General features: G+C 37.0%; 6 protein-coding genes across 9 annotated transcripts; 2 read left to right on the top strand and 4 right to left on the bottom strand.

Annotated features, from left to right (window-relative positions):
- The first annotated feature begins 5859 nt into the window (after window positions 1–5859).
- Window positions 5860–11766, top strand: LOC576872 (protein SREK1IP1). The gene is made up of 4 exons (XM_777139.5): window positions 5860–5963; window positions 7855–8052; window positions 9882–9948; window positions 10906–11766. The coding sequence occupies exons 1-4, from the start codon at window positions 5957–5959 to the stop codon at window positions 11303–11305; spliced, it is 672 nt and encodes a 223-aa protein (XP_782232.1). The 5' UTR covers window positions 5860–5956; the 3' UTR covers window positions 11306–11766.
- Window positions 11767–14713: 2947 nt separating this feature from the next.
- AMAS2 (amassin-2) lies at window positions 14714–23603 on the bottom strand. Its single transcript, NM_001079540.1, is given in 6 exon segments — window positions 14714–15454; window positions 16909–17038; window positions 19261–19444; window positions 19902–20156; window positions 22610–22750; window positions 23445–23603. Coding segments are annotated over 6 exon segments (1443 nt in total). The 5' UTR covers window positions 23517–23603; the 3' UTR covers window positions 14714–14793.
- Window positions 23604–24283: 680 nt separating this feature from the next.
- On the top strand, window positions 24284–31301 carry AMAS4 (amassin 4). 2 transcript variants are annotated; one of them, XM_011678954.2, is made up of 6 exons: window positions 24284–24475; window positions 25313–25465; window positions 26171–26422; window positions 27180–27354; window positions 27751–27868; window positions 30018–31301. In XM_011678954.2, the coding sequence occupies exons 1-6, from the start codon at window positions 24386–24388 to the stop codon at window positions 30664–30666; spliced, it is 1437 nt and encodes a 478-aa protein (XP_011677256.1). In that variant the 5' UTR covers window positions 24284–24385; the 3' UTR covers window positions 30667–31301.
- A 1485-nt stretch (window positions 31302–32786) lies between these two features.
- LOC579924 (tctex1 domain-containing protein 1) lies at window positions 32787–40898 on the bottom strand. The gene is made up of 4 exons (XM_011678964.2): window positions 40601–40898; window positions 36869–37129; window positions 36234–36390; window positions 32787–35054 (listed from the first exon to the last, which is right to left on the bottom strand). Exons 2-4 carry the CDS (start codon window positions 37072–37074, stop codon window positions 34896–34898), a joined length of 522 nt encoding a protein of 173 aa, XP_011677266.1. The 5' UTR covers window positions 37075–37129; window positions 40601–40898; the 3' UTR covers window positions 32787–34895.
- An 8493-nt stretch (window positions 40899–49391) lies between these two features.
- LOC579864 (cAMP-specific 3',5'-cyclic phosphodiesterase 4C) lies at window positions 49392–86000 on the bottom strand. 3 transcript variants are annotated; one of them, XM_030996901.1, is made up of 13 exons: window positions 84029–86000; window positions 62602–62781; window positions 61987–62091; window positions 60649–60829; window positions 59929–60022; window positions 57433–57674; window positions 56222–56320; window positions 55138–55302; window positions 54617–54716; window positions 53851–54005; window positions 52710–52832; window positions 52153–52335; window positions 49392–51677 (listed from the first exon to the last, which is right to left on the bottom strand). In XM_030996901.1, the coding sequence occupies exons 1-13, from the start codon at window positions 84184–84186 to the stop codon at window positions 51240–51242; spliced, it is 2223 nt and encodes a 740-aa protein (XP_030852761.1). In that variant the 5' UTR covers window positions 84187–86000; the 3' UTR covers window positions 49392–51239. The 3 variants fall into 3 exon arrangements, with proteins under 3 accessions (XP_030852761.1, XP_003723999.2, XP_011677277.1); XM_003723951.3 differs by having other exon boundaries at window positions 60649–60835; XM_011678975.2 differs by lacking the exon at window positions 84029–86000 and adding an exon at window positions 70842–71663 and having other exon boundaries at window positions 60649–60835.
- Window positions 86001–102468: 16468 nt separating this feature from the next.
- On the bottom strand, window positions 102469–103365 carry LOC115928571 (bypass of stop codon protein 1-like; the record flags this gene model as incomplete). Its single annotated transcript, XM_030995907.1, has 2 exons — window positions 102469–102525; window positions 103219–103365. Coding segments are annotated over 2 exons (204 nt in total), but the record flags the coding sequence as incomplete, so codon positions are not given.
- Between the last annotated feature and the right edge of the window lie 40814 nt (window positions 103366–144179).

Below are 144179 nucleotides of genomic sequence, written 5' to 3' on the forward strand. Positions count from 1 at the left end.
TGGTCTCATGAATATTTTGTGAAAATCGGAAAGCTTTCAGTGCCCAACATAATTATAGGCCTGTTGTAAATAAATAAATGTTAATATAGCATTTGAATCTGCAATATATGGGATAGTCTCTCTTAAATATTATTAATAAGGTAGGGTGATGCATTATGGTTGAAGCAATAATAGCATGCTGTGAGGTGAGACGAACTTCTCACCTCATATCACGTTTGTCATGCTCAGATTCAGGGTGGCCTAGATTTGTGATTGACTTTATACTTTGATTTGTATTACTTTCGGATCTTAATGTTCTTTCCTTCGTTCTTTCTTTCTTTCCTTCATTTTGGCAGTATTGATTACCAATATTTCCTCATTCTAGTTTCTATTAAAGGGGAAGTCCACACTGACATTGGTTTTTATACAAGCAGGAAAATAAGAGAAACAGGTCAGTGAAGTTTGAGCAAATTTCGATTAAGAAAGCTATGATTTTTTTACAAATTGGCAACTCTGTAACGTTTTTGCGAGGTCCCCTCCCATTTGCAATGTACTGAAGAAAGAATAAAATCAGAAAGTTTTATCTTTTTCTCATACATGCACCCTAAATATAATTATTGCGATTTTTTTTCTGTAGAGACAACAATCTGTTAATAATAATAATAATAATATTCCGTTTTTATATAGCGCTCAATACATCGATCCAACGATGTGCCTAAGCGCTTTACAGATATATTATTACCCCGGTCATCGGATTCAGGCTTACCCGCACACTTTCTACAACACTACAAAGAAGAATGAGCAAGATATAGATTTTTGTGTTGTTAATATCAAAATCGGGGGGGGGGGGCAAACAAATCAAAAGTGTGATTATTATTCATCAACAAACTGGGAACCCTATTAATATGCTTAAGGGTATAGTTAAGGCCCAAAGGGCTCACAGCAGTGAGGCTGTAAAACGGTACTAATTCCCTCATATCTCTCTCTTTATAGCTATACTCAGACCATAAAAATGATATAATAATGATCAGAAACATGAAATGATATTGCCAATTAAAGAGAATTATATTTAAACTGGATTATTCATCCGACAGGCCAGTCTGAAAAATCGCAAAGGTGTCTCGGCTTCTAATTCGTATTTCCCTTTTTTTAATCCAAAAAGTCCATTAGTCAAATTCTTACATTAGATTCAAATAGTCTAGTTGATTTAACAGGATTGCAAAGACTTTCGATAAGTCAATCTAAAGCAATAGCCAATTGTACTAGCCTGCATGCAAGGGCTGCAATCACTCACTGAATTCTGTAATGCGCACAGATAGGCGAGGACCCATCGATCCGATCACGGTTTCTTGGGATACTGAAAATTGATTTGTCGAAAGTCCGTTCGAACGACTTATGTTATTAACATATTATAAAGCATTTGCAAATCTAAATAAAATATGTCTCCATGTCATTATATTTCCTAAAGTTTTATTTTCATTTTGGTTTTGATTTTGGACTCCATGGAAGAACAGAGCCTGAAATGGACTATCCAACCTTTTTTGTTATATAAGTCTTTGATTTTGTGACTTATTGTGTTATTGTTTCTATGATGATTTTCGGAAATAAAACAAACGACAAACGATTTTTGAACTTGGCTACTTTTTCTATAGATTTTAAGTTAATGTTATATCATAAGTTAAATTCAATCAGGTGTATAGAAATTTAGAACAAAATCATAACATCGTTTCATATTTCTCTTCTTGCAGCCGACTTATTTCCTATTTCGATCGCCAAATTCACATTATCTAATATCTATATTAAGTTTAAGCTCATCATGATCAGTGTGTCTATCCCACCTACATGACTCCACCTCTTCATTTAGGAAGATAAAACATTCACAAAGAAATAGATTTATTTTATCATAGTAACATGAAATAGAAAACATATTGATGAACGGGAATATGAACGACAGGTGAAATAAAATCGACCGCAGCTCATTCTCCGAGAAATTTCCCTTTATTCTGCGAACGAACAGGGAGATGAGAGGAACGAACAAACACTTTACAGGGACGTGAAAAATAAAAGCATTTTTCGAGGGTTGTTAACTCTTCGAAGTTGGATAGTATAAGCGAAGCAAATGACGATTAATTGGGGTTCGGAGTGGTGCATTAAACCAGGGACCTAGGTCCACGATTAAACAGAAAGAAAGGCTCGCCAAAATACGACAATATGACAGTACCACCAGCAAAACATCAACACCAGCAAACGCACGGGGTGGCCCCCATTATGTGGAACATAGCCCACCCAGCGAGTCTGTGGAGAAACGCTGTGTGTGGTCCGCTGAAAGCCGCTGAATTCGACTTGGGTGTTCGATGGCGATTCGCTGTAAGTTTGTTTGGTCATGGACCTACTGGGTAGTAGTGGTGTACCAGAGGATTTATCTCACGGTGCTGATGTTGTCTCCCTCTACGGTGATAATTTTGCAACTTGTTTATTCTGGAAAACCACATGCAATTATTGGGCGGTGCGAAGTTCAAGTTTAATTTCATTTATTTTCCACGAAAATATATATGTATAATGTATACATACAAACATGGTATAATTCTTTTCTTTTAATCCGTTAACTAATAAATTTAAACGATACAAATGATAATGGTGAAGCATACAAGTCAATTTCAAAATAAAGTATAGGTTTAAACGTTTCATCATTCATTGTATAGCATAGTGGAGCTATGGGCATACGGTAAAGCATTGCTTGAATAAATAATTTACTGAAACAAACAAAAGAATAGTAGAAACGTAAGGAAGAATGAAAATTAAAGAAGGAAAGGGGAATGAACCAATGGGAAGTGAGGAATGGCAAGGGGAAAGTGGAGAACATTGTCACAACATGGACCTACTACGTCCATGGTCACAAGAAAGCATGATGATAATAACCCAACCAAGATCACTGCACTGAAATATAACATCCTCCCTCATTCCCTTCAATTGGAATGGAAAAAAATCCATTACGGTACTGGATGTTGCGGTGCAAGAGGCATAATTAATACCCGTCTGAACTTAAAGAGCGTCAGAGGATTTTCCACTCCATAAGATGGTTTCAAAATTCAGCTGGATAGCACTTTGATTATGAAATGAGATTATAATCTTTTCCCAATTAAAAATCATTTATCGAAAGAAAAAGGAGGTGATTGACTCATCTATGGTATGAAAGATAGTATTCTCTGATACACTATAAGACAGTATTTTGATTCCAATTAATTCTTTAGGTATTATTTTGAGTGCACATTTTTTACCTGCATGGAGCCCGAATATCATAATCATTTATACATTATATTCTTCGAGAACCTGCCTCCACGTCCGGCACTCTGTAAGATTAACGTCCCTTTTAATTCAAGTCTGCAGTTTCCAACCAAAGTATTCCTCCCTCATTCTCTCACCCAATCAGATTGACACCCCTCCTAAATCAAGTCTGCGGAATCAATTTCAATCAAAATGTCCTTATCATCTTGATGCAATGACGCCTCTCAGAAAGACTATTGCGTTTCTTCATTATTTTGTTTCTTCCTCTCACACAAGCGCTGTCTCTTTTCCGAATGGCCAGACCTCCAAGGTAGAATAGTGTGACTGTTTAGATCTTCCCGCTCCGTTATGAATGCTTTATGGAATATACCATAAACAAAACAATATACAGATGATTATATAGAGGGCAGTAACTCAAAGGATTGGGGAAGACAGTAATAGCTATATAATCGCAAGGCGGTGTTGAACGCGAAGGTGAAGAGAGGGCACATGGGTGATACCCCATTTTAATCTACGATAGTTTTGGACTTTGATGTTTTGATTATGAATATGGGCCTACTTGAAAATTATACGATATACCCAACATTGGCCAATACTATAAGGACTAAGGAGGACTTCAGGCCAAATAACAACAAATTAACTGATTTCTCGTCCTCGTCCGCCTCCTTTTTAGAAAAAAGGGGGAAAATAAAATAGGATGTGATGTACTTTTTGTATGAATAGCTTGTATAGCTAATTAAAGCTTAATACAATTACATTTTTCACTGTTTTTGAATTTCGAAACTTGCTTAGCAAGTGGACCATAATTATACTAATCATTTGTTTTGTCATTACATTGTATCATGGGCGTCAATCCTGGGGGGGGGGGGGCGGAATTTTCAGGTGGTGAAATGTCCCCCCCCCCCCCCATGATTTGGGGTTAAAATCTTTTTTTCTTTCTTTCTCTCTTTCTCTCTGTGTTGAGATAATCAAGCCAAATCAGGCGATCAGATTTTATTAATAGAAGCGTCATTAATATTACATTCACATTACCGGAAGTTCAAACATTGGTTTACGATGAAAATCCTTTCACCAACTGAAAAAAAAAAAAATCAAATTAATGCCTTGAATCTTCCGAACCTTATGGCTGATTGTTCAATGGAAACGACAAATTCATCTATCTACCCCTCCCCCCCTTGCGTTCTTGTTCCTGTTAGTTGAACTGAAGACTGTTTTATTTTTAATTCGGCAAAAATTATGCCCCAAATCAAGCCATCTATTCATCAATTTCAAAACAAATCTTCAACTTTTGAGGGGGGCACACCCCCTGCGTTGGTTTTCTTTTTAATTTGGGAAAAAGTATGCACCAAATCGAGCCATCTATCCATCAATTAAAAAAAAAAATCTCCAACTTCTGTGGGGGGCACACCCCCCCTCAGACGCCCCCTTCGTTCTACTGTTTTCTTTTTAATTTGGCAAAAAGTATGCAAAAAATCAAGCCATCTATCCATCAATTAAAAAAAAAAACTTCAACTTCTGAGGGGAACTGCACATCCCCCCCCCCCTCAGACACCCCCTTCGTTCTACTGTTTTTTTTTTTTAATTTGGCATAAAGAAAAAAATTGAGCCATCATATGCATCAATTTAAACAAAAAACTTCAACTTCTGAGGGGGCATATCCCCCTCATACACCCTCTGCGTTCTCGTTCATGTTAGACTGTTTTCTTTTTAATTTGGCAAAAAGTATGCACCAAAGCGAGCCATTTAAGCATCAATTTAAATAAAAAAAATCTTCAACTTCTGAGGGGCACATCCCCTCAGACACCCCCCCCCCCCCTGCGTGGCGCGCCCATTCGCCCCCTAACAAAATAACCTGGCGCCGCCTTGTCTGAACTTGTGTCCCCCCCCCCCCCCCACGGTCTAATTTGGATTGACGCCCATGCAATGTATCAGTATACTCAAATAGCACAGTACCTGTGAATAAATATACCTTGGCCAGCCGTATTTAGCATGGCGGTCATTTTGGAGGGAAAAAAGGCAAAAACCGAAAAATAGTAAATAGTAAAGCGTTGCGTCCTTCTTTTTTTTTTAAAGTCCGGACGAAAAACTCGTTATTTTTGTTACTTGGCCTTATGCGAGGACAATATAGCGACCGAATGAGCTTCTGTTGCATTCATCATGTTTGCATGCTATTTATAATGATTATTGGTGTAAATAATTGATTGTCACACAGGGTCTATCGTTATTCTATTCATATTTTCACCTGAACACTCTCCCCCTCCTCATTATCCCCCTCCCTCTCGCTTCGTCCATCACCGCCGCGGCCCAAGTGTAAGTTGCTTCTTGATAGTAGGCATGCAAACATTCAAAACAAGATTGAATACATTACAAATTTAAAAAATTGATAAATCAATAAAAAACAGAAAACATACTGAAAAAAAGATAAGCCTTTGCCAGGCCTTTTTGGAAGAATGAATTGGTGCACACTTGAGTTGACTGGTAGGACACCATAAAGAAAGAAAGAAGGAAAGAAAGGTCAGAAAAACAAGGACTTGTCCCTGGAAAAACAAAACAATGAATGTTCTGTGCATGTGGCGCTGGCTAGCTGCGAATCGGCGCTGAGGGCGTTTACAACTTTATTTTTATTAGACTTTTGACTTTGAACGCAGATGATCAGAACAGACGGGAAGTTTCGTAAATAATTTAAGGAAAGATGCAAGGTAAACGATTTTCTGTTTAAATCATCTTAAACTTTCACGAGGTTCATGAGGATCATATTTTAGAACAGTGAGAGGCTGAGAGCACTTGTTTGAGGATAAAATTAATCGAAGTATTATTAACACCGCTCCACATATTGGAGTTTGTGTAAGTAAGTTAAAGACAAGCCCCTCTAAAACAGTGCTGGGAGCCCCAACAATTTGATGGCAAAATTTCACTTGAATTGTATCATAATGTGAGGATTTTCAAAGCAAATGTGTTTGAAGTCGAATATTGATGAAAGAATACAAAATTTAGGACTAGATCTAGACTACTATTGATTAAGTTCTTTAATTAGACTCTAGTCTGTCTACTCTAGTTCTTTAACTTTAACTTAACTTAGGGTAGAGTGCCCAGTATTCGGTCACTTAAGGGGAAATCACTAATATTTTGAATTCTTACCTCTTTTGTTTGGCAATCTACCCATCAAAAGAGGATTTTATAGTCACTTAAAATATAGAATAATGATAAGCAAAATACTTCCGAAAGAAGACGGAGCATTTTTCTGCCCAGAATTCGGTCGCGCCGATTAGAATTCGGTCACGCAATTTGTGCGTGGTATCTCCGTTGCAAAGGAGCGTAGCGTATTTGCGCACTATTTTCACACAATTGCGCGATAAAGCACTGAATGTCAATGCGTTGACCGAATACTGGCCGAGCGATACCGCATGGCAAGGGTATCGTATAAATACCTCTTGCACATCGGCAAGTGCGTCATTTGCAAATTCGCTGCGATGGAGCGAACACGGAAGTGATTCTCTTCACACACATACTTAATTCATTGTGACAGCACACGTAGTTGTTTCGCAATAGACTTCTACATATGGCTATGCATGTTAGCGCATGTGCTAAGAGAACGCGGAAGTGCGGAAAGTTGTGCGACACTGACCAATTTCGAGCTAAGTTGGAGATCTTTCCGGGGCCCTAAATCTGATTTAATTTTGAGAGTTAAGAAAAATTGTTCAGCTGCCTGATTTGTGCAAGTTTCGTGGCTCATAAATTATTTTTTTAATTGTTACAGCTGTTGAAACGGCTGTCTGACCGAATACTGGGAATTGACCGAATACTGGGCGTGCTACCCTAACTCTAACTGTTAGACCTAGACTAGTTCTTTAACTTTTGTATAGACCTAGAGTCTACTTTACTTAAGTTTTAATTTGTATCAATTCTTCAATATTCATGTATTTGTCTTCACACACATTAATTTGGGGAAAATCTTTGCACTATTGCAGACATCCTCTTTCATATACAATTTAACTTTTAAGTGAAATTTTGCCATCAAACATTAGAAAGATTATGAATGATCGATGGGGAGTTGGGTGTCCATCTTTTAGCAATAAGGGCTAAATGGTAATACAAAATTAATATCACCTAGCTTTGAAGAGGCAGGTAAATGCGACCGAAAATGCATTCAAAATGGCTCCTTCCCGTACCCGACGAACATTGCACACTGGCTTCGGAGTTAGCTAGTGAACTCTTCTTTTTCTCAAACAAAGCACAGTGAAATGAGTCAAGAATTTAACAAAAAAATTGTAGATTTTGTTTACTGAATGATAGCAATTTGCTTACCTCACATTTTCCTGATGAAAATGAGAACTTCAGCCTTAAGGTGCGATTTACATAACAAAAATGCTCCTAAATGCATATTTCAGGAGCTGGACCGCCAGTAAGATCGCTAAAATATTACAGTTATTGATACTTTTTCATTGCTCTGCTTTTCATGGTTGACTTTGGTATGTATGTACTGCGTGTTTGATATATACTGCAAGTCTTTACTATCTGTATCTGAAATCTGATGGTCATCCATGAAGTCGTGATGCCAGTCTTCACTACCTAATTTACACCTTTTTTTAGGTCTCTTGAATCCTAGCAAGGAAAATTCTCGCATCGCCTGCAAGAGATGCGGCTACACCGGTCACCTGACCTTCCAGTGTCGTAACTTTGTGAGGGTCGACCCCGAGCGTGATGTGACCCTTGACATCAGTAGCACCAGCAGTGAGGACAGTGATGAAGATGTGTCCATGATGCCTGCCCTACCACCAAAACCAAAAGGTATTCGATCAAACTGTTACCCTTGATATTTAGTTGGTTTGAATGGAAGCAGAATGATGTGATAAACTGATCAGTGATAGTATGAGAAAAATGCCCCCTCCCCCCCCCCCCCAAAAAAAAAAAAATACAAAGAAAGTCATACATATGTGAAGTCGATGTTTAACCAAGCAACACTTTTATTGTTCTGGGGTAAATGCAAATTCGCTTATTGTACGATTGTGCTGCACACACCTTCTCATTGCTTCTTCATGAAGTTTTTGTTTGGTCAGACAGTGTTCTATTGAATTTCATCCCTCGGACAGTTCAATGTCTAAACTACTTTTATCAAAATTGAGTTAAGAACCTGCGTCAGGTTTAACTTAAAGCGGGACTGCACTACTTGTAGCTACGTGCGCCCTCTATATAGCAAACAATGCCTAATCGGTACCAGTTGGTCCCCCATGATCTCCTGTTTCTTATGTTAATTGAGAGCTGATTTGACGAGATAACCACCCAGGGGGGTCTAATCCCTACTGGCTAAACTAGAGCAGATATGCTTTAATTAGTATAATATAGTCCAATAGTCCAATATAATGCATAGTCCATTACCTGGGTTCTTGTGAAGAAACTTGCATGAAAGGCTTGATGAAATATTTATGACATTAGTTTTGAGTTACTCTTTTTCTATTATTAACGATACAATAGATACTTAGTCAAACTAATTCAATCATACTTTATGAATGCTTCTAGAACAAAGCAGCAACTGATATAAAACCTATTTTCCATCCAAACATATATGCTATCGTACATAACGGGTGTGTTCACTATTTCATTCTAGGGTTTCCTGGAAGAAACAGTCATATTTTTTAAAATTCATTTCCTAATGCTATATTGGACCAGCCTCATGCAGACTTCAGAGTCAAAGAGAAGCCTAATGATCAACACTATTTGTTATTGTAATCACTTATAAGTTATCAGAATTGATCGGATATTATTCTGCATATTTTCTAAACCACAAAATGTTAATTGTCAATTTGTCATGTGATATTGAATTCTCCAAGTTTACTGTCAGTGAAAGAGAAATCACTCAAATATCATGTTTTGTTATCAACTCTCTGTCACGTAATACTATAAATGAAGGGATTTCATGTTTAGCTGTTAATTCAAATGATCAAAGCCAGAGTGAACTTGGACTTGAGTCTATGAAAAATGTGTGGAAACTTTGGAATACCAATAATAAAGGGATAGTTGAGTTCTGTTTTCAGATTGCAAATGCCTTCAAAGTGCATGGTTATTGCTCTTATTCTTATCTATGACATTTCTAGTGCCCTTTTAGAACCTAAAATTGCTATGATGGTAATTGTAGACCCCAAAATGTGTGAAATTTAGCCAATACGATCATACCAATTCAGCTCCACTTTCAAAAATATACGGTGACTGTTAAATAATTATTTAATTAAAAATAACAATACATGGGCCGGCTGGTTGTGCCTAACCAACACGAAAATGCCAAAAAAAAAGCCAACATCGGCGTTGGCTGAAATACGATGTAAAAGGCGCTTTTTCGTTTTTTCAATGGCTTTTTCAGATTATCCAATATTTTTGGTGGTACACAAGTATAAGAAATCTTTATATTTATGGATATTTCAGCCGTCTCTGAACCGATTTGGATCAAACAAAGATGATTTTGTCATTTAAATTGTATGTTCTTTCAATTTTGACACTCAGTTTTTCATTATCTCACAAAAAAATGATTTTGTGTAGCGCCCTCTGCAACAGAACTCAACTCTCCCTTTAAATCATATCCAATGGGTTAAACTTGCATACTAAATACAATTTCTTTTCTACAGACAAAGCTGCTCATAAAAAAGATACAGATCAAAGGAGAAAGCATAAAACGAAGAGGAAAAAGAGAAGGTAAGTGCTCCATAGCTACATTGATAACTTTATATTATTAAATAGAAGTCAATTTACAAGAAGAGATTTGTAAGGTGAGACATGTAAGTTTGGAGGTAATCACTGAATTGGAGGCTTGTCAATGTTAAAGGTACTATGTCCCATTTGCAGGCCAAAAAAATTAAAAGGTTGAATTCCAGCGGCATTTGAAAGATAATACTAATTTAGAACTTCCCTAAAAAAGGTGGGGCTTGAAAATGTCTTTAAGTGGGAAAATAAGGACTATTAGTTGTTGAATCAACTTAAGAGCTATAGAGCCAGTAAGTAATAGTCTGATTTTTCAGACCATTGTACCGAATGGTCGTACGTTTTATGCTGCGCAAAGATTCAATCAGTTTAATTTTGGCCATTACAAGAAGTGGGTTATTGATGTAGACAAATGCTCATGTACCTTTTACAGCTCATTTTATGTATGTTATTACCAAAGAAGAAAAAAGCCAGTCAGTCACTCAGTAGTGTCTGACAGTGAAGTTTAGCAAGTAAACAGGTTTCCTTGCATAATTTGAATATTAGGACGCTACTAACGTTTAAATTTCACAGATAGGACATACATGACATATTCATAATTCCTGCAAAATTCTACAGAATCTGATGTTGGCTGCAAAAGGGACATAGTATCTTTAAGAATATATTTCTACATGTATTTGTATTTCATTCTGCAATGAATGGGATGCAACATTAACTTACACTAGATTGATAGATTCTAATGACCCAATCGAAATGCTTGGTATAGATAGTATTTAATCAAACTTTCTTTCTTTCTTTTTTCATATTTTTTACAAAAGGAGGAATACATTTTTAAGTAGACATTGAAAAATCTTTTTAATGGTAAATTTCATGATTTATTTTGTAAATACAAATTTCATCTTGTTGATAATATTGTCACCATTTCTGAAATCTGTTTGATCATAACTGCAGAAGAAGTCGTTCAAGATCGCCACTCTCTTTGGATGATAGCAGTGGGAATTCCTCAGAAGATGAAAAGCACCAACGTCACAAGAAACGAAAACACAAGAAAACATCAAGACAAGACACCTCAAGTGAAGATGAAGATACCTTAGAGGAAGAAAGAGATAAGAGACACAAGAAGAAAAAGAAACACAAAAGGTCTTCTAGGCATGACGATGAGGACGAAGAGAGTCCTTCCGAAGAAGAAAGTGAGGAGGATGAGAGAAGGAGAAGTAAACACAGGAAAGAATCAAGACACCACAAGAAGCATCGCAAAGAGAAGAGACAACATAGAGACATAAAAAAGAAGAAATCAAAGAAGAGACATAAAAAGAGTAGTAGCAGTGATGATGATGGTGACTCATACTAAAGATTTTGTGCTCTATCATTGCAGGTAAGCATAAAAGAAGATGAAGACGAAGATACTATTCAACACGTTCAACCTAGTTTTTCCAGTTAAATGCTAAAACAAAAACATCAGAATGGAAAGTCTCGGGTTACAAGCAAATTAATAAATAAGGCTGTATTAAAATAATTTATATCTCTTGGTTTATGTGCATAAGCCATAAGGGCATGGAAAGCAAAGAAATTCAATGACTAATTACCAGCAACCTTGGTTTGAGGAGGAACCTAATATTTCAGGGTGATGCAGAAAACTTTCACTTGGTGTTTGGTATTTTCCGGTTTTTATATTCTGTCCATCATGATTTAAGATTAGTTATTCATCATAGAAGAAATATTAAATTGTCCCTTTTGAATTCATATCAATGTTTAAGCTATAATCTGTTCCAACAATATGAATTATGAATTAATCATAAATCAACTTGACAGTGGCTGAGAGAAAGACAACTTTAATTTTTAAATAAATACTTCAGATATATCCACATACTCATCATTATTCATTTCAGGTTTTATTATTCAAAAATTTAACCATGTTTATTGTTTTTCAATACCTCAACAATTTTTTAATTTTAAAGTATATTCAAAATAATGATTTGATGAACTAAATTTACATGTATATTCAATTATAAGTATTTTGTACTTTTTAAAGACAATTTATTTTAAAAGTAAATTGTTAATCAACAACTTTTGTGTTATCTTATGTATATTGGATCAGATTTTCTCCTGCCCTCCTCTTCAGTATTGTAGTCAAGGTTCAAAACTCAAGGTCAAGGCTTAAAACCATAAGGCTAAGTCCCACACATTGCATTCCATGTTACGTTTGTCCCGTACAACAGAGATCTGAATGTGTTTTTCCCTACATACATACAGGTATTTCAGACAAAAAAATGAAGCATCTTTTGATATGACCATTGAACTACTTGCTTTCTGGTGTCACTACCATTAGTCCAAGTCATTTCAAGACATTTTCAATCATGGATGAAATACGTGTATAATATGTAGAAATGTCATATGTCTTATGGGGCTAGAGTCGGGATAGCCCGAATCAAGAAAAATTGGGGAAATGGAACATGTGAAGGAGGTTCACAGAGAGATAAGACAAAGAGCATAGGCTTTTCTATCCCAAACAGGATGTGCTATGAAAGTAGACATTGCCTTCATGAATCAATTGACAACAGGTGGCCAAACATTTTTTGAGGTGTGTTCTTTGCCAAAAAAAGGCTCCTTTTTTTAGAGGGGGTCACCTACAAATACCTAGTGTAAACAAATATGACAAATATTCATTTAATACCCCCTTTTCTTAATCCACTGCTGGTATATATGTATTGTTTATAGTCATCTTTCTTGACAAACGTAGCTGGTAATAAAATGGTTATTTGTTTGTGAGCAAGCAAAGTGAGCTAATAAAGAACAGTATAAGCTGAAACTCCTCAACTGATTGTACCTTTTATTGATTTAGACCTTGCATTTAAAGTTGGTTAATAATTTTAATAAATCATTTAAAGGGGAAGTCCACCCTAAAATTAAGTTAGTTTTAATAGGAGTAGAAAAATGAGAGAAACAAGTCAGTGAAAGTTTGAGCAAATTCCGATTAAAAATAAGGAAGTTAGGATTTTTGAAGTTGTGATCAATCAAACACAAATTGGCAACTCAATGACGTATCATGCGAGCTCAACTTCCATTTGCTCAGTACTAAAAAAAATCTAAAATTTTCATTTTCCCTCAAGAAAAATTTCAACCATACATGCACCCTAAATATAATAATTGCAAATATGTTTCTATACTCCCCCTGCAAGGAACAAATATATATTCCGTCATCAATAACGAAGAAAACATGATTTTATGGAATATTATGCACAAAGCAAATGAAGGAGAGCTTGTATAATAAGTCACAGAGTTGCCAATTTGTATTTGATTGAACACAACTTCAATAATTCATAACTTTCTTATTTTCATTCAGAATTTGCTCAAACTTTCACTCACCTGATTTTCTTATTATTCTGCCTCTATCGAAACAAACTTATTTTGGGGGTGGACTTTCCCTTTAAGAAATCTGTTAACGGTCAGGTGACATCCAAATATAAGTTGATTCATGTTGATGTGCAGGGCTGCATACAACTCATATTTTGTTATGCAAACATCTGAATATATTTCATAGATTTTTAAATATTTGTTAAAATATTTTTCTCAGACCTGCTAAGCGCCACCCTAAAAAAAAGCTCCAGATCCCATTCATCTTGTGACATCATCTGTCAATCATTAGTGAGCTAACAAGAGACAGTGGTATGTACTATGAGAGCTGACCACCTGTTTACAATAGACCATAAGAGCATGGTCTATACAACATAGGAGTTGCTATGTCAGACATGCTGTGGCATCACCAGGAACAGAAAGGTAATACGAAGGTATTGTATGAAAGAATGGAATTCTTTGGTGAGCGTGTGCTGAGCTGGGGGAAGTTACATACCACTGTCTCTTGTTGGCTCACTAATGAGATTTGGATCTTTTTTTTTTAGGGTAGAGCTTAGCAGGTCTGTGAAAATTATTTTAACAAATATTTAAAAATCTTTGAGGTATATTCAGATGATGGAATAACAAAATATGAGTTGTATGTAGCCCTGATTTTGGTAGAGTATAATTTTCAATTTATTCAATATACCAGTGTATATATTTTATTAACGGTTTGTATTAAATTTTGTCCACTATCATTTTTTGCAGAGTACATCACGGTTATCAGTCTGGTTGAATTATGTAACTTATTCAACAAATTGAAAAGAGCTATTCCCTGTGTTGAGATTAATCTTGAAGGGAAGAATTTGCCTTGAAAATTAGAGAGAAAATAATTTTTTACTTATAATGCACTAGTAATCAAAAGATCAATGAAGTAACAATTCCGTTCCTTAAAGGTAGTGTTTCCTTTTTGCAGCCAACATCAAATTATGTAGAACTACGCAAGAAACATGAGTATGTCATGTATGTCCTATCTGTAAAATTTAAACGTTAGCAGTGACCTAGTTATGCAAGGGAAACCGTTTACTCTCTAGACTTCTCTGTCAGACGCTGTTTAGTGACTGACTAACATTTTAAAATTTGTTTGTATTACATGTACATGTAGATAAAATTAGCTGTAAAGGGTACATTATCATTTGTACACATCAATGACCCCCTTTATATAATGACTAAAATTAAACTTACTAAATTTTTATTCAGCACAAAACGTACAAAGATGTAGTACATGGGTCTCAACAACTTTCTAGGCCTATTATTTGCGTTTGGAAAATTCCTGACGTTCGATAAAATTCCACATATAGAGGCAATTACCAGTTCTAATCTCTTAAGGGGAGTTTTTAGTTGGTACGATTATCTCTTTTTTTGCCATAGGATTTACATAATTTTATATTTTCAGCCTGCAAAAGGGACAGACTACCTTAAAAGGGGATGTGTAGGATGTTGAAACTAGTTTCCAAATCTGATATCGTAGAGAACCATCTTGCCATTATCCCATCCATAGAGCTTCTGGTCCCGTGGGTTGTAGTCCAAGGTATACAGTCCTCCATAGCGAATCCCAAGACTGATGTCTGGGGAGCTCACCACGCCCGCCACGGTATCAAACATGAAGGAGATCTTGGAATCCTTAGCGCTGTAGTGGTTGGTGCAATAGAGCTTGGCGCAGATGACGAAGCAGTTTCCGAAGCTGCTCTTGGCGTAGTTGAGACTCCATGTCTGTACGATGTCAAGGGTCCAAGGATTCAATCGGGAGAGTTTCATGCTCGTGCTGGCTGTTGCGTAGATCACCCATAGTCCATTCTCATCCACAGCAAAGTCGATAGCACTGCATGCACGCCCCATGTATTCATAGGCAGCAGTACTGCCATAGCCAGCTTCGTCAAGACTCTTGGTAATGACCGTCGTGCCTGTGGCCACCTCATACCGGTACATTGTCCTTGAGTTGTAGTAGGTGAAGTAGATAGATCCGTTGTATGCTACAAGACCTGGTCCACCTAAGGCATAGTTTGTTGTTAGACTGAAAGTCTGTGCCTCCGAGGATGCTTCTCTCTCATAGCTCTCATACAGGATGTATCGCTCAATATATCTGTAGATGGAGCTAGAAGGACATCTGTAAAGGAGAGAATAATGAGATAAAATGTACACACTAAAACATTTCTTGGCTTACACAGTATAAAAGTACCCTCTTGATATCCATTCTAATCCATCACTTTTCATGAGGAAAAGTCCCAGAAGATAGACCTAAATACGGCGAACATGAACTTGATAGGTTAGTGGGTACCTGAAGGTATTTTGAAGTGTTTTTGAAATAAAATGTTATTGTTTTAGTGTTCCTTATACTATGTCGTGAAGCAAATTGTGAAGCGGTTTATAACTACAAAATGTGCACCGTTCCTTATCAGAGGAATAGTGAGGTAGACGAAGGAGGTTAGGGGGTAGGAGAGGGGGCGGAGGCCCCCAATCATTCAAGCGGAGGGCATAATCTGTTTCTGCCCCACCCCCCACCCAGACACCGCACAAGCGAAAAAAGGCTAATTACAATTACATATGATTATTTTGCATTACAACGATGTATATAATACAGTGCTTTAAAATGCAGATTTTCATCATTCTAAAATTACAATTATCTGTTATTCTTCACTTGGATCCCTCGCATGATAATAAACTTAAAAAGAAAAAAATTAAAAACACAATTTTTTTAGAAATATAAATATTTATGAAAGGAGAAATGGTGTTTGCTGCACTAGTGGGGGTGGGGAGGGGGGGGGGGCTATATGAACTTAGTAAACGTAGTTACAATTCAGAGCTTAATTTGTTGAAAAGCCATTCGAGATGGGGACCCCCCCCCCCAAAAAAAAAAAAAAAAATATATATATATATATATATATATATATATATACCTATACAGTCCCTTTTATAGTCATGGGGATTGGGTCAATATTGTCTTATTAGATGGATCTAATACACGGGAGAGTCGGGAGATTAGACATCCTTTTCCATTTTATCCTTCCCACTCTCTCTTCCTATCTCACCATTTTTATGACGAATGAATAGAGGGGTAAGTACCCCCCCCCCTTCCACATTCTACACCATTGCCCTCGAAAGAGACTCAAACGCAGGGACTCCTCTCTGGCTCTGCCCAAGCCCCGGCCCCCCCCCCCCCCCCCACTCAGTGTTATTTAGGGTACGCATATGCGTGTTCCAACCGACCCCCCCTTTTCAGCAAAAGTCCGGTGTGTAAAGTCAATACGGCTCGACCTTTTTCTTTTGTATACGAGCCTTTTTCAGCATCCCCCCCTTTTCAGCAAAAGTCCGGTGTGTAAAGTCAATACGGCTCGACCTTTTTCTTTTGTTACGAAAAGGACATTTTGGCAACACGCATGCGGTCATTTTGAAACCTGAGTGGGGGGGCCGGGGCCCAAGCCTAAATCCAATAACTGATTAATCAGTTGCTTTCCATGTAGGATGTTGTGATTAAGTCAATGATCACGCCTGAAACGACCCCCTTCCACCCCAAATAAAAACACAAAATATAAGAATTCCAACATCAGAATGATTACTCACGAACTATGAAATTTGAAGTGCCAGATTTTGTCAGGTTCGACCAGTGGGTCTCGCATCCAAGCCCCATTCGTGTAGGTTGAAGTGCGCACCGTGTAGGAAGATGAAAGAGAAGATATGGGAGCGCAGGAATCTAATTAGGGGAGATAACAACGTCGGTGTAATGGCAAGTTCCGAAGTTCAAATACATTTTATTTATTCAACATAGAGACAATTAAACAAAATACATACCGAGCTGGAGAAGAAAAAAGAGAGGGCTCAGAATTAAAAGCTCCTGGTGACATAAAACAGCAATATATGAGAAAGAGAAAGAGAGACAGAGACAGAGAGAGAGAGACAGAGAGAGACAGAGAGAGACAGAGAGAGAGAGGGGGGGGGAGGGGGGGGGGGGAGCCTGAGGGAGGAAGTTTGCAGGGACAAACTCTTATCGGTTTTACTATGTAATTGAGTGTTTTGAACTATGAGACTATAGATTGTACATGCTTTTAATTTAATTACTCCTGACTGTTACGACTCGGCTTTTTTGTTGATTATCAAATTACAATCATGTCACAAACACCATTGGGCGGCGGAAGTCTTTCAAAATGAGGGGACATAAAAAAGGGCACTTTCTGGAAACGGGGGCACCTACAAAGGGAAACCTCTTAAGCAGATGTTGGTAGGCCCTTGTATCCCTACATTGTGATTAGAGTATCACTTTATATCACACTTTGCAGTTGGGTGTGATGTTCTAAATATTTATTTGCGAGTGAGCTAAAATGTTAAGATATGCGAGGTCGCAGTGCGAAAAGTTACATCTTATAAAGAAAAAAATAATAATCCTATTCATGAAAGACTATACAAAAACTTTAATATGAAACAAAGTTATATTAACTTAAAATACAAGCGAGCGTAGCGAGTCTTGGGTAAAATTGAAGAAAAAGTTGCTCTTAAAATTAGAAGCACATTTTATGGTGAAAGGAAAAGGTGGCACATACCCAAAGTTAAAAGTTAAGAAAAGGAGCGCGTGTCAAAGTAAAAATCGGAATCACCAGAGTTGAAAATATGGCACTACTTGCACCTGATAAGGAACACTCACCAGAGATTAAAAAAAGGGCACGTATGAGAACGGAAACGGGGCACTTAATACAAAGGAAAAGGGACAATTATCAGGAGGAATATGGCACTAATTAGAAAGGATAGGAACACGCTTCAAAATAAAAGGGGCATCTATCAGAGATGTAAAGGGGCACTTATTACAAATTTAAAAGGGGCACCTTTCTAACTTGAATAAGGGCACTCACCGGAGATGAAAAGAGGCACTTAGAACTTTCAAAATAAATGGGACACCTCTTAGATTTGAAAAGAGGAAATTATAAGAGGTGAAGGGGACCTTATCAGAGGTGATATAAGGGGCATTTCTTGTACCTGAAAAGTGACACTCACATGAGATGACTAGGAGCACTTATTACGAAGGAAAATAGGCACTTATTACGAAGGTAAAAGGGCCTTTGTCGAAAAAGGGGCACCTGTGAGATTTTAATAGAGGCATTTAGCATTCGTGTGAGGAGAATTTATGAAAGAGGGAAGTGGCTCTTTATAAAAGAAAAGGAGCAAAAAGGGCACTTATTAAATAAACAAAGGGGCATGTGTAAAAATAAAAGAAGGCACATATGAGAGCGGAGTAGGGGCACTCATTAAGGATAAAAAGGGGCATTTATTACAAAAGAAAAGGGCACCTCTCAAATTTGAATAGGGGCAATTATCATTGGTGGAGGGGCACTTATGTTATCGAACGGGCACCTATTAAAAATAAAAAGGGGCAATTTTTTAAGTAAAAGGGGCCACCTTTTCTATGTAAAAGGGGGCACTTTAGGGGTACTCGAAAAGTGGAGGGGCACTGTGCTGCCCCCCCCCCCCCGCTCTTGGTTTATTCATAGTTTATCATATACATTTCAATCCTTCTCCTGGGATCTTGGGGTAACATCCTCGGGAACAGTGTTATACATTTCAAAACTAAATCAAGAGAACCCTCATCTTATGGAACAGGCACCTATTAGAAATAAAAAGGGGCAACTTCGGAATTGGATTCACCAACCCATTTGATTGAAGTAGACTGGGCAAGATATGGAGGGGCTTGGTGTCATTAACATAATGTAGGGACCGGTCGTAACGGTGGATACAAAATTAAACCTCATTCACATTATCGGGTTATAACTATCATCTCTCTCCCCCCCCCCCCCCCCCCTCTCTCTCTCTCTCCTCCCTCCCTCCCTCCCTCCCTCTTCTCTCTCTCCCCATTTTCTCTTGCCACATCTCTTATTATCACATCCCCATTTTGATCTCACTTTTTCTCAATTTCATGGGTTTCTATACCTTGATTAGCAACGTCCTCCCATGGCACAAACAAGAAGTCGTCTCCTGAGCCAGGTAGTGGGGTCGGCTGCACGTTCGCCTCGCATTGTGCCAGGTCCTCCTCCAGTGCCTCGATCTGTTCTAGCAGAATCTCAACATTCTGGGTCTTCTTCAGATCGTACAGTAATGTCTGCACGGCTTTGAGCTGTCAAGGAACGAGAATATATTATGCACTTGGGTGATCCAGGACTTTGTATAATGGTTGGTTTGGGGGGGGGGGGGGTGGATGGCGACCCACCCCCCCCCAAAAAAAAACATTTCGAGCATATTCTGTGTGTGTACTACATTTTTTTCAAAGGGGGTAGAAGGCACGGCATAGTTACGCTCCCTAGATTCAACACTACTCCAGTAATTCTCCTATATATACGTCCTTGAGTATTTCCTGCTATTTACAAGGATACTTTAAATCGGATGTAAAGATGAAAATGATACAAAGGCCTATTAGGCCATTTAACAAAATATAAATGTTCAGTGTCCCCGCCCGCTTCCTTTTTTGGGGGTCCGCAACTCTCCACGTCAATACCCCGGCACCACTCTTTTTTTAAAAATAGTTAGATATTCAGTATTAAAGTATCTTTTTTGTTTCTTTTGTTTCTCAGTACCTCTGTTTCCAACTGTGCGACAGCATCCAGATTGTTGGTTCTCTCCACCTCTAACAATTCCAGGACCAGTTCCAGTTTATCAATCTCTTCCATGATCAGTTCAAACTCTGGTCGGTTGACCTTAAGATCACCATTCTCGATGCGCTCAAGCTTGTATGTGATGGCATCGAGGTTGGCTTGTGTCTTCTCGATCTCGACCGTGTTCGTCTCGACATTCACCTTCACTTCGTCGATGCGAATGCTAATGTTCGTGACCTATGCAAGAGAACATACTAAGTTCAAGGAAGTCGAGTTGAATTGAAATTATTACAAATTGTTAGAGGCGTGCATGCGTCCGGGAGAGGCACCCCACCCCACAAAAACAGTAATCAAGAGAGAGAGAGAGAGAGGGGGGAGAGAGAGAGAGAGAGAGAGGGGGGGGAGAGAGAGAGAGAGAGAGAGAGAGAGAGAGAGAGAAAGAGAGAGAGAGAGAGAGAGAGAGAGAGAGAGAGAAGGAAATTAGGAGGTGGGGGGTCAACATGAAAAAGAAGATTACATGATCCTTCTCCCAGACTTCTATCTCGTAATTCTTCTTTGTTTTCTCCACCCCCCCCCCACACACATACAAAATTTGTAATGATTTCTTAAAAGCATAACATATAACAAAACAGATATAACAAACACAATAATGAAATATAATGATCATACAAATTATATACAAGCGAATCATTGGTGAAAAAGTATTAAAAAACGAACAATCAAACCAGAAAAAAGAACTACTTTGTTTGATATTGCAAAAATAGGAATCGTAGTCACTTTCACCAGATCATCATGGATAGCTTAGGTTTGCCAGGCTAACTATTTAAGCGGAGGTTCACTGGCAATCTAATACATAATTAAAAACTAAAATTTGGAAGATTAGTGCCCATCCCTCCGTCATGTCAGCAGGGGCGTCGCCAAAGGGGGGGGGGGGGTGTGGGGGGTGCGACACCCCCACCTGTCAGGATATTGTCGGTAAAATTGCTTGCCGTCGGGAAAAAGAGAAAAGGGGGAAGGAAAAAAAGTTTCCGCGCTTTGCGCGACAATGGGAAACTGAATTCAGACAAAATTAAAAGTCAAAAACGGTACCACGAATCGTGTTCTTTCTCTCATAATTTGAGGAAATGTCAAAGCTTTCGCGCTTCGCGCGTGGGGGGAACCGAATTCAGATGAATAGGGCTTAATAAGATTCGAAAACGGTACGAGGAATCGTCTTCCTTTCTCTATATTGTCGTGATGAAACGCCAAAAATTCCGCGCTTCGCGCGGAAGGGGATAACTTCATTTAGACGAGTCGAGAACGGTACAACGAATAGTCTTCTTTCTCTAATAATTTAAGGAAACGTCAAAGCTTCCGCGCTTCGCGCGAGAGGGGAACACTGAATTCAGACAAAATTAATAGGGCTTATTTAGAGTCGAAAACGGTACAGCGAATCGTCTTCTTTCTCTAATAATTTAAGGAAACGTCAAAGCTTTCGCGCTTCGCGCGAGAGGGGAACACTGAATTCAGACAAAATTAATAGGGCTTATTTAGAGTCGAAAACGGTACAGCGAATCGTCTTCTTTCTTTAATAATATGAGGAAACGTCAAAGCTTTCGCGCGAGAGGGGGGATCTGAATTGAGATGAATAGGACTTATTAAGAGTCGAAAACGGTACGACGAATCGTCTTCCTTTCTCTATATTGTGATGAAACGTCAAAACTTCCGCGCTTCGTGTGGGAGGGGGAAGCTTCATTCAGATAAAGATTAAGAGTCGAGAACAGTACACCGAATCGTCTGCTTTTTCTCATAATTTAATGAAACATCAAAGCTTCCGCGCTTTGCGCAGGAGGGGGGGGGGGGGGACTTCATTCAGCCCAGGATTAACAGTCGAAAACGGTACAATTAATCGTCTTATTTTCCTAATAATTTAAGGAAACGTCTAAGCTTCCGCGCTTCGCGCGGAGATATTGGACATTTAATTTTGTCGGTAATTGGTGGTAGTTTTGTCGGTTATCGTTGGCCTCTACACCCCCCCCCCCCCCCCCCCCCCCACTGAAAAGGTCTAGCGACGCCCCTGCATGTCAGGACCAGCACAACTTACCTGTAATTATTTTAAAAATGAAATATAAATCGATTTAAATTTCAATACCGAATATCCCCATAGAAAACATGTTCCGTGAATAATGAGACTAAAGGATCCCCTTTATGAAATATTTGATCATCTATTATTGTTGCCAATATTTTAAATCATACGTCGTAATATTCGCACATTTCAAATTAATAAAAGTGATAAGAAGGGTCGGCGAGTTATTGAAATGAATTAATTATCAGAAATTCTTTTCAATTGTGTGAACAGGCCCGTTGGCAGGGGTGCGATGGATGCGATAGCACCCCCTTTAATAAAAACGTGCACACAGAATACCTGATGACCATTTTTTTCGCTTGTAAGCGAAATTTAGATAAATGTCCCCCTTGCGTGCGAAGAGGGAATGCCCGCCTATCATACCAATGGGCAAATAACATTTCGATGACTGAAAATGCGGAACCCACCCACCCCCCCCCCTCCTTTCATCTTTTTTTTTTCATTGAGTTTCTTGTCGGCGACTCATTAGTTCCCTCCCGTTCTATCATGGTGGGAAAATAAGAATTTCATTTTCTATTTCTCCCAATATCACAAATATTTCTCCGAGGTGATGCTGCTGTCTTACCTGAGCCTGTATATATTCTATCTGGTTAAGTTCAGCTGGGCTTGGAGGGTTGGAGCATCCTGGAACAGATCCCACTTGGATATCACAGATGCATGAATCATACATGCTTTCTCCACTCCCCAAAACAGAGTATTCGATGCACTAAAAGGGGATAAAGCGAATGAAAAAACAACATTACTTTAAACAAAGAAATCTTAAGCTATATAGGTCAATTACTGGTCTGAAATACAGTTAATCTTGAACGGTGGCATTATATCTATGGATTTTGGGGCATTTGGCAAACTATGACACTTTGCCTCTAACCACTTAAACGTATCTATGTAAACAAGGGAAGGGACCGAAGGGAAGGAGCGGTCTTATTATTATTATTATTATCATGGCAATTTTGAACTCTACAAAGATAATATAAACATTTCTTATGCATGTTACCCATTTAAAAAAATTGCAAGGGAGCATTGCAATCGGATGGTATAGCTCGAATTTAATTTTGAGCAGTGATTTTCTATTCACTTTTTCCTCGAACTGTTGCCAAACATTGACGAAAACTGTGCAGATAAAGTATGGTCAAGTAATTTAGCAAGGTAACCACGATTGAAGTTTCCCGTCAACTGGCTGCGCAATATAGGTTTCCCTGTCTATTTTGAAACTGTATTCATTCGAATTCATCTTTGTGCACTTTAATTTCGTCCTGGAAATCCGGGATCGCGCAAATATCATAGTTAATTTTGTCATTTTCTACAGATTTTATTGGAATTCGTCTCGCCTGGCAAATGTTTAATTATCAATACAATGAAAACAATAAAATGACACAATCAGTTGTTAAAGTATCATTTACCTGTGCTGAGACTTCCGAGGTGTAACACAGGAGAAACAACATGAGCATCGCAACTATCGGTTTCGTTGCCATCTTGCCAGCTTCTTATGAGAAGTCCTCTTAATGTTGTTGAAAACACGTGATTTCAGTGTGTAGATTGCGAGGCATTGCAAGGCAATATGAGGCTTTGATATCTGGCATCCGCCTTTTAAATCATGAATTAATTTTTCCGACATGCGTGAAAAGCGCGGAGGGAGAGGTAAAGAGGGCAGTCCTTATAATTTATTTTGAAAACCTGCCTCAACGATAAGTTTTCACACCATCAGCGATCATGAATGTTGAAATCAAGTAATTTATTACTCAGCAGGCTAAGTTCTCACCATTATTTAGATTATGCGTATTCATTGCACGATTTCGTTAATGGCCCTTGATCATAACCATCAAGCTATAAAAGCCATAAAAATAGTTCCTCAGCTGGCTAGGTTCTCACGTTAATTTTACTTTTTTTTTGAGATAGGCCCCCCTCCCTGGCGCTCAAGGGGGGGGGGGGGGGGGGGAGAGGTGCAATTTTTCAAATTTTTGAGGGCCAAAGAAAAAAATTAGTGCTCACTACCCCCCCCCCCCCCCCCTTCCACTGAGCGAATTATTGGCCGGCTGTTTCGCCGCTAAATATTTTCTCACGAATCGGGCCCCCTCCCCTGCCGCCGGCTGGATCCGCCCCTGGTGAGACCAATACCAGCTGCAAAGCTTTAACACAATGACACGACCTTCCGCGTATGTTTTTTTTTAACTGCTAAAATGTTGAAAATAGTGTCGTGTGGAAAAAGGAAAATAGAATAAGAGGCCACTAACTTCTTGCCATTAAGCAATCGAGACACAGTTCGAGTTCGAAAGACAGAGCAGCCAAGCGCCAGTGAACGCTACTATATTCTTGTTCCTCCCCTCTTTTAGAATCGACGATCATGGCGTTTTCCCGCATAATGATATCACCGGCCGCCCTCGCCATGCTGTTTATCGTCGCGTTCAGGTGCATGTCGAATGCAAACGCACAGGTAAATGTCTTTTGTCTTGTGATTTTTGTTGTTCTTCTAAATTACCTTTCCCACTCTCTTTACTCCTTGTATGGGTTCTTTTGAAAAGGAAACACGAATGTTCCAATCAATTATTATTACAAAAATATGATCAGGCCAAAAAGTCCTGATATCCGTAATAATCAAGGCAAAGTTAAATTCACGTGATACCAAATATTCATTGTTTTGATGAATAGATCGTAATCTATTGTTGAAATCGTTTTCTATGTTGTTTATTACTATATCATCACAATTGTGGTTTTATTTTTTATTTGATGTATTTCAATTAAAAAATTAACTATATTTATTTCACGAGATATTCTGGAGGACTTTCCCTTCCGAAACACATTATATTACAACATGAGAGTAGAGAGAGAGAGTCGAGGAATTATCAAAGTAGACTATAGCTCCCATTAGAGCAACAATGTTACCCGCTTCGTATAATTGTTTTTGGATTATGACTCTTTTTTTAGTGTGGAGGGTGTGGTTCTTGGATGTATCCAGCTAGCAAAATGGCTACACACAATATTCAGCGTTTCACTAATCCCATGATTGAAAAGAATTGCATTTTTAACGATATACTAACAAACTTTCCAATACTGAACTCAGATGGATTTTTTTGTGTGTGGATATTTTTCGGCTTTTGAAAACTAAAATAAAATTTCAACAGAAAGTAATTGTTGTATAAGGGTTTCGGGGCGTCGATAGAACTTTTTGTTTGGGAGAGGGGGAGTAGCCCACATCTAATTCTTATTCCGCTGGGGAGCTCTTGTATGATTTTTCAGATGTATATAATTATTTATGTTGATTTTCATGTAGTGTAATGAATACGCTCACGTGAATTCGTCGGTCACAGAGAATGGCGATTGTGTGTGTGGTGTGACGTCATCATTAAGCTCATCCTGTGGTTCTGGGGTAAGCAGTGCGGAGTTCCAGCAGATGATTCGCGACCTCGATCAACAGGTATGTACCGTACGTATAACAACTCTTTCTGTTACATGTTGTAAATATCTTGCACTTGACCAAAACAATTAGTATCTTTGTTAGGAAAGCATAATACAATGAATTTTAGTAGTTAGATGTGTTCATGAACACATTTAATAAATGATATTGATGAAAATAGTTGGATATAATTTATAAAGCACTTTTTATTTTAAGAAACAGAGTCCTGAGAACTATGATCACCTCGACAGATGTTCCATGAAAAATCGTTCGGGCATTTAATAAATTTAGTCATAATGGGAAAAGAAAAAAGTCAAAAAGAGAAAGAAAACTTACTTTGTACTTTGAGAATAAACGAAAAATCATATTCGTTCGTTATGGAAGAGACGTTGATTTTATAACTAGACTGACCTCCTAATTCCACTACCCAGATTGAACAAAACTGGAGGAGTAGCCTATGAAAAATACGTTTTATTAAAGGCAAAATGTGCCCTCAAAACATAATCATTACCGCGGGTGGGGGCACTCCTTTGGCTACACCAATGCAACTTTCCTGAGGACTGATAGACATTGCTTTTTTCCCGTCGATGTGAATTTTTATAAGTGAAATGAACTAAACTTACGAGTTTTCCTATGCCTTTAATACGATTAAAGGCATAGGAAAATCATTTTCGCATTCCTGGACACAGCAGATTGTACAATTTTGAGGGCTATTATGTTTTCTATAATTGACAGATAGTGGATATCAACGTCGAGTTGATAACACTGCGAGTCACGTTCAATCAACAAGGAGAAGACATCATCGCCATGCACGAACAAATGGACAACATCAACGCCATCAAAGAGCGTATCATCGACAACAAGATCGTCATCTCCAGCCCCGAGTATGACGTCATCAGAATGGATCTTCAGGATATGGAAACGCTCATCAGCTATCTTGAGGATCAGAATGCCGATCAATTTATCATCGTCAAACTACGAGAGGAGGTGAGTACCCATACCACTAATCTGCAGGCCGCACATAATCTAATTTGAACCCTTTCCACAATTCCTACCCTCTTGAGAAAAGCCTCTGTCAGTCTATGGATGTATTATTATTATTGCTACTGTAATTGTTGTTATGGTTATAAATAATTATTGTGTTCCATCACTTATTAAACAAAAAATACTTCCTAAAAACTTTGACTACTTAGTTCCAGTTATCGCCCCATCATCGTACATGTATGTTTACTGACACACACCCTCACCAAAGCTTAGGTTTTCTAAACCGGAAGTCTGAGAGACGTTCTTCGAATGCTTGCAAAATAGTTTTTTTATTTAAATGTCAGTGCGAAATTAAGACTGGTCAAGCACTTGTAATCTTTTACATAATTGCAGTAAGAAGGAAAACAAAGATGTGAATAACAGGGAAGAATTTGTGGCAAAATTAGAAGAAGCCAAAGCCAAATCTAACTATACGAAAGTGAGAAGAAAAAAAGCCTGAATATAGATAAAGGAAAAAAAGTATTCAATATTATTAATTTCAACCTTCTTGTTATCATTATTTGGGCGACGCCATGCAATGTGTCCCGTACGAATGAAAAATAGCTCGAAAGAAATAATTTGCATAGTAAGCTACATCAATTTTATGGTATGCATGCTTGTATTTTGTAGAGACCAATCGCAGTAAAACATAAAAGGTCAAGATTAAGGCCAATGAATGTGTTAATTAATCCTATCTTGATTTTAATGCTATGCTATGTAGATTGCCAACATCAGCTATAACCTCGATTCCCTGGAAGTCAACAACGATGGCGACATCGAATCTCTCTTGCGCGACATCGCTGACCTTCAGCAACAGATTGCCGAATGCGAGGCGGACAATGACCCGGATTCTGAAATCGGTTTTCCATATCCATGGGAAAATTTTGAGACAAAAGGTGTGTGTTTCATTCTGTATAATGGTGTATCCCAAATCATAATCAAAAGAGATTGATACTAAAGAGTGTATAATAGTGGGCTGAAGATCGTCAGATTTGAATCGAGATATAGGAGAAATACAAAACTCTGTTTAAAACATCAATTTCAATATAAAAAGAGTAATTTCTGCAAGAAACGTTCCATCCCTGGTTCTGATAAGTGGGGAAGTTGACGCTTGACGCTCAATCATAGGGTTGAATGTACGAATCCCAGGCTGGCGTCAAGGTGTAAATGGGTACCAGGCAATTGGTGGGGTAAAAGTAATGCCAGGGCCCTCTGGAAGAACAGTATTGATGTTGATGAATCCTCATACAATCATTATAATATTATCATCATTATTATGTTTTCCTTTATAGATTCTTGTGGAACCATCAGGGGGTTATCAGAGCCGTATACACTCAGGGGTAATCTAGCTTCCACAGGGGTGTGGTTTATGGACCCCATTGTAGACGTGGACAGGCCCTGGTATCAGGTGTAAGTTATATTAGGGACTTTTAGATATTCGACATAGTGGACTGCTACGTGTCACGTCCTTTTAAGGCACTGGCAGTGTCGACATGCAAAGGTAAAATAGTATAGTATTAATGACTGCTTTGAGAGAAATAGTTGTTTTTATACGCTCAAGGGAAGGTTAGAATTGTGCTATTGCCCGAGGCGTGCCGAAATTAACAAAAGATTTAACTCCGTTTCGTCGACAATCAGCCGTAGACGAGAGTCTTTATGCATGGCTGATTGTCAACGAAACGGAGTCAAGCCTTTTGTCAAATCTGCTTTTTGCTACGGCAGGCACCCAGTGAAAACGAATTCGTTTGTTAAAATTATGAAAATGTAAAGGCTACTTTAAACAAACAGAACTTTGTTATTCGTCGCTCATTTTTCCTGATTGAGGTGTCTTATGAAAGGGCAGAAACTCAACTTTCTAGAAATGTGAATTTATCTTCAAAATTCAGATACCGCCCGCCAAATGTCTTTTTGGTTTCCTTCCTTCAAATTGCTTTTAATTACTCATGCGTGTAATATGCATCATCCGAGTAGCATCAACTGAAAGAGTAGACTCTAAGCTTTCCAAATATGTATCATTCATTAATTATGGTTGTGATTAAGTTATGATAAAACATCGATACTTCTCGGTTTCGTTTTTTCTGGGACGCACTGTATAATAACCATAGATACCTCTATGATAATCATCATAGATGCGTGCGAGTGAGTTTTGGGGGAAATTGCTCTTAGTCGCTTGAAATTAGCCAGGGCGCGTTTCATGATGAGAGGAAAAGGGGACACTTAGAGAAAAGGAGCATGTGCCAACGTACAAAGAGTAATTATCAGAGATGAAAATGGGGCACTTCTTACACCCTCAAAAAGAGGCACTCACCAGGGATGAAGAGAGTTGGTCGTGAGAATAGGTAATTTGTCGCATTTGTCGGCATTTGTCGACGGAAAAGGGGCCCCCATCAGATTTTGATAGGGGCATTTATAAGATATTATTATTATATATTGTTAAAAGGGAAATTATCAGAGGTGAAAAGGGGCACTTATGTGAATAAAAAAGGGACACTTGTAATAAAGGAAAATGTGCATTAGTTAAAAGAAAATGGGCACCGATCAGATTTTAAAGGGGCATTTACCGGAGGTGAAGGGGCACTTATCTGAAGTGAAAAGGAGTAACTTCTCGTACATGAAAAGGGTCATTTACCAGAAAAGGGGCACTTATGAGAAGGATAAAAGGCTCTTTTTTAATGGGGCACTTAATATTAGGAAAAGGGGCACTTATTAGAAAGAAAAAGGGCACATGTGAAAATATAAGGTGCGCTTATCCGAGTTTAAATAGGGGTAGGGACACTTCTTAAAAGGGGAAGGGACACTTCTTACAAGGAAAATGGGAACTTGTCAAAGTAAAAGAGGCACCTCTCAGATTTAAATAGGACAATTATCAGAGGTGAAGGGGTCACTTATCAAAAGAGGCACTTCTCGTACCTAACTAGGGGCACTTATCAGAATGGAAAATGGACACTTTTTGCAAAGAAAAATGGGAACTTGTCGAAGGAAAAGGGGCACTTATCAGAGTTGAAAAGGGGAAGGGGCATTTTTACAAATTAATAGGGGCACTTGTCAAAGTAAACGGGGCACTATTCCTATGTAAAAAAGGGCACTTCTTAAAAAGTTAAAGGGGCGCTTTTCCTATGTAAAAAGAGGCACTTTTCGGGTGGTTGAAAAGGTGGGGGGGGGGGGGGGGGCACTGTGCCCCCTCTGCTCCCGGGAGGGCCTCCTCTGGCTATGATTATACCACAAGTGAGATATAATCCATCAAACTTGGATTTCTTAACTATTTTGGAGGGGTTTATATCCTATACTGGGGCGCGAAATATTGATATTCTGAAGCAACATAATACGTGGGAGGAAAGAAACCGAACTTTAGGAAATTGTGCACTTTAAAATCATTACAAAAACGCACACAAAAACGCACACAAAAATGACGTCTTAGCCCCACCAGGTTTTTTAAATGTTACTTCCCTTAATTTGGAATGCTTTCATAACAATAGAAGGTTACCACCCGTCAGAATGATTAATCACTATAGTTGTAACTCTTGAAATTAGTCAAAATATTTTATCTTTTATTTCTTAGGGGGGTTACTACAGCTTCGTCTATCCTACGTTACCTATCTATTGAGCAATTCCAGACGGAAGGCATTCATGAGACCTATTTACCTGGATACACACTGGAAGGTTGCAGTGTGGTTGCATACAACGGCGCACTGTTCTATAACATGTATGGGTCTGCAACCATCATAAGATACGACTACAGAGAAGGATCTGTCACCAACCAACGAGCCCTTCCGAATGCGGGGTATAAAACAAATTATGTTTATCTCTCCGGGGGCTACACGAGCATGGACTTTGCTGTCGATGAGCAGGGCCTGTGGGTGATCTACGGGAAGTCTACCAACAGCGGACTCATGTCCGTTAGCAAGATCGACCCCTTGACTTTGGAGGTTGAGGAGACCTACAACACCAACACACTCAAGGCCAACTTCGGCGAGTGTTTCATGGTATGTGGGAAGCTCTACTGCACTGATTCGTTCAACAAGCACGATGGCCGGATCGTGATGATGTACGACACGACCACCCAGACGTCCACAACACTCAACGTCCCTTTCGACAGCAAGTACTTGGCGACCAGGGCGCTCAAGTACAACCCGAGGGACCAGCGACTCTACGCCTTCAACAACGGACATGCTCTGGTCTATGAGATAGAGTTCCAGGTTGACGAATAACATATTCTAGACGTGATCTCATCTGGACATTAATAAATGATTACATATTAGTTGTAGTTGCTTCTGTCTCAATTCGTTAAAGGCCTATTAAACTCGGTTAGATTATGCTTTTCTCGATTTCCTTAAACCCCAGACAAATGTATAGGTGAGATATCAGAATAACAATTTTTTGCACCTGAATTCCCTATTAGCTTTTAACCATAACACTAGTTTAAACACATTTCCACTCACATGAATTGCTTGAAAACAGACAATAGTTATCACCCATTTCTTCAACGTCAGTTAAATATCTCTTGTAAGTATACAAAGAATAACCGATGACAACGACAATAACTAAACATTGATATATTTCTGTTAAAAGTATTATCCCATTATCATTAATCCTCTTTGTGATAGTAGAACAAGGAGGTAGAAGTAATGGATCTTGTAACGTTAGTCTTACTTTGCAGTCAAACCTTATATAACTAAGAAATAAAAAACTGCTATATGGTCTGCTCAATTTTGTACCAGCATGAGTGGATTCTATCCATAGAGGTGTCGTTATTCATAGTAGGTGAATGAGTCTCCCCCCAACTTAATTGTATCGCCTGCACAACTTCATAATTTTACAATAAATACAACATGTACATGTAGAATCTTACAATTAATTTTATGTTACAAATGCACGAGACACAATTTGCAGAATTGCAGATTGGAGATACAGTGGTTGATTGTCAGTCAATTTTTATGTTACTGGTCTCAGATTTAGTATACGAATTAATCATTTATATATATCTAGCCAGAAGGGCATTAACTCATGTTATATACCTCACTTAAGAAATTCAACCATCTGATTGGTCGAAATTGGAGTCGTGATTTTAGCCATTCCCACAAAGAAACGAAAAATGCCAATACCAGTTAATAGTCAAAGTTTAGAGTGAGTTCCCTCGAAATTCTGGTTACCATGAAAATAGTAAAATTTTGCTGCTATACCTATTGGTTTACGTGTTAAAAATTTCCTTTGTGCGAGCGCGGAAGCCATACAGTGATTTTTGTATGCAATTCCCGAAATGATTGAAACTTTCAGTCATTTTTCCAGCAAAGATAAACAAACATTTTCTCAGATTTTCCGTGATGTTTTAACCAATCTTTACTCAATAAAATGATAAGGTAAGAATACTGGGTAGATTTTTGTTTCAGTTCGGCATATAAAAGACATATCGACTGCTTTAATATTCGAGGTCTGGCTGATTTATAGGCTCTCTAGAACTTGCACATCTCTTGAGCTTATAAAACAGCCAGGCTTCTTAGCACAACCTTGGCACAAGTACATTTAATGGAAACATACAAGACAATATGCCAATAAATGAATTTTATTTTTATTATCTATACAGGAAATGAAACATTTCAATTCTAAATGTATTTACAACATATTTGATCATGCATATATTCTCTCACATCTGATCTTAAAAAGAACATGGACCCTCATTTTGAAATACATGTACGTGTAGTCCTCTATTGCCTAGTCTGCGTGCACAGACTAACATTTAACACTTCAAATCTTGAGCAGAGCCTAACTTTGTCATTCTCTGGTTGTGTCAGGAGCAGGTCCAGTACATGATCTATTGACTGCAGTCTCTGTATAGTCTCCTAGCTCAGACACTCTGCCATGCTATAAAGGACCAACAAGGGTTTGTGCCTAGCTGCAAATCACCCGCCATCCCCCAAAATCAGATTTAGAGACAATTCTACTCATACATTGAAATTGTAATGTTAGTTTTTTTTGGAAAAAAATTCATTTGTGCAATATCCAAATTTAGTAGTACATCGTTAGGGGAATAAACATATAATTGAATCTTAAAGGATTACAATTTCAAATAGCAATATAAACACTGGCTTATTATTAGCTAGCAACGATATTGTACAAATATGTAAAAGACAAGCAGATGAATATTGGTACATTGGTACAGATGTAAATATGAACTAAACAGATAGTAAAAACACACTATTGCAACTTTATATTGTGCATTGTGAGTTGTATACAAGAAGATTATACAAGTTCATGTACTTTGTTGTGGATACAGACTAATATCTAAACACACTATTGCAACTTTATATTGTGCATTGTGAGTTGTATATACTTTGTTGTGGATACGGACTAAGATCTAAACACACTATTGCATCTTAAGAATAGTGCACTGATTGATGGTATGAATATTTGGCAAAACTGGTTGAAACAAATAAATAAAACAAACAAAAAAGTAAACCTTTACAACAAAGACTTCTACAGTGCGTATAAAAAAAAAAGAGTACACACTTTGAAAATATCTTACAAAATTTGAATATCATGATATCTGCAAGATTTCTGAAGTTATGGGCGAAGATCTATTCAATCAGTTGGCACTTTAAGTATTGAAAATATTTTTTGCTAAATTTTTAATTCACTTTGCAACACCTTGTTTTGGGGTCTTGTGACAGGTAGGGTAGATTCTCTTTGAAATGCACAGCTAGGGGACCGATTAGGCATTGTTTGCTATGTAGAGGGCGCAAGTAGCTATCACTTGTGTAGTGGGGCTTTAATAGAGCACATGTGATAACTGCCCGATTTGCACTTTGATTCACTCCAAGGCTGAAACATTTGTTGCGCAAACCAATTTTCAAGAGTTTTTTTTTTAATTAGCAAGTGCTCACTCAGGTATAAAATATTGTCAATACTCTAAGTGCCATCCGAGTGACTAGACCCTCACCCATAATTTCATAAGAAAAGTCATGCAGCTATCTTGAAATTATAAATTTGAAGGATATTTTTTCAAAATGTGTATTTTAATTTTTAATTTTCACTGTATATTCTAAATAAGTATGCACACTATTGCATCCCCTTGAGTTCACCACATGCTAACAAAGAACAAGATACTGTGACTGCATCTCGATCATACATCAACCTACATTCTGTTTATTCATCATTACCAATTTCTTAAAGTTTGAAGTTCATAACTTGAGTGGTTCTTGTGATATCGCAATAACGAGGCTAGAACCTTTAATTCATAAATTGACCTCTATGGAGCAAGATGATCTGATTATAACATACTAATCCCGAATTCTTATCAGATCATCTTGCTATGGTGATAAATACACTTATTGAAACTCATAACTCAAACGGTTCTTGAGAAATTGTGATAATGAAAAAGCGGAACAGACAACCCAAGACATACATGTAATGCCTCCAGGCACCACTGTTGGTGGCCGGAGGCAGAATGAAAAATAATCCCATAAATTGCTGAATAAAAGTCCAAACAATACTTCTGATCGAAAGTGACCCGTAGAAAAGAAGATAAAACAAATTGATATAAGTAACACACTATTGCATCTATGATTGCTAAATATAGTAATAAAAAGACAAACTTGAGTTTTATGTTTCCTGTTCTTAAAATGAAGACATACCTATGACTGGCAAGAATGTTTTGGCATACATTGAAAGAAAAAGTGATAAAGCAGTCTTTTGTAATTACAATATAAAAATCTACATGAAATTTGATTATCTCCTTTTTGTCATAGCAAACCTCTAGGGAAAAAATGGACTCACACAAACTAAAAGACTTGTATTGTACATCACAGAGAGTCTTAAAAACAACTTGAAAATTCAAATTTAATCAAAGTGGTATGGTATTTAAAGAATTTTAAAATATAACAGATTAAAACAATGCAGATTTCTTGTTAGAGCCCTCCTGAAAAAGAAAATGAATGTAACCATTTGCAGAAACTGTGTTTAAAATCAGATATGGTATGTATCTATGATATAGTGGTCTAGGACTCTATATTCAGAAGAAAACTTCTCATAAAGGCAATTCATAGTGTTAGTGGTCAATAATTTAAGCTAGATAGTTCAAGAAAATTATCAAGCTGGACATAACTTTCCAGATAAGTATAGAAAAAGCAATACTAGAGAAAGCATGTAGACAGACAGAACAAGGGAAATCCATTTACACTTTCAGTATGTTGACACACGGTCATGCATGTCATATTTTCCAACACTTTTTGTTTGGTTCACAAATTAAATAAATAGTCACCCAAGGCTTTCCAGTATGTGTATGAAGGCACAAGAAATCTAATCAAATTTCATTAGTAGCAGGTCGGTTAGCCATCCCATCAAAAGGATATTTACACCTAATTAAAGCCCACTTTGCTTGCCTGTCCAGTGGTTTCCTGTGTAGCACTGGCTCACTAATTGGCAGCTTAATAGGGCCCGGCAGTCATTCAAAATAGACGGCAAAGACAATGGCTGCAGCGAAGAGGGAGTGATTCTCATAGGTAGTTGAAGCAAAGGTGTCCCGTTGGTCATCCCATAGGCAACGGCTTCCCATGTGGATGTCTTGGTCTCGCTTCTCACCGATATCAACCAAGCAGATGATCTGCATGTAGGATAGAAAAAAAGATGAGTTTATTCCTCAAATGTCTAATGCAGGGGTGCAAGCAGATATCTCCTTCATATTGGTAAAAAACCTTGCAATTTACACCCTTCATTTGGGGTAGGCAGTAAGAATATAAAAAGGAATTAACACGTCACTGGAATGAATTGCGTCCCAGTAATGTCAAAGCATTAGTTTCAGGATTATAGGGTAAAAATAATTGAATGGAATGGAATAAACATAATGAATATTTAGAAAAAATGAAGAGATTTAAATGACAGATTGAAAAAAGCAAGAGTGAGATAGAGCAGGAGAGAGAAAGGATAAAATGAGATGAATGCAACCGTGTCTCCAATATGCCTCCACCTACATTCAATGAATTCATTATTACCAATTTCTACTACGGTACATATATATTGTATATTTTCCAAAACTGTTATTTATTACAATCATTCATCATACGACTCGTCTCCAAACTCAGCTTACTGTACCTCCCTTCCTCTAATGCTGCATAATAGATGATTTACATCCATTAAAGGTATTAATGAGACTGTGATGCATGTAAGAGACCCAAAACTCATCAATATCACTAATGACCTTTGTCTTTGTGATGTTTGTCCTTACAGCTACTTAGCCTACCCCAAGATCTGTTTTGGTTGTTCACATTTCGCTTTATGTATCAACATGGTAGTACCAAGTTTAAAGTTCATGGCTAAAATATTGAGATTAAATGAGGCTTATAATATCATGACCTCTAACCTCTGATTTAATCATATTGACTTGTTCATGATTATCTCGATATGAAAATTGGGTTCTACAGAATTATCTATCCAATTATACACATTTTTTTGGTACAATACATGACTTGTACATACAGTATATGGTACAAAATAGAGAAATACTTAATAAACATATTTGCAATATATTCAAGAAGACTTGATGTGTTGTTACATCTAATGTAGATGTTAAAACATTTTTCTTTACATCATGTAACAGGGCATCTACCACTCCCAGGATCATCGCTTTCTTGGACAACTATTCCTAGTGATCATTACCCTCTTGGACATATACAACCCAATCAACTACCCCCTATGGCAAATACAAACTCCTGACAAATATCCCAAGCTAGGATAATTACCCCCATGGCCCACGTTCCATGATAACACTACTATGAACTCTTACCTTGTATCTCTCAAAGTCAAGTTCCTTGACTTGGAGTTTGATCTCTGATACGATGGTCTTGGATAGATCGCTACACAGCGTAGGTTCATAGCTCACTTTCTCTAGATGCTTCTCTAGAACCTCTTTCATGATTGGCTCAACCCTCCCTGCAACAAATCTGCTGACCAATCAAGAGGAATAGTTACACGAGTTGTATGACCAAGAGTGTAGCACATGAATAGTAATGAGTATTGACTGTTAACACTCAAACACAGGCCTTGACATGAATAGGGGCCAAAAGGAAAGTAATGCCATAAAATTGAGAATGACTCCCAAACTTTTATCCTGTTATTCCAATAGGGGACCATATGATAATCAACTAAATTTAAATTCCCATTAAATGGAGGTTTGAACACTGTTCCAAATGCTGTCAACTTAATTCTTAAGATATCAAAGAATCAAGGTGTGTGCCTCTTTTGAAAAATATTTTTTGTATGTTAATATGTTTCTTTAAACAATTCTGTTGTCTTCTGAAAGGGATATTTTTGTAATGCCCTGCAAAACAGAATAAACACTCCACCCCCCCCTTATGCACACTGTAGTAGCAAGCACATTTCACTTAGTTAATCAAGACATTCCTCTCTCCATAAACTCACCTATTTTTAGGCTCCATACAGTAAGTGTTCTCATACTCCACGGTATGTTTGGCTTTGTATTCTTCAATATCATGGTCGCTTGGAGCGCATCCCAGCGCCAAGAAACTTTTCCCCATCTCATGAGGGTGCCGTGCGGACAGATCAAAGAAACTGGACCGTTGAGGCATGTTTATGTTTTCTACTTGGAGGGTGGCGCGCCGATTCATTTTCCAAAATCTTATTTGGTATGGACTTCGAGTAACAAATGGTGGATATGAGGTTCTGTGTAAAAGAAAACAAATGAAAAATATGGAAATATGCATATATATTTGTTTTATTGTCAAGACATTGAATATGCTTACAGACACTTTCAACTGAGGTATAATCGAAAGAAGAAAAGTAATGTATACTTTAATGGGGGGGGGGGGGGGGACACTTAAATAGTTCCAACAACTAATTTATCTTTAAGATGTTATTTCAAAGAGTAATTGCCTCTTTTTTTTAATTATCACTTTTCATATGCACTTTTTTCACATTTGCAAAATGTTCATGAATATGTACAAATTTCAATTTTTGAAAAACATTTTTATTAATATTGCCATTTTGTGGGACTATCTCACTGTTTAAATGAAGAGCATTGTGATAAAGCACAAACACATAAAACCCAATCACTCAGGCTGATTCAATCTATAACTTGATATGCACCTCACCTATGATAATACATCCATAATGTCCTACACTTTCTCTAAAATTAAATCCCATTAAAATTAGATGAGCTAATTATCTACTAGAAAAGAGTGAACAAAACCGTATTGAACATCATATATTCACGGAGGGAATTTAATGTCACTTAGAAATATCAAAACAATAGTGGGAACATGATGGCATTACAAACCAATCAACACAAATGTTGTATTGCATTAAAGATGAACAAAGACTTACATGTAGATGTACATGTACAATACTTATCAATCTTTATAATTGCATCATACACAATCAGCAAGTACAGTACCAAATTACATTTAATTCCAGCATCCAATATGATCCTCTTAATGGCAACCTGTATATACTATATAGCCAAGATGAAATAATGAATTTTTGGTTACTATGATGATGTTTGTTGACATTATTCATGGATGATTATCATTTCATTACTCAGTATGCAGTGAACACAAGAGCATGGTGAAATTAAGGCATCAATGATTGAACCTATTTGGCACTATACATTAGATGAAGTGATGCTATACTAAACACGTCAATTGCAATTTAATCATCACTGACATTTATAATCAGCTTCAATCACACCATGGCCTTGATGCTTTGCTATAATTGTAGCGAAGACATCCCTTATTAAAAAAATCCACGGTAACCATGTTTTTTTAATCCAAATTACCATCCACCATGGTAACCATGGTTCTTTTTTTTTTTATAAGGGATGTGTTCTTTATGTGAAAATATCAGTGTGTTTGATCATCATCATCTATGTTGTCTCTATAGTGCAATAGTTGTTTGATCTTCTAAAGGGCGAAGAGAAATACACACAAATCTTGATGCTTTCATCAGAACATGAATTCTTTGAAGAACAAGGTAAATAAAATAAGATTGAATAAAAGAAAGCAAAGTCAAAATGAAATATTTAACCTTTGTATACTCCCTCCCCTACTCCTCTTCCAATAAATCTCTCTTTCTCTATCTTTATCATCAATAGATTAAGGTGATCATGTTCCCCAAGTCTATGTATTTCCCCTTTATTAGTTGCTCACCCTGGACTTTCATTCCTCTCTCTTCCAGCCATCTCTACATACTAACCATTTACAGCACTCTTCTCATTCCTCTCCTCTTCCAATAAATCTCTCTTTCTCTATCTTTATCATCAATAGATTAAGGTGATCATGTTCCCCCAAGTCTATGTATTTCCCTTTATTAGTTGCTCACCCTGGACTTTCATTCCTCTCTCTTCCAGCCATCTCTACATAATATCCATCTACAGTACTCTTCTCATTTCTCTACTCCTCTTCCAATAAATCTCTCTTTCTCTATCTTTATCATCAATAGATTAAGGTGATCATGTTCCCAAAGTCTGTTTCTATCCTTCTTTCATTCCTCTCTCTTCCAGCCATCTCTACATAATATCAATCTACAACACTCTTCTCATTACTCTACTCATCTTCCAATAAATCTTTCCTAATCATCATCCATCTACCAAGTTGCCTACCAATCTCATCTGCTCAATCTTAAAATCTTAAATACTACTGTGTGTACATGTACTTTTATATTGTATCAAAACCATGGGAAAGTATAATATTTGGTTGAATTAAACCTCAGTTATGATTAAGAAATAAGTTCATGACAAATGTACTCACTTTCCAATGGTTCACCATAAATGAACAGAAAGCTACATGTAAATGTACATCATGCATACTGTATAAGAATTGTATTAAAAAGTACATGTATATTTGTACTAGGGTATAAAGACATTATCTCCCAAAGGCTCAATTTTCAGCCTCTGAGATTTGTGTTACTATGGAAATCTAGGCATCTGAATCCAGCTAGCTCACTGACCACATTTTGAAGTCAAGATAATGATTGACTATGTCAATTGCTGTGCTTGGCCAAAGATTAAATTATTTTGACAACCTCTTCACATCTGCAACCTCATTAACATAATCTACAAGAAGGATACTAAATTATTCTTTGAAATAGGATGAATGTACTTTCTAGATAAGAAGAATGAATTAAAATAATTATTTTCCAAAGGAGGTAACAGATGAGTATAGAAAAATACAAAAATAAATCAATCTATAGTCATAGTATAATAATATTCAAAGACCACTGCATGTCCATCATCCATGTCAATGTAAAAATGTGGTGAATGATTTAGAAAAATCTCCTAACTCATTACAATATTGCACCCATTGTTTCCTCTATTTGTTATTTTATATGATTTGTAAATTTATGTATACTTTGCAAACACATTTCCAGCAGAAGAATTCATTTGAAAGTCATGTTATATGTCCAATATTTGCTCCAAGCCATATCCAGTAATCTGACAAACAAATGAATCCACAATATGAATTGACAACATTGTTATCTCTGCATACTTGTTCTAAAAAGCTGTGTCAACATTGAAATACTGAATGAATAGACTGTAATTAATCTTTATGCAGCATCAACTTCATTATTCCTACTGTTTGCATTGATACTTTCCCAAATACCTTTCGCATTTTGTCATATTATTATGCACACATACCAGTAGTGCTGGTGACATTTATATTTTTCAGTAAACTTTCTTCATTTCTAGATGATACTAATCAATGTTATGAAACATTAATCACATCTATGATCTATCATTTCAACCAACAACAAAAAAGGGAAAATAAATAGACATTTATCTTTTTTTATTTGCTATTTACATATCTGGTTCAACCATACACTCACTGTACTTTACTTTTTGGTTATTCACATTTCCCCCTCCATTTCATATCTCTCCCTTTCTCGTATATGATGTGGGAGAGACAGCAAGATGATGAAGAAAAAGAAAAAGAAAAAATGGAAATAGTTTTTACATTATTCACCCTGTAACAAGTGTTCACTGCATTCAAGGATACAGGAATAAAGAATTATAATGGATTCAACATGTTGATATGGTATATGTATACATTTAAGAAATCTTAGGGGCATGACACCAGTTGTCAAAGGAAATTCATCAAAATGCAATATAATACAATTATAATCACAAGCACGTGCACTCACCTCGATGGCAGATTGCCAGCTGAATTAAGCACACAATACCAATTAATATAACGAGTGACAACTAATTTCCACCTCTGCACAACCCAATTGTATTAATCTGTATGTCCTTGTTCAAATTCATGCCCACGCATAATTAGAATGTCAGCAAGTAGAAACACCAAAGAGAAATACACTTAGTTTGATTAAGCCAAACCAACTGCCCTGTACAACATCGTCATCCCATTATAACTTATAAAACCTCAGTGCAGGCAGGCAGCCAGGCTACAATGTAGTTGCTAGATTTCTCTATGGACCTACAGATTTTGTTCTGTATTTGGCATTCATAGAGGTCAAAGGGGGGAGAGAGAGAGATGACCTTTAGATAATCTGCCACTTGTGAACCTCAGTCCCTTGAACAGTTCAGAACTAAAATGGAAATATTTACATGCTGTGTTTTGAGGTCACATCCCTTGAGCAAGTTGCTAGTCTCTTATTCAGTGGATGCTATATATAGCCTTATTTGTCTCCAAGAAGCGGAACATTTTGATGTACAGTGAAGCATATCTCTGATGAACCTTTGATAGAATATTCATATAATATTGGCTGGCATTGGGTGTGCAGATACAAGAATATATTGCTCGAGCTATGACAACATTAGACGAGTCGAAGACAAGTCCAATATTGTCATAGTGAGTGCAATATGTTCTTGTATCACACTCAAACAAAGCCATATGAAGACAACTATACTAGCAAAATAAAAAAAATTGACTTACCACAGTAAATATGGCTATTGATATCGATAGTTAAAGTTCCTGGATGACTGAGCAATACAAAAACAAGATATTAAATACACTAATTTATTGTACTACTTGGAAGCCTTATATAGAGAATATTCAAATTTATTATTTTCCAAAAATAAAGTCAAGAGCCTTGAAGTGTTTACAAGGATGGTTTTAGATAGCATTTAGGCAAGAGTGTGAGCAAGGCAACACTCAAAAATAATAATAAATCTGGATTTATATAGATCTAGCACTTGATACAGAATTCTGTCTCTGAAGCAAAGTACATTTAAGCTGAAAAATTAAGAAATCAAATTGGCGAAATTTTGAAAGAAATCATAAAAAATAAGAAAATTATGAATTTCTGAAAGTTTGCGTTTCCCTGGCTAAGTCACTAGGCTAGATCTACAGTCTATTGGGAAAAAATGAGTAGATCTATGACTATGGTAAAACCAGTCACTTTTATAGGGCTTCAATATTACTTAGACTTAGATCTAGGCCTAGACCATATCACACATCACAGACACTGAAACGTAGGGCCGTGCATCTCAGATTTAACATTGTTAAACGATTCCTTTAAGGACTTCTAATATCATCATCCACTGTGTAGGCTGTGGACAGAAACATCCGTCTGCTTCGTAGAGTTGTTTAACAAACAAACAACTTTTGAAAATTGCTGATTAATTCCCCCTGGCGCTGGATAGATAGAAATAACCGTCTGTGTATGTGGAAGGTTGACAAATTTCCCGAAGGCCAAGCCAGACATAGATCTAGACCTAACTTAGATCTAGATTTTACTTTTTTACTTTTACTTAGGGTGTTGACTGTTGGGTTTTCGGAAATTTAACAAGTCTAGGTCTAGGGTCTAATAAAGACTGCTATTTTGCCCCGCTGACTACAACTTCAGAAGTTTCAGATGGTAATGCAAGATCATCTAAGTTAACTCGATTTTATCTTCCAACTCGTCTTCAGTAGATCTAGACGTAGAGCGTGCACACTAGCCACTACGGTACCTAACCTAGGCGCTAGCCGATCGGGCCGGGTTGGCAAGAACCAATGTCTAGCACTGCCATCTCACCCATCGCATCGATCTGCGGAAGAGCAAACTAAACGGCTATTCATTTAGATTCTTGAACTTTAATTTTGCATTGAATTACCAGTGCGGGTACTGTCAGAAATAAAACCATTCATATGCAAGAATGTTTTTTCATCTTATTCAGTGTTCACATGCTCATGTTAAGAAGAAAAAATTGCTTTCTTACCTTCTGCTTCCACCCCTCTCTTCTTGAATATGCGATATGATCCGTTCGATTGTTACTTTACCGATAGCGATCACATTCTTCCACGATTACGAGTAATGATTTGATCGAACATCGATTGGAATTGGTATTTGGATATTTATGGTGAACAGATGTAAACTGTGTGAATGACCTCAGTGCCAACAAAATAAAGTTGGACAAGAAATCATTAAAATAATACTTAATTCATCATAGTAGTAGGTTTAAATATTCAGGGCAAGGGGCTGTACAAACTCCACACAATGACAATATTTTGGAATTAAGGGGCACTTTGAAAGTCAAAATATAATTTTGATATGAAAACACATGCGTACCTTCAATTATGTGACGGCAACTTTCAGACCATATTTAAATGATTACTTACAGCATGTTCTTATGTGTCATTCCCTGTAAATTGCCTTCACTCCACATTCAGAACCTCTTTTCTTGCCTGGATAGCCATGTTTTGATAGTATATATGGACTTATGAGGGCTTTTTTCTGCTGCCTTTCCTTTCAGCAATTTATTATTTAGAAGTCAAGAACATAATACATTCATACCTCTGATAACATCTCCACGATTTCTTTGCTACAGTAAATGGATCTCTTGTGTTAGGGTTTACTAACCCTTTTGTCCCCCCCTCCCCCCCCCCCCCCTCTCTCTCTCTCTCTCTCTCTCTCTCTTTCTCTCTCTCTGTCTCCCCCATTCACCATCGCAGCTTATAAAATAGAACAATTACAAGTGGAATTGTGATGATTCAACCACTTTTGTTTCACTTTCACCATCCATATTCAACACCATCGACAGACAAATAAAATGAAAGAGAAGCTGCTCAAACTGGTTACGGACTTGTATTGCAATTGTTTTATATGGGACAAAATATTGCCCAAATTCTATATACATCTAAATCTTTGCCATCAGTGGCCATTTATGATATTCACATATTTCTCTCAATATTTATTATAATATAGGCAACACACAAAGCACAAAAATGCTATTCAAGAATCCCATAATTTATAGTTGTTATTGTTATTGTTAAACTAAATGTCTTGTAGTATATATTGTACATTTTTTCCTGTCCAGTCTATCTCTCTTGCTCGCTCTCTCTCTCACTCTCTCTCTCTCTCTCTCTCTCTCTCTCTCTCTCTCTCTCTCTATGTGTAGTCTCTTTCTCTCTACACTGTACAAGTATAGGTACAAACCTGATGTAACATCGTATATTTACATGCACACAAGTATAAGGAATACATTAACATTTCAGTTCATAATAAGTTAGATAATATTGACTATTTAAAGATTTATAAACTTCATGTCTTCATAACTTCTTCCAAAAGATTAATGACCAGATAATCAATTCTATATACCAATAAAGGTAACAAAGAGAAACATAGAAGACAAATTATACAAATCCAGTCCACTACAAATATAAACATGCCATTATGACATGAGGGAGGGCTGTGCAATCAATTTTCAGATTCCTACAAATGAATGTCTTTCTACTACTAAATAATCATGAAATACTATGAAAGCTCAGAGAAGTTACATTCTTTACGCATACATATTTTTTAAAAAAGATACATGATGAAGTATAATTTTTGTTTTCATTTTTAAAAAGGAAATTTTGAGTTCTCATCTAATAATAATCCAACAAAATATAGAGTGTAACTATAAATACATAAAATAAGCCACATATAAATTGTATAATAGTGGAGTCATGAGCAACATTAGATAGTAGTCTTGGCGATGTGCAGAACAAGGGGGCTTGTAATGATCACTCACATAAACTTTCAGTTTCACTTTGCAATGCATGGATATGGCTATGTGGCTATGATGTGTCCACGTCATGACCACTCTCAAATGTAGGGTTAAAACAAAACAGTCATGTCGGATACTCGCAAAAGCTTGAGTATTTGTGATTAACCCTCATATATAAAAACCAAAGTGTCAACCCATTACTAAGTAGATTATATAGCTTGTACATGTATCTACTAAAGTACTTCACACATGATTATGCGAGTGATTGTTACAAGCCAATCAAGGGTCTTCTATGGGCAAATATGAGTTGTGCTTTTTAGTGAATGAGCTATCCCGCAAATTTAGTTATTTTTTTCAAACATTCGCAGATCCATACAACCAATAAACTGCATGATATAGATGATTCAGAATTACTTTTAAATAGCTTCTCTCAAAATGAAACTAAATCACCAGCATTCAAGATTAGCTTTAATTTTATCAAACTGCCAATTTGAAACCTGAAAAAAATATCTTGAGAAAGGACTAAATTACTCACTGTCATGCTATATAAATATCCTTTGAAATAGAAAAATCCAACTCAGTTTTGTGTCATACCTTCATTAAAGTTTGTTTGTTCGAAAGTTTCAATTCCTCCTTTGCCTACGTTCTTATGGGTATTTTTGACTGCTGCCTGTAAAAGTACACTAAATAAAGGCGGTTGAATATCATACATATTGCAAATACTAAGAAAGCATAATGAAAAGGAACTTCAATAGAATCAACTGCCATTTTGAACTGTTCCAAGAGAAACTGGTTCCATGGAAAGCAGAATCAAACCATGAGGTATAATATGACCTAGAAATTGGTAAGAGCTTAGTCTCCAGCTAAAATGTAATTCAAAGCTTGGAAAGCTAGCAAAACAGTACTTTTGAATCAACTCATTACTTTTCAAATTACAGAAATAAAGTAGTCAATGAAGTATGCGGAATCGCCCAGACTATGCTAGAAAAAAAAAATTAAAAAAAACAAAACTTCTGACATAATGACAGCCCTATATCATTCTGTAGTAAATACAACATACCTTATGAACTGCACTAAAGGATTGAACACCATCGAAATGAGACAAATCTACAATTTATTGTGCATTTTAGCGACTTCTTGGCTTATGTTTTATGTTACTGAGAATTCTAACAATCATAATCTTTTTATGTTACAAATATTTTCAGGGTTCAGCAAAATCTTGAATTTGATTTGACCGCTGAAACTATGAAATGGTCAACACAACTGTGTCACTTGGGCAGTCTGTTGCTGTTGTGTTGCGTTAAGCAAGTGGAGTTGTCGTACCCTAGTTGTTTGGTTTAAATCAAGCTGAAGTTCAGATAATGAATTTTTGAAAATTGTTCCATAGAAGTGTACAACACTATAGATCTAAAAATATATAAAGAACCATCTAATAATATATAAATGAACCCCTTCAAACAGCAACAAAACTAGACCAATTGTTGCCATTCATAAAAAACAACTTTGTAGGAATCAATGACACAGAATTCTGTATACTTTCTTTGAATCACATACACAAGATTTGGGGGGGGGGGGTAGGAAGTCTACAATTAAAAACCAATAAATATCACAAAGAAAATATACAAAATAGATTGATATGAGAAATAAGGGGTGTGTGGTCAAATTATGCTTGACTCTCCCTCACTCATAAAAATATGCACTCACCTTTGAAAATCTTTTAGTCACTTAAACTTAACTTAAACTTGTTGTTACATTGATTGAGCCGATGGGCGATTGTTCAGACCTGTACACATTTTCTTTAATTTGTCCCAAATTTGCTTTCAGAAATAATTAAATCATTTTGTTGGCTATTGCTTAATGATAAAAATAGAATTAGTGTTAAATACACAAAAACTTTTATAACAAAACAAGAGAGAATTTGTTACAGAAAAATGTTCACTGTAAGATATACTAATTAGTACATGCATTCAAATTGTTTAACCAAAACAGTTTTTGAGCCAAATCATGATAAATTATTTCATCATGAATCCATATAAAAGCATTGCCTAATATTGTTGAATAAAAGATAACCATATATCTATGCACTCTTTGAAATATTTAGCAGTAAACTACTAGTAAACCAATTAGTAACCAATTGCATGTCCAACGTTTCTTTCACACACAACTTTGAGAAATCAAAACTCAACCAGAAATTGAATAATTACTATAGAAACATTTGCATGCAACAACAGCCAATACTGAATAGTACTGCATACCATAAATCTTCTGAGTTGTGCTACCTTACCACCTGAATCTTCATTTGCGCGACGCTGATACTACTATACGAGAAACAAACGAAGGTACCTTTCATTTTCATTTCTCAAATTGCATGCATATGCAAAATTCAGATTAGCACACTCATATTTCTATTGTGAGAGTCGTAGATAATAAGTGAGAACAAAATTAGATCAAAGATAAAAATGTAACAAGCTTGATACACAGCAAGTTTCTCAACAGGGGTTACAAATTTGTTATATTGTCAAACATGCTAGCTGATCACAAAGATGGGTTTATTGCTTGAGACAGATTTGTGCATTTGTCTTATTTCATGTACATGCTACTTGTACTAAGTGCAGAAAGCAATTAAAAGCAAGAAATGGATGCCTGTGTGGTAATGAACTCACTAATCTATTTCCAAAGCTTAAAAAATAGTTAAATGAAAATTGATTTTCAAAAACTGCATGGAAACAACATACAATTATCTTTTAAAATAAACTAGATGGAATTCGACTGCGCGCAGTCGAAAATGATGCCTCCGTCATAGAGCAATTTTACAAACCAAAACAGAACACATTTTTCGAATTCAAGTTCAATTGTAATCCATTAACAGGTTCTCAGAATATCGTGATTACAAGCAATTTCTCATATACATATATGACCCTTTGATCTTTGACCCCATGACCCTAAAATCTACTCAGTTCATTGGCTCTGCAAGATGTCCTGAGTTAAATAGTAATCCATCTGTCAGTTTTAATGAGAATGTGTTCACAAGCTATTTCTGCATACATAATGAGCCCATGACCTTTGACCTTATGAACCAAGAATCTACTCAGTTCATTGGCTCTGCAAGTAACATACATGACCTAATTTTGGCAGGAATCCATCAATCGGTTCTTGAGAACGCGATCACGAGCTGTTTTTGCATACATAATGTGCGTTGTGGCCTTTGACCTTTGACCTCGTGACCCCAAAATCTAATCAGTTCATCTGCTCTGCAAGTAACATACATGACCTAAGTTTGGCAGCAATCCATCACTCGGTTCTTGAGATAACGCGATCACGAGCTGTTTTTGCATACATAATGAGCCCTGTGACCTTTGACCTTTAACCTCATGACCCCAAAATCTAATCAGTTCTTTGACTCTGCAAGATACATACATGACCAAAGTTTGGCAGGAATCCATCAATCGGTTCTTCAGATAACGCGATCACGAGCTGTTTTTGCATACATAATGAGCCCTGTGACCTTTGACCTTTGACCTTGTAACCCCAAAATCTAATCAGTTCATCGGCTCCGCAAGATACATACATGACCAAAGTTTGGCAGGAATCCATCAATCGGTTCTTCAGATAACGCGATCACGAGAACGGGACGTACGTACGTACGTACGTACAGACGTACGTACGTACAGACGGACGGACGGACGGACAACCCGAAAACATAATGCCTCCGGCTACTTCGTAACGGAGGCATAAAAATCATTGAAACAAAATCAAACACATTTATGAGCTTAAGCAGCTCTAATTCACTATGACATCAAAGATATGATTATTGTAAAAAAAAAAAAATCATAAATTTGAAGGTTATATATAGTTTTGGTAATCCCCCAAATCTCTTTTTTAAAAATAGATTTCTTTGATTTTAGATGATAAATAGGAAGATACTATAAAGCTGCTATGAAGGTTTTTTTCCTCCTCAAGAAGTGAGGTAAAAATAATTGAAATATAAAGACTGGGATTTAAATGACACAGTAAAGCAAGATGAGCTATCTTAGAATGTACAATGTCATCAATTGGTGGCTACTCGGGAACATTTTCATAATAAAATAAAAGAAATAAATCACATGAGCCCAGCTGCTTCATGCTTCAAATGCATTGCAATTACAATTTAAGCCATTTATTTCTGTAAGAAAGACTAGCTCAGGTGTTCCTGTATCCAGTACATTGCTGCTTTGGCGTGATATTGTGTTCAAAGTTCTTTAGCTTAAAGGTATCGTTTAACAATGTTAAATCTGAGATAACATGGTCCTACGAGTTATCAGTGTCTGTGATATGGTGTATTATAAGATGATGCCGTGGATCCTAATCAAATGATTGGTTGAAAGTGTAAACGTGACCAGGCATTTATTTTGCCTAATGCGTAATTTTGATAATGACTGTTCGGGCATTAGTAAAATTACCCACACTAGGTACCTTCAAAACAGTCCAACTACCGCCTCGGGCGTGTTAGACTGTTCCAAAGGTACGTTGCGTGGGTGATTCTTACTAATGCCTTCACTGCTGTGTACTATTTGTATAATATTGAAGCCCTAAATAAATTGTGTTTCAAAATGATCATGAAGTGCCTGAAAAAAGTAAAAAATGTTTGAGTGACCGGTTTTACTATACTCATATTCCCCAATAGACTGTAGTTTTATTTAAACCGTAAGAAAAAAAAAAATGAAATTTTGATTTCCAATCATAAATATCTTGATAATCAGACAGGCGATTGGCTTGTAAAAGTCATGGGGTTCCTGACTGACCTAAAGATTTATAATTATCATTGCAGCATGAGCTAAATCCAGGACTTTGTTTCAGAATCTGAGACACAGTTACCTGATCCCTTTAATTTTATGAATTTTCATTGGTTAATTTGATGGATTTGCTATTAGGTGTACTAAATGGGTATCTGATAGGAATAAATGTCTTGAAAGCTACCAATGCCTCAATGCAGATCAGATTACTATGGTTATTATCTTTCTCCTTTACAAAGTGATGAACTACACTGTTCTAATATCAAGTCTTACATTGTCCCAATATTCAGGATCTACTTGTTTGCAAAAACAAAGTCAGAATATAAAACATTCTACTTAAAGTTTTAACAGTGACTGCTACGATTACATATCTATCTATATTCAAATCTCTATAAAATTACAGAAAATATAGAAAATATGTCTGAAAACTGGATATGAGATGATATAGTGAAATGAAACATACAAAAATCTCTTGTGAGGCAGCACATGTACAAATACATTTTTAGCAGCTACTGTATGTACTCTTACAAATATTCAGCCATCATACAATACTCATACAAGAAAAAATATGTTTCATAAAATTCTGTCATTTTCCCCCAAGAATAATGGGATGTACATTTGTATACATATTTATAGATTTGATGGCACATTAAAATGATAATCAACATTTTTGTTGACGCAAGAAGGCATAAGAGCGCTCTAACAATGCAAAACATGGAAATATCTCTCTTCTGTAGTTTTTGCTTTCTCTCTTGAAATCAGCTTTGAGTCACAAAACTCTTCAACAAGAAACAACAGAACCAACATCAAAAAGACACACTAATTTAAACTAAAACACATCATTCCAAGCTATCTATCTTCACTATGATTTAGGCATAACATGGTCAAACTTCTGAATGGAAAACCTCAAAGTTTCATTCAGTAACTTGTAAAGGTTCCTAGTATTCATGAATGTATGCTTCTTCTAAACAGAAAGTGTTTCTTCCAATCATACCACCTCTAACCACCATTTTTATTCCCCCTCAAATATCCCCTACGTCACCCCAAGGGAGTCTACATATAGGCATCTTGAGCTACACAGGGCCTCAGGACACACCATTTATTGGCTTTGATGCAATAGCATCAATTTCCAACGTGATGTTTGCAACACAAAGCTTTCAGCAAGGTTACATGTGTGTAGAAAACTCATTGTGCAGATTGAGCTTTGCATTTCTTGACCTGCAAGCAAGGACCAAACATGTCTTACCATTCTCTCTTCACTTCTCATGATAAACATGAGACTATATTGAACTTCAGAAATCTCATGTAAATTGTTGCAGGGAAAACTTCATCCAGTTTGTACTTTAACATAGGATTCTGATCATTGGTCTCGCTCTCTTTTGGCACATTCTAGTTTATACCTCACCAAGTAGACATTATAAGTACTTTTGTTCTGTTTCTATCCTTGAAAATGCATGCCCTCGAATTTGAATGAGCTTCACCTGGAAGCGACCACTATTTGAAATGCTACCACCTATATCTGAATATATTGTAGTCATTATACATGTTACAATATCCCTCTCATTCTCAACCTTCATCCAACCACAATGCAGAGAGAGAGAGAATGATATCTCTATTCTTACAATGTATACTCCTCTCATGTCTTTCAGGGTTGCTGCAATTCAGCATTTCTACTCCTAAGGAAGCCTTCCAAAACACTCTGGTTTTGCATTTCATCTGTTAAGTACTTCCTGCTTGTAATCTAGCATCATCATGTTACAGCTTTCTATTTTCACATCACTTCTTTTTCTTCCTCTTGCAAATATAGCAGGTCACTAAGATGCCTCTTGTCTCTCTTTTTCAACCTTGGCCCTAAGATTCTCTGAAATCTTCTCCAAGCATCCTGTTGTCTGTTACTCTTTTGTTGCCTCTGCACACTTCTTTTTTAAAGCAATTGTTGTTTCTGCTTGCAATCTCTCTTTTGGATCATGCATGGAAACAATATATCCTGTCACCAATTTCCTGCATAATCACTGTTCTGCTACACAGAGTTGATACAAAAAGGGAGGTACTAGCTCCCTCGGTGGGAAAGCATGTACTATAGGTCCGTTTCCTTGGAGTCTTTAATGGTCAGTTTTGAGAATTTAAACACTTCGCCGTCCTTTCCTCTAGCCATGCTTCTCACATTCTTGGCATTCACCGCCTCCACACCACCACTCTTGCTGTCATCCACCTTGGGGTTTCTCTGTAGGAGGTTAGGCCGATGGGTGGGCGTGTGCTGGTCCTCGAGGGTCGTTTCCTCGCCCCCCTCTTTCTCTTCCAGGTCCTCTAGAGTCAGGTCATGGAGGTCATCCCCATTGGTCTTAGTCTCGTTGGAGCCGTCCTTGCTGGGGTTGGGTGAGGGACTCTCTCGGATCTGGCTCTGGTACCAGTTCCTGTTCTCCTCAAGGTGATCCAGGATTTCTTGGGCATCGGGGTAGACCAGGTCAGCCCAGGTCTCCCACAGAGGATGCAGGATGAAGTCTATGAAACCAACCTGAGGTCAAAAGAAAAGAAATAACAACCATTCACACAATCTTCATTCTATTCCCAAATTACTGTTCATGTTGAAATAACCTGCACAGGAGTGATCAAATTCAGTGAAAATTCTAATTAGAACAATTTTGTCATGAAACGATTAACATATCTCTGACATGGATCCACAGGTGTCAATATTTTATTGTTATTTCATTTACTCACTCCTTCTGATTTCAAGGAACCAAACTGACAGTCTACACATGATATTATTGGCAATTTTTTGCTATAACTCTTCATATGTTATCACAGCACCAATTCTTCCTATTTGCATTACCCAAAGTTAATTCCCAATGCTTTGTAATGTCTTTTACTGCATAACTATTTCTATACCTCAAGATTACTTGCAAGAATTCTCAGTTTGAAATTCTAACAAAGCACATTTATAAAAGCGATTTCTGATCAATGAGCTAACTTGGGAGAACTGTCTGACTGACCTGTGATTTGTTAATGGATGCATTCTCCCTGTCCATCATGGGACTGATCTCCACTCCTTTCTCTCGTTCTAGGTCACCTTGTCTGAAGAACTCTTCCATCAGCATGGACGTCCACTGAGTATAGATGTGAAGAGGTTTGCTGGGGTTGGCTACATCTGCACAGTGTACTAGATTCTTCAGCACCTGTAAGTGGGAATTGAATTGTGGATCATTCTAAAGTTTACTCTTGTTATCCTTACAACAGTACCTCTTTGTAAGTCCAGTTCCTTAGGTCCATATTTTCAAGTATAGGGGACAGTGAACAAAAGCACCATACTTTCTACAAGCCCAGAGTTTCATAGTCTGAACCAACATCGCCACCACCACCACTCCTCCCCCCCCCATTATCATCATCATCCTCATCACCACCATCAATAACATCACTACAACCATTACCACCATATCACCCCCCCCCCCACCACCATAACCATCAACAAAAAAGGCAACATCCTATTCATTCATATCTGTATCCATACCAGCTCTACCAGTACCACCACCACAACCACCATGATGCCTACCTGTATCCTGTCTGTGTAGTTGTCTAATAATAAGACCCCTGAGCCAGCAACCTTCTTTGTTTCCACCATGGTCTTCAAGTCAGCCAATAAACTCATGTGCTTGGACATGTCTGTTGCAAGTACCTATAGAAGACAGAGAATACAAACAATGCATACGTTAGGATTCTCGGCAAAAGACCCCCTAAAAATTCATATTGGTGAAAGGAAGACCTAAGATTTCATGGAAAGATATGGTGAAGAAAGAAAGCATTAAGGGTGGTCTAAATGAAAAGAATGCTCGAGACAAGAAGAAGTGGAGGGAGGGAGTGTCTTCATCGTGTGAAAGTCAGTGGGAAAGTACCGACTTTAATAAATGATAATGATGATGATGATGATAATAATGTGCACAGTAATTTAAAAATAATGAAAGCAGTAACTTAGTCATTTGTTGTACCCCATTTCTTCAAATGCAGTGAAAAAAAAAATGAAATTTATATTCAATATTACAATTGAAACCTACAGACCACAATCTAACAGATTCTTGAGACAAACTATATTTTTGGTATGAAAAATAGATGCAAGAATGCCTAATTTTTCTAAGATCATTTTTCAAAGCAAGAACTAAAGATACACCTAAGAGTTGATACAGATAAAAGAGCATGAAATAAAACTTGGTTTCCAAACTTTCGGAAATGCAGGACACAACAACTCCAGGTTCAAGGGTGATCAACAGTAATCTTACTGGGAGAAGATGATTAGATCAATACATATGAGCTATGCTGTGGTGTCAAGTGCTCTACAGTCAATTTTGAACAATAGTTGAAACCAAGGATCCTCAATCTACACCTCACTCTAATCCTAACCCTAACCAAAAGCCCAATTGAACCAAGCTCTATTGCTAGCTGACGAGATAAAGCCTGGGGCACATGTCAGATCCCCAATGAGAAAAAACCTTTCCATGTCGATGGACATTTTCCTGAGGGTTTGGTGCTGTTTCTTGGTAAGATTCTTCTTAAAGTTTATTTATTAAAAATACATCACAGTGTTCAAATAGATATAGATCATAAGGATTAAGAAATAATCTTTATTTCAACATGTTTGGATGTACGGGCATGATTACACAGATTCATACTCTGGCAGAAGATGAGGAACAAGTTCTTACCATGTCAATGGACATTTTCCTGAGGGTTTGGAGCTGTTTCTTGGTAAGATTCTCAAAGATATTGCAGTTGTCCTCTTGGAGGAGTTTGAAGGCGACGGCGAGTGAGTGATTCTCTAAGACAGAGACATCGTTGTAGAGTATTGCTAGTTCTGCACCTGTAATAACCGAGCAGGAGAACAACAAACATAACAATCATTGAAGGTCTTGCTAAAGGACAATATAGCTGCAAGTGAAATGCTACTCAAAGTGCAAACCATTTGATTTATAGTCCACTCAAGTACCTTCTAGACCATAACAATTCTGTGAAACATTTATCACAACTTCATGTGTTGTTAAAGACATGCCTAGGATGGAATAGTGACCTTTTATTACACAATATACTACATAAACTAATTCTGTTTGATTTACATCAGTCAAGAATTTATTGTGGTAAATATATATATATATATATATATAGGTAATATTTTTGAACTATCATAGAAAGCAATCTTTCTTTTTGGAACACATCAAAAAATTCATACACACTGAAAAGTTAATTTGTCTAATTAGATTAGAAAATTCTAAAGCCCAAGGCATCTACTCATAAGTTGAATAAGGAAAGGTATAACAGCAAATAACTGAAGGGTACAAGTTCTTTTGAGAAACACCAGGAGAGGAGACGAGAGAGGGCAGACAGGGTGAAACTGTAAAAGATAGAGATGGAGAGAGAGAGAGAGAGAGAGAGAGAGAGAGAGAGAAAGGGGGGGGGGGGGGTATATTGACTTACTTGTGGTACACAGGAATTGATTGTTTAGACCCGGATGATGGACATCATGTATTGCTGCTGAAAACAACGCGGCCATAATCTCAAGATCTGTAAACACATTCTACAATCATAAAGAGAAGAAAATAAGGAGTGATTTCATTATAGGTCTATGATCTAAAGAAATGTACATCACAGTGAAAAGAATTGTCTGAAAACGATGACATGATGACTCCGTTCATCATCCCATCTATACAACCACTGGCCCTAATGCGGGATCTAACCAAAGCTACACTGGAGGAATGTAACATGTCTAGTGTATCACCATCACCACCACAATCAACGCCGTCATCATCTTCTTCATCCTCCTCAATTATGTTAGCCTTGGCCTTGGTTTTGAGGGTTTGGGCCTTATCATCATAAAAATCATCATCTTCATCCTCCCCTCTTTCCCCCTCCTCCTCAGCATCATCACTAACCCATTCAACACCACCACTACCCTCTTCCTCCTACTCTTCATATTAATCATCATCCCTGACCCTTACCTCAAGTGCTGGAGCTGACAAGAGAAAGTGTGTGGAGTGTACAACGTCAGCTGCATGAATTTGATTGTGGTATATAACTTCTCTGTGATAGTGGTCTTCTAACGTCATCATGTATATCAAGAACGTCTTTTCAGGAATTTGAAATGTCTTTAATATACCTCGATCCTGCCAAAAATAGAAGAAAGCACAAATAAATTCAAGGTATGATATTGAAATGGAATGTAAAATAATCTAAGTTTAGTATTCATTGTCTTTTCGGGGATATCTATATCCCTAATTAACATTACAAAATCCAGAATTTACAAATAGAGTCAGTCACACAAGGTTATCATATTTGTTCAAATGTAAAAGAATGTTAAAAAATTGTTGAGTAAGATTTATTTGTAACTGATCTCAATCAAAGAGGATGAGTTAAAGATGAAGTTGAGTTATGGTCATGCGATTGCATTGTGAAAGAAACGGTGTGGAATCGACCAGAAAAGGTTGATCATCTAGCATATAAGCATTTGTGTGTATTGCAAGGTTCTGGAATCATCAAAATGATAAGAAATTTGGCCAAGTCTTGGTAAAGTTACAAACACTTGCACAGACAGATGTATATGGGACTACTCGAACACGTGGCGTAAAAAGCCGGCCCCCCGATTTTTACGATGTTACATGCCATATTTAGAATATGAAGGCATTTGAAGAGCCATGCTTTTCAGGGAACATGTCTTAACTGATGTTCTTCCACACTTGCATAATAAGAATGAGTAATGCTCACAAATTATTTTTCACCTCTTCCCAGAACTCAACCTTCTCTTTAAAGGCAGAGGAAAAGAGACAGGGAAAAGTCAAAAAGTGTTCAAAATTAATTCATCTATCAGAAAAATCACAATTTTAAAAAAATAAATCTTTGTCTTTCATGTACTGACTAAAGACAGGAAAATGACATACATGGCTAAAATCCTCTGATACATTACAATAAATCTTTTCAAGGACTAATCAACATTTAGAGATAACCGTGGAAACACTAGGAACTCGATTCAAAATCAAGCAGTTTCTTCGAGATGGAGACAAATGAGATGATAATCAAATAACGTACCTCAAATAATCTATAGATGATGGCTGTGAGGGGTTTGTGGTTCGTGATCTCATCAATCTTGAATATACTGATGCTCCATGTATCAAGCAACCTCAGCTCCTGAAGAGAAAATACAAGCAAGGTGTAACACAATTGCGCTTTGGTAGATGTAATATAAACATGTCAGGAATATAAAATGAAATTAGTTTGTTTCAAGGATAATTCGTCCGTTATTGGTTAGAGTTTGAATTGAAATACAAGCACACCACCCCAAATCCATCCCAAACGGATGACTGAAGCCTGCGTTGTCATACCTGCCAACATTTGAAAATGAGAATTAAGAATTTTTAGCACGGTATGTCTTCGAAAATAAGAAATCTGTACCCTTAGCGGCAGTGTATTACTGGCAATACGCGGTAAATCTGTGCAAAAAAGTGAATACAAATTCGCTGCTCAATCATGCAGCCCTTCAATGCACGCAATACGTGAACTCTCACATCGCGGCATATGATAAAACAAGCTTAATTTGGCTTAAGCAACACAAAAATAAAAATAAATAAAAAAATGAAAATCTGGAATATTACAGATTTTGTGGTCCTAAAAATCCAGAAAAACAGAATATTACAGATTATTCGGAAGGGTTGGCAGGTATGCGTTGTGTGTTAACGTGCCCCTCCCCTCCCCACCTACACAACCCCAATCAGTTATACAGTGATTCAGTTTTTTTCCCCCTCCAAGGCACAGGTAATGCCAAATACTTAATAACGATTTTACAAAATCAATTTATCTATTCATCTTGAAGAAGAATTGTTCGAATAGAGAAGCCTTCATTGGCACTCCAAGAGTAGACACATTTACAAGACAGCCAAGCTTAATTAAGACTGCTTTCAAGAATATTGTTCTATCAGCAGTTACTGATCGGCATTATGTAGAGGAGTGGTGAGTGCACAATCCAAACAATTGTTTGTGTTTTTAAGGAATAGCAGGTTGGGGCTTAAGGGGGGGGGGGGGTGGCATTGTGGTGTTCCCATTTTAACCTACCAGCCTTTATCAGAGCAGTAGGCTACAGGGGGGCGTTTCACAAAACTTGTCATCAGTGACAAATGACAGTTTTTTGTTATAAGCTACTGAAATCCTTGCTTCTGATTGGTTGTCAACAGATTTGTCACTGATTTTTGTCATTGAAAAAAGGCTTTGTGTAACAGGTCCCAGGTTTAATGTATCTCTCTCACCTTCTCTAATTCTTCCTCTTTTTCTTTCTTGACAGGCACCCCAAACTTCTTGATGATATCACCACTGATGACGTTATGGTGCTTGGGCTTGGTCACGATGATATTACTGACTCCCTTGATCTTCATCAGTTCAGTGGCTTTCAACAGCTTCTTGGAAGCTGGGGCCTTGCTGAGCGGTGACGGTGAGGGCGCTAGTTCCCTTGCCGACAGGGGTACTGGTTGATCAACTTCTTGCTGCTTATCTGTATGAGAGATAAAAGGAGAGTGAGAGAGAGAGAGAGGGAGGGAGAGAGAAGGGGGCCAAAAGAAAAAGTTGAATTATGCCTTCATTGGCCTTTCTACATCTTAGTTTTGAAAAACGTTTAATGAATTTTCAACACAAAGTTTTAAACCCCTTTCAATTCAATAAAATTGCATGTTAAGCAATGGATCTGCCTGCATATATTCTTGCATTTGAAATTCCCTTATTTATTTTGGTATTTCAGTTTTTAAATTCTTTCAATATTGAAGTCATCCGAGTATCATGTAAAAAGGTAAATTATAATTTGATCTGTTTTCTGTAAACATGACAGAGAGTATCCAACTAAGTATATACATGTATTGATATCAACAACTTCTGCTCTAGAAAAGCACAGACGCCAGAGTGTGTAGTTTTACATCTCGTTAGCTGATGGTGTCACACATGTTACTCCCAATAGATCACTTCTTTTTGCATGCTTCATGGACTGTCTGGAAAGCAGTCTAGCATCTCCCCATTGGGGCATCGAGGGGTAGTCATCCCTCCATAAGAAAATGTCGTCTGCTGATTTGATATTTTTATAGGCGTGTGGCAAATTCTAAACAGAAATTACTTTTTCTTCCTTTCTTAATTCATCTATATCCATACATACATATTTTTTTAAATTTTATTGCTGTGAAATTTCCAGCTACCTCATTAGCATAATTTGGAATAACACAAAATACATAAACCTCAGAGATGACAGTGCATTTCTTATTACTCATCTTGGTATAAAACATTAATTCCACAATATATAAGGGTGCGTTTATTGACCAAATTTTTGCCTAGAATCAGGTTTCTCAAACGTCTTTCAGGCAAATTTAGAAGGTGATAAACGCAAAGCCTTTTTTAAACGTCTTTAGATATGGGCATATCTAAAGACGCAAAAAGGTGTGTTTTGAATGTGACATACAGCCAGAATCACGTTTCTGAGAGATGATAAACGCAAAGCTGTTTTGAAACCCACATACAAATCGGACCTTCCCAGGTTAATTTCCGGTTAGGAGGCTAGCGCACGCCACGTGTTGTGTACAAGCATGTGTGTGGAGTTGACCTCCGAGAAACTGTCTGCTTCCCGGGTCAAACGGCGCAAAACAGCTGCGCAGACACACGGCAAATCACTTTCGTATAGTGGGGTTCGATATGTACATATTTAGTGGCAAGACACGATAAACGCAACCCTCAGTTGATTTTGATTAAACAACAAGGCATTTTGTTTCCCAAAATATAAGATGACTAACTCTAAGTTGGACTTAAACTTTATGGAGAGCCATTTGTACCCTTCAAATGGAATACATTCAAAAGCAAAAACTCAAGTATTTTAGACTTTTCATAAATTTCATAAATCAACATTTTATGCCTATTAAAATAACTTTTACAAACTATTTTCAAAGATGCTAATGGCTTTCCATAATTGTTAAGTCTAACTTAGAGATAAGTTCAACTTAGGATCTTTGTGAAACAACCCCTTGTATTGGTAATTCATATCTCTATAAGGTGATATGAGTGAAGATCATGGCTCACAGAGTCCTTCAAATATTTAGATTAATGAGGCTAACAATTTCTTGAACTCTAATGTCTGACCCAATAACCCTAAAATATAATCATATCGTCCTGCCATGGTGATACAAACTAGTACCAAGGCTTAGATCAATCTTCTAAATTGGTACTTCAGATATTGTGAAAACAAGCCAACAGATGATTTTTCATTTGTGCGATCCATCTTGTCAGGATAAAGCAAACAGCACTAGTAATTATCCAAAGTACTTTTCTCCCCTCACTAAGCCTCATTCATGATCCTATGTCGCCTCGTGTATGCCCTCTGGCATGTTTGTGAGACGTTCGCATCGAGGAGTCTGCCCCCAAGAGGCATGCTTCAACAGGGCTCGGCTGACATGTATACATACATCATGTGACCAATTTAATATCTTGTTTAGAACTGTGCTTGCTTAGTCTGCACAACTCCATGGCAGCATTCAAACTTCAGAAGCATTTTAATTACAGATGTGTAATTAAAGATCAAATGACCATGTTAACAGGAGTCAAATGGGAACATTGAAATTTCCAAAATTATGTGGACATACATTTATTACATATTACACTCTTTTATACAATACGCTCTCTTATGAAGTCTGTTCATATCTTACATAGATATCTAGGATCATATATCCACATTAAACATACGCTGGAAATATAACTTTCAAATTTGCAACACTTACCAAGAAATGTGTTGTAGAGGTATTCTGAGATCTGGTTCCCTGATTTGCTTGTTTCCGAGAAGGCCGACAGCTCTCGATTTAACATCCGTTTGAACTGTGAGTGCAAAGAATGTTTTAGTAGATGTAATCACCGATTTGCAAGACTGACCTCACAAGGACATCTGGCCCTAATACAAAGTCCTCAACAATGTGGTATATACATGTAGTGGTAATTCTATCCTTTCAAATTTTCTTACTCTTTAATGTCTTGATTTTACTAAATCAGCAGTTAAATATGATAAATCAGTAGTTATTTTTTTGGTCTTATTTTGAATGACCTAAATGGTTTGGGGAAAAAAGGCTTTTAAATTAAAGACTGTTTTATGAATTTCATACTGTTTTAAAAAAACTGTATTTTTTTAATGATTTCACCTTATCCCCGGGCCTCTCCCCCCCCCCCCCCACTCAGTGTTATTTAGGGTATGCGTATGCATGTTCTCTCATTTTGAAAACACCCCTAAGTCTGGTGTGTAAAGTCAATATGGGCCAGATTTTTGTGTACTACGAGCCAGACTTTGGTGCGTGAAAAGTACCCCTTTACCGGACATTTTGGGAACATGCATGTGGTCCCTCTGACCCCGGCCGGGACCTTATCATAAAGTCCACCCTTGGTAGTTCTGTCTATGAAACTTATACCTGATTTGGAAATATAAAATACAAGCAATGAGAAGAGAGTGTTACCTTGCTAGTTGCCATGTCACTAACTGAGCGATGTGTTTGCATGGTCTCAAGCTGATCTAGACACCAGTCAAGCTCTTCCAATGTGTCTGTTGCCATCTTGGACGTATTCTCTTCCGTTGATGATCCCGTCGATGATTGTGTTGATGACTGCTTGCTTGCCTGAGTACTTCTTGGAGATTGCCTGTTGCTAGGTCAACATACATAAAACAAATTAGATTTGGAATACAGAATATGCACAATGACCAGTGATTGGCCTTTCCAAAGTCATATCACTAAAATACTATCATCTACTATCATCTCAGTCTCTGCTTGAGTTTGTACTAAAAAAAAAAATCCTAAGATTTAGTAGTAGAGGTCGATCCCCACATAACCCAGGCATGGTAAGAATAGATGAATAATAAAAAAGTGCCTCTTCTTCATTTAAAATAAGGACTAAGATATTTAATTTGAGATGATTATTATTTGAGGTTTTGGAAACACTAATCCTTGTTCTTTACTGCTTCACACTAAAAATAAAAAGATTCTGTATTATGAATGGAGGTGTTCTGCATATTAAAAAAAAGAGAAAAGTTATAAATTCCAAAAGCTGATTGCAAAGTCTTTAGATCAGTGAAGTGCCTATGAAATCTGGACAGTTACGTTACCAAAGATACTCAATAGCGATTAGTTTGAATACAAAAGTAATTGATCATACGAAAGCAGCTCCATGAACAATTGCTCCGCAGTCAATATCCTACACTAATCAAATTCATTTCTTCAACCCTTGGACCAAACACTTACCCTGACCCTAACCCATAAATTAAACAATAACTTAAAGATAAAGTTGAGTTCTGGTCATGTGATTGCATTGTGAAAGAAACGGTGTGGAATCTATCAGAAAAGGTTGATCATCTAGTATATAGGTATTCGTGTGTATTGCAAGGTTCTGGAATCATCAAAATGATAAGAAATTTGGCCAAATCTTGGCAAAGTTACAAGCACTGTACACAGAATGATGTATATGGGACTACACGAGCACATGGCGAAAAAAACCTACCCCCCCCCCCCCCCCGATTTTTACGATGTTTCATGTCATATTTAGAATATGAAGGCATTTGAAGAGCCATGTTTTTCAGGGAACATGTTTAATCTGATGTTCTTCCACCTTTGCATAATAACAGTGATAACGCTCACAAATTATTTTTTACCTCTTCCCAGAACTCAACCTTCTCTTTAAGAACCAATTCCAACCCCAGCCCTTACCGTTTATCTTTGATAAAATACAGCCCTGGGCAGTTGGCACAGGAGCACAGATTTACAAATGGAAAAGGGCAAGAATACGCCGTTCAGATACTTTACCTTGGTGCAGTGAGACCCGTAAGATTAGCATAGTTCTTCCGTACATTTCGTAAACTGGCAAGGATCTGGGCGAATGGGGTGACGATAATGTCTTCTTGTGTATGTCTGAAGGTTAAGAAAGAAAACACCAATGAATCTATTGACTGCCAGAGTATACATGTCATTCCTATAGCAGGAGAAAGAAAGCATTAAGGTCCATCTAAATGAGTGGGATGCTAGATGGAAAAAGACGTAGAGTGTCATCATGATAAGTCACTAACCTCTCATAAGAGGGAAAAATCTGTACTTAATAAATCATGATGATGATGGCGCATAACAAAATCCATCTGTTTCCCTAGGCAGTGGGTTAACTTTTAATATGAATAATTGTAACAAATTAAATTTCTAATGTATTTTTTTTTTTATTGCTGACCTGGACAAAACATACCTTCCACAGGAGTTATCTTTATTCCATGTACATGTTTTGCTTTTAAGAAGATGCAAAGAGCCAAAAGGGCATTTTTAAATAAAATTTCACAGATTGTAACGCCCTTCTCACTTTCAATGGAAAATACTTATAAAAGAACACTTGTTAATATGATTTATTTTTGAGAAAGAAAAAAAGAAGAGACTTACGATTCGCTTGTGATGGAAGAATTTCTGGACATGGACTTTGGTGAGAGGTCAAACTCGCTGTCCGAGCGATAGAGGAAGGACTCCCTCCGTTGGGGAAAGTTGAGCACCAGGCCGGAGGAGGGACTGGCCGCCTCCAAGCCTGGACTTCTGCTCGGTGATGGACCATTCTCAACATCAAAGCTGCAGAAGAGAAGAGAAGAGAGGGAGAGATAAAAGGAGAGGGATATTTAATCATGGTGTGCCAAGTGTGATAAGATACATGTATCATCTGACATACATGTAAGTCACAGAGCTAGAATCAGGTCTCAAATCTGTATACAAAAATATAAGTAAATATTTGCAACAAAACACAGCTGGATATGATGTTATATGGGGCATGTGCATTAATGTACATTGAAACCTGCATATCAAAGGGGGTGTAGCATGGCGAATACTGGTCCACACAATCTATGACTTCTTTTGGACAACTGCACATAAAGGAATGGACTTGATTGATTAACGGTGAGCGCGTGCTAGCGTTAGCGAAACAGACCAAAGTTCTCTTCACGCTTCGGTTTTCACGTATGTTGCACGCACGTGAATACTGCGGTCTCGTCGTCCGTAGTCGTATTATACCCGATTGGCCCTGAGTCAGGCCACAGGATAGACATATAGTCTCGTCATGCTACACCCCCTATAGGACCACTCAAGGAAGACAAGAAAAGTTGTCTTTATAGGCAGGCAGGTGGTCTTTATGTTAAAGTTTCAATGAGCTAGAGTCACTATTCAAGGGAAATGGAAAACAAGGTGTTTACAGACAGGTGGTTGCTCAAGCAGGTTTCACTGTACACAGAAGACACCCTCACAGGAAATGATTGACCGATCATGAAAATGAATTACTAGGAAAGACGAATAGCTCAGTGGTTTTGAGTAGTGACCTTGGAAGCAGGGATTTCAGGTTCAAACTAACGCAGAATCAAATTGCCTTTCTGCTTGGAGCTAGAGGGGTATTAACTCATACAATTTTACACAGTTGACGTCCTTCTGGCTCCAATCAGACAAGTTTGTCTTCTTCTTAGGTTGGGGTATCGTATTCTTTTATGAGTAGGGGGAACTGAACGTACAATGTAGGAATCTCCATCCGAGTTGGACTGATGAAGTGTATAATGTGAACAGGGGCATGTCACACACAGCTTGACAATTGATCACTGTACATGTACATACATGATAGCGATCAATTTCATCAATCAATCACTTACTTACATGTACATAGTATATTAGATTAAGAAGTATTCATTTGAAAAACTATTTCAAAAGTATTCTGAAATAGCTACAAATAAATCCTAACTTTACATATGAATGATGAATCTAACCACATGTTCAGATTACCAGAATTCATGGTATACCTACATGAGAATCATGTAACTCCAGGGGGTGTTTTACAAAGATCCTGAGTCAAACTTAACTCTAAGTTGGACTTAAATATAATGGGGAGCCATTTGTAGCCTTATAATGAAATATATTCAAAAGCAAAAATTCAAGAATTTTAGACTCTTCACAAATTCCACATCAAGAACATGAAATATCCTTGATAATAAAAAATATGAATGATATTAAGCAACGTTTCATGGCTTTTAAAATATTTTTTACAAAATATTTTCAAAGATGCTAACGGCTGTCCATAATTTTTAAGTCCAACTTAGAGATAAGTTCAACTTAGGATCTTTGTGAAACACCCCCCTGGTGTATACAATATTAAAGTTAATACTTTCTTCTAGTCTGAACGTCGTATTAATAAATATTGTATAACTAAACATATATCAAAATACATGTTTGAGCATCTTTTCAAACCAAAAACTAATAAAAAAAAAAATCAGGGTCCCATTCTAGTCTTAATGACCTATCATATAAAAATAAATTGTAACTGGGTGGTGTTTATCATGAGAGCGCACTGATGATTGGCTAGCCGTCATGTTAATGGCTCTATTCAAAATTAGTTCCTTTATACATTTCTTTATATATGTTGTTTTCTAGTCTGTACGTTCCTTTCACTATACGATGATTCTTTATACGTGTTTTGTATTCATTTCCTTTAGTATAAACTGGCTATACATTGCGAACCAATCAGAGACTGATTCTGGAATATCAAAACCAGTGAAAAACATTTCCCTCAACGTAAATTGCCCCATTTTGCTAAAACATTACCATATTCCTGAGCTGTTTGTTTACAATGTAATGTACAGGTGTCTAAATAAACAAATACAAAATAATATTATTGATTACAAGTTCACTCAATGTTCGATTACAGTGAAGTATGATTCACACTGTGCAGTCACAACAAGAACTAAAGCAGTGTATCCTCAAAAACCAATGCAATCTCAACACTACATGTTGCCTCTTTTCATGAATATGGCAAAAAATTATAATATTGTACACCAGGGGAAATAGCACAAGTCTTCCCTACACCCTTCCCTTCGGTGACAGGTTGGTGACAGGTTGGTGACAAAACCTGAAGAATTATGCATTTCCCTTGGTCTCACAAATTCAATATTTTGCTGTCTCTCAAAAGACGCATGCTGCAGACTAATTCAATTGCACGACCAAGGTTCGGCGAAGAAAGAGAGGAATTTGACACTCTTTAGGCGGATGAACATTCAGGAGATGGGGAGATGATAGGATGAGGAATGTATGAGAGTATGAAGAAGAGAGAAGAGAGAGAGAGAGAGAGAGAGAGAGAGAGAGAGAGAGAGAGAGAGAAACACACAGAGGGAAGGGGAGGAAAATTAGAGAACAGATTGACAAAGACAGGATGGAGGGAATACAACAAAATGAAACAAAAATGTTATAAAATCACTTTGCATAATTAAAGATATTATAATTATATATTGCATTTATAATCAAAATGATAAGAAAGGGTGATAATTGTTAAAGCAATATTAAGATTATATTTTTATATAAGAGAGGAATTAAGGAAACAACAAAAAAGTAGGTAAAAAAAGAACTTCATGGAAAGAAAATCTATTTCAAAATAATTATCATAGAACTGTATACAGGGGATTAAAGAAATATTGAGACAGAGTAAGGAGGAAAAAACAGGAACAAAGTAACAAACTAAGAAAGGTCTAAACGGAGAATCAGAATTGAGAGTAGTTGGCATTGCTTTGGGCAAGATGAGGCATGATGGACAGGGTTAACCTAGCTCTATGAACAGAAGATGACTCCTTATCTCATGGATTCCCTTTGGAATTAATGCACAACTAATCATCCTTCACTGGACTTACAAGACCTCAACACCATATGTAAATATGGACCGCATTTGCACAAGCGTTGTTGAACATTTCCGGTGAACTCTCTTGTCGTGAGACACTAGCTTTCAAGTATGGCAGGACAAATCCTCATCAAATTGTACGTCAAGTGACTTTCTCACTAGCTAAAAAGACCCCTATATCACGTACTACATAGCCTATAGAGCTTTCACATGACATCATTATATTAACAATTCAATGAATATAAATTAGTAGTTAGGATCTTTAATGCATGAAGTTCAGATCCATAGAGATAATTTTCATTAATTTCCCAAAAGACAGGTTAAGCCTCATTTTCTACGATGTTGTGAACTGCTAAACAAAAAGAAATAATTAAAAAAGCCACAGCAGAAAGAAATGGCATCGTATGTTTCGGTATAATATAGAGAGAAGTAATGATGCATACAGCCTTTTATAACGGCCCGATACTTTTATTTTTAATTCATATGAGAAATAAAATTGGTGCAGTTAAATGCGTCATATGAGAGAGAGAGAGAGAGACAATATATGTACATGAGGTTTGAATTAGTAGGATCAACAGGGTTGAGGGCCTACTGGCATGATAGCGCTGTTTGCATCGCAGAACCAAGCCAGGCCAGGCCAGGCCAGGCCAACCAAATCAGTGATGTTGTTGGTCAGTCGGAGTGGGCATTACCGCATGACATGATGCACCAAACCAGAGGCTTTTTAAGTCAATTTGTGACAATTACTGGACGAATCAGGGCTGCATTATTGGCAGGTGCCACAGAAAGAACAGGACACATGCCCCTCTTGATCGATCGCCGTCAATATCAACATCTTATCTGACCATCCCAGCCTACATTCTCAAAGGTTAGATCTAACGCTTGAAGCAATAGGGATTTCAAATCCTTGAAATACCAATTTGTGGAATACTTGTAGATATAAACTTTAATATGTCACATTCTCAAAAAACATAAATCGGAACAAATCAATTTTTCAAACACTTTCAAGAAGTACAAAACGTGGTATGGGTATGAATAATTTAGTTGTTATATATGGGGGTGATATCACGGGAAGGAGAAGCAAAGAGAGAGAGAGAGATAGACAGATGTATACCAACAAATTCAAATGTGTACATGAAGAGCTTGATTCCAAAAGAAGCTAAATCCATATTTTATCAAAATGGAGTTATTTGTCTTAAAATAATGATTTCCTACATGGGGACAATTTCACCAGGAAGTATGAAAAAATGTAGGTACAATATCATGTTTCATTCCAAAAGGAGCTAAATCCAAATCGGTTTCATTCCAGAAGGAACTTCTGAGTAAATCACCTTTTTTATCTCTCCACTTTCCCTTTAGCAATGTACCTCCATGTTGTTATATATGTTAAAGGTGTCGCCCTGGACCAATAATATATGATAAGAAAAAAATCTACCACTTATTTCTGATTTTTACTTAATTTTTAGATTTTGCGAATTTAGCTCCTTTTGGAATGAAACATGGATTTAGCTCCTTTTGGAATGAAACGGATTTAGCTCCTTTTGGAATGAAAATGTGATATGTTGTTTACTTTCTTTTCAAAAGCTTTTTTTAGTTGTGATTTCACTATTATTATTTAAAAAGAAAGGTTTGCTACTAAATTTGAATAAATTTCAGTGACGTTTTTGAGAAAATATGAAATTTTCCAGGTACAATATCATGTTTCATTCCAAAAGGAGCTAAATCTACGAAAAAAATAATTCTAAAAATTTAGTAAAAATCAGGAAAAACTGGTAGATTTTTTCTCATCATATATTATTGGTACAGGGTGACACCTTTAAAATATATAACAACTTTAAAGTCCATGGCTAAAGGGAAAGTAGAGAAATAAAAAAGTTGATTTACTCAGAAGTACCCAAAGTGGATTTAGCTCCGTTTGGAATGAAACTCTTCACATGTAGAGAGAAAGAAAAAAAAAGAGGTGAGAGAGATGTAAAGGGACAAAATTAAGCCCCCCCCCCCTCCCCACCACCACCAACCAAAACAAAATTATAGGTAAATGAATTGAATTACAAGTAGTTGGCAAGAGAGGGGAAAATACCATAAATATATCTGAAATGCATGATTGAAAAGGGTAATATATCTGAAATGCACTTAGAGAATTAGGTCAGTGCTCTATAAGCACTGTTTAAAAAATTATTTTTATCATTATCAATACTGCCATGCACATCTGAAGTAGATCAGTGGATTAGTTTGCTGCCCGACAGGTGTCTAGCCTATTTGAACATCTTAATAGGAATTGAAATCAGATTGCCCGCACTAGAAATGCATATTTAATGAAGAATGTCTTTTTAGGGAAGCTTGTAAATCTGTTCAGAGACTGAAAGATCACTATAGCCGTGTTCACACGGTGGCAATTTCAATCGGCATAAAGGTCATGTTTAGAGCTAGTTGGCGTACATATGGTAAGGTCGATAGTTGTGTTTACTATGCTGACCTTTACGCCGACTGATTTACTCCTTGATTATTCCAGGAGTAACGCGATAACACTACAATAGGGTAGCGTAAGTTGACCGTGTGGCTGCTCTCACTTGTGTCTGTGATCTTTTACAAGGGTTGTTTGTCTACAATTGAAAATGAAAATGACATTTTGCGTGGTTTAGATGCGGAAGCAAGTTGGTCCGAGTAAGAGCGTATGGACAACTTACAGTGTAAGTGTTGTAAGTCTAATATTTATAGAATATTTATTGGCCCGTCTGAACATGGCTTGTATTGATTAAACCCCCGCGTCAAATAACTGCAGTTTGGGAGTTTTATCAATGACCCGAATGACTTCCAGGCAAGACGGAGGCAGACAGAGGTGTCAATTCTATTGATTAACATCTGTCTTCTCACAGAAGATATCATCCATTTGGAAGCAGAAAGGGCATTCATTCGTATACTTTAACACAGAGCTAAGGCCCTTCTGGATCTCAACAGATGGATTTTAGTGCAGTAATGCAGAAGTACAGAATCTCTCCATGCAATGATTATAAATAAGAAGGGTGTACATTGGCACAGAACTTTGTGCAGTCTGATGTAAAATACAATTTGGGGTCACAGGAATACCATTAGTAGTCTGAGTGAGCTGTGCTCTGACATTTAGATGCTCTGGCAACAATTGCTGAACTGTATAGTATGGGGACAGGTTGCAAATGAGTTTTAGGACAGGCTTAGGGTTGGGGTTAGGATTGGGGTTAGGATTGGGGTTAGAGTTGGATAAAGTGCTTGGTCTAGGGTTGAGGTTCAAATGTTCGTTGGTGTAAGTCAGACCCCAGACAAACTGTCACCCGAGTATGTGTTGTGCAAACACATCTTCATTGGAAAGATGAAATGTGATAGGCTTTAGGGTGAAAGTGTTGTCTACAGTGTGTGGGTAAGTTCTGATAGCAAGATAGAAGGCAGCTAGCCCATGAAAGTAACGTATCCTGTAGTTATCTGCTTTTAGTTTTGTATCATTTTCTTTGTCTACAATAATGTTAGATACAAATAGATATCCTTCCCCTTTTTCCATTTTCCATTCCTCTCTTTTGCACCCCTTAAAGTGCCCGTGGCTCTGCCCCACCCCCTGATATGTCGTAGAACATAACAAATAACATAATCAAGAAGTTAAAAAGAATGTGCATTGTCCACACTCTTTCTTATTGAGCATTTTTATACAACAGGGGAGATTTACAAAAAAAATTGACCCATGCACTTGGACCAGTGTTAAAAATGCATTTCTGCTTTTCAACTAAAAATGGTTTGCAAGCAGAGAATAAACATGTTCAAGTACATGTACATGTACATGCAATAGTGAAAATAAAATCCCATACTTAAGGTCAAAAGACTAACTTGAAGGTATTACTTGCACCATACATAGTAGATCAGCTAGACAAAGATTAATATCTCAGTCAGACTGAAATGTAAGATTTTATGAAGGTCAACGGCACTGATATGCTCCATGGGAACAAATCAATCAATTATCAACACCTGCACAGATTTTTTATGACAACATTGAAGGTGAATTGCTAGGCTGTTTTTTTTTACTTCAAGGGGAAAAAGCAGAGTATAACAGGCATGCACTGCACAGAGGTTTTGTTGACAGAAATAGATAATACTACAACATTGAACAGTACGGATAATGAGGATTTAAAAAGGTGCTGCTAGTCTAACATTCAAAAGAATCAGTTTAACATTAGCATTTGTAAGGTGTTTCTCTCCTCCTAATTAACAAAGTAAAGAAGGGTCTACTTTGCTGCATACAAGATTTCATATATTGTTAGCCAAAACACAATACAATGTAAAAAAAAAAATTTGCCTGGCAATGGCAGGCATGTCAGTGTTTTTAGTTGAGTTGAAGTTGTCTCGAGTCTACATAAAGGATCAGACACATTCTCTTTCTAAACTAAAAATTAAGCAATTTCAAGTCAACCTTCTAAACAATTGGTTTTGAAAATGATTATAACATATAAATATTTTCTGCTTTTTCAATGTGGGCAATATAAAAAAAAATAAATGATTAGACCATTTTCAAAATGCAACCAAATTCATTGCATATTTCCTTACAAAGTCCCTCGATTTCAATTGTATTTCATTCACCTGTTATAAATTGTTGTATCTCAATAGACAGAATGTGAACTGCATATATTAGTTATTGCTACATGTAGGTAGGACAAACATTATGACTTGCCCTACCTAGCAACACATACGTAATACACACAATTTGCATTCTGACTATTGAAATACATTTGTTGTAACAGTGGATGAAATAATTTGTACCAAGGCACTTCACAAAAACATACATGTATTAGGGCATTAAATTTGGTTACATTACAAAAACGGTCCAATGCAAATCTTTTAAAATGAAATTCAAACAGACTGTGGATTGCAAAGGGCAATTTGAATTGATTGGAAATCACTTATTGAGAAGAGAATATTGACAGTATAAGAACATTGATAAAGAGAATCTGGGTGGTAGATGACATTAGCTCACCTGAACACTGGCTCAGATAACTTGCGAATTTTAAGCGTACGATAACAGAACGTTGGACTCTTCAAATTCGCCATCATACAGGCTAAGTACAATCACAGTACTTTTTTCTCTTATTATAGTCACTGGCGATTTGGCGATTGAAGCTAAGGAAAGAAGAAATCACGACAAGCAAGAACAGATGATATCCTTGACGACAATGCAATATGATCATCCATGTACTTCCACCTACGTGTATGGTTGATCATTTCTTGGAAATCCAACTACATTCTATCAAATGTCTGTATGTCGAGTCAATGACATCAACTGGGGTTGACAAGGTTAGAAAAAAGAAGACACATTTCTTGACAAAAAGAATTCTAAGTACTACTGTACTTCTGTGACGGGGAACAAGTGTGCAACTCCTGCAAAAACAGGATCGTAATCAGGTATATCCAGAGTTGTGTTCTGGCTACACAGCAAGTTGATTCGCACCGTCCACGACGACGCAGAGTTTCCGCTTGAAGTGAAAGTGAATCTTTGACGATGTGTGAGGGCTGTGATGTCACTGTCAGGGATAATGCAGAGCATTTGCCTCTCTCTCTATTCAGCACTTAGACAATAGATGCTGAGGATTATGTGTCCATCCGTCCTGCATGGTACTTGTTTTATACAAGACAAGGACGTCACACGCCCTCACTCTATAGTTTACACCAATAGAAAAGATTAATTTCTCAGTTGCTATTGTCACGGAAGAATACACACGCCCATGGCAGCTAGATTCCCAGTGGGAATCATTGATGAATGGACGGATGAATAGAACGTCCTTGCATTAATAAAATGAAAATGTGTCACAGAAAATAGTCACAAAGACAAAATATCTAGGACAACACACAAAAAAATACATTGTTTTTTCCTGGATGTGGGATTTTTCCTCACTACCTTTGAAGGAAAAAGAAACACCTTTGCAAAGCGATGAACCGATAGGTAAGATATCGTATGCCATTTGGCTGGAGGTTATTACAAACTGTAATTAAATTCAAACTGTTCATAAAGATGGAGAGAGAAAATACCTTCTTAGAGGTATATGAAGGTGGTGAAGTTAGAAGGGAAACAATAAAATGGATCTTATGTCAACCAGATGACATTTACGAGTTCAAAGTCCCCTTTCGTCATCTATCTACCACAAAAACAGAGAATACAATGTATTTCCATGAAAGCTACTGTAATAGTCCCAAACAATATTAAATTTCAAGACACATCCTGAAATTGTTTTTAACTGCAGAATGTTTACAATAACTACAAAAGACAAACACAACAACAATGAAATCTTGAATGACTGGAAGAATACTTTGTATTTGGTGACAGTATGTTGTTTCATGTGAGTGTTGAAGGCTGCACATACATATGGAAAAGAGTCTCCTTGGGCTTGGGTGGATGATTTAATTGTTCAACAATATCATGGCAGGTGATGGGTGCCTTGAAAGATTAGCTAGGGTAGCCTGAAATTTATCCTGCCATAGCAGCAAATAAATATTCTGAGTCATATGAAAGGTTATCTGACATAATGAAGAAGAGCTACATGAGCTCAGTGTTCGTCAGATCAATGCAATAAGGACCTAAATTAAGATTAAGTTTAATGCCAATCTTATTGCAAGAAAGACCCTCTTTTTAATCAAATCAGAGATAGAGGGGAATATATTCTTATCAGGTTAATACAAGTGGGTGCTCTATTTCCATTACAACAAGAAAGGTGTTGATTTTGATCATTCCAGAGTTTACTAGTTGTCACTCTTTGGCTTTGTGTCCATATCATCTTTAAAAGTTTTCTACATCATGTCTGCAGAGTGCCTGAAGAGCATACCCTTTACCACACAATTTACTGCAGACACCCTTCTGGCTCTCTAATGAGGATAACATATCTGTACAAGATGAAGACAAACCACACCTCCCGATGAGTAGTCCCATCCCTTTAAAGAGGAGTTGGCTCTGCCCTAGTTTTCAAGACACAGTAAACCATGGTTGCTTAGTCTAGCTAACACAGAGACGCCCTACTTTAATGCAATCAAAATGCTTGTTCAGGCACATAGTGTCATCCAATCAATTATTCACGATACAGAAGAGAGATATATGGGAGGAAAATATTGTGATAAGAAGCCTGGAGATGGACTTCACAGGATAGCAGTTAGCATTGGAGACATACACCCAAGGAGAGATGAAACCAACCATAAATCAAATATAATGAAGATTAAGAAGCCAACCATGATTAATGGCTTGTAGTGATGCAGTTTAATATTTTGCTATTCTCTATCGATCGCTATGTCAGATATCTGGATGGTACGTGTCCCCAAACCAAATTTTTGCAATGTTCTCAGGAGGCCTGTTTTCATCAGCTCGAGATTGCCCAATAACCCGCTATTTTAACTATCCCGATCGCAAATTACCCAGCTAATTTGCGTCTTCATCTGCCTGCAGTTGCAATAAGCGGGATATTCGGTCGAGATAATCATCCCAAGATATCTTGGGCTAGTTTGCAGAACATCTCGTTATTTGGCAAAATATCCCGCTATTTGTCTGGTTTGTCATCACCAGCCCAAAGACTCGCACTATGCGTGAACGCTGAGCAAAATATCTTGAGCTAATTTCTCGAGCTTGAGTTTCGAGCTGATGAAGACGCGATTTGTAACTTCAGACTCATTTCCCAAATCAGAAATAGCAGGCTATTTGGCAATCTAGAGCTGATGAAGGTAGGCCTAATGAAAGAGATGGTTTATGGATGGATAGTTTGAAGTGGTCTTTCATGCTTCATTGGGTTGCTTACCTCCTTAAGTGTTGCAGTTGAAAATAGTGTGAGGCCCATCCAGGAGTTATGTATTTGTCATTAGAACATTTTATAATACACTGAATGTTTAATGTTAATACATATAAGATTAGGATATCTGATGGGAATATGTCAAGCTTCATAACAATGTAACCTAGTATGTTCTTATATCTCCCCCCCCCCCCCCCCTCCCACCAAAAAAGGAAGAAGAGGATAACACACCGGAAGTTTAATAATGTTTGGTATCTTGCTGGTAAAAACATGTCATTTAAAGAGTCAATATAAATTTTGACATTTAAAAAAACACCCAAACTCCAGACGTTTAAAAAAATGTTTTTGTTTTTGTTTGTTTAACGACTTCAGACAAAAAAACAGAAATTTAGAAAAATCAATAATTGTTGCTTGTAGTGTAAATGCAGCTACTGATTTTCAATTCTTACAAAAGTTGCAAAACGGTACAAGTCTGAGACGTTAGATCTTTATCAGCTTGCACTTTGCCTCCATCCTTAGAATCAAGAATCGTGCCTGGTCATGAGGTCAACCCAACATTTCTCAAATTTCTCTATTAAGAATCCAAACCTTCACATCAATTTGTCAAACAAAGTAATCTGAAACATACATGTATTTGACTTTTAGTAGATGTGTACAATGTTTTCCAATCAGAAAATTTCATAGCGGTATAAATGCTCACAAATGCTTTTAAATGTTTTAATTCCCCAGCAACTCCCCGGCCTATATGTAATATTGCGCCACATTTCTGGTAGTGAATATTTGGATCATTGAAATATCCCATTTTTTATTAGAACTGTTTTTCTGCAGTTGTTATAGCATAAACTTTTTACAAGCTCTTGAATAAAGCAGTTGCTTACCAAACAAAAATGCCTGAACAGTATCAAATACACTCTACAGTGACATACGTGTGTAAAATTGGGCACAGCATTCACCAACTGATAAATCTCATGCTAATCATGAAATACGTGATGCCTCTAAACTTTTTACATGTGGTCGTGCTAGTTGTTGCTGGAGTATATGCATTGTCTTGAGCATCCGAAAGAAGGCTGAAACTCAAGCTTACTAGCTTTACCTTCTAACATGCATAAATCCCACATGGGCCCCAGCTTGGTCGAGTGGGCATTGAATGCTTGCATACTAGCACACTCAAGTAGGTACAAGGGGTATACAGTATATTTGGCTTTTGTTGATGGGAGTATGCATGGTTTAAGTTACGTACCGTCTTTCAGTGAAAGGGAGGACAGAGTTTGAGCATGGACTAACTGGTTTGAGGCAAAGAGAAAGGGGATGTAAAATGAAGTATATTCTCCTTTGAGAGTTGAGAATGAAGAAGAACATTCACAGGGAGAGGAAAGTGTAGAAGACAAAGGTTTCTTTGGAGGGGGACTGAGTCTTAATACAAACTAATCATTTCACATGTATTCTACATTGTATTCTAGGTATCTAAGAGACAACGTGAGTAAAGCTCAATTATTCATATAGCTACAGGTCCGAAATGGCTGCTCCCACCTGCCTTAGAAGGTCTATCTAAGCCATGCCATCAATTAGCTCTCTCCTCTTAAAAATTATAAAATCAGATGCTAAAACAAGAAAAGGGAAATAATGTACATAATGCACATAAGACCCATTTTAAATATATATATTAAATAGACACAGTGTCTATCAAAACCATCCATAATATATTTCAAATGCAACTGGTCACAGAAACACAACACCATCTTAGAATCGAGAACATGGTATTGGTTGTCATTAATAATTCATACACTTATCAAAATCCAGGTTCCATACATGTACAGTGTAGGTCCCCAAGTATGAAGTTCTCCAATACTGTGATGACATATGATAGTAATTAAGTCCTGACATTCCCTCACATATATTCCAAGTCAAGTGTGCCAAGAAAAGACACTAGAGGCAATCAAATTCAGCCACAGTACTTGAATATTCATATAACAACCTTTGTACATGTAAGGAAATTGGAGAACTTCAAAAGGTGTGAATTTTCCCACTTTTGTGGCATATTCTTGGTGGAAACAGGGTCTGATACCTGTCAGGTTTTCAAGGGGAAAAGGGAAATTAGCAACTAAAACATTGCCAATAGATTAGGTGACATCCCCATGAAATGCTGATTTATTCCTATTTTTCAATACTGTATTAAAAATTGCCTTTATGCAGTCCATTACAACTTGTAAGCCAAGAGTTGCCATGGCAATAAAAGCCCAAGATTTGAGAGTTGTTGATGAAGATTTGCATTTCACATTTTTCAAAAGCCTTCTATCTAGGCCGCATGACTCCATTAGAGCTGCTACAATATTGTCTTAGAACAGTCTCAAAATTGGTGACTAATGTGCTCTTTTTTGTTGGCTCCTTTGAAAATTGAAATACTTGCATCATTTATATTAATCTAGGGGCTATGTATACTCAACATGGATCACTATTTGGCTAAGTGGGTAGACATTACACCAAAATACAAACATATAGAGTCCACAGAAGATAAAGAGATAATCTGGTTGTCAAAAAATATATATCATTCTCCTCAATAGATCTATCCTCTGTTGAGGGCAAGATGGGCAGTAAAGCACTTCACAGAAAGCTAGATGCCCTTCTGGATCTCAAGAGAAGGCATATAGATTTGTATAATAATGGGGCTAATAAATTCAAAATACAACTACCCAGTACACTCTATACCTCGAGCAAAGTGTGATGTAGAATCATCCTGCCTATAAAACCCAGAGAACATGACATGAAGAACTTCACACAAAACATGTAACAAGGAGGCTCAAAACTCTACCCCTCCCTTCTATTTGGATACCATCACCCCACCTCCCTCCTCCACCCTACTCCCCCAGAACTGTGCACCCCTTCAGCTTCTACAGAATATCTTATTCTTAAAATATGACCAAAGTAGCATCCACAGTTGACCAAAAAGCTAAGAAGAGATGAACAAAAGTGAGTTTGGACAAAATTCACGCATTATAACAAAAACAGATCTATACATGTATGCATTCTCTGTTGCCAAGGTGGATCCATCAATATTTATACTGTGACGTTGTCCTCTTCATGCGTGCCAATCAAAGTGACAAAATTCACACACAATCCATGGAATGAAATCAGAGCAAATATTTTGAAATAGATTCCAAGGCTTCACTGTAACCATTCAATTCAACGAAATCACTCAATGTTCCCAAAACTGAGCACATGCAGAAATATTCACTTCAAGAAAACTTGTTTGTCCTACGAAGAAAAGTAAAATCAATCTGTAAGGACGACTGCACTTAAAGTCTGGCCGCAATCCAATCCCAAAGTCCTACTGAAACATCCAAGTATCATCTATTTTCATGCTGCCCTTTGCTAGGTGTATCAGCCGGAAGACAAGCATTAGAAACAGAAACTGGGGGAAACTAAAAATATTTTGTGAGCTAGACTGCGATTGAATTATAGGACAAACACGTTCCTACACTACCCTGGGGAAGGTACAATGTAGAAAAGTCTGGAGAACATAGTCTGTGATTTTAGACTCTTTTGAAGACATATTTCAAGTAATTATGGATTGGAACAAACGATAAATGTCTTCGGGGACCTACTGTTCTATTCTAAGTCCCTTGAATATTTATTTACACAAAAATCTTACTGCATATCTTGAAAAATGAAGAAAAAACAGCAACTTATTTTCAAGAGCCAAAGGACATTAGTGCCGCAGCGGGACTTGAACCGCGGACCTTGTGATCCAGTCCAGTGACATATCCACTTGACCAGGACACCTCTACATAAAAGAACTGACATTATTCTTGTTTTTTTTTTTTTTTTTTATCTGTGACAACCTAACAAAGTTATAAAGATGCAATTCTTTGCTTGTTCATGTATTTAAAAAAAACCTTCAAATTTTGCTAACATCTGGCTGTGTGAAATCCATCAAAGTACAGATGGTTAACTAGGAATATAGCTCTTTCTGAGCTAGGGTAAACTGATGTGCTCTCAGTCTGTCAACCCCCCCCCCCCCCTTCCCTAACTCTCTCTCTATCTTCATTTCTGGACCTCTCATATCAAGAGGAAATTCTCCATCATCTTCTTTGCCTCTGCTTGCTCATCTCTATTCAACATCCATTCCTCATCCAGGGCACCATGGGATGCTGAGGAATCGCTCAGAATCGCTCAGTCACAGTGTCGGACAGAGGAGACATACCAAACATTATGCATGAGGGCTAGCATCTTAGGGAGTATTACTTACACCAAGCTCGGCTTTTCATGCTCAGCTTTTTACTCAAGCATTTGATGTGATGACCATCTTGGATTTTTGTACCAAAAGATGGCTGATGCTTGCAATCACTGTAAGCTAGATACTGCCCTCTATTGGTGAGAAACACAAGAGGGTGAGAGCTCTAATGATATGACCATTTTGATAAGTCATACAATGTTTTAGCTAAAATGGAAGTTAATTCTTTTTCAGGACTTCATGTAGTTGCTGGTTATATCTACTGGCAATATATAGTGTATAACTCATAATCTCATATTGTAGTTGCGATATAAAGAAACCATTTTTAACAATTGAAGACACCCAACTAGAAAAAAGCAAACATACTGAACTATCAATAACTTTTGTGTGAGCTTTATTTCTCTTTCTTCAAAGCATATAGTTAATACAGGATCCTTGATTTATGTTTGGCAGATTGTATGACTTTAACTGTTGACTGTTATTCTCAACACACTTTGATGAAGACTATCAGGCCACTTGCTGGAATTGAGAACTTGGCAATCAAACTTTTAGAGGTGAAAAAGGGTAATAAAGTGTCAGCTGTCTCCAAGCGAAGATCTAATTTCTGCTACCATTGCCTGTCTTTTCTCTTTGACATTTTTAAATGTTGTAAACATTCCACAGCCCAGAGCCCTTTGACTTTTGACAACCTCATTTTGGGGAATGTATCTCATCGATTTACTACTTCAGGCAGCAGTTGGGATGGTGACAATTTTGGCAGCTTTTTTGGACCCTGTGCTGGAATGCACACCATGATCTGAAGGGCTCTGTTTGGCTGTGACAGTGAACTCATGCATGCGATTCGATGTGGAGTTTTAAATTGTCTGTAGCAGTTTCCCCAAAATGATTTTTTTCTTGACATACATAAATGTGATGAACAAACAATGTATTCCAATTAACATGAGACGTACATACCATCAGCTGAGAGACAGAAGGGTGCTCAATCTGTGTAAAAGGATGTTGAGTAAAGAATAATGCCCATCTGGCTCTCATGCAGTGGACTATATGAGGGCGCGTTCATGCTTGATTTTGACGGCCAGAATCAGGCATCTGTTACGCGTTTAGTTTAAAACACGATTGCGTTCATGCTCACTTTTGTAGAATCACCGAAAAACGGCGATCACGATCACCGATCGTAGACTCACAAAAAGATGCGTTTACAATTTGTTAACGCGTTTAAATGGGGTCAACGCACTGACCTCTAGTGGGTCTACGTAGCATGCGCACACAGGTTTGCGAATCCAGCTGAAGGCCACCCAAGGAGAATTGCCTGGAGAAGTGAGCATGAACAGTGCACCGTGGAACTGCGATTACGATGAGCGTTTACGATGAGCGTTACAAATCGCTCATTCTGCCTTCAAAATCAAGCATGAACGCGCCCTTAGACAGTTTGAAACACTATTTGGGGGGATTATTACAACATCAGGATTTGCCTGCAGAGGGCGAGGATGGCATATGAATGAATGTCGCTTGAGAGATTGAAAAAAGAGAAAAAGATGGGCACAAAGGAGGGAGTGGAGGAGAAAAAGGAGGGAGTGGAGGAGAAACTAGGAATGAGGGATAGAGAAGAGAAGATGAGAGGTATGTCAAGAGGATCGCATGATGTAAATATGGAAAGGAGAAGACAATGAAGAAGAAAGTCAAAGAGATAAAGATAGCAGGAAGAGAGAAAGTGAGAGAAAGAGAGGGAGAGAGAAAGATAAAAAGAGAGATAAAAGAGGGAGGGGAGAGGAGGGAGAGGAGGGAGAGGAGGGAGAAAGGGGGGGGGGGAGAAGAGGGGGGGGGGGGAGAAGAGTATGATGTAATCAAATTGCTACTTCTAGCTTACATAGGATGACAGGTAAAGATACACAGCATAAAGTCGTTTAATTTCTTCTATAACTGAAAAGTAAATCAAATTTGACTCACAGAATTTGAGTAAAATTCAGGGTACATGATAGGCCTAGCAGCTGACAGGTGTCTACGACAGCAAGGAGAATACTACACGAGGCAGACAAGGTATGATGGATGGATGGGCTAAACATGTTCTAGTACAGAAACTTCACCAGGAACATTGTGTATGGTATACATATGCATGGAGCATAAATAAGCAGAAACATGTCTTCTGTTTTGCAAGAAATGTGTTCTTACTGTAGAGCAAATAATATATCCACATTATCACCCTTACTCCTTGCAATAATATATACCTGTACCAAATTACTGATTGAGGTTTGGTAAAATTTAAATATCATGAAAACACAAACTATTTTTGTTGTTATATTTTTTGGTCTATGAAGTAGTTGATTATCTAAGAGGCATTGCAAGACACATATCTCTGAAACATATGGTATTGTCATATATTATTTTTTTATTTGGGGGGGGGGGGGTACATTTTTACAATTCAAAAGGCTTTTAAAGCTTATCTGCCGTAGTTTACAGGAGGGATTAGACCGCTCTGCAAGGTCACTGGACAGGTGGTTATCTCATCAACTCAGCTCTCAGTTAACATAAGAAAAAGAGGGTCATGGGGGACCAATGGTCACAGATTAGGCATTGTTTGTTATATAGAGGGCGCAAGTAGCTACCAGTAGTGCAGTGGGTCTTTAAAAGAACTACACATAAAGGCCTACTGTTTAATTGTATGTCAAAACATAGAGCTTACAGTACCACAGTTTATATGCCCATACCATACTCTAGGGGCAGTGTTCACAACTCTACTATGGTAAAGAGCTACTAAAAGGTCCATTAAAAACAAAGTGTATTAGCTTGTTGTGAAAGGGGGGGGGGCACATTGATACTACATCTTCATCTACATGAGGGAAGCCATCAAGGAATTTATAAAAAAAAGTAAGCATTCACAGACTATAGGGGGCAGTGTTTACACTTTTACCAACAGAAAACCCTCGTAATTCTTGAATATAATTACATATACCGGTAGCCTGGACTCGTACGTCCTGAAGTTCAGTATAAACACATTATTGGGAAAGAGCAGCTAGTGATTAGATAAAGCCAATCAGTTCAGGTTGACATCTATGGACTGACCTTGGACTTTCTAATAACCTAATCAGACTATAGTGGACATTTATACAAAACTTGTATAAAGAAATGTCAAATAAAGAGTCACTTTATAGTGAAAAACACAGGATAAAAAAAACTGTGTATAAAGAAACTAGTTTTGACAGAGGTCATTTGACACGACAGCTAGCAAATCATCACTCCGCGAGTCCGCGCTCATGATAAGCCCTGCCAAGTTATATGGTATGAAGCGTTATATGGTGCGATACGAAGTTCAATCCAGAACGATACGTTTTACTATACGTTTCTCTATGATGTTTTGTTATACAATGTTTAGACAAGAAAACATCCACTACTTTATTACAGCCAATCTATTTTCTTATAGCCACAGGATAGATTTTGGTAATGGGAAGGAGTGCATGGGCAGGGTAATATCCACTCAGCCAAACTATATATGCAAGGACTGACCTCAGACACCTAAATATTATGGATTGTGTTTAGTTTACACAAGGAGACAGTGATACATGATGGTTTTATCTCAGCTGAACCTTCATGCATTAGAGATATTAAGAAAGTATATTATTCCAACGTCTAAGGAGACAGGAGATAAGATATAGGTACTTTATGTGATGGATTGATAAACAAATAAAACTTACAAGAGTACTCTTATCATGTTCACAGAGATGTGCAACACATGCACTGATAAGTGATTAATTGGTAATTTGAAAGATACATGTACTTTCCATAGAATTGATAGTGGGAAAAAAGTTTAGGTCTAATTCTGAAAGAGGAGATTTTCAGCTTTAAAATTATTTGTTAATCTTCATAAATGGATGTTACTACCCCCAACCCCCCCCCCCCCCAAAAAAAAAAGAAAGAAAGAAAAAGAAAAAAAAAGAGTCCAGTCCCCAAGAATGTTACTTCAGAAAAAAAAGGGGCATTTAAAATTTGTTGTCTATTGATCAGTTTAAGTACTCTGACTCAAGGAGGATAATACTTATATACTAATACTAATAATTATCCTAAAACTGAACGTGCTAATCAAGAACATCATGTTTTTTTTTTTTTTGTCTGGTATCAAGGCAATAGCTTACTCTGTTTTAAAGTTATTAGAAATCCAAATGAGACTAGTAGCCATGGTCATAAATGAAACCAAAACTACATTGTAGAACAGACTCAAGACCAGACAGATTTAGGTCTGTATATTTTCCACAATGCCAATTTTATATTGTGTGTGATTCCAAATATTGAAATTACACAGAAAAAAGTACTCTTTCAGGAAATTATTTTAAAAAAAAACACATGAAAAATGCAACAATATTAAAATCTAATTGAAAATCACACCATGCAATGATTTCTTGTGGTTTTGCGGTGCCTGGTCTCATGTGGGAAACCATTTAAAAGCCTATTTACATAACTTATGCTTCATGCACCTTCAAAATTGGGGATGACAAATAAAATGGAGCATTTACCTGCAAACTACATACATGTAGCTGAAAGTAGCTTGAATCCCATCAGAAACAATTTCTTTAAATAAAAGCGCAAGCTAGATAAATGTAAACATAACACATTAGCTTGATTGATTTGAACATCTGCCTCGCTTGTATTTGTACCCTACGCCCAATTACAGTAATTGTCCGATATGAAGAACGTCTTGATGTCACAAATGGTCTACGATCGATCGAGAGCAAGAAAGGCAGGTCATTTTAGGATGAGTTACTGCCCTTATGGCTCTCAGGATCAGCAGCTGACATGTTGTTTAAACATGTCTGAAGGAGGCAAACATTTATGTGAAGCTTCATTAGCTGATGTAAACAGGTGAGCATATATCAGATAGCTAGGCAAGCTAACCAGACAGATGAGCATATATCAGATAGCTAGGCAAGCTAACCAGACAGATGAACTTATAAAAACATCCCCTTGACTTATATCCCCTTCAAAGATTTCTCCAGACATCCTTCATCCAGACAAAAGCTACGAATGTACTCTCTTTAAAAAAAAGAGTGAATTTTCACTCTATTTTTTACTTTCTTGGGAGTGACGTCCATGATCACTTGTTTAGGAGTGAAAATCGATTGATTTTAGAGTGCTCTCTAGGAAGAAAAAAGTGAATGTTCACTCTATTTTCACTACATTTTCACTCTCCAGAGGAGTGACGTCCGTGATAACTCAATTTTTTTTTAGAGAGTACAATGTCAAATCTTAAATTACGCAATGGAGGAAATGCTGTTCTCTAAGATGACAAATTAAATTAATATGTCTCTAGTAGATCATCACACCTTTATCCATGAATTGAAATCAATCATTACATCTACATCTATTTGACAACTAGCAAAGGCTGAAAACAGATTCAATATATATATTTTATACTGCTCGCAACATAGGTATCTTTAAAACTGGTCTAGATAAACACTGGCTTGTTAAACAATTTCATATAACCTGACATCCACGCATTACGTCTTAAGTCGCATACTGACAATTGAACTTGGAACACGACCGGGAGACCTACAGGACTACCTCACTCCCGTATTCCGATGATGATAATTTCACTGAGACATGATTATAGATTAAATTAAAGGATGGGGGGGGGGGGGTGGGGATGTTCCAATTTGATATAAGAGACATTGCGTTTTATTCCTTGGGGGGGGGGGGGGTGTTTCACAAAGATCCTAAGTTAAACTTATATCTAAGTTGGACTTAAAAGTTATGGAAAGCCGTTAGCATCTTTGAAAATACTTGTAAAAGTTATTTTAAAAGGCATAAAATGTTAATTCAAATCATTCATATTTTCTATTATCAAGGTGATTTCATGTTCTTGATGTGGAATTTATAAAAATTCTAAAATACTTGAATTTTCGCTTTTGAATGTATTTCATTTTAAGGCTACAAATGGCTCACCATAATTTTTAAGTCCATCTTAGAGTTAAGTTCAACTTAGGATCTTGGTGAAACACCCCCCTGGACATGAGTGCTCAGCCTGAAATTAATTGGAAGTTTGAAATATATGTTGAATTTGTTTATTGAATTATTTAAATACTTTTTTTTTTATACAGCAAGCAGTACAGCTGTATATAGCTTAGACAAATCTGTATTTTACCCCACTGAATACAAAGACAACAATCTCTTTACACTTACCACACTGATTTTCTTGGTTTCTCCAAGATGGCTTCCCAATTTGCTACATCAGGTTCCTCTGAAACAACAATATCAACTGGTGCAGGCTTAGGTTTTCCTCTCATAGGAGCTAATAAATGCTGGAAAAGGGTACCTATTGTACCAGGCCACGAATTCATCTTCTACTCTTTTCCCACTAAGGGTTCAACTAATAGAAAAATCAGCTGACCAACAGTCAAGTTTTTGCTCATAGATACGTGTAGCACTTTAGCAGTAAAGTAAAGTAAAGTTGCAATGGTAAGGGCGATAGGACATTAACAGGAAATTCCTTTCCCCACTATTATATACCTCAATATGATTTAACTATAGTTTTTAATCCTCGGGTGTATGTTGTTCTCACATCTGTTTCTAATGATTCCAGAAGTTTTCCGATTCAAGTTGGGAAGACTTCTAATGCAAAAGCATAGTTCAACAGAACCGCAGAAGCCTCTCTCAGAAGCCTAGCTCTCTCAGATTCCCAAGAAAAACTTTTCCCTCCTACTATATGGCAAAATCAATATTTTATTTCCTTCTGCTGAATCATTAGAGAGCATATTTTATGATTAAAAAGTGATTATTATATCAATTTGGAAAGTGGGAGGTCACAGTTCACTGTACCCTCCTTTGGATGTGAACACAATTCTCAAACTGAAAAGTCTTCAAGACACAAAGGAAAAAACATTTTGTCCTGTTTAGTATTCCTTATTCATCTCCTCTAGAGTATCTGCGAGAATAGGAGGGGGCAATATCTTCCTCCCAGACAGGGGCAACATGCACCAGGCCTCTTGAGTTGAGAGCTCCAATGTATTTTCTCTATATCCTCCTACTGCTAATAAATATTCAAGTCTGCTACAACCTTAACCCAAATCAGTTAGCTGATTCAGAACATTATTCCATTAGGTATTCAATCCTGTTGCATATTCGCTGGCATGTATTCTGGTTTTGTGTACTTGAAGATGCTTTACTTCTCTTCCGGTCTGAACTCAATGTCATCAAAAGTTGAATGGGGGTCTGTAGTGAGAGTGGTCCTAGAGTCTTGAGGACAGTACTACACGACGACGTTGAGATGTTTCGTTCATCTGTATTCAGAGCAACATGCAGCCTGTCAGTCATTTGGGAGCCACTTTGTCTCCACTTTCCTCATCACAATCTAGCTTCTTAGCTCCCCTGAATCATCAATGAAATACTCATGTCCTCTCCACAGTCAAGTTCTAGATAGTACTTTCTAGCATTCCACCTCAGTTTCACTTGAAATCTTGATAGAATATGCAACAATGTGAAGAGCTTCTGCTAAATCAAAGTGAGCGTAGTTCACATGTTTTCCCCTCGATCTCATGCAGATACTTCTTAACGAATCCAACACAGTTGTGTTACTCTCTACTTTGTCTCTTGTTTGATTCTTAGAGGCATAAGTGATGGTAACCTCAACAATACATCCACAGAAATGTCTAGGTGAGTATATAGTCCACTTCAGTCCGACTGAAAATCCTGTACTAGCCCTAGGATTATGAACAAACTGAATCAGCTTCAAAACAATGTTGAATGGTACATATCCAGTCAATTTACAATGGAGAAGATTACATCACCAGCTAAAATCCTGTTGGTTTCCAATAAAAAGTGCTATTACCTCCACTTTCCTTTTTGTAATCAGACCCAGTGACCCAAATAATAATAGATCCTGCTCTTCAATATCATCAAGCTGGGAGATTAGGGACAGGAAATGTGTTGAAAAGAAACAAGTTTAATCACCTTGTATAGTACATGCCAGTACTCTCCTTTGTTATGTATGTTTCAATGGTAATCACTAATTGTGAGTTCAGACCTAGTCTTATTTCAGGTCGGGCATTCCAGAATGGACCTACTTTAGTTGGAATCCAGTCCTCGTCCACAGATTGTCCATTCTAAGATGGGTTGAAGAGCGAATCCTTATTCGTCATGACCACTTGATTTAAAGCTTATCTGCCGTACATTACAGAAGGGATTAGACTGCCCTGCAAAGTCACTTGACAGGTGGTTATCTCATCAACTCAGCTCTCAGTTAACATAAGAAAAAGAGGATCATGGGGGACCAATGGTCACCGATTAGGCATTGTTTGTTATATAGAGGGCGCAAGTAGCTACAAGTAGTGCAGTGGGCCTTTAAATGTAGATGCAAGATGGTACACTTGCCTGCATGATGTGCAAGATATGACCAATACCCATTCCTTCACAATGACACAACCATACATGTCTTTAACATATGAAATATAAACTTTGACACATAATGACACTTCCTAGATATTATGAATATCAATAATGAAAAATCTCACCTCTAATGCAATGAATAGAGCTGTGGAAAAAAACTCAATAAAAATTAAGCTTATACTTGGTCTGAATCATAAGACTAGAGAGATTGAATTGATACTAATTGTTCATAGACACCAATCAATTCATTACATTGACCAAGGTCATGGAGCTGCTAATCCTTCAGATTCCTTGAAGTCAATCCTAATTGATCCAGGATTATACCAATGTAGGATAAGTGGGACACTTATGGGAGGGAGGGAGGGGGAGGGGGGCTTGAGGGTGGGATGTGAGTGGGATATTGGAAAACAATGATCTGCATTTTTAAAAATGATTTTGATTCTATGTTGCTTTGATACCAAAACAAACAAAAGATCAGGATTTCCTCAATGAGTGTGCCAAGTTTGAGGACAATTTCTCATTAACTCTTCACATAAATTTTTAGAGAGTATTTAATATCCTCCTTTTGTCACTTTGCAGTTTGCACAATACCTTGGGAGTCAGAGTGCTTTATTACATAGACAACAGATTTTAAACTAAAGTAACATTCTTTGGGAGTGGACTCAATGATAATAATAACTTTTATTTAATAATAACTTTTATTTACCCAGGGTAGCCACTTCAGTTATGAAACTGTTTTTCCAGCGGGCCCTGCATAACATAATATGTTATTACTACCCTTCTCCAATCTAATATGCTGAGCGCCTAGCTAGAAGGCAGAAGGTCCCATTGTTAAAAGTCTTTGGTATGACTCGGCTGGGGTTCGAACTCACGACCTCCCGTTCATGAGGCGGGCGCTCTAACGACTGAGCCACCATGCATTTTTAAAAATTATTTTGATTCTATGTTGCTTTGATACCAAAACAAACAAAAGATCAGGATTTCCTCAATGAGTGTGCCAAGTTTGAGGACAATTTCTCATTAACTCTTCACAGAAATTTTTAGAGAGTATTTAATATCCTCCTTTTGTCACTTTGCAGTTTGCACAATACCTTGGGAGTCAGAGTGCTTTATTACATAGACAACAGATTTTAAACTAAAGTAACATTCTTTGGGAGTGGACTCTTTTAATTGGGTTAAGAACATCCCATCGTGATTAAGAATATATCAATTTAAAGTGGAAAATTTCCTCAGAATAAGACCTAAATAAACAAATATATAGTTTTATGGTGCCAAGTAACATATATTCATTATGTACCGGTATGCACCTGTGACTTCCTGTTACTTGTGCCCCTTCATCTGTAACTATTTTTTTCTACCTCTTCTCACCCTAGCACACGCCCCCCCCCCCCTCCTCCTCCTTTCCCAAACATCCATGTACATCTTCTATTCAACATTTCACTTCACATCTACATCTACTCACACATCATATGTCTAGAGATAGAAGTCGTTAATTCCATGTTAATGACATTACACCCTTCTGGTTACTCACATAAGATAGTGCCTATCTAGAGCGCTGTACTGTCCCTTAGATAAATTAACTTCCTCCTATCTTTCAACAGAGCATATGACTTGTGCCTGTAATCAAAGTGATTGAGGAGCCGGAATACGTTGCCCAAGCAAGCTGTATATTCAACATTTAATCACCCACTTCCTCTTCTGAGCTCCCCCACTCACTGTCTTTATTGATCTTTCCAAACACAACCAACATAATTAATCCTCACAAGCACCCACATTTATATAGCAGAAGATAATATTGAGAAATACAAGGTCTTTATCCATTCAAATACAGTCAAACCTGTCTATAGCAACCGCCCAAGGGAAACAAAAAATGGCCTTTGTAGACAGGTTCCTTTAGTACATGATTCAATAAGAAACCATTTTCAAGGGAACCGACAAATGTGGCCTTTGTAGACAGGTGGTAACTACAGCAGGTTTGACTGTATTATCATGGGGTGAACTTTCAGGAAATATCTAAAATGTTTTTGTAAGGTTATTTGGAGTAGTATTCTGAAGGACATCAGCTCCTCGATGTGATACCACATTCATACCAACGAGACCCAATGGCCCAAGATTGGTCGGTTTGGAGTAGGACCCAAGTTGATTTGACAGTGTAACTGGGGACCATAGAATACAGGATTTAACTGCAGACATGTAGAGTTAGGGTAATTTGATTTGATTTGATTGGGTGACTTGTGGGGGGGGGGGGGGAATTCTGCACTTGCTTTGATTGCCTTCATAGGGACCTTTGGGCCGCATAGCCTCTCTTGAAAGAGGAGATGACCAGTGCATACATTAAAAACAACCATAAATATGAAACTCAAAAATTGCAGAGTCTTGATAATCTTCAGTGAGTTTGTTGATATCACATGATACAATCTTTCCATCATGGTTCCTGTAATCAAGCTTTAAACGAGACCCAATGGCCCAAGATTGGTCGGTTTGGAGTAGGACCCAAGTTGATTTGACAGTGTAACTGGGGACCATAGAATACAGGATTTAACTGCAGACATGTAGAGTTAGGGTAATTTGATTTGATTTGATTGGGTGACTTGTGGGGGGGGGGGGTATTCTGCACTTGCTTTGATTGCCTTCATAGGGACCTTTGGGCCGCATAGCCTCTCTTGAAAGAGGAGATGACCAGTGCATACATTAAAAACAACCATAAATATGAAACTCAAAAATTGCAGAGTCTTGATAATCTTCAGTGAGTTTGTTGATATCACATGATACAATCTTTCCGTCATGGTTCCTGTAATCAAGCTTTAAAGGGATCCGGTAACTTTGTCTTAGATCCTTTAAAAAAAATCCTTGATTTAGCTCATGCTGCAATGATAATTATAAATCTTTAGGTCAGTCAGGAACCCCATGACTTTTACAAGCAGATCGCCTGTCTGATTATCAAGATATTTATGATTGAAAATAAAAATCACATTTTGCGTTTGCAAAACAGTTTTCATAACACTACAGTATATTGGGGAAAATGAGTATGGTAAAACCGGTCACTCCAAGGTTTTTACTTTTTTGAGGCACTTCTTGCTCATTTTGAAGCGCAATTTTTTTTAGAGCTTCAATATAACACCATATCACAGACACTGATAACACGTAGGGCCGTGCATCTCAGATTTAACATTGTTAAGCGATCCCTTTAAAAAAAAAGGTGCAGTGACAAACATTGTGGCACATTGTCCGTTTGGAGCCAGAAGGGTGTGTTTATTCATATAATTGAACGAAGAGAACAGATGTTCAGATCATTTCAGAGCTTGAAACCAGAAGGGTATCACCAGCTTTCACATTGACAAAATACAGTTCTGGGCCCAAAGGGACCAATATTTATTTATACCATCTAAGAAAATCACTTTTGAAAAATAGCAACAAAAACAGACGACTAAAGCTTTTGTCTGCCCTCATCGGGGTAAATCTCAAGAATGAACAAAAAGCCGGAATCTGACAATACAAGCGAAAGCTAAATGGACAAATCACATGAAAAATAATGGGCAATGATTGGCTGCCTTTATGCCTTTACGAGCGAACGAGGCACGTCACAAGACTGTCACAAGACTGAAACAAGGCACATCACATGAATGAAACCAGCAAAAATGAAAGGCTATATTTTTTCCATGGGCCAGTACTTGAAGAAGATGATTGCAATTTAAACAAATATATTTCCTCCTACCGAACCTTTTAGGCCAATTAGAAGATATTTGGTTCAAACTTACATGGCCTTCATGACAAAAATTATGTTTAATGTTATAGAGCTTCATAATTCATATGCTCATCTTCCTCCATCCTAAATTTAGATGCCATGGAAACTTTTTCTAAAAGACAAATAAGGTCATACTATGAACCAGGAACTGCTGGAGTACTCGGCTTGGTTTCAATCATAACAATGAAAACGATACTAAGTAGGATGGATAGATGTGCATCTCAAATGGACTTGAACTTTGATACACTTTGGCTGATACTGTATTATTATTATATTATGTGCTGTTAATATGTAACATTATAGTACCTGTTATAATACCCATACCCAAAATAGCAAGAACATCCTTAATAGTCTAACTATGCAATCACTATAATTTTATATGTTTTGATGATATAAGGTAATCAAATTAAATGCATTACTACCCACAACAATACAAAACCATATATTTTAATATGGAGATATAACTTTATAATATGCGAACATTTTGTGCGGTTAAGTAAATAAAATCCACGTCATTTTTGCTGGTATATATGTATTACAAGTGTTTGCTAGATCTATATAATGTATCATGCATAATCATGTCCTTTTTTGTTCAGAAGAAGAAAGGCATTAATGCAATGCTAAGATACTCAAGTAGAGGGTAACATCATTCTGGCTTTGAGCATGAAGTATGATGATTGATATAGCTTGTATGTTACATGAAATCATCTCTCTCTCCATTGAGAATTTATAATAAATTATGGTATTTCAAAAATAAGGCAGTGTTAAACAGAGGCCAATTATCTAGAAAATAGCTATCTAGATAATTCGCTGTCTGTCATCAATTTTCCAGCGAAAAATCCCAGGAAAAATCTCCCTGATCTAGACATTTCACTGGATTGTTCGCATGAAATTTTTTCCTGGCAGCTGTCTGTCACCTACGTAAGGAAAATATCTATTTAGCTATTATCTAGGTAAATCAAGATCGATCGGGAAAATTGTGTCTGCCACTGCCTATCATGTATATAATAGCAGATTTTTAAAAAGAAATGAAGTAAGAAATACAGGAGTATCCTACACCTGGTTGAAAATGACTGCAAAGAGCTCTTCACAATATATCTTTGGTAACTTAAGAGTGAATTCATATTGCATGGTAGTGCTGCTTGATGAAATATGCAAGCCAAATTGTGCTGTCACTCAACATCAAAATGTGGGGTTTACATATTTTTTACAAGGCTCTGATTGTCCGTTGGTTCAATAACGAAAAGCTCACATTTAAGAGGGCATTATTCTATTCTTTAGAAATACACTGGTAGAGAGCAAAAGAGGAGATGGAGGGGGACAGAGAGAGAAAGGGGGAGACTGACAAATAAACAGACAGAATCAAAGAGACAACAGGAGCAGGATGGGTCAGGAAGGCCAGAGACAGACAAGTATCAAATTGTAATCCTATCCTAAACTGAGTAATTATCATAATGTCAAAACAAATATCAATGACAACCGCCGTAAGCTAAGGAGGAATGGAGTACTTTAAAATACTTGGGCCTGTAACCACTTCATAGAATAAAATCAATAAATGTATATTAAATAACCATGAGCCTGTTATGTGAATTCCAGAAACATTAATAGAACAATATCCCGTTGATGTACTTGGTGAAGGCAGTAATAAACTACATACCAATGATAAGGGAGTTCCAAGAAAGTGTGATCCAAGAAAGTTGTTTGCTTCCATCATTTAGATTGTATTGCTAATTACTCTTACTGTCCTATCAGGTCTGCTAATGATGCAACATTTGCCTCTGGTGACAACTCCTCCAGGCTATATTCATTAATAAAGGTATTGAGCTAGACTTAGGATTGCAATTAGGGTTTAAGGTTAGTTAAAGGTTAGTGTTAGGGTTGGGTATCGTGTTTTGTCCAGGCTTGAAGTTATGACTTTGGTTAAAGAGAAGGTTGAGTTCTGGGAAGAGGTGAAAAATAATTTGTGAGCGTTATGGGCAATTCCACGGTAACAGAAGGACACTCAGACAAGATTTTTGAACTTCAGGTTCATACTAAAAGAAATGTTTTATTAGTATGTATTAAACTATGGGGAACAAAATGTGTTTCAGTCAAGTGGAAAGCTTCATCAACTTCACAAAGTTTGGATAAACACTAATTAACTGGAAAAACCATGTCCATTTTTATGTCCTTCCGTTACCGAGATAATTAATATGCACATTCTTAAACTACTTAACTATAATGACAATTTTTTGGGGGAGAATTAAAGGCACTTATATAGGTATTATATCTGTACTGTTTCACATCTTATACTAATAAAACAGTTCTTTTAGTATGAACCTGAAGTTCAAAAATCTTGTCTGAGTGTCCTTCCGTTACCGTGGAATTGCCCTTATCATTATATTATGCAAGTGTGGAAGAACATCAGATGAAACATCTTCCCTGAAAGCATGGCTCTTCAAATGCCTTATTATTCTAAATATGGCATGTAACATCATAAAAATTGGGACAGATTTTTTCGCCATGTGTTCGTTTAGTCCCATATACATCTTTCTGTGTACAGTGCTTGTAACTTTACCAAGACTGGGCCAAATTTCTTGGCATTTTGATGATTCCAGAACCCTTGCAATACACATAAATATATGCTAGATGATCAATTTTTTCTGATCGATTCCACAATGTTTCTTTCACAATACAATCGCTTGACCAGAACTCAACCTTCTCTTTAATGCAGGATATGGAGCTTAGAGCAATAATCATACATTGTATCCCATCACCTACAAATGGAGATTTACGAGCTAAGCACTTGATTCCACAGACTGCTCTTTCATCCTAAAGAGCATTTTTTTAAAACTCCCATTTACACTACTGGAGAAACCCATGAACAACTGTTTGCTCATACTGTTGTTTTCGGTGCCCTGCATGCGCAGAAGCGAGGAGAGTCATGCGAGCACAAGCAGGTAACTTACCAAACTTTGCTTTTATATACACTGCAAAAAATTGGTGAAACTTCAGCAGGCATTTAAAACAACTTCACTCCAGATGTGGGTTTTTTATTTCAATTTTTTGGGTGTGTTTGCCAGATGTTGCTATGCAACTACCGGCCAAACACTGGAATGTGAGAAAAATCAACATTTTTGGTTGCAGTGTAAATTCTAAGGCTGTGCACAACAGTGTAATGAGGTACCCGAGTACACTCCTATGTTTACAAGCGAATACTCGAGTATTCGGACGCCATGTTTTTTTAAATTTTTTTAAAATTTATTTATTTATTTATTTATTTATTTATTTTTTTAAATTTTTTTTTAAATTTTTTTTTGCCACCACCATACATACCACTGGAGCAGTATCCCAGTTCTGTCGCCGAAAACGCATGCAATTTTACTTTGAGTTGCAGTTGAAGGCGCCGATTTAATAATAATAATAACAGTGAACGATGCTGTTTTAAAAACCAAGGATGGCAGAATAATCCATTTTCCTCCAAGTCCAAGCAGAAATCCAGACATTTGGTCCCAGTTTCTGAGTGGTGAGTTTGACAGTGCTTGAGTTGGGGAACATTTTTACCGACGGCACCATGCCAGCGGCCGCCGCTCACCCAGGCACGGGTAAGCGTCGGCCTGGACATTTAAAAAAAATAAAAAAAATAAATAAAAAATAAATAAATAAATAAAAAATTTGCGGCCGAATATTCGGGTACGAGAAATCGTACCCGAGTAGTTGTCAACCGTGAGGGTACTCGAGCATTCGACTACCCTTCACAGCCTTAGTAAATTCAGCTCCATATGAATTTTTTAATCAACGAAAAGTTTTTAATCAAAGTGCCCTTTTCCACTGAGCATCTTGATACAAACATCATGGCATCCCTTTCTTTTTTGCTCATCAGAAGTACTGAAAATACAAAACATCTAGAAGTCAACCAAACCTACCGTTTCTTGCTTGCTTGTGTCACTAGGAAGCTTGCATAGGAGTGCCGACGAAACTGAAGCGCGGCACTGACCGAGTCCGAACTGGACCTGGGCGGGGGCCCATGGTAACGGTGCCCCGGATGAAAATCATCGGGCAACTCTTCTTCGTCCTCCTGAAGCACGTCCATAGTACTGCTGGACTCCTTTCGATCACTGATAGGTATTGGTGATGTCATAGCTATGAAGATGTATGAGATTATCCTGAGCCTTTTGCACTTGGAAACTTAAGGCTATCAGCAAGAAAATGCACTTTCCAAATTGTTAGCTCACATTTAGAAATTCCCTTCAAGATACATCCCACTGTTGCTTTGACCATAAACAATGAGACACAGCAATTCTAATAACTGCCAATATAATAATGCATGCTCTCGATAAATTGCTGCTCAACTGCCAACAAATTTCTGCAAAAATTATTTGGTACCTAGGCAAATTGATGTACAATGAAGAACCTGAGCTTGTTAGTACCGATCAAAATCAGGTTGAAATAAAGTGAATCTCACACAGACATTTATTATGTTAATCATCTATTTAGGTTTCTGTAGCACAAATGGGCTTCAATTAAAATTTCCAATACCCCTCTAATCCAATTTTGTACAGTGTGTAATCTCTATCCAACTTTGTATCCCATCACCTACAAATGGAGATTTACGAGCTAAGCACTTGATTGCACAGACTGCTCTTCATCCTAAAGGCAATCGTCTCCTGATGTTATATCCCCGGTGGCGATGCAGCAATTAAATCTTGCACAAGAGTATTTCAGCTTTTTTATAACAAGCACAATCAGCTCATCTACATCATTAAAAACCTGATTTGGGAGAGTGTAGATAAACAGCTGTCTCCAATGATGTTTTAAAAAGGTTATCGCAAAACCCTCTTCATTGAATCTCGCAATCAAAGTTTTCACTTGCGTCACAGAACTTCCAAATTGACTTATCCAATGTCTAACATTGCTGTGTAAAGAGTATTCCTTTCCCCATTGACACAAAGCTCAGCCCCTTTCTCCTATTATCTATATATAATTTGAGAAGATGGTATAGTGATGTAAATACGACACTGCACTTCGCACTTGCAGCTTATCTCAGTCTGAAGGGAGCAAAGTAAGGTAAAACCACTATTTCAGTGCCTGTCTACCTTTGCTGGTATGTCGGCTAGAGAATGAATTGGGTTATGAGGATGGCGGGTGTAGAACGTGAACCGCTGAATTGCTCACATTCAGGCTTGACTTCAATAGCACCTTTAACTATGACGTTAAAATGACGCAGGTGGAGAAAAGCAGTTTTTCAGATGTGCACCCGACCGGCAATGCATTCAAAACATCAGCATGGTCTTCCTTCCTGGCTAAAAGGCATTGAGCCAATGATCTATTCCGTCGCCCCTCCTAGCTAGCTCGCCAGTCTGAGGTGCTTGATGATGCCCGACACGATGAAAGATGAGCGCCAGGACGGTTAACAAAAAAAAGCAGGGTAGATTTGTCTAAATGGCTCGTTTACTCTGAGTAATCACAAGGGGCTTGCTATCAGGCAGTGTTTACGGTGAGAGGGTTTTCGAAGGGCTAAGACTTGTCAGTGTCCATTCTGGTCCCCTCCATCTGATCACCAGTGACGGGCTACTGCCAAAGGATTCCAAGCCCGTCTCACCTCTTGCACTAGATTTGGAGGTGTGAATCAGCTAGGAATAGAGTGGGACACCTTGTTTGGAGTTAGTCTTTTTAGAGTGGGAAGATTATGACAGCTGAGTGTGTCCAAGTGGGACTTCTATAATGAGTACACTTTAAATGACTCACAGTTCATACCAAATGTAAAGATGTGACCTATTTTTATGTGTGTCGATTTCCAGTCAAGGTTGTTCACAAGGAGCGCTGCAGTCAACAAAAGAATTCCTTGCATGACTGAATATACAAAAGAAGCCTGAAATACGACATACCGTACCTCACAATAGAGTTGCTCATGTGTAAAATAATTGGATAAGGCCTGAATCTGCACAGAAAGAATAAATATGCATTTTAAAAATTGAGGTTATTGGTAACCCTCTGTGGTGTTATATACATGCTCATAATTTGTGTCTCACATAGTTCAGCTACATCAGCACTATTCCACAATGAGTCAACACTATAACATAATGCATTGTACATTACAGCTCAGTTTATCCAAAATATAGCAAGCGTCACAACCAATAAATATCCAAATTGAACGCCAAACGATGTTGTTGTAAATATACGAGGCGACTCCTATCATTACAGCAAGTTCCACTGGCATTGGCTCCACGACGCCTTAATCACTGTGTCATATTCATAATAAGAACAGCCTCTATGCAAGCTAAACACACTATTACTTCCTGCTTTTACCACGTTACCAGCAAAAATGTATATTAAGAATGCGGCTAGCTGGCCTGCTCATTGCTTGGTCCGTCCATCACGGTGGGTGCCTAGCTGAGAGCTATTCTCAATTTCTAATTTAGCCAATCAGTCTGGGTTGGATAGTAATGCACACCCGCTGCCTAATTCTTCAGTAAGCACAAACTTGAAATACATCAGAGTAATAACCATTGAATGCCAGAAGGTGATTAGTTCTCTATACCGACCTTTCTTGGGTCAAACCGACAGCTTGCCATTTTCCATCAACGGCAAGTGGGGCTATGTTGTCAGCTTTCAATACTTCACACGGAAACTCAAAATTGAAGGGGGGCACCCCCCTATTGTTAGACACAGGAGTATGCACATCGTCCCCTGAATAATTGGCGGCAGGAAATGTTTGACTTTTACGGCTCCTATCTTGTTAAGGGTCTCCGCTTCTCAAAGGCGCCTACTTGTCAGAGGAAAACATGTCCCGCAGGATGGAGAAAGCGTCCACCCCTTGGGTGAATGAGTGATGGTGACCAAGATATCACACACTAACAACACAAAAGGGTACTTCACAGTTTGGGGTGAAATGGCAGACATAACATGGTACTTTAAGAAACCAGGAAGCAATTCACAATGAGAAGCATGTATGCAAAAATAGTATATACAAAATCAACGCCATTTGGGTATTAGGGAAACCAAAAGTTCACTAGACAAATACAAAGGAACATAAATTTGAAATGACCTTAAAATGGGAAGATAGTTTCAATTGACTTACAAATGATTCTATTTTGACCACTTCCTCTAATTTCTATATTGGATTATTTGTTTATACAAAAGTCATCTCATGGATGGTTGTTTCTAATATATACATAGGCTATTTCCTAGGATGATAAACATATTGCAAGGGAGGTAAATTCTCCTTGGTGTGTTGTTAAACTGATCAGAACTCAAACATTCTTAACTCGTAGACTACTGGGTTCTCTCATTCTAACATGAGCCATGTAACCACTTCCAGATAATGGTTCAAATCTTTCTGAGTGCAGCATAATGCTACAACCATCTATGAACTTATAATAGATGTATTATGTAATCTGATTTAGGAAATCATATTCATTTGCATTAGGGGGACAAAATGGTTTTGATTTGGTGGAGTGCATTTTTTTCATCCATGGAGGCAATATCTCAGGCATCCACCCTAGTACCCTTGAGGGTGAGTAGTACAGGACATGAATTCTCATATGAACTAGATTGATTGTCATCCAGAGAAAGAGAGAGAGAGAGAGAGAGAGAGAGAGAGAGAGAGAGAGAGAGAGAGAGAGAGAGAGAAATAGAAACAGATACGAGAGGGGGAGAGAGAAAGAGGGAAAATAGAAAGAGCAAGAGTGAAGTGAGAGAGAGAGAGAGAGAGAGAGAGTAGGGATGAGACAGAGAAATTCCCCAAAAGGAGGAAGATTAAATGGGGGGCAATGCCCCTAGTGGTGGTTTAGGGGGCTGTGCTCCCCTTCCGCAGTTAAGAATATATTTGCGTAATTGGACACATTCTCCTTGCATTTTTGTTTTATTTAAATTTCAAATGTTTAAAGTTCTGTATCCCCCCCCCCCCCCCCCCCCCCCTGTGTAGAATCTCAAAATCGGCCGATCGGCAGAGGAATCTCGTCCCTGAGAGGGAGAGAGTGAGTGAGAAAGGGACACAAAATGCATGTGCACACAGATACACATGCACTCACAGAGAGAGAGAGAGAGAGAGAGAGAGAGAGAGAGAGTAGTAGTAGACCTTCTTCAGCTCGTATTCCTACCTAGCGGCACTAGAGTGAAGTAGGCCAGTTTCAAGTACCTCAGCAAGACAATATCATGCAAAATTCATCTCCAAGGGCCATGAATTATTCCTCTTAATCTCTATCTCTTATGCTTCATTGCTTCTCTTTCAAGTAACAAACCAGTCCTAAATTCACAGACTCTACTGAAATGTATATGACCCAGCAACACTGTTTAATTGTGGTCATGTATTGGAAAAGCTATATGAAATTGATTGCTTGGAAGCACTTGTGTCTGACAACTTGTACAACCCTAAATAGTATTAAATTCTATGGTATGCTACCATATCAGAATGTATCAGTTCACCAATTGATGGATTAATTCATGTCCAAAACACATCACCTAAACGGAATAGAAAAACATTACAAACACATTTGGTTACCTTTGCAATATACCTGACCTAGTAGATTTGACACAATTACTTGTTTTCCAATGCATCAGGAAAACTTTCTAGTACCCAACCGTTTCTCTTCTATCAAATCATTTCCAATATCATAAAAGTTCTTTTATTTTTATACAAATCCATTTTTTACATTTTTAATCTAATAAAATTGGCTTTTTCTCTTTTGAGGAACATGGGTTAGTCCATTCATGACTTTGGAATACACAACAATGACTAATGAAAATGGCATTGTGTTAAGAGAGTTAAGAAGTTCAGCATACAAAGTAAGAAATGGTGCAATTTGATGAGTAACTTTTTTATAATCTCAGGTTCATGACCTTCCGCTATTTCTCCTTTTACTCTGACTGAAGTGACCTACAAACTCTTGACCTCACAAACCACTTCCTGTGGTCTAATTTGCATGATTTCCTGATGAAGGGACTCATCATACATCATGTGTTCATGAGCATGACAGCTTCTTAAAAGGGGTTTAGCATGACCAGACTACATGTCTTTCCCGTGGCCTGACTCTGGGCTAATCAGGTATAATACAACTATGGATGAAGCCACCGCAGTATTCACGTGCATGCAACAAACGCAAAACTTTGGTCTGTTTCGCGAACGCTAGCGCGTGCTGACCGTTAATGAAATCCATTCATTTACATGCAGTTGTCCAAAAGAAGTAATAGATGGCGTAAACCAGTATTTGCCATGCTACACCCCCTTTAAGTTTCCCCTTGTCCATTCAGACTTGATTGTAATCTTTTCAACGTCTGGAGTAAAGATTTGTTTATGTTTACGAATAGACATTTCACATCATTAACTTAACAAGACAAATGGATTGATCAATTCTGCATTGAAGTTTGATCAATAAAGTAGAGCAGGTTAAAAAAAGTTGTAGTGTTCAACAACAATAAAAAAAAAAAAAAATATATATATATTTAGGCCAACAACAAAAGAATTGTAGTATCAAACAATATAACAAAGAAGAAGAGTGATTTATGATGGACGAAGAATTAGGTGACAAGGAAAAAAATTAAAAAATTGAGAACAAACAATCACATTTTGAGATCATATGCATAAATCATATTGACCAATAATTAATGTTTCCTCTTATTATTTATACATTAATCCTATACAATGTTAAACCATTCATCTCATTTCATTTCATCTCTTATTTCGCAAATAATTTGAGAGGAAAGTCATTTATTTCATCTGGCTGGCTCAAGAACTCCTCTATTCATACGACATGACAGGCTGAATTGCAAACGGATACTGTGCGCATGTTTGTGTTGGTTTAAACAGAGTCATCACCTAAATTAGACATGTCAAGGGGGTACCTGGTCATGTCATAGCCGGATGGACGCCATGCACAGGTCACAATCTAACTGACAGGATGACTGCCAGTGCAAGGATGTGTTAGAGTAGGTGCTTTCATAGTTTAATGCTAATCATATCCTTGTCCTGAAAAGAAGCAATAATTCCTCACACTTCTTGCATGCCATGGATTGGTGAATATTGTGAGCGTATATAGGGGTGGGGAGGGGGCCCGGCGGTGTGGGGATGAAGAGTGGGGGAGGGTTGGAAGATTGTAATGGTTTCTTTTCTTTGCCATTCCTTCCCCTGTTCCCACAGTATTTCCAACTCATTTCCCCTCCCCTTCCCCCCTCCCCTTCCCCCCTCCCCTTCCCACCCTCCCCACTCACCCCACAGCAACATCATCTCCCTTCCCCATCCCCTCCACACACATCATCACCACACTTGCCCTATCCATGTGGTCTATTAAAGATAAAAACGAAAGCTGTTACTAGCTATTGGATGTCAGGTAGGAGTGGGAAAAGACATGTTTATGCCAACTCTAATTACGTTCCTTTCTAAGCTGATATTAGGTCAAAAAATAATAGTCATATAATGAACAGCTGCTTCACCTTAATTTAGTACACCTACAGTACGTGGTAAGAGGGGTTTAAAGTAGTGTATTTTGGTGAGGGGGAGGGGAGGGGTTGAGATGGTCAAGTCAGTTGTGAATCACACTTCATGTTAAGAGGTTAACGAGGTGATAAAGCTCTTCTTTACTTTACAAGAACAAAACTTGAAAGATGTTATGACAAGGTTTTAAATATATTTAAATTCTAAATCAGCAATTACACAACATTTTCTTAATGGATAACAAAAGTGATGTCAACTAAATGTAAATGGAATCAGAATTCCATCTTTATAGAAAGGATATTATTGCACTGTATATAAATTACCATTCATCAAAACTGTACTCAACTACTAATGGAGGTGACATTTTCTTGATGTGAAGAAATTTACCCCTGGCCATGCATTTTTAACCAAGATTTTCTGAGCCTTGTATAAAAATTATTCTCACCAGACAACACAAATCCTCTAATCTTCTGAGCTATAATAATCATAATAATAACTTTTGATTTATTTAGCGCATTATGATTAATACTTAATCCTCTATGTGCTATGTAAAGAGTTGTTTTCATATGCCCAAAGTGATAAACACCTTAAGCTTTATCGCACTTTATCCTCACAAAAAGCACAAAAATCTGAACATCAATTCACAAAACCATCATAAGAACAACTTCACCTACATCCCACTGAAATATGTGTAAATTAACACATATTTCAAAGAGATGTTGTTGAACTTTAACAACAGTTCCATGAAAAATCCCCTAAAGCTTTCCCCTAAAAAGAAGGCACTGTTCTTGATAAACCCCCAAACAACATTCTCCTTATAGAGCCCTACATATGGATGCAAATCTTTGATCTACATTCTCACTCCAGAACATCATTCTTACAACATTTCACTCAAGTGTAAATGCATATCAAAGCAGGTAAAGGGGAATATTTTATTCTCACTCCAGAACAATGTTACTAACAGTGTTTTATTCAAGTGTGAACCAATGAAAAGCAGGTGAAGAGGAATACTCAGACGAGAGACATTGCAACGACATGAAGAGCCAGAGAGTAAACATCAATGTGCTTGCACTGGCAGGCGAGGGAGCCCCTTGCAGGGGGCGGAATATTTTGGTTGTGTTTATGCAAATGCTCTTGAGAGACCATTACTGGATAACAGCACGCATTGCCTCCAGCTAGACTGCTATTAACAGTGACTACATCAACCCCAAGCCAAGAGAAATTGCTATCAGAAGATGACGGGGGAGATGGTGGAAATTCCGCAAGGTTCTCAGATTGTTGATCTGAAAATCTCATTGTTTACTTGTCTAAAAAAAAACTGGCATTGAGAAAAACAGAATAAGACATGAAGAATTTATTAGGACGGATTGAGAGAATGTATGAAAAATAAGAGAGGCTAAAACAAGGCAAGATACAAAATTGAAAATAATAGACACAATTAAATAATCAATTAAGTAGTAAATTAAAAAAGTGGACGTTGAACAAGCAAAGTGGATGTAGAATAATATGATGAACATGTAGTAGATGTAAAATCAGTAGATGTAGAAGTAATATATGGAGAATTTTTAGAAGTAGTAAAGGTAGTAGAATTACTAAAAGTAGTGGAAAAGTAGTTTAAAAGGAGGTAGTATAAGTAGAAATAGTGGATGTAAAAGCAGTAGGTGTAGATGTAGTAAATATAGAAGTAGTAGATGTAGAAGTAGTAGATGTAGAAGTAGTAGATGTAGAAGTAGTAGATGTAGAAGTATTAGATGTAGAAGTAGTAGATGTCGAAGTAGTAGATGTAGAAGTAGTAGATGTAGAAGTAGTAGATTTTGAAGAAGCAGATTTGGAAGTAGTCAATATAGAAGTAGTGGATATAGAAGTAGTAGACGTAGAAGTAGTATTAGTAGAAGAAGTAAAAGTAGTAGTAGAAGTAAAAGTAGTAGTATAAGTATAAGTAGTAGATGTAGTAGTATTAGATGGAGAAGTAGTAGACGTAGAAGTAGTAGTAGAAGCAGAAGTAGTAGATGTAGAAGTAGTAGATGTAGAAGTAGTAGATGTAGAAGTATTAGATGTAGAAGTAGTATTAGATGTAGAAGTAGTAGATGTAGAAGTAGTATTGGATGTAGAAGTAGTAGATGTAGAAGTATTAGATGTAGAAGTAGTAGATGTAGAAGTAGTAGATGTAGAAGTAGTAGATGTAGAAGTAGTAGATGTAGAAGTAGTAGATATAGAAGTATTAGATGTAGAAGTAGTATATGTAGAAATAGTAGATGTAGAAGTAGTATTGGATGTAGAAGTAGTAGATATAGAAATAGTAGATGTAGAAGTAGTATTGGATGTAGAAGTAGTAGATGTAGAAGTATTAGATGTAGAAGTAGTAGATAAAGAAGTATTAGATGTAGAAGTAGTAGATGTAGAAGTAGTAGATATAGAAGTATTAGATATAGAAGTAGTAGATGTAGAAGTAGTAGATGTAGAAGTAGTAGATGTAGAAGTAGTAGATGTAGAAGTAGTAGATGTAGAAGTAGTAGATGTAGAAGTATTAGATGTAGAAGTAGTAGATATAGAAGTAGTAGATATAGAAGTATTAGATGTAGAAGTAGTAGATATAGAAGTATTAGATGTAGAAGTAGTAGATGTAGAAGTAGTAGATATAGAAGTATTAGATATAGAAGTAGTAGATGTAGAAGTAGTAGATGTAGAAGTAGTAGATGTAGAAGTAGTAGATGTAGAAGTAGTAGATGTAGAAGTAGTAGATGTAGAAGTAGTAGATGTAGAAGTAGTAGATGTAGAAGTAGTAGATGTAGAAGTAGTAGATATAGAAGTAGTAGATATAGAAGTATTAGCTGTAGAAGTAGTAGATATAGAAGTATTAGATGTAGAAGTAGTAGATATAGAAGTAGTAGATATAGAAGTATTAGATGTAGAAGTAGTAGATGTAGAAGTAGTAGATATAGAAGTATTAGATGTAGAAGTAGTTGATGTAGAAGTAGTAGTAGAAGCAGAAGTATTAGATGTAGAAGTAGTATTAGTACAAGAAGAAGAAGTAAAAGTAGTAGTAGATGTAGAAGTAGTAGATGTAGAAGTAGTAGATTTAGAAGAAGTAGGTGTAGTAGAAGTAGATATAGAAGCAAATTTTAAAGAAAACGATGATGTAGCACGAGTAGAAAATATAGATACAGACAAATTAGAAGGATTAGAAATAGAAGTAGTATTAAATGATAGGAGAAGAAATGAATGACATTAGCAGCAGCATTTATATAATTCCAAGTAGTATTACAGAATTAGAGAGTGGATTAGAATTAATACTAGACATAGTGAAACTATAATCAAGCCAGTATAGAAGGAAATCTGAATATTACGATTTGCGAATCCTAATTTTCATTGCATTGAATTGATTGTATTAAGTACCTTGCATAATCTCATTACCATGGCAACCAAAACAGTGATTGGTGAGTGTCCAGAGTACATTGTCAACCACGATACAAACTCTTCCCTTACAAGCTAGTTTATCAATTTCAGATTCAGAGGAGAACATGAAGGGGCTTAATCAGTCAGCATTGTTTGGTTGCTGTGATCAAGTTGTATTTATCTTGGTGAAAGTACCTTAAACCTCTTGCTGCTTCAGGAAGTCCCTAGCCTGATTTGTGTACAGCGTATACAGTATGGTCTTCACTTGCTGCATTTGATACTACAAAGTAGATAAATGCACTACAGCTTGATAGCCCAATGATATAATTCTTACATGAAGTCTTAATAAAGTTTCTTAAAAAACATCTCTATTTGATCTAAGTATGGGCGACAACACACCTTATCTATGAAGATAAACACTTTATACATTAACAAACAAAAAAACATGTTTGAGACCTTTAGATATTGTCAACTAATTTCTGGTGCATGTTCAGATGTTTGCAAAATGTTTAGAAGACATGAAAACCTTTGGATTCCTGTTTGAAGTATGGGATATTGCCACGCACTGTCCTATAGTTCAGCGACTCTCTTCAGACATGTTTGTCTGCATGCTCACTCGCTTCATTTAAAAGACTTGTATACAAGAATGCCCCATTAGTTGCTCTGGGGTACGGAGATGGGTGGTTTCAATGCTCGCGGCATCTTTCCCCAAAGCTGTCATGTAAAGCCTTGGTATTGATTATGCATGCTAGTTAAAAGTCTCATCAGCGGCAATTGCTCTTTGATAAACGCTCTCATCTCTTTCCACCTCTCTCTCTCTCTCTCTCTCTCTCTCTTGCACTACTTCACTCTGCCCGTTCTCTCTACCGCTTCTCTCTCTTTTTCTCTGTCTATCAATTCCTTCTATTGCCTCCCCCCTCTCTCTCTTCCTCAATACCTGATGTGCACTCTCTCTCTCTCTCTCTATCCGTCTTTCTCTTGTACTCCTCCACTTTGCCCATTCTATCTACCGCTTCTCTTTCTTTTTCTCCTTTTATCAATTCTCTCTCCCCCCCCCCCCTCTCTCTCTCTCTCTTCCTCAATACCTGATGTGCGCGCTCTCTCTGTCTTTCTCTCATTCCTTCCATAGTATGGATTCACAATGAACAGCGCCTTCTCTGGCAAGTCGGGACAGGCTAATTTCTCAACTTGGGTCACCTTCTTTCAACCAGTGATGCACAGCAAAGACTAGCCACCATAAAAAATAACCAAAGTGGTCCGAACTGGGTAAGTTCATTCCATGAGATTGCCTGTTCTGATATCAGAGCACAATTTTATGTTGAATTTGGATGAAGAAACCCATCCATCAATTGATTCTGATTGAGAATTTAGCCTGGTTTGGACAGAAATCAATACCAATGGTCATTTTTGGCTAAATTAATGACCATATTGTTGTTGATGGAGATGAATTTGACCTTTTTTTTATCATCAGGGCCCATCAAATCTCCTTTGCCCATGATAACGATCAGAAAAATTACCCTGACCAAAGGTGGCCATAATGGTCAGTTTGGGCCAAAAAGTGGTCAAAATGACAACAAATATTGTGAGTAGGGTCATTAAGACTGACAATTTTGGAATCAGCACAACATTTTTTAGCAAGGGTAAGTTATTCAAACCTTCCCAGCCAAAAACTCTGATTAAATCTCCTTATCTCCTAGGTTATATAACAAAGTCGCAGCTGATACAATGTTAACGTTTTACCCAAGATGCATCACATGAAATGGACTAGACACTGGTGTTGCTAGATGGTGCTACAGATTGTTAAATCACTGTATTGCTCTCTTTCTTTCTTTCCCTCCCTGCCTCTCTCTCAGCACATTATATTTATGGGTTTAAAACATAACTGCATAGCATATCAACCATGGCAAATAATTGTGGTACAGAATTCTGATATATGTTGACTTACCTATTGAATGGAATCCGATGGAAAGCAGCCAAAAAGAGAAATATGAAATAAAGAAAAGAAAAGGAAAACAAAACAGTTAGATTGATTGACTTTTAACAACTTTTCATCTACAGATGCTGTTGTTACGAATCTTAATTATTGTAAATCATATGCATATTCCTGGTTATGTAAACATATGTGCATGCACATTCATGATGGGTTGGTGAATGGGATATCCAATAAACCACCACAGCCATGTTGTTTTTTATAATGTTTTATAATGTTGTTTTTTATAATACTTTTGATGTTTGAGTAGCCATGTGTTCTGAGGTTCAGGAGGGTGAATATTAAATAATGTAGAACCTTTCTTGTATAATAGCACAATATTTTGTAGTTCCCATCAAAACTACTGTAAGAAAGAATGACTTAAGAAGGTGATGAAGGTCATATGGTATTTTAAAAAACGAATTTAAATACATTTGTCTGTTCAAAGCCAGGATGGTCTTAAGATTATATGAGCTAACACCCTTCTGGTTCCAAACATATTAATAATCTTCATATAATTAGTGACCATCCATAATTGGATTAACAATATTGTCATTACCATATATAACAACTGATCTAAATGCAATTACTTCTTTCCCTAGAATTATTATTATTAGATTTATGATGTTTGTTCTATTTTTGTGATATCAAATTATTTAACGCACAATGGTATATGTACACTAATTATCATTTATAGTGTTTGTATAACTTTACCATTTGTGATATTATATTGTATGTATTTTTGAAATGTGTTTGTATATTGTGAACAATTCAATAATAACCTGCTGATCACTATTTGTCTTAAACCATTAATAAATGAATAAATGAATAAATGAATAAATACAATAAAGCTGTTCTTTTTCACTACAGTTCTTTTGAATCTCGCTAGGTGAAACTGGTTCTGTTTGTTAACTTCTAGACCACAGTCAGCTAAACAAGGAAACGCCTATTCAAATTCATCATGTTTGTATGGAAACTGAAACTTCATTACCGGGTAATGTAATCAAAAGGGCACCTAATTATATTTGATGGCAGTGGGTTGAAAGAGTTTTCATTTTAAGTACGGTAGATTAAAAATGAGAACCAAAACAAAAAGAGAAAATGATGCAATATGAGTATAAGAAAGAAGAGGGGTAAACATTGAAAAAAAAGGAATGACAGACAAGAGAGCTATACAAGAACCCACTATTATTATTATTATTATTATTTTTACTATAAAAAGAGTAGCATAGGATTGCATAGTGAAACCAACAATAGTGCAAACATGAGATGAATATAGCCTTTTAAAGAAATAAGCTACAAACTGCTTCCTGATAACCTGCCTGGTTCTAAACACAAGAGGGCCTCCTTGCCTTAGGATAAAACAGTCACATGGACTTCTAAGCACTAGAGAATGATTTTATGTACATAATGTTACAAGAAGCTACAGAGGAATCAACAATTATATATGTACATAGGAGAGAGAAGTTCATGAGGTAGAATGGGATTTGTAACTTATTAGTCATACAATAATTACATGGGGAATTCAATACAAAACATAATTTTATCTTCTGTTTTCTACAAGGGACACTTGCATTTAGCAAAGCAAGAAGAATGTTGCACTAGGATTTACCAGTAAGATTCTCACAGAAAAGCTCAAAAAGAGCCCTTTTAAAACTGAAAACAAGCTTAAATAAACCAGAGATGACATCACTTATACTGAGAAATATGCCATGCTAAAACATGCACTACAAAATCTAAGTTAATGATGCTTCTCAAAAAGCAAAGTTTCCTGCAAAAATTAAACCTTGCACTTGAATATAACCATAGGTGTATGCACACTGCTCCCATGTATGTGAGACAAGCTGACAGTGTAAACACTGTGCAGTATTATCAACTGTACAGTTATGTTTGAGGATCAATTACAGCTTGTCTGTAAACTATTTACTGTGTGTAAACAGACCAAGAATGGTGATGGAATAATATAGGATCAAGAGGATGTGAGTTAAGACGTTATCTTCATAGCGGTTTATTGACACATTAGCTCCTTCAAACAACCTATATCAACAAGATGGTACAGAGATCAAAGGCTCTTCTTTACAATGCTGTATATACTGGTTGTAATATTTACAATCATATCAAAACACAGACATGTACTAACCTTAGAACCCCCCCCCCCCCCCCCCCCCCCCCCCCCCCCGTTTTAATACCAAAAGGCATTATCATCTAATGTTGAATGTAAGAAGTAGTTTTTTCACATTTTTTCACTAGGCTATTAAACATGAACATTGGCTACAATTATCAGCCGATTCTTCTTTGGAAAACCAATTTTAAAACTAAATGATAGACCTGGATTTACTTAGATCTATCTTCTTTTAGTCATTTGGCCACTCATGTCACTTTAGAATGATTGTACATGAATGAACATAATACTACATAAGAATTACCAAGGAGAATGGTACAAATGGAAAGCATGCAAACTCTCTGGGATGATACTTCCTTCACACATTCTAAAGGTTCTCAACTATCATCAACATTTCATTGATGAAAAATTGTCACAAACAAAAAAACCTGAAACAGCCACTTTTTTCTCACAGTCTTCCTATTCATCCGTCAGACAGCCCCCCCAAGCCAGACGGCCGGCCGATCAATATTTCACTTGGTCGAGGTAGGGGGGGGGGGGGTGGTAGTTGATGGATGGGCGGAAGTAATGCCACAGGGAGCTGTTCATATTAAAGCAAGCCAATGGTTTGGAATGAATATATTGCTGGGGTTCCTCTAGGTTTGGACTATAAGAATGAGCGGCAGATAGCACATTGATACATCTATCTATCAATAACAGGTTTGTTTAGTGCTGAGGTTCAATGCACGACTCTGCAATAACTTTTACTTCATCACTACTAAAAGGAAAAAAACCCAACCACCCCCCCCCCTGCCACAAAAAATAAAACACAAATAAATAGATAAAATAAAACAAATAAATATGTCAAAAAACAACTAAGAGTGTGTCTTGCAATGCTCTATGATGAACTAATTTTTACAATATGGAGTCATTATGAATACAGAGGCTCCTTTTTAATTTCTTTACACTACTCTTTTAGATTTTAACCTTGATAAAATTTAAATAATGCATTTCTGATCTTCAAATTGTGGAGAAAAAAAATGGCATTAGACTTCTGCTTCTCAAGAGATTTCTGTCTGACAGGATTTACATAGTATTACTCTTCATTACATCTACACACAATTAACTTCTGCAGCTTTTCTTTTCAAAATTATATGTTCTTCATTAAATGCAAACATAAGCAAAGGTAAACACAGCTCCAATGAGGGATAGTGTTACAAAGGCCTATCTAATCATAAAATGGGAGTCTCATCTTTCACAAAAATATTGATTTTGTTCCCTTCTCCTCTTAGCATAGCAGGTGGGGTCACTTCCGTATTCTTTACGCCCCCGTCTTTCCACTTCCCATGCTGGTCGATTAGCGGTCAGGAAATATGGTAATTTGAAGGCATTAATGGAGGGGAGTTGTTCATGAGGGTGATTTTAGAGTGAAGTGTGTGTCGATGCATACATCACCTGTATAATAACTGAGTTTTAAAGTAGTCACCCGAAGAATCAAAAGTGTTTTTAATTGATGCAAAATTCATATCATTGTGAAGGGGAAGCCTTACTGATCAAATATAACAAGTTCCCTCTTTAAACTATGTTTGGGGCCCGCAGTAATCATCTCTCAAAGATGTTTATTTTGAGATCCAGATTTTCTGCCTTCAGCGGTCCTCCATAGAGCGTCAAGATTTGTGACGTCACATGCGAGACACAGCTAGCCACAAAATTGCATTTTACGCTTTTCCATGATATCTATATGATTTCTCAGCAAATTCTTTGTGTTTTCAAGAGAAAATCTTTCCATCCATATATAATTTGTCCATGATTATCAGTTGTCGTGAAGTTTCTTTGGGTGACTACTCTAAGTTTTCCTATTTTATTCTTTAAATCATTTGTTGAGAAACAGTAGTCTGTTAACTTGTATCATTTAACTAAAGATTAAAACGCACTTCTGTCTGGCTCTCAACAGGCAATATGGAATTTTGTATTTTTAATGCTAATACCAATCTCCATAAATATAATTTTGTTGTTGTCAAGGGTTCTATTCCATTAAATATGCCCCTCCTCATCTAAATCTAGAAAACAATAGTGGAAACAGGAAAATATTCAAGCTTAAATTTTCTTCTTCAATTCAATGATTCTATTCACATCCTCTTATGTAGATAAGCACATCTGAATATTTTTCAATAGGCTTTGAGTTCACAGCCCATCTTGGTGATAACATCTTGGTGATAACATCTGGGTGATGCCACATTAAACTACGTAAGCACAAGATATTATGCTGGCTGTAATAATGAATTCAGAAAATAGTTGTGCTGTATACGTACTATAGTTGGTATTCATGATATAGTTTGGTCCATGCAATATTAATGTTAAAAGTATTAATTTGCACAAGTTTTGCTATTGCTCTTAAGTTTTAATATATAGAGTTTTTAAGAAGACACAGCAGCTTGTTTAATGTTAACTTTCTTGAAAAATGTGTGACATCGATCAAGGGTCCTGTGTTCAATTCCTTTTCATTCCTTTAACAAAATATGATTGTGCATTTATACATGCCTTTTAAAAAACATATTCTAGAAGAACATCTAAATTGTACTCTTTTTGTAAAGATTACTTTTAAGGCTGAACTAAAGTTTACAGCTAAACTCCCACCTCAAACAGGACACTCTTATTCCTTGTCACAAACTTGAAATTCTCGCTGCACTGCACTTAATTTCATAAAATCAGCACAATTGGTTTCAAATCACCCACTCAACTGATAACCATGACCCCAAAAGGGGCCCACGTCGTCCAGCCGCAAAATGTCACGATCCTGGCTGAATACATTTTCTCACAGGATATAACATTTGCCACAAGATGCTTTGATCCTGTCTGTCTCCGAGGGATTAATACAAGCTAAATTGGGAAACATTGATTTATTTTCCATGTTCACTACATACATATATTTCATTAAATTTTGATTGATTAAATGCTGTCTACATTCTAATCTGAAACATGAATGTGCCTAGCAATGACCCATAATTACTCTCATAGAAGTAAACAATTTTTAGCAAGAAGTTAAGCTCACTACTGCATTTTTATCTTCTGTTGTTCTCTTTTCAATAAAAATATTCCAAAAGAAATTTAAGGGAATGAGAATGGGCAATTCAAGCTTGGTCTAGTTTTATGTCAATTTAAAATAATGAAGATGCTAGATTTAGTAAACAAAAAGTTTCCTTATAAAATCACATTATGATGCTAAACATACTTTGTCAAATTTGGGTTCTGAAAGCAAGATAAAATGTTGTCTATTTTGCAGAATCTATGGGTACTGGTATCCAAGTAACATACTTTCACATTTTCTATACTTATGCCTCCAGACGTTGTCAACCTTTTTAGCGATATAAGATGATCATGAGATCAATATCAGTTATAATCCCTGCAAACATGAGCACATATTTGAATGATACATTTTTGTAAAACCTATATAGGTGATATATTAATAAATGAATCTCATTTAAGAGTCCATTACATTTTTTTTTAGCCTTTAATTTAATGAATAATGATCTTTTAAAAAGGCCTTTGTGCTATCAACAAGAATGATTTCTATACAGTAAACTATTCAAAATCTACAGCTTTAAATACATTCATTACTACTTAATAACCATTATAAATTGACCAATTTGCGTTCCCTACAAATGCATCTTCACTGCAATTTCATCAGAAATTATAATTTCATTGCCATATGTTCTACATTCTGTTTGCATTGACAGTTTATAGCCCTTCAAACTATGTTTGATGTGAACATAAACATCAAACTCTATCACCTCCCCCTCAATGTCCTTGGAATTAATTTACATATTGTCTACCGAGAGCAGGATGGGCATTATCACTATGCAGAATGATTTGAAGCATTCAACCCCTTTCTTTAACTTGTCATTCATTTCTACTTTATAACCATAATAAATTGACCAATTAACGTCCCCTCTACAAATGCATCTTTACTGCAATTTCATGAGAAATTATAATTTCATTGCCAGATGTTCTACATTTACCAGACGTTCTATATTTACTTGTCACAAACTCAATTTCTATTTCAAATATGAATATTCCTCACTTAATAGTAATTTTTTTTTTTTAAAATATGTTTTAATACTATATGGAACATCAAATCTTTTGCAGGTATGGAATATGTAATAAGTTGTAATCTATTTTACTGTGTATTATTTGTACTTGTCTATATCTAAGTTTTTTTGAAATGTTTTTTTTTAATCTGAGCTTTTAAAACTTGCAAAGTAATATAGCTCTCGGGCTACCATTTTACAGTTGTTGTAAAAAAAACATTCTACTACTACTTACTCTTACCATATATCATTATTAAACTTAGTCTTTATAATGCAGATTTCACCCATTAAAAAAAGTATTTTATAAAGACAATATCAGAGAATCTAGGTTTGTGGACATGGCTTGTTCAGTTTGCAAATTTATTAATAAGTCAGAATTTAAGTAAATTGAAATTTTGCTCCGTATTACCAATACACCTATAAATTTCTATGATTGGAATTTAGGCTCTGTATTTCTATGATAATCTAATAATTATTTCCCACCATAGATGGAGGTGAATAAGATTTCTACTTAAGGTTCCATGAATGCATCATTTGAGAGCTACAAGAACATTACACAATAAGTCAAGTGAATACTGCTTTTCTGGTTCTCAGCAGATACACATTGCAGCATGGACGGCCTGCCATAATGTCACATCTAGATGTAATACAATCATATTTGATATGCCAGCCCTGTACAGTTTAGGGGAAATGACGCAAGAGAGAATGGAGTGCAGGAGAAAAGGACTGAAGAGTTCAGACAGATCACATTAGAATGCAATTATGACTTAATCACCATGCACTTAAGATTGAGATCCACGTATAGGCGCGTCTTCATCATCTCGAGACTGCCAAGTATCTAGAGATTGCCATATAGCCCGCTATTTGGGAAATAATCCCGAACTAACAAATCACGTCTTCACTATCTCGAGATTCGACCTCGAAACTCGAAACTCAACCTTGAGAAATTAGCTCGAGATATTTTGCTCAGCGTTAGCGTGTATTGCGAATCTTCGGTCTAGTGAAGACGCACAGGACAAATAGCTGGATATTTTGCCAATAAAAAGGATATTTTGCAAACTATCCCAAGATATCTTGGGATATTATCCCGACCAACTATCCAGCTAATTTGCTACTTCGGTCTAATGAAGACGCAAATTAGCTGAATAGTTTGCGATCCGAATAGTTCAAATAGCTGGATATTTGGCAATCTCGAGATAGTGAAGACGAGCCTTATGTGTGTCTTTTGAATGTCGGATCAGGTTTGGATCAAATAGCAATCAGCTGGGTTCTTACACAAAGTACACTCAAAGTTGAAAACCAGAAGATTATTTGTTAATGCTATCAACAATCCCATCACATGGAGTGGAGTATATTTGCATTTTAACATAAAGTACTTTTGGTTGAGGGATATTGGTAATTCAAAAAGCAATGAGCAATGTGGATTACAGTATTCAGTAGAAGTTAAATGCCATTCATTTAATGGGGAATTATATGACGTTCCAGATTCAGATTCAGATTAATTGTATTGGTCCATTTGGAAATTCAATTGTTGGCATTACATAAAGCACATAACAATATACAATAGAAAATAATATACACGAATAGATAATACACAGTACCAAAGTTAAAATAACGCAGTCATTTGGAAACACAGATATAAATCGTTTTTACATAGTGGAATAATATAAGAAAATGAATGGACTTATTATCATCCTCATCATCAACATTATTTATTGTTACAGCTGTAGGATAACTGACTGTTTCTTCTACTATAAAGTTCTGATTGAGAACACAATGATGAAAAAGTTAACTTGCTTATTTACAGCATTACCAAAAAATTACACATTTTGGGGTTCAAAGTTTGCTCAATGTACAAAGCAACATTGACTGCACAATAAAAGAAGAAGAAGACGAAGGGAATTAAGAAAAGTTTTTTGTTTGTTTAAAGAGAGAAGTGCATTCAACGTAGGCCCTCACAATACCACATGGCCTTTGTGTTATTAAATATGACACCATCGCTTCAACGCCTTTTAAAGAGGGGAAAGAGAATGCCCAAATTTATTCCTAAAATTGCTATGAAAAAGGGTACATACTAGGAGATGCCAAAGCAAGGGAGGTAAATTGAAAGGACGTTACATAGTGTAGTGAGAAAGAGAAGGTGTTCCCTCATATAATTATACATGATTTTAACACCGTTCTGACTCTTACCAAACAACATTATCAAGTCATGCTCATCAAATTGACATGTTCTGCTCATGACTATGCAATGAAGCGCTTAATTTGATAACGCTTACAAAGTCAACCAGATCGTCTCCTTGGTGGCACCCACGATAAATTGAAGTAATCATGCGCACCTGCCATTTTATCTTCTTTTTCTTCCCTTCTCCTTTCTTATCCTATGAAAATAATTACATGCAAGGATTACAAGGGAGATAAAACAAGAGATAACCTGTAAAATCTAAGAAGTAAATCGCAAAGTAATTCTTTATTCTCGCTTTCACCTTTTACTTTCGAATCTTGATTACTGTTTTGATAGAGGGACCAATTTTTATATCTCTTTCTTCCCAAATGGAAGAAAGAAGACCAAAATGAACAACATCCTAAAATGGCTTCACAATACCCTCAAAATCTTTGCTCAGGAAGTTCAAAAGTACCTCATTAGGCCTGCCTTCACTATCTCGAGATTGCCAAATATCCAGCTATTTGAACTATCCCGATCGCAAACTATCCAGCTAATTTGCGTCTTCATCAGACCTAAGTAGCAATTAGCGGGATATTTGGTCAGGATTGTCATCCCAAGATATCTTGGGATAGTTTGCAAAATATCCCACTATTTGGCAAAATATCCAGCTATTCCTGTGCGTCTTCACCAGACCGAAGACTCGCACTATGCGCTAACGCTGAGCAAAATATCTCGAGCTAATTCTCAAGGTCAAGTTTCAAGTTTCGAGGTAGAATCTGGAGCTGATGAAGACACGATTTGTAAATTCAGGATTATTTCCCAAATCAGAAATAGCGGGCTATTTCGCAATCTCAAGATGATGAAGACGTGCCTTCTCTCAAGAATGTCAATACGACTATCTGAAGTAGATATTAAACTCTTCTTGCTGTGGCCCCCTGCACGATCTCCTCTGAACATTCCTCTCACATCCCAGCGTAACCCTATTACCAATTCAACCCACTTTTGTTTATTTTGTCGCCCTCGCTTGTCTTCAGCATGACCATGCAGAGACGCTGACGTCTGGTCCCCGCATGCTAATGGCCAAATTGAATGGCAAGAAGTAGATCCACAAAAGTATCAAATAGTTTCTCAAGAGAATAAAGGAAGGAGGGCGAGGAGAAATAACAAAAATGAGAAAAAAGAGGTTTCTACAAGTACCCTTAACCACTTGGATACTAATACTGATTTATATTATGAATCAGGCTTGAATATTTTGTAAATGCGCTAACTGAATAGTTTTTGAAATGAGAGAGAGAGAGATAAAGAGAGAGATAAAGAGAGAGATAAAGAGAGAGTGTGAGAGAGAGGAGGGTCGGAGGGAGAGAGGGGCGAGAGAGAGAGAGAGAGGGGAAAATATGAGAAAGAAAAATCTATATCACAAAACATACTTTTATTTTGATGAAAAATATTTTGTCTCAAACTTTGTCCCAGTATTTCAAAATAAAGATTAATGCATGGTTAAACTTTCATGCTCAATGAGAGTCTTAAATATAAAAAAAAATGAGTGAAGGAACAAATACCTATCCAAGCTTCCACATGGTAAACACTTCAAATTTACACACAGTAGTAGTGATACAGGTAAAGCTAGAAAATCACCTTCAAACACAATACACTCTGCCTAGAGTCGTTGGGCCGATAACTTGTGCTTACACTTGAAACCCTAGAATGACTTTATAAGCTGGACATTGGTTATTGCCTGTACAATGGACGAAAGGAAATGGATGCTGTCGACTACGTGGGTGTCATCGAGAGGGCTTCTAACCCTAATTTGGTGTGCTCGTTATTTGTACTAGGGCAGTGATTTGATACCAGCTTCAATCAGGAGGAAAGAGGCATGTTCACATTGACAAGATTGTACCCTTCATCTTATGTTCTTGGATTGAAAGACTGTTCACATTAACAAGATTGTACCCTTCATCTTATGTTCTTGGATTGAAATATTGTTCACATTGACAAGATTGTACCCTTCATCTTATGTTCTTGGATTGAAATATTGTTCACATTGACAAGATTGTACCCTTCATCTTATGTTCTTGGATTGAAATATTGTTCACATTGACAAGATTGTACCCTTCATCTTATGTTCTTGGATTGAAATATTGTTCACATTAACAAGATTGTACCCTTCATCTTATGTTCTTGGATTGAAATATTGTTCACATTGACAAGATTGTACCCTTCATCTTATGTTCTTGGATTGAAATATTGTTCACATTGACAAGATTGTACCCTTCATCTTATGTTCTTGGATTTAAATATTGTTCACATTGACAAGATTGTACCCTTCATCTTATGTTCTTGGATTAAATATTGTTCACATTGACAAGATTGTACCCTTCATCTTATGTTCTTGGATTTAAATATTGTTCACATTGACAAGATTGTACCCTTCATCTTATGTTCTTGGTTTGAAATATTGTTCACCTTGACAAGATTGTACCCTTCATCTTATGTTCCTGGTTTGAAATATTGTTCACCTTGACAAGATTGTACCCTTCATCTTATGTTCTTGGATTGAAATATTGTTCACATTGACAAGATTGTACCCTTCATCTTATGTTCTTGGATTGAAATATTGTTCACATTGACAAGATTGTACCCTTCATCTTATGTTCTTGGATTGAAATATTGCTCACATTAACAAGATTGTACCCTTCATCTTATGTTCTTGGTTTGAAAGATTGTTCACATTGACAAGATTGTACCCTTCATCTTATGTTCTTGGTTTGAAAGATTGTTCACATTGACAAGATTGTACCCTTCATCTTATGTTCTTGGATTGAAATATTGTTCACATTGACAAGATTGTACCCTTCATCTTATGTTCTTGGTTTGAAAGATTGTTCACATTGACAAGATTGTACCCTTCATCTTATGTTCTTGGGTTGAAATATTGTTCACATTGACAAGATTGTACCCTTCATCTTATGTTCTTGGATTGAAATATTGTTCACATTGACAAGATTGTACCCTTCATCTTATGTTCTTGGATTGAAATATTGTTCACATTGACAAGATTGTACCCTTCATGTTATGTTCTTGGATTGAAATATTGTTCACATTGACAAGATTGTACCCTTCATGTTATATTCTTGGATTGAAATATTGTTCACATTGACAAGATTGAACCCTTCATCTTATGTTCTTGGGATTGAGATATTGCAAGTTTGCAAGTTTGATGAAACAGGACCCTGGAGGTGATCCTGGTTTTAAGTTATCAAAGATGTAGAGTTTGAGTTAGGACTGTGATTAGAGTTTCTTTTTCGGTTTAAGGTTGAGATTGGGGTTGGGATTAGGGTTAGATACTTGGTCTTGCATGATCCCGGAATGGAATTAGGAATATGATAAGAGTAAAGGAATAGATTCTGGGGCAATTGATGTCACTCTAGAGTTATCATAAAGAACCCTTTTAGCTCCCAGCAGATATACTTCCACATCTTGATTTGATAAATGTAATATCTAAATGGTGATAATGTCTCTCTTGAGGAATGGTGAGAATGTCCAATTAGAAGCCCATCATGCTTCACACACGTTGGACGAGCACATCCATAGGCCTGTCTTCATCAGCTCCAGATTGTCAAATAAGCTGCTATTTTAACTATCCCGATCGCAATCTTCATCAGCCCGCAGTTGCAATTAGCGGAATATTGGCTCTAGATGATCATCCCAAGATATCTTGGGCTAGTTTTCAAAATATCCTGCTATTTGTCCGGTGCGTCTTCACCAGGCCGAAGACTCGCACTATGCGCGAACGCTGAGCAAAACATCAAACTAATTTCTTGTTCTCGAGTTTCAAGTTTCCAGGTCGAGTCTCGAGCTGATGAAGACGGAATTTGTAACTTCAGGCTTATTTCCCAAATCGGAAATAGCGGGCTATTTGGCAATCTCTAGCTGATGAAGACATACTTCATGTGCCATCAGTGGAGAAAACATGATTCATTGATTAACAACTGCACATGGGGTGCCTGTAGAAGGTGATAAGACTAGAGCTATGTATCGTCAATGACAGGACAGCGGGATTCTTCCTGGCTTTATATCAATGTGCAATTACTGTAGAGACAAGATTAATGGACTTATCAATCAACACAGTCTGCTGGTATCTAGCTCTAAGTGCAAATACTGGTAAGAGCAAGATTAAAGATAAACTTTAGTTCTGGTAATGCGATTGCATCTTGAAAGAAAAGGTGTGGAATGGATCAGAAAAGTTGATCATATAGCATGTAAGTAATGGTGTGTAATGCAAGGTTCTGGAGTCATCAAAATCATCATAAATTTGGCAGAGTCTTGGTAAAGTAACAATAACTTACACAGAAAGATGTATATGGGACAACACACATGGTGTGGGGGTAGTACTACCCTGATTTCCTTATCTTTCTATGCTCATTACTCAGCCAGTATACATTTTCTCCAAAATTGTTTGGCACATGACATTTATTTGTAATCTTGAACATTCAGTGTAAGTTTCGTTAGATTCTGTGAGAATTAATTTTCTTTTTTTACCAGAACTCAAGTTTATCTTTAATTGACTCAACAACTGTAGACTGGATGAGGACATATATGTGCTATTACTGGAGAAGACAAGAGTAATTGATGTGACAACTGCTCTTACAGCTGATTTACAGTGATCCTAATGCTACAAAGATAAAACATAAATAATCCCTTGTACCACATTGTATTCATGATGGATAGATATACCAATGGCTTGATGAGTAGTTAACTGTTTCCGGTGGAAGATTAATCCAAAGGGGTGTTATAGAACTAATCAAGACTTGAAAATAGTAAATTTACAAAGTAGTCCTTTTATCAATTGGAGCACATTAGTAAAAAGTACGATTGAGGCAAACCAGCGACTATGCAGAGAGACACAGAAAGCAACCAAAGTGTTAAAGATTGTGATGTGAGAAGATGAATGAAAACAAATAAGAGAGAGAGAGAGAGAGATAGGTGTAGAAAGGAGAATACTGGGGGTGCAAAACATTGAATGAGAAATCAATAATTACATTGTATTAGAAAGTGAAGTTTGCAACATATTTGTATGATCAAGGATGACCTCTATAAACCAACGACGCATTACCAATAGGTCAGACATGAATGCATGTGAGGCACTCCAGTGATAGGTGAGAAAGACAGGAACCATTTCACCGTGAACTTTCTGCCTTTGGGGATACACAGCCTTATGAGAAGACAGTGTAAACCCAGTCTCCTGTAACCCTAGGCTTGGTAAAGGTCTAGTTCCCCCAGACGCGAGGCCGCCACGATCTCTTATTGCATCTCTATCCAAACTGTTTGAATGCTTGCTTGTATTCACATGGGTATTTATCAAGATGAGCACAGCACTAGCTCTACAACAATCTTCCACTTTAGAAGATCTTCTTACAATCTTCTTACAGGGCTCTACAGACTAGTTAACCAATTTTCTTCAATTTTCATCCTTCCTCTTCCCCATTATTTTGGAGTTTGTCTTCATTTGCCGGTGGGGGTGGGGGTAATAAGATGACTCAATGTTTGCTATTAAATGTTGAACCTTATTCACAAATGATCACATTTTGAGCCACATGAGAACAGTCTGCTTACGCTTACAGCATTCAATTCTATTTAGTTTATTTTGTGTAGTACATGAGCTTGTTCACCAGTTAGAACCGAGATAAAAAGTATTTTAATATTGAATTCTACATTTACAGGTTGAATTTCAAGGACTTGAGGTCTCCAATCATTACATTAAACCACTCAGCTCTTTGGGAAAAGGACTTTCATTAGCCATTTAGCCAATAAACATTTCTGAGCCAAGAGTATTCCTGTTTGACTTCAAGAGAGTAGGAGTGAACAGTAGTAGCAGGTAAATGTAAACTTTAAATTGCAGATGCTGACATTAAAAGGCCCTTAACCTTGACTCCCAAGTCCCTGTAGAAATCTGAAATCGATTCAAAGACCTTCACCAAACCATCCTATCAAACCAAAGAAAGAAGGAAAATTGACCTGAAACGAGAGGAATAAAAAACACCTCCTGATTTTGCCCTTGGCCATGACCAGATCGAGTCACCATCTATTCTTGGGGCTTTACTTTCATGAAACTTCAAAATAACACCATGCACTGCGTCACTGCTAACTAAACGCAACCAACGACTGACTCTGAGGGCATTCGGAATCAAAGCCGCCTCAATGTCGGTGTAATTCTTGTAATTAATACCAAAGGTGAAGAAGGCATTCGTAATGGATAACATTGCATTTCTTGAGATGATTGCAAGAGACAGGGGAGGGGGTACAAGCTTGTGCACATGACTGGACCTGAGATCCTGACTCCATCTCTCCCTCCCAGTGGAGGAAGGGTAGAATAATATTTGTCTCAATACTCATGCCATGACTTGAATGAGACGTCATAACATCTCATGCCAAATAAAGCATTCCCAATATGGATGAGAGGAAACAGTTATCTCAGATGAATGCATAGAGCTAGGATGCTAAACCAACAACTGAATCCACTCATTTTCATTGAACCATATCAATTCGAAGGATATATTTTCATGAAGCCCGTGATCATTTTGACAGTGAACAACATAAGTTTGTGCAATGATTATAATCATTGACTGTTTGAAGCCACGCAGAAGACCATTAAATCTGTTAAAGTATAGCAATAAATGCCCTTCTGACTCAAATCAGAAGTTATGCATTTTAATATTTGTATTTCCATCTTGTTTTTTAAGGGTATTTAAGAAACTTTTTATGTAAATTTTATTATCTTAGGGAATAACCTTGATAGGCCATTGACCTCTGTTTTTCTCCACCACATTATGATTTCAATTGCAGATGTTTCATTATAACGTTTATTATTGTATATATGCATATAAATTATAATTGTGCTTTTTTTAATCAGATGTGGAAATATAACATGAACTTGAACTTGAGCATCACTTGGTTTACATTGTGTATGGCTACAATTTTGCCAGAAATAAGCCATTGACGCATGCCATATCATTTCTGCCTATTGAAATCAATATCTTGCTTGAAGCATACCGGTGGATGATCAGGTGATTGAAATAGATACTCTACCTGCAGCCCATTTCAATGCTTCAAGAGGCTTCCATTATAAAGATGTATTGTATGTACAAAAGGCCTGATAATATTAAAGTGGACATTTACTGCTCATTCTATACATATTTATATATTTCAAAAATATATATGCCTTTTGTATGGAGCCACATAACTCTGTGGTTAAAGATAAGTAAAGTTCTGGTCATGCGATTGCATTGTGAAAAGATTGCATTGTGAAAAGGTTGATCAGAAAAGGTTGATCATCTAGCATAAAAGTATTGGTGTGTACTGCAAGGTTCTGAAATCATTGAAATGATGAGAAATTGGCCCAGTCTTGTAAAGTAACAAGCACTGTACACAGAAAGATGTATATGGGACTACACAAACATGTGGCATAAAAATCAGGCCTCATTTTTAAGTAGCTACTTGTCATATCTAAAATAAGAAGGCATTTGAAGAGCCATCCTTTTCCGATGACATTTTTTACTGTGATGTTCTTCCACACTTGCATAATAACAATGATAATGCTCACAAATTATGTGTTTCCTCTCCCCAGAACTCACAACTCTCTTTAAGAATATGATTTAAATTCCCTGTGGCTTCCAACATAGATGGTTTATTTTTTTGTTTGTTTTGGTCTTTTTTCTTTGATGCATTATTTTTCATTCAGTAAAATTTATGACAGGCAATTATTTCTGGAATACTGTACTGAGTACATGCTAATAAGAATATCACGCTTTCAATGCAGATGGAAAAACAATATGCCTGCTGGGAGCCAGATGGGAACTACCTCATAACATCCTAAGGCTCTCAGTAGAATTACTATGCCTTTCTAGAAAGAAGAAAAATCCTCTCATGTTATTATGATAATTTACAAAACAATATATCAACTAAAAACAATCACAAGTTCTATCTAACACAGTAAAATTAAGAAATGTTGATACATCACTGGAGAAGACTTATCATTGAAAGACAATATCATTATCATGATATGAAAACCACATCCATGTGTGTGTGAATTCAGCATTGCCATGACTAGACTTGGAGGTGTTGTATCTTTGCAATGTAATATGAGTGATGATTTAAGATTGCAGATGGTGGAGAGTGAAAAGGAGGGGGGGGGGGGGGGGGGGGGGGGGGGGTTAACTTACTATTTGATTAATATTGTTCAGTTAGAATTCTATAGAAGTAAATGATATGAATTTTAATTAAATTGTATAAAAGCAGAAGAAAAATTGGGAAATATAGAAAATAAGGAACAATTGGGGATACTAGTGACAGTGTGAGAGAGAGAAAGGGGAGGAGAGAAAGGGAGAGAGAGAGAGAGAGAGAGAGAGAAAAGAAAAGACACTAATTATAATAATGAGAGTGAGAATTCATAAATTTTGAGAAAGAAAAATTAGAACTAAAGGAAGGTAAAGGGGGGGGGGGGAAGGGGGGGGGGGTGGAGAGGAAAATAAGAAGGCAATATAAAACTTCAAAAATTGGCAAAGCCATAAAATATAGTTCCTGAGGGATACTTATAAAGCCTTCCATGGCCAAAACATATGTATGCGTACTGTATAGGGCCCTAGGTAATATCTCCCTCATAAGTCATATTCCTACATTTCCAGATGATTTCTGGACAGCTAATTTCATCTCTCTTCATCCTACAATAATCATTAATAACAAAACAAATTGCAACATCAGGCAGCGCTATGATATATTGGTAATAACCCAAAGAATTACAACTCATTAAAATTAATCAAGATCGACATTCAATTTTTCTCTGTTAAACACACTTTTGATTAAGATGAGAAAATATCAAACTTGATGGCCATAGTCTCTCTACATCCATCATTTTATAATCATTCAATTTGGTTCTCCAAACAGAATGAAAATGAATGAGTTTCTGTAGGTAATGGATCCATCAGTGTTAGGTTAAACATGACAGGCAATGATGACACTAGATTTGAGAGTTGCTACTTTTTGAGATGGGTAAGCTTTAGGCTTTAAAGAGAAGGTTGAGTTCTGGGAAGAGGTGAAAAATAATTTGTGAGCATTACTCATTCTTATTATGCAAGTGTGGAAGAACATCAGATAAGACATGTTCCCTGAAAAGTATGGCTCTTCAAATGCCTTCATATTCTAAATATGCATGTAACATTGTAAAAATCGGGGCCGGCTTTTTACGCCACGTGTTCGTGTAGTCCCATATACATCTTTCTATGTACGGTGTTTGTAACTTTACCAAGACTTGGCCAAATTTCTTATCATTTTGATGATTCCAGAACCTTGCAATACACACAAATTCTTATAGGCTAGATGATCAACCTTTTCTGGTCGGTTCCACACCGTTTTTTTCACAATGCAATCGCATGACCCGAACTCAACTTCATCTTTAATACTTATTTATGAAACTAACCACACAATTAAAAAGTTTGTTACAGGATGAAATTATAGGTTATTTAGTCATACACTTTTTAAACACACTCCTGCAGAGCTCGACACTAGGTGCCAAGGACTAATGGGTGCCCAATTTCTAGTTTGACCCCCCCCCCCCCCCCCCCCCCATGTAAACATTGTAACATAGGCCGGGCCTTTGGATACAGACAATTTGTTTAGCCGGACCCCTTTCCAAAGGTCAGCATGCAGCCCTGCCTTCAGGCTCCTAATAGATATCAGTTTCCTAAAAGGACTACGCAATCTATTCCCCACCCTCTCCCCCACCCAGCCTCTCCATCTCTTTGGGCCTGTTTTCATCAGCTCGAGCTGGCCAAATAGCCCACTATTTCTGATTCGGGAAATTAGCCTGATCACAAAATAGCAGGTTATTTGGCAGGTGAAGACACAAATAGCGGGCTATTTGCTCAGGAAATCTTCCCAAGATATCTTGGGCTAGTTTGCAAAATAGCCTGCTATTTGTGGGTCCGTCTTCACCAGCCCGAAGACTCACACTATGCGGGAACACTGCCAAATTTCTTGAGCTCGAGCTTTAAGCTGATATAGGCCCGATTTGTAACTTCCGGCTAATTTCCCGGATCACAAAATAGCGGGTTATTTGGCCAACTGGAGCTGATGAAGACAGGCCTTTTCTCTCTCACCTACAGGATAATCTATTAGCGAGTCAATCTAGTCATATTCTTGGACTCTTTTTTATGCTTACTGTGGAGGTGAGTGAAACCTGAGACAATTTCATTAATGGAAACTTTTTATCGCTGCAACTTGCCACCGGCAGGCGAGCCAGGCCACTATATTATGCGTTCTGTTTTGATTTTGATGGATAAGAAACTTGCATGCTGAAAACCCATGTAAACAGCTTACGACCATCTAAAATGAAAAGCCTGCATAAATGTATTTTGAGAAACAAACAGCAGTATCTGCTCATCAACTCACTATATCATAAGAGTTTAATGCCTTTCTGGCTCCATGCAAACAGACTATTTGATCTGTTCAGAGCTATAAGAACATTAACTCTGTTTAAGTATACAAGTTAAAGCCCTTCTGGCTCTCAGCAGATGATTTCATGTATGACATCACAATCAACTCTGCCTTTTAGTTCCCTAGTCTTGCTTCTAATCAATACGCAGGGCAAACCATACGGTAATGCTTTGCTTTCTAGAGGACGCATGAGGAGAAGAGTGCAGCTTTGAGTGGGTGTATGCATAGAGTAAGATGGGAGGGGAGAGAGGAGGAGGAAAAGAGAGGAAACAAGAGAGGGAGGGGTGAGAGAGAGGAGAGAGGAGAGAGAGAGAGGGGAGGAGGGGAGGAGGGGGAAAAGGGAGGAAACAAGAGAGGGAGGGTGAGAGAGAGAAAGAGAGAGAGAGAGAGAGGGGAGGAGGGGAAAAAGGGAGGAAACAAGAGAGGGAGGGATGAGAGAGAGAGGGAGAGAGAGAGAGAGAGGGGGAGAGGGGGAGGGGGAGGATCGAGAGGGGGAGGGAGAGAAGAGAGAGAGAGAGAGAGAGAGAGAGAGAGAGAGAGAGAAAGAGAGTGAAAGAAAGAGTAGTGACGAGATGAGATAAGTATTACAATATATATATATTTTTTAAAGCCATTTAACAGAATATCAAAAGGATATTTTAAGATTAGGTAAATTAAGGTCTTTAGACACTAACAATTTTGCAGCAGAATTGAAGAAGACGGAAAGGAAAAAGAATGAGCAGAATAGAGAGATAAATACACTCAGATGCCAAGTTACAGCAAGCAAGACTAATAGGCAATACTATTACAGCATCTGAAAACAAGCGATGCATAAATGGCACGTAGCCAAATCTATCAGTTGGTTACCATCTAACTAAGATAGCTCAATTTAATTCTCCACACACTTGAAAGAAAAAAGTCGCTTGTTCCTTTAGGCGACAAACGCAATGCTCTCAATCCTTCTCTTGGAAAGGCTGACTTTCTTATTGATCAAATTCACTGCACAATTAATGCCGCCAAGAGCATGGTCATTTTGTCCATTAAGGTTGTAATACTGTACGATAGATAGGCTACATACTTGTGAATGCAAAGATATCATGTCCTCCTGTTAGAGGGCCTGCCTGTCATTCAGTGTAACTACTGACTGACAGAATCAATCAACTTTCATACAGCTCTCTTGGAAGACAGTAATTCAATGTACGTAGCAACAACAAAGCAAACAAAATATATATGTATAACACAAGGAAAACAAAACAAAACAAAACAAAAATCAACAAAACATTCTCATACACATATAAGAAATAAATATAAGGACAAAATTGGAAAGGAAAACAGACACTAAACTTTGAGTTCAAAGGTCATTCTTTCCTTACAAATGGCTAGAGGATGCTGGAATTTCACAGACCAATATATCAATTTGGTCTCTACTTATTCAAGACAAATTGATACATTGAAAATACAAAAACAATACAGTATGGCTTGACCTGCCTCAAGAACATTTGGGTAATGCCGGTAGTATGGCTGAAAGACTGTTTTCAATCAAGGAAAATGCAAATAGCTCAGTTATATTCTTGCAATATTGTTGCCAATCAGTCTACCTGAAAAGGCGTGTATAAATTACATGTTTGTGCTTTGGCTATACTGCCTGAAGATATAAAAACCACATTTTCATAACAGACAGAGAGTTTAAAAGATATTACGATACAAGTTTGTTTACAATAAATATAAGCTTTAAAGTGTGATTCTTAATGATTTTATCATTATCAAATGCAATGTTGACTAGAGGCAAGATGAATGAGGCAATTTCAATACCGGTAACTTTAATATTTTTAATCTAATCAAGAAAAACTGGCATTCCAGTGTATTGGACATACCAGGTTCTTTTCTCTTACAGTGTATGCCAATGTAAATCCATTTCATCTACATTTTGTAATTTTACAATATGATAATGAACGTTTGTCTTCTGGGAGCCAGAACTGGACAAATATTTGCCTTTACTCGAACCATGAGTGATCCTACTTAAGACAAGTCATATCATCACAACTCATCATTATCCTTTTAGAAACAAACACACTTCATGTTGAATCCTTCTGTTTATAAATATGACTTGTGTCACATTCTTGATTATAAGGTCTATTGAGAGGAAGAAGGGCATTGACTTATTAAACGGATCAGCCCTTTCCAAGCAGTTTCAAACTTTGTCTTTCAATTTTATCCAAAATGGGGAAAAATTATTGTTCCCATCTGATTAATGTACTATTTGTGATTCAAGTTAGGTCTAAAAATTTAATACATTATATTTGGAATATTCTAGGCTTTTTAACCCAATTTAATATAACTTTATTGGCAAAAATCATTCTTTAAAGCTAAATATCTTACATCCTAGGCTTCCAATATCATGGTTTCTAATAAGAAATGTATTAATACAAACTCTACCTAACACGGTCTCTGTTCAAATAAAAAGAGACTCTGACCACCCCCCCCCCCCATCCCTCCTCACCACGCAAACACAACAATTAATATTCAAAGCACAAGTACTTACATCCCTCTGTATGCACGTCTGAGCCAAGGGCCAAATGTTAGTGGCTAAAGTGCACAGATTAAAAGGTAACTAGAAGAGCATTTTTGCTTTCAGGCCCTTTCCTTGTACCAGCAGCGATTGTTGATGGAGAAATGTTCCAGATTGATAAAACTATCACAAAGCAAGTTCTATGTTAAAACTATCCCCGGGTAAAAACAACATGACTGTGCACATTGCCAAAGACTTATGAGCCGAGAGGAGGATTTTCTGGGTACAATTCAGAAGCAAAGAATCTAGCCCCTGCAAAATCCCTTTACTATTTGTACTAAATATGTCCATGTCAATGTACTATTAAACACTTTACATGATTGTGAGAGTGTTTGAATTGTGTATTCATTTGTCTAAAACAGTCATAAAAACATTCATGAAAGACACAGGAAGTATATGAACTTCACTCTATAACATATCTCACCAATGTTGATTTTCATTTGGGATAATAGTAATTGTAATTGTACCATGGTACAAATATCTCAAATATAGATATTATCATCATGTTAGGAGTAAGATCATTGGTGGGTGTTTCATGGTTTCACCATACATAAAATCTCGCTTCTTTTAACCATGATGGATATTTCTAATAGTACCTTTAACTTGACAAATCAGTTAAAGAGGATTAGCTTTTCCTATAAAAAAAATAGAAATTATTACAAAACTGGACTGATGCTTGACATTTTGATTAGATCCTACCTCTCAGGGGAATCACAAAGAACATAAATCAAAGAGGCATATTTCAACTAATAACAACTGGGTTGTAACCAAGAGCAATCATCACACATTCAATCTTTCATGTAATCCAAAGTTCAATGAAAAACACTCCGTACCCTTTGTGTGTTAAAATTGATTTGTCACCAAAAAAATCTTAATATTGTTATCTAAAATGTTGCATACTTTTTAAAAGTTGGGGATATTTTTGTGATTTTCTACTTTTTATTATTGTTTGTTGAAAGCCAGAATGGAATTAACTCATATTGCCTATTAAAGTCAGAGTTATGAAACTTGCAGGTGAATTGTCTGATTCACAAAGGTCTTTAACACAGAACCCAAACAGTTTTTACTGGCAATAGTTACCACCCTTCTGATTCTTAACAGACAAGATTATTTGGCTTTTATGTTGGGCAAATCTTTAGTTTCTAAAGGGAATACAATAAAATTGCTTTCCCATCCAAACTGAACTTAATCTTGAAGTTTTCTTTTACCATGCTGCTTGGAACTCCTTGAGCCTTGTGACGGAGCTGGCACTGGTTTTCTCTGTGCTCTGGCAGACTGCTGCGGAGGCAGACAGCATTGTACCGCCCTCACCCTTGATACTCTCTTGCTTGACCAACTCCCTGCGGAACCCTGTCCGCTTGACGTATTGTCGCTTGACGCACTGGCTTGACCATGCCCTCTTTTGTTGGACTTCCACCCGCTGGTCAAACTTGGCCATACCGAAGTCTTCACCCATGTGCTTCTTGATGAAGTCATCCACTTCAGGTTTAGCCATGGTGATCTTGACATGCAGGCGCTGCTCGGACATTTGCACTGATGACTCTTACCACAATGAGAGAGAGAGATAGTAATTCTAGAGCAGACGTACACTTCACATTAATCTAAGGCGACAATGTCAGTGATGGCTTGCTTGATGCACAATTCAGCCGCGGGCCATAAGTGGCTGAATGAAGTTATTTTTTTTATTTGACTCAACAAATGTTCACAAATTAATTTCCTGGAATACACTCAGGATTACTCATGAAGAAACACTCAAGGAAGAATATTCCAAAAAGACAAAATGTAATTACTGCTTTGGTTGTTTCCGTTTAATCCAAATGTTAAATCCTCTTTCTGGAAAATGTACCAAAATGAAAGCCGCTTTGAACTTTGAAATCTACTTTAAAATTTCAGTCCATCTTATTTCCGAACTTCCTAATGTATATAAGAATGAATGATATCCAATTGTAAGTCCTTTCCTTTCATGTCACATGACAGACATGTGTGGAGTGAAATAGTTGCACATGTATACGCATCATAAGTAGAACATAAGACACAGGTACTATGATGAAAGCCTCCTGCAATGCTGGATAGAACCAGTAACGACTACGTACATCTTGCAAACTATCACAGGGCTTTCAGTAATATAACCTGATAGTATATGCAAGGCTTTCTTTTCACAAAGCATTCACTGGTATAGGTTCTATTAACAAGCAATGGAGTTGATGATGTCATGTGACGGCTGATCTCCGATGACGCTAAATATCAAAGAGCATATCGCAATCAGATCTGGGTGACAGGAGCTTCACACGCGTGAATATCACTTGTAGCTTCTGGATGCTTTACAACTTGACGACGATATGAACATTGCAAAGTTAGGAGGAATAAGATTCCAGAGCTATCACGGGTATGACTGACACCAGACATCTTATACTGACACGATGAAAAGGTAAACAACTAACCTTGATGTCTAAGCAAGATGCAATGAAGAGGCCATGTCAGCTGTCTCCGCAATGAGGGTTGAAGTATTGTGCTTTACCAAAGATTTCTTTTACGTCAATTCCCACTCAAACTGATGACATCCTCTCGTAGGCAATTTGACAACGGCGTAAGTTTGTCATCTTAGAGGCGTCCAGTATCCCTCCCCTCAATCTTGCTTCACAACAAATTTTTGTGTCAATAAATTCCCACCTTTTTCACGACTGCACTGGAACAAGGCTCAATCTGGTGAGGAAAAAAGGGCCACGGGGTATTAGGGTCTTTTAATTCCACTTCTGTTCTGGGAGGCAAATTTTACCCACTGACAACCTTTCCACTCAAAATGCTTTCAACGATAATGAACGTTAACATTAAGGTATTTTATGTTGCCTCCGTCTATTCTAGAGGTTTGTTGCTTTTCCAGCTAACCAAATTCTGCAGCTAGAAATTGGATACTTGAGCTATGTCTGTTCTGTACTGCTCTTCTGCAATGTTTATGCTCAATTTGTTTTTCAACAAAGTGTCGAGAACAAACATCAACATTCTTTGTTTTGCCTTGTTTTCACAAAAATGATTTCAAATATTTCAAGAAATCTGGACGATACAATCCCTGGAAAGTCCTTGCAGCTGTCAAAGAGAGTAATAATGATCCATCCTTGTGAAAAGTTTTCACATATCATGCGGACACAATTTTTGTCTATCAGGAGAGACCAAAATACTACTGCAAGTGTACTTGACCATTAAAAACACCAGTTTCAAATATCAGGAGGTTTCTGATAGCCACAAGTGAATTCCACACCAATGTTTATTCAAATAATATGAAATCAATTCACTGGTGCTTGTGAAAATAAAATATACTCCTTTTCTTTGAGTCCTTCTCTAGTCCTCCAAATTCTTCCTTAGCTTTGCCTGGCTTGTGTAGTAGAAGAGTGCTATAGCTCATGCCGGATCAATTTTTGCTATGCGAAAAATGAAATTGATTGTTATCTTCACTTTGCTTAAAAAGCTCCTTTGCTATAAAGCACAATGCACAAGTACATCCATATCTGAATTGAAAAACAAATTTCTGTCTTTGTCTCTTTCCTGGGTATTTTTCCAGCAGACTTTGCTTTTCCCTCGGCTCTCTCGCTCTCTTAAAAGCAGTGGCTTTGGCGAATTATTGCAATTGTGGTGGCTCCAATTGACCTTTCTACAAAGGCTGCTTTAGAAAAACCTATCCCACGAGTCTCAGGCCAATGTCGCTTAAATTGGCGAATGAGCCCTGAATTGGACTGTTTGGTTCCTAATAGGCTTAGCTGCATCAATGTCGAGAGCTCTTATCCGACTGGACATCACAGGTAAAATACTTTCCTCCTCACGATGAAAAGTATCCATGACGATGAAAAGTAACTACCAAGATATACAACTCAGAGTTCATGATCAAACTCTGGGTCTCATCTGGCCTATCAGGTATGGAAAATGCATCAGTGGTGAACTCACGCTTTCATCCTCTTGATCGCTAATCAATTATTTCTTTAAATTGACAATGGGGGATGCAAAGTATTAACTGCTGTGCCCGGTACACGAATACACATCAACAGTGCCTGTGAAAAGTAAGAGTAGACTTGTTTTGGCCCTAGCTGAAATTGATGCAACCAGTACACAGTAGGGGAATTAGGATATGTATTAACTGTCTTATTGCCAATTTCGCCTGTCTATGTAAAAAGCCATTCAAAATTGAGGAAATTTATTGATGAAAATGCAATAAATATGCTCCTGCTGTTGCCTGCTCAAGGGAGCAATATTTGATATGCTCCAGTGATTTGGGCATTTATCTGTAAAACGTGAGCAAACGTCCCCGGTCAGCGTCAGTTCCTTCGCGGCTTTCCGTATGGTTCAAAACAATATGAAAACATTAATTATGCAAAGTTATCAGTCGCACCGGTTCCAATCTTTATGAAAAATGAAATTTGCTCTCATATCCCCTTCTCTAGCTCCGTCTTCCTCTTTGCTCTACTCCAGTTCTCCCGGCCAGCCGAATCATTAAATGATGATTATGCAGTCGCTGAAAACGCAAAATGCCATTGGAGGGGCATTCACAATGATTTCCTCCTTCCCTTGCAACCCTTCTCGATCCCCGCTAGTTGAAACTGATCCATGAGATGGGGACGTTAACGGGGGAAAAATGATGTTTCGAAGTGGCTGCACTTTTTCCATCAAGCGCTTTCCAAAATGATGAACTTGTTTTTCTTGACTCGTTCTTGTCCTCCCCTGTCTAATCTCTCTCCTCACGGTTCATACTCTAATGGGGAGACTCATCAAAAAGCCTTCTTAGCTGGAACAAACCACAACTCCCGCGAGTACCTCGTCTCTGATCCTCTTGTTATTGATTAGAAGCCTGCATGCATATCTAATAAACATAACCTACATCCCAAATCATATACATTCTAAACTCATCACTGAAAATTATGAGGCGCACTGTTTTCTCCTTGCTCTAGTGACAAAAATATGATATCACCCTCTCTTTCTATCCTCAAGTCTCCAAAAGAATCTGCAGAGACTGGAGCAACAGTCTTGACCCACTCGCGTCTAAAGCAATATCGCGTAGCTCAATAAATGATGAAATGCATTTTTAATGCTTTCATTCCTCCAATATCCAACCCTCTTTCTCCCGATCTTCTGCTAAGACCATCAATCTCTCACTGTTTTACGGACTGCAACACGAGCCGAGCGCTGTAAGATCATGATTTTTAACGAAGGGAGAATTAGAAGATGAGGAGGAGGAGGAGGAGCCCCAGGAACCTGAATGAGGCCCTTAATGGGTGAGAGAGATTTGGCAGCATCTGCCAAAGTCCCTCATTAAGACTAACTAGTCAAGGGTGAAGTTGATGAGCACGACAAATCTTAAAGCTACAAGCCATCTTGAGAAAAACAACCGTTGGGAAAATATTTATTTTTCATGGGGGAATTAGGGTCTCTGGTTACAATTGATGATTTTAAAAAGTACCAAAGGTATATCTTTATTCATTTATATACTTATTCACCTCTTTATCCAGTCACTTGGAACTATTATGAACACTTTTGCAAACACTTTCAAGGAATTAAATCCCTGAGAAAGTGTAAAGTTTGTTTGTTTTTGTCCATACTCATCTTTTTATTTGTAATCTGCATGAACGTTCTGTATTACATTATGATGGCAAACTTTACTAAAGCATGCTCGATGACAAAACTAAAATAATGGGTGAATTGAGAGAGAATCTAGGTCATTCAACCTCACACAATCCTAATTCCGATCCACACAATCTCCAGATTAGCCCTTCAAAATCCAATCTCGTGTTTTCAATCCTGTGTTCTCAATTTGTTTCAAAATAATTACCTGCATACCCACTGAAAAGCCAATGTCTTTTGACACAATGAAAAGAACATAAAAAGAAACACTAGCAAATGAGAGCCGGAATAAGAATTGGATGCAGTAGTGGTTTTTATCAAATGGGCAATGGTACTTTAACTGCAATACAGCAAGAGCGTAAACGGCTACAAAATATCCCTCATTTTCTCCATGCATTTTTTGCTCGTTACAGCTGGTAGCAGGCTAAATGGGCTGTCAGGATGTATTAGCTCAAGACATAAGATTGATACACAGAGTGATAACAAGATTAATTCGTGCCGGATTATTAAGCCTGGAGGATTTTTAGGTATTTAGATCAGTATTGTTATTCTCTTTAGGCTCATTTATACTGTCAAAAACCTTATTAAAAATATCTTGACTTTATTGCGCTACCATTTACACTTGCGCTAAAACATCACGGACTGAAAAGCTAAGTGATATTTTGGTTGATAATGCGCATGGCCGTCTTCCCGACCTTTGACCCTGGCCCTGCCATTATTGGAAGTGACGAAAGTCACGTGACAAACATCACAATTTTTCAACTGCTACCGTCTACATCGCCACACATTACACAGTCATTTAAAAATATAACACACCGCCTTGGAATGTTTCTGGCTTAGCATCTTTTCAGATTGCACGTAGTTGCCTAGCAACTTTCACCGAAAGATCGTGGTCAGGTCCCGGTTTGGCATCTTTTGGCATGTTTGGTTGCCAGTGTAAATGGCCCTAGTGATCGATGCAAAGCTGGTTGGGTAAAATTATAAAAGTCTCTTTCTTTTTGTACTCTTTGTGTACAAGGCTTTTAATGAAGAAAACATTGAATAATAAATGTCTCATGTATCACAGCTGGTCTAAAGGCATTCAACAAGTGTACCATTCATTCTTGAGTTACAAAGAGCACCAAAAACAAAACATCTTTATAAGGGGTATGAATATTTGATTGTTAACTTTATATAATTTACCCATCATTACATTGATGGATTAAACCCTTCCCCTTCCTTGTTAATTCAGTCTTTGACAGCTTCAAAACTTGAACTCAAAATAACTAGATCTCTTTCAATCTTCTTTAAAAAAAACCACTTTATCATGCCATGAAACTGTCATGACCATTTTTTTCAAATTAGACTTTTATATTCATAAAAATAGCCAAAATAATATTAGAGTTATATTATAATTTGGAGTAATCTAGAGATGAAAACAGCACTGCCTGTCTCTGACGCAATTACATCCAAATATATACACAGATATAGTGAGCGGTCATCTGGTAATGCTTTAGGCTTTGCATATAGATGAGTTTTATTGGCAAACAAGATCTCTGCAGAGCAGTTGAATGTGTATCAGTCTCGAAAAGAAGAAAGTACAGGCTTGCGAGGTGAATTATTCATTCCTGTACAAGATAATTTGATCCTTTAGTTATCAGCAGAATTGCTGCATGTATACAGGAAGTTAAAGATATATGCTTCAAGGGTAAATTCTGATGTAAGATGTAAGATTTACTACTGTGCATCAGAACTCTTGGACTTTTTTCTTCCAAACATTACCTTGACTCAGGAATAATCTTAACTTTCTGGTGAGAGCAAGAAGAGCAATAAACCAATAATTTGACATTACATGTATTAAAGATAAAGTTGAGTTCTGGTCAGGCGATTGCATTGTGAAATAAAATGTGTGGAATAGATCAGAAAAAATTTGATCATGTAGCATGTAATTATTGGTGTGTACTGCAAGGTTCTGGAGTCGTCAAAATCATAATAAATTTGGCCCAGTCGTGGTAAAGTAACAAAAACTGTACACAGAAAGATGTATATGGGACTTCACAAATAGTGTCGGGCTATGTTGATTTCCTTATCTTTCTATGCTCATTACTCAGCCAGTTTACATTTCCTACCAAAATTGTTTGGCAAATGACATTTATTTGTAATCTTGAACATTCAGTGTAAGCTTGGTTTGATTCTGTGAAAATTATTATTATTTTTTTTTTACCAGAACTCAAGTTTATCTTTAACATTATTTCATCTTTTTCCTTAAATAGGAAACAAATCTGGTTTGTTTTTTCTGTGCAAGAACAATGTAAATTTAAACACAATATGTATTTGGTAGAAACTAGAATTTTTATGTTATAATAAAATGGAATATGAATTTGATCAAATCCATTACATAAGACTAGCCATCCTTGCCCTTAATGGTGCAACTTGATAGCTTTACCTGACCTGAAACTTAATGATGTTGTATGCGATTTTCCATTTATTTATGCCAATCAAAATATGATGGTATATAGTCTTTAAGGTGAACTGGTCACTCAACAATTGTAAGAAAATGTAGGTTGTAAATTAGCTGGACTTTGAATATGATCAAGTTGTATTCAAGAATTTTTTCCGCTGTCAGTATTTTAATAAGTCGTATTATTCTTAACAGTAAGGAAAATGTAAAGACAAATAATATTTGTTAAGGCCACTATTCTGCTACAAAAGAAATACTATAGGCACTAAAAACATAAATGCTTGTGTGAAAATCAAATGAATTCTTTACACCCTTTTTTGTTGCAAAAATTGATGTTAATCTGAGTGCTTGCCGGGAAATGGTCAGGAGCCAGCCAAACGCTTAATGTACATGGACGCTATTCAATGCACTCTCCTTGTAAAGGCTATATTTTACACAAATGAGCATTACTTTCTAGTTTTAGCTCAGATCCTTTTGAAATTCATAGGAAGATTAGAAGATAATACAACAATGATATTTATGAGGTCGGCTATATACTTTTAAAGATATTATCAGTCAAAATCTTGTTGCATTTTCTTTGAAACACCCTGTATACTCTTCTGTACTATTTGCATGCTCAAGAGTGAAATAGTATACATACTAACGTCCAAGAAGATCAGCTCTTTGTATAAAATATTCCCACTGGGAAATGGAAATAGCGATATCTATATCAACAAAAATTGAAATTTGAGCTCAAAAGGAGTGATAAACATCAGACATCCGGTGTCATATATAGACAAATGAAGCCATGCATGAACAATGCAACATTTTCTCTGAAGTTATACATGTATAATGAATACCCTTTGAAGTACCCAACTTTAAAGGTACTATTTCAAATTTTAATGATGAGATTATACCTCAGACATTCTTATAAAAAGTTGATAAAATAAGACACTAAAGTGGTTTGCACTGTCAAGTTCAAACAATGCATGACATATATAAGCCTATTTATGGTCTTCTATACCTTGTTGAAAGGTAATTGTCAAATTTTGAAAAATTATGGCTTTAGCCATGATATCTAGGCCTAGCTCTTTTTCATGAAAGATACAAAGGACCAAATATTTGAATTTTTTATCTCCACCTATGATTAAAATATGTAACCAATACTTCAATTTACAAAATAATTGAAGCACACATTTTTTTAAATGTTTTTTTTTCTTCTTTCAAATTTAGGAGAAAAACAAAAACAATCTGATTCAAAAATAAAAACAAAGACTAGACTGCCCCCCCCCCTACATCACTCTCACAGTTTGTTCAGCGCTGCTGTGAGCTCCCTCCCTCCCATCTTCTACGCACCACCTCCTATCTTAACCCGCTATTAGGGAGAAGCCATCAAGAGAGGGGATGAACTAAATGATCAATATCATATGAGGGTACATAATATAACTCGGTGACTCATAAAGGGTACCCTATCTAGCTACACTTGGAGGCATGCTATAAAGAGTGTCTTTTCTGAAGCAGTATGATAAATAGTGATGAGCAAGAGATATATACCAGAGGCATAATGAAAGATGTATCACATATGATCACAAAGGCTTTCAAGAACTCAACTAACGTAGCTTAGTGAAAAGATAGATAGATAGATAAATGGTTTGATAAAAATCAACCAGTTGTTGCGGCAAATACAAATTGTGATTATTTTATAGTGATACTGTACAAAGAAAGGTAATCAGGATTGACAAGAACAAATACAAATAGTAAGCAACAAATAACTTTTGTATTATATTATATCAATTTGTTTTGAATAAACTCATATGACATTTGATATTCTAATAATGATAATTCTAAAAAATGTTTTTAAAAATAATTTTTTTAAATCTAAACGTTAGTATTTCTTATTAATAATAATAATAATATTGGATATTTATATAGCGCACATATCCACCGTTATAGAAATTGGATTACGATCAAGAGAAGAAGATTCCCAAGAGAGGGAGAAGGACGATAAACTCTATGTATAAAGCATGCGAGTGAGTTAAGACCTTTCTAGCTCTCATTCAGTGGATGACATCATAACAGCTTAGAAACTAGATTGCACTATCTCACAAGGTCATGCATGCTTGCCAATTATGAGATTAATAATCCATTAAGGTGAGGATCAAAGTTCATTCTTAATTAATCCATTATCATCAGTGGATTCGCACCCAGCTAGTATACAGCTAACAAGTAGGTTCACAGTGTACATATAACGGTGTGACATAGCATCAATTTGCCTGTTGAGAGCCAGCAGAAAGGCAATGTTTTGACAATGCCTATCTGAGTCTCAAGAAACAAAATAAATAAATTAGTCCCCGCTCTTCTGCAGTGAATGTCATTACAAAGTGGTTGATTTTGTGTTTCATAGTTCTCTTTCTTTAGATGAATTGTTCATGACAGTTTTTCCTGATGCATCTCTCAATTTTTAAGACTAAATAATTTCTTTGAAATCCAATCCATTCAGTCTTCCAAATGCCTCAACATTTCAAAACTACTTTCAAGCTCACTTTAAAATATTCAGATGGATACAGGTTTTCTTTCTAATTTACATTCTTCTATTGTTTTGTCCCTTTTTTTGCGTACCGGTTTATATTTAATATGAGGGTGAATGCCGAATTGTTAAGGAAGAGGGGAGCGTTCATACCCCCCCCCCCTGCCCCTCTACAGTATGCTAGTATTGGTATATCGATCTCAACCTTGGACTGTAAAAGAAGGCCTCCCACGTCCTATGTCTCAGTTATTTGTATTCTAAATTCATCACTCAGAAACAAGGGTAGCAAATATGTGTAGTCGTATCCTATCGTCAGCGCAATGGTTAAGAATTCATGGTCTCTAAACGCATAGCAGTTCACTGTATTCTTAAAGGTAAAGGCCAGTTTTGGAAACGCCCCCCTCTCAAAAAATGAAATGGAAGCTCTTATTACCAATCATGTGAAAGAATTTGTTTTGACTAATACGTGATCATACAAATTTTGCAGAGAAACGGCCTACTAAATGATATATTTGGTAAATTATTATATCTACTTGGACGTGATAGATATAACGCATGTGTCGCGCACGTGTGCGTAGTCCCATATACATCTTTCTGTGTACAGTGCTTGTAACTTTACCAAGACTGGGCCAAATTTCTTATCATTTTGATGATTCCAGAACCTTGCAGTACACACCAATACTTATATGCCAGATGATCAACCTTTTCTGATCGATTCAACAATGTTTCTTTCACAATGCAATCTCATGATCATAACTGGTCTTTATCTTTAAGGTCTAAATAAATCACATTTTCTTCCACAAATTGGCACCATTTATCCCTATTCCCCACTCCTACATGGTTCAAAAATATAATAATGTATATGAAATGAACCAACGTGAATTAAAATCACTTTAATAATTCAACACCAACAAATTGCCAATTTGTACCCATAATAATAATAATACCTAGTTCTTATATAGCGTTTTTCAGGACCGAAGGAACTCTCAAAGCGCTTTACAGATATATATATATATATATATCATTACCCCGGTCATCGGATTCAGGCTTACCCGCACACAATGTATGCACATTCTCCACTCCCTGGGGAGCATTCCAGCCAGGCTTCATTTTTACAAGCGCACACTTGCTAATCTAAGCACATTAGCTTTCGCATCCTACCGGGTACCCATTTAACACCAGGGTGAAGAGTGGCAAATGTAGAGCAATGTCTTGCCAAAGGACATTAGCGATAATAAATTTCACACCACATTGCCAAATTAGAGAATGTAATGATTATGTAAAATTAATCGCTTTGATTGTTCTCATTGAGGAAGGGTATAATGTGCTGCATTCATAATAGGCTGAACAAATTCTGTGATTTTTGTTCTCTCTGCTCGATCATGTGTCTTGTGTAATTCCCAGAATTCTGGATAAAAAGATATTTAAAGACTGACACTATTAAAGAGGTGAAACTTAACTGCTATGGGCTAAAATTTAATGCCAAGAATTATGATTGAATATCATGTGGATAATGGCTTAGCAATAGATTTGTTCCATTATGAATTATGCATGGAGAGATTGTTTTCTTGATGAATTAATGATGAGTGGATTGTATCAAACATGACAGATATTATGGAACGCTTCAGCTGCCATTGGTTGTATGCCTGCGAGCATTGCTGAGCTAGGTATGCCTACATGTGGATGCACGTACATAGGCAAGCAAGAAACACTGTCTGGCCTTTTAATGCATTCCTATCTCGGTTCTCTAGCTGCTAGCTGATCACTAGATGAAGTATTCAGAGACGATATGTGAATTACAAATTGGAAACGTACATGAGAATTGGATTGTAAAGCAATGAATGGCCTTCACAAACATAGATACAGGGTACCATAGGCTTAATACAGGCATCAACAGATTCACATAGGGGATAGGTTAAGAATATTCTGTTGTTATATTTGAACAGTTTCCAAACTTTCCATCACAGTTAAGTCTACATGAATTTATTGTAAATTTTCCATTTTGTTTGTTTGTTTATTTATACATCTGTTTCCATAGAATCCCATGCATAATCAATGCAAAACCAAATTACAGCTTATTTAAAGCCCTTATCCGAATATCAGTTTTTGTGGTATTTCACCACATGTAGATTACTTCTGAAATTTTTTCTTTTTAATGAAGTCAATAAACTAACACATTGATGTGCACATATAACCCAACATCAAACACCATGAGCCATCTATAAAAGGTAAAAAAAAAACTAATTTTGCATGAAATTCAAATGTTTTTTGTAAATTATCAAAAGATTTTGCAAGATAGTTGATCTCATTTACATTGTGACACACTTTCCTAGAACCTGAAGATAATATAAACACTGATAACATATATTATATCTATGTTAATGAACCTTAATTCATCTCGTTAACATGATGCAATCAATTCTGTGGTATATTACCGCAAAGATTTCTCACAGAGAAGCACCGTTTTGACTTGATTTGACTAAACATCTATTTTGCTACATGCTACTTCACAGTGCTGAAATGAAAGAGTAAATCAATACTACGTGGAACAAGCTGCTAAATGTCACGATATGCAGGCCAATGAACTGTGGTGTGATGTTGCAATCATTATCACAAGCAAAGAAATCTCTCAACATTAACATAAACACAAATATACATGAAGTTCTACTTACAATAACACAACATTATACATAGCGCTCTTACAATAGGCCTGTCCTCATCAGCTCGAGATTGCCAAATAACCCGCTATTTTAATTATCCCGATCGCAAATTATCCAGCCAATTTGCGTCTTCATCAGCCCTGCGTTCAAGCGATATTTCATCAACGCTGATTCTCGTTCATTTCAAGCCCATGCAGCCACTGCTCATCACACTGTGCAGTTTGATCCAGGAAGTATAGGTCAACTCGCCGCGTGCTTTCTCAATTTGTTTACGATTGACTGTCGGCCAAACCGCGGAAGCAGGCCATGATAATGATGTTAAAGAATCATGATTGAGATCTCCGTTTGTTCAAGCGATTTTTAGCGATCGTGAATTTGCAGAATCATGATACAAAACGCATCTTTTTCAGCGTTTCATGTTTGCGGTTTTTAACACATTTATTTTTACGACCGACGAAAATTCGCTTAAAATCGCTTGAACCCAACCGTGTTTAAAACTAAATGTCTTTGAAAACCATGTTTCTAGGGTGAAAAAGTGTTGATTGAACGTACCCTAACTCTCTCAGATACCCTGGATGAAAGTTAATTACATCCAGGTCAGAGATGGAGCTTCAAGATAACTACAATTGTTTGAAATGATAAGTGATTCCCTGAAGCCAGGTGATAACATCGTGTGCTAAAAACACCATCTATTTGCTAAGGAAAAGATGATTCAATAATTCCAGTGTGAGTCCAGGGGAAAGTCATGTACTGCTATGACTATCACCAGGCATTTGAAATTGTATGATGATTTTGCACGGTGAATAAGTGAATATACATTTTATAATCATATTTATATATATTTACAGCACTAATGAGTGAAAATGTGCTATAGAATTTAAGTATTATCATTACCCTTACAATGTTATCAAATTCACAAATTAGCATTACAAATAGGATGGGGTTTTTCTTCAGACATTAAATAACGATTCCTTAATAATCTTTTTGTTATCTTGGTATCGTCGCCTGGGTGGAAGGGCATTAGCTCAAATTTCAGGTAAAAAATGAAACATTAAGCAGAAGGGCGTTAGCACTAAATCACCACAAACTTTTATAAAAGTGACTTATTTCCACACAAAAAATTGTGGCCGTGTTCTACTATAACATTTCTATTAGTCTTTTGGGACGGAAAGCAAAATATAAAACAAATTTGTAAATGCGAATAATTCGAAAAGGTAGTTTTTGAGTCGCTTGCGCACTAACGCCCTTCTGGCCAGCCGTCCGACGATATATCCATTTATGGTATCAAACTTCATACTTCAAAAAATAAAGCATTTCAAATTGATTTTTGGCAAATGATAAGAGCAGTTCATACTAATTTCATGTGTGAATGTGCCACAGCAATATGTTTAAAAGATACATAAATAAAAAGCTCTTAAGAAGATACTTCAGTAAAAAAAGAATCTCCTCTATTTTAATTTATGTTATATATTTTCGCTTGGTGTTAGCAGTTTACATCTTTGTACATGCTTATATAGAGAGTGTCTGTCCTTAGGCCCTATAACTGATAGTGGTGTATAGGGCCGCTGTATGTGGAGAAACAGAATAGAGACTGAAGAACTTACAGAGGTTTGAAGCGGGCCCTCATTATGGCTTGCTGTAACTCCAGTTTAGATGCCTTATCCATCTTGGATACGTATCTCCCATAGAACTTCCGCAGAGTCATATAAAAATCATCCACCACCTAAAACTTTCTCTTAAAAAAACATATATCCACACAAAGATCTAGGTTGTTTGACGTCCAGCGTTGTGTTTGACTCTGCAGATATGGATTTACTCCTTTTAATACTTCCTGTGTTAGTCCGTAAGATATATTTGCTAATTCCTGATAAAGTTCTCACATTGTGAACATTCTTTCCAGCTGAAGTCAAAGGCAGGCTAATGTTGCCTTAATGCTTGTTCTTGTGGATAAGGCACTCATACCAACTCTCTGGTCGCTTCACTTCTTCCGTTTTTGCTTTCTTTAGCTGTGTAGACCCGAAAGTAGCGGTATCACATTACTCTGTATGCTTAATGGCAGCGAAGTGACTTGAATTACAAGCCAAACATCCTCAACGGTTCAAATGATGACATGGAATTCAAAGAAACAACAAAATGAGAAACAGAGCGATCCTTTCCATGGGGGGCGGGATAGGATGGGGGGAGGGGGGGGGTAGCACCAGAGTTTTTGTGACGTATGTCGGTCAGAGGGAAGAGCACGCTGATAGTTTCCATGCAATCACCAAGCTTTTGAATCATTGCTCAATACCGCCTAACCTACTGTTTCTTCCAAATCCACGCAAGCTGAGCGGCCCTGCTGGCACGATACCAATTAAAACCACACACATGTGTCGGTCTCACAAAATGTAAACACAAAGGAAAGGAATGGCCACGAACAGGCTGATTTATTTGTGCCTTGGCATACACAATTCCAAAACACAGGTACACATGCTGTGTACAATCTCTTTGCACACAACCATGTACTACTACACAACTCCACTTGGTTTTGAACTCGAGTCTCTTTCGCTTCTTCTCTCTCTCTCTCTCTCTCTCTCTTTAACTCTACGTAGGTCAAGGAATGTATGACAATGACATCTACCAACAACTTGACAAACAGAGGTATTTTATGACGTCAGTCGATCGTGAAGGAAGAGGGGAGGGGGAGGGGGAGGGGGAGGGATTTCAAATTTGGCATCCGCATGCCACCAATTTCGTCAGTTTTCTCACTAAAGCCTTTCGAGTGCTAAGCAAAGAGATTACGTTGGTCATAAACAATTCCATAACTCAATGACGCGAGGATTGCTCCGTTTGCCAAAAATGATTTAGTACCGCTGTAGAGCTGTGCAACTGTTAGCAATAAACTTGAACTTGCATACTGAGTCGCACTCAAATCCACCAAGCTCAAATGTACTATTTGTGTACAATGCATGTCAATCATGAATGAATATCCTCTCTATGAATGAAACCAAGGAGATACCAGCATATCTCTTTGATGAAACTGAATTCATTTTCAAAGACAACTGGATCAATGAAACAAAATATATCTGTGTTTCCTGTATTGGTTTCCAATAAAATAGGAAAACTAATGTGAAATTATTATGCATGTAGTACTAGGAATACAAACAAAGTTTCAACAAAATATAGATTGTTTAAGAAATGCAAACAAAAGATACTAGTATTGGGGGGGGGGGGGGGGTACTGTATGCCGGACAAGGAAGGCACAACATTGTCACGAGACAGATGCCAAAGACTTTGCTATGATATCAAGAGCTAGCAAAATGGCAAGGAAAAGGAAATAAACTTCTAAACTCCAATAAAATCTGGCAAACCGGATGTGATCCCTACTGTGATCACTCCTACATTACACAAGGGGGAAGTCCACCCTAACATTTAGTTGCTTTTAATAAAAAACAGAACAATAGGAGAAACAGTACTTACTTATCCGCAATAATCATATCTAGGGTGCATGTATGATTGACAATTTTCTTTAGAGACAATAGAAATGTATAACTTTTTTGTAAATAGCAAATGGGAGGGGACCTCGAAAGATACGTCAAAGAACGGCAAATTCGTGTTGATCAATTGCAACTTCATAAAATCAGTAACTTTCTTATTTTTAATCGAATTTTGCTAAAACTTTCTCTGATCTACTTCTCTCATATTTCTGCTTCTATACAAACCAGCTTAGTATCAGGGTTCCACTCTAAAAAGATTAAAGACTTGTATTGAGTTTAAATAATAATTGCTTGTTGAGAGTAAAAAGGGTGTTGATTCAAACTGTGTTAAAGTTCATAAGTGAACACCATTCTGA

This window comes from Strongylocentrotus purpuratus, unplaced genomic scaffold, assembly GCF_000002235.5.
Source record: "Strongylocentrotus purpuratus isolate Spur 01 unplaced genomic scaffold, Spur_5.0 spur5_scaffold_3, whole genome shotgun sequence".
In the NCBI taxonomy this organism is placed as follows: Eukaryota; Metazoa; Echinodermata; class Echinoidea; order Camarodonta; family Strongylocentrotidae; genus Strongylocentrotus; species Strongylocentrotus purpuratus.

What these genes read in the sequence shown, in the direction of transcription:
- LOC576872 (XM_777139.5), top strand. An exon ending in CCTACCACCAAAACCAAAAG is followed by an intron (nt 8,053 to 9,881) that starts GTATTCGATCAA and finishes TCTTTTCTACAG; the next exon opens with ACAAAGCTGCTCATAAAAAA. An exon ending in ACGAAGAGGAAAAAGAGAAG is followed by an intron (nt 9,949 to 10,905) that starts GTAAGTGCTCCA and finishes TCATAACTGCAG; the next exon opens with AAGAAGTCGTTCAAGATCGC.
- AMAS4 (XM_011678954.2), top strand. Translation starts at nt 24,386, where the DNA reads ATGGCGTTTTCCCGCATAATGATATCACCGGCCGCCCTCGCCATGCTG. An exon ending in TCGTCAAACTACGAGAGGAG is followed by an intron (nt 26,423 to 27,179) that starts GTGAGTACCCAT and finishes TATGCTATGTAG; the next exon opens with ATTGCCAACATCAGCTATAA. An exon ending in GACAGGCCCTGGTATCAGGT is followed by an intron (nt 27,869 to 30,017) that starts GTAAGTTATATT and finishes TTTATTTCTTAG; the next exon opens with GGGGGTTACTACAGCTTCGT.
- LOC579924 (XM_011678964.2), bottom strand. Translation starts at nt 37,074, where the DNA reads ATGAATCGGCGCGCCACCCTCCAAGTAGAAAACATAAACATGCCTCAA. An exon ending in TGTATGGAGCCTAAAAATAG is followed by an intron (nt 36,391 to 36,868) that starts GTGAGTTTATGG and finishes ATTGGTCAGCAG; the next exon opens with ATTTGTTGCAGGGAGGGTTG. An exon ending in TTGACTTTGAGAGATACAAG is followed by an intron (nt 35,055 to 36,233) that starts GTAAGAGTTCAT and finishes TCCTACATGCAG; the next exon opens with ATCATCTGCTTGGTTGATAT.
- LOC579864 (XM_003723951.3), bottom strand. Translation starts at nt 84,186, where the DNA reads ATGAATTCGTGGCCTGGTACAATAGGTACCCTTTTCCAGCATTTATTA. An exon ending in TGTCAGCTCCAGCACTTGAG is followed by an intron (nt 54,717 to 55,137) that starts GTAAGGGTCAGG and finishes TTATGATTGTAG; the next exon opens with AATGTGTTTACAGATCTTGA. An exon ending in CATCCATTAACAAATCACAG is followed by an intron (nt 51,678 to 52,152) that starts GTCAGTCAGACA and finishes TTTTGACCTCAG; the next exon opens with GTTGGTTTCATAGACTTCAT.